This window comes from Pezoporus wallicus, unplaced genomic scaffold (genome assembly GCF_028554395.1).
Source record: "Pezoporus wallicus isolate ANWC-B61680 ecotype Strahan unplaced genomic scaffold, APGP_CSIRO_Pwel_v1 contig_760, whole genome shotgun sequence".
Lineage (NCBI taxonomy): Eukaryota > Metazoa > Chordata > Aves > Psittaciformes > Psittacidae > Pezoporus > Pezoporus wallicus.
In genome coordinates, this window is record NW_026638132.1 from 200,624 (window position 1) to 344,802 (window position 144,179).

General features: G+C 40.0%; 1 protein-coding gene across 7 annotated transcripts; it reads right to left on the reverse strand.

Annotated features, from left to right (window-relative positions):
* Window positions 1-20,324: 20,324 nt before the first annotated feature.
* Window positions 20,325-111,853, reverse strand: ZNF608 (zinc finger protein 608). 7 transcript variants are annotated; one of them, XM_057409665.1, is made up of 10 exons: window positions 111,514-111,853; window positions 107,741-108,788; window positions 65,141-65,396; window positions 31,095-31,182; window positions 27,928-30,373; window positions 25,809-25,872; window positions 25,076-25,230; window positions 24,023-24,176; window positions 22,683-22,764; window positions 20,325-21,702 (listed from the first exon to the last, which is right to left on the reverse strand). In XM_057409665.1, exons 2-10 carry the CDS (start codon window positions 108,626-108,628, stop codon window positions 21,696-21,698), a joined length of 4,140 nt encoding a protein of 1,379 aa, XP_057265648.1. In that variant the 5' UTR covers window positions 108,629-108,788; window positions 111,514-111,853; the 3' UTR covers window positions 20,325-21,695. The 7 variants fall into 7 exon arrangements, with proteins under 7 accessions (XP_057265648.1, XP_057265647.1, XP_057265646.1 ...); XM_057409664.1 differs by having other exon boundaries at window positions 25,076-25,248; window positions 111,514-111,851; XM_057409663.1 differs by having other exon boundaries at window positions 25,809-26,226; window positions 111,514-111,850.
* Window positions 111,854-144,179: the final 32,326 nt, after the last annotated feature.

The window sequence follows — 144,179 nt, forward strand, 5'->3', positions numbered from 1 at the left end:
CCCTAAGCAGCTCTTTGGAGGTTCATTTGGGTCTTAGAACATCCTATAGTATAGCTCATGAAACAACTGGAAGGGAAAAAGATAAGAAGAAACTTATCTAGATTTTGAAGAATGTCATCATTACATGTGTCAGAGCAAGTACCAAACCTCTTCCATTTTCCCAGTGACCCCATATGTGTCCAATAATATTGCCTACACACACATGCATACAGAATCTGAGCACAGTGACATCCTGCGTGACTGTATTGCCAATACCTTCACCAGCCTGCCCTTGAAGGTGAACATACATATATTCCTTGGAGGTTTTGTTTGTGAATATGTTCAGCTGTGTGTGAGTGTTTATTTATGTAGCCATGATGTTTTGATTTGCACCTTAAGATCTCTCTGCTGATGAGCTGTATCTCTTGCCTGAACACCCTAAAACGCCAGGAGATAAGGGGAATATTTGTTTGATAAATTCAACCGAATACATACTTTAATACATTTCTTATAGGGCAAAGCAAAAGAGGTCTTACAAAATACCAAAACCTTTGCTAAAAGAAGAAATAGGTTTTGTAGAATAATAAAACAGTGAAGGAATGAAGTTGTCGCTCATATATTTCTACTGTAGTAAATCCCTACCTTTAGATTGAGGCAAGGTAATTTAATCTTTTACACCATATATATAAAACACATAAAGTGAGAGAAAGGCTGCATTCTTTTTCAGAGGAATATATTAGCTGTTCAACAGAGAGACAGATTCAAGACACATGTTGGCACAATCAATATTGTTTTATGAATACTTAGTTTATTAGTATCATAATTAATTAATTCAATCCAGGTAGACTCCTTTAAAAAGCAGTTTACTAAGTTGTCCAACAATACAGCAATAGAATAGCAGGCATACACTTTGCTAAGAGGTATAACTTTAAAAAACTTTAGTTATTAGATTGAAAACAAGATACTTTTCTTCTGAACCTGCAGATCAGTTGTAGCATTGTCTTCATAAAAATTCACAACTAGCAGAAGAACAAACAAAAGATGTTATTTTAAATAATGAAGATTTTTAAAGTGTAACATACTAGAAGAGATATTTCCTATCTAAAGGAGGTGGCAAATGAATGTATTAATTACTTCAGAATGATGTAAATGTTGCTCAACAATTAATGTGCTGCTGCACTAACATAGGATTACACAGAAGAACTAATTCAAAGGCAATTAATAGTACTAGATGCAAGTTTTGCTTTGGGGACTTTATTATTTAAAAGCTAATTTTTATCATTAATTTAAACTCAACAACTTAAGCTTAGGTGGCTGTGACTGCCTGCTACATACAGACTTGTGGACACGCATATTCTCAAGTCAGTCAGTCCTTGCAGATCACAGACAGCAAACCCAGAACAGCTCTGTACATTCAAGCTGTCCCATGAGTGTGCAAACATTTTTAACCCTGACACCTCTTCACTATTGTAGCTAAGATATAAGGGAAGAATGCAGAGTCCCGGCTTTGTCTTGCACTTCGGTCCCACAGAGAGTCAAAGGTTAGGAACAAAAAAAATTACACAGACAGCCCTGTGTGGCCCAGAGAAAAACATGCTATTCTGTGGGGTTCAACACCCCTTACATAAATGGGAGAAAGCTCTATGAATGGGATCATTTTGACTTCCTTTTCTCATATGTTAGTGTGGGTTTTCTTTCCTTTAGTTAAAGCAGGTTAGCCATGCAGCAAGGTTCAGCGGCACATTGTGAACTGCTTCCAAACCCCTGGTGTCTGCACTGCAGCTCAGGTCCAAAGGATGTGATTTGTGCAGACTTTTCCTGTGCTGCAGCCAGTGTGCAAGGGTCCATCACTCCACAGACGGCTCCCAGAGGGATCCCTTCAGCGAAGCCCTCCGCAGAAGAGCCAGGGACACTGGCTGGGGTTTAGACCACCTTTCAGGAGCTTATTAAAATCAGATTTGTGTATGCCCAGCTCTCATCAATAGCACATTAAATTTTCATATGGAAGCTCCCCAGCATTTACAATTGAGTGCTGATGATCACATGCTAGGGACAGTGATAAGCTAACAAACAGATGCTCTTTCTGCTGCTGTTTGTTCAGTGGCTCTTTCTTAATCCTTGGATTACTTTGCCCTCCTTTTTTTTTTCTATAATTTGCTCACAGAATTGTGTACACTCCAGAGAACTGAATCCAGTTTCTTCTGTTCCCACAGTAATCATCAATTCAAGCTGAAGTGAAAGGGTCAAATTTAGAAGCAAGTAAATGGTGGTGTAAATTTCTCATTAGCAAATCAGTACAAATCTGTGAAATTCAGTGTCACTGAACCACAGTCAGCCCTGCATTAAGTGAAAACAAATTCCATTAATTTCTGTGGAAATAGTACATTTTTTACTCTGTGTTTGATCCACTGGGCCAAATTACCTCTATGCCCTTGACATCACTGTGAATTTGAATTAATTAGGGAGGTCAGCATCTCTGACACAGAGAATGTAAATCTGTATAATTCACCTGCTGAGAAGGGAATGGAACTGAAGTAGCAAAAAAAAAAAAAAAAAACAAAACAAAAACCAGAAGAAGGACATACCAACAAAATAAACTTGGCTACCATAACATTTTTATCATTTCACTGAACCTTGCTGGTGGTGGGAGCTCCTACTTTCTCAAAATGTACGCTTCATTAACAGATTCATACACTCAATGGATGTGATGAGAGGCTGGGATGTGGGAGATAAAGTGCCCAAAGCTGCTGAGCATACAAAAGAAAATCCCACCCCTGCCACCCTGAAGCCTGCCCTTAGCTGGCGTTGCCTCAGGCCAAATAACACTGCTTGGGGAAGAAAAGTGGCAGAACCTCTCTGGAGTATTGGCTAAATATGTGCTGAAAGCCAGCAGGTTATCCTACACACATTAAAATATTTTAAAACAAATTAGAAATAGCTAGGAATGAGAAGAACCAAACACACTCCCCAAAATCTGTAAATGTCCTTCAACCAACTAAAGAGCCACCCCAGAGCTCTCCACCTGATGCTCTCCTTCTCCTTGTATGCCAGGGAAGATGGTTTGTCTCACTGCTCTGATGACAGTGGTGCAATTTATTGCTTCTGGTGCAAGAAGGAAAACCTGACACAGGCATCAGCTGGTCCTGGGGTGCACTCTTGAACAGCGGTCAACAGCAGCTTGCCACTTCTACATCCACAGTATCTGCATATGTTGATGAGACTCCTGAATCCTCAATGGCTTAGTTAAAAAATAGCCTTTACTTAGTTTTCTGCACTTACAGAATGGTAAACTGATTATTTTACTTATGCCTTTGAGAAATAAAATGTGTATTTAATTGTCTGAAAATCTGTAATGTAGTTTTACACATATATGCGCATGTATACACATACTTACATATACATCACAGCATCTTTAGTGTTGGAAGGGACCTCTGGATACCCCAATCACCCTGATAAAGCAGGGTCACCCAGAGCAGGTTACACAGAAACGTGTCCAGGTGGGTTTTTGAATTTCTCCAGGGAGGGAGACTCCACAGCCCCCCTGTGCAGCCTGTTCTAGTGCTCTGCCATCCTCAACATAAAGTTCTTCCCCATGTTGAGGTGAAACTTCTTGTTTTAGTTTATGGCCATTCCTCCTTGTCCTGTTACTGGGTGCCACTGAAAGAGTCTGGCACCATCCTCTTGGCACCCACTTTTGAGATATTGATCTGCATTAATGAGATCCTTTCTCAGTCTCTCTTCTCTAGACTAATTGTAGATTGCAGGCCCAGCTCCTGCAATCTTTCCTCATACAAGAGATGATCCAGACTCGGGATCATCCTTGTGGCCTCCATTGTTCCCTCTCAAGTAAAATTAGGTCTAACTATAAGCTTTTTAATGAGCCTTTATTCCATTAAATTTTGCATCAGGTCCAATTTTCTCCTTTTCAAAAGACACCTTACAGACATTCTATCACATTACAAACCCACTGTAAGAGACTTAGATTCTCATTAAATGGATGCATTACTCAGTTTAGGTCATGTTCAGCAGTAATGTTGTCAAAAAAAACCCTCAGCTGCTCTTTTTTTAATTATTTATTTTTCACATTTTCCAGATTTGCTTGATATTGTTTTGCATTTTTAGCACTGTTGTCTCTGAAAGCCAAGATGAAGTATTATATGAGAGTCCTAATATTGTCTCTGAAAACCATATGAACAAAGGCATATGTGAAATGTAAGCATTTTGAAAAAAATACTATATTCAACATTGGAATTATACGGTGGATCAGATTGCAGTTGGTCTCTTTGTGCAGAACTATTTCTTACACACACACGTGCAAGCAATACTAATATACTTTTAAAGGAGATTTCTGGATACTTACCTGGACAAGAGCCTTACAGAACTCCTATAGCAGCTAAAATGAATTTGTGAACAAGCCAAAACAGGAAGATAGCACCTACACCTACAGGTGTAAAGGCCACTGAACTGTCTGCCAAACAACATGAGTTGCCAACTGTCTGCCAAACAACTCACTCGCTTTTCCTGCAGATGACATCAGTATATGTTCAGGCAGTGTTGTCTGGAGTTAGCTGTGTGTTCTGAATTGCTGTCATTTAACTGTCTGAAAGAAAAGATGGAACTGCAGCACTCACTAAACTCACTTTTTGGAAATGGTAGAGAAGTGCAATAAATTTCAGTACTGTAGATGTGAGGACACACAATCTGGATTCAAATTCTTGGCTCTGAATGTTTTAGATTTCAGATCTGGATTGCAATCTAAACAGAGTTCTACTTGCTGTGGCCAAAGTCTCATGTGAGCTGCCAATTTTATTTCCTGTTAAAATACCAGTAATTTTATGAAAGCAGCTGTTCTCAAGAGGGCCTGGGTTTTTTGGGGTTGATTTGTTTGTTTGTATTGTTGGCTGGGTTTTCTTTTTTGGTGGGTTTTTTTTTGTTTGTTTGGTTTTTTTTTACTGTTCTCCACTATTATTTCAGCTGATTTGCCTTTATCTACCTTGCACCATACTCAGACTCTGGGTAATGTACACTTCAGTGTGCTCTGTGTAGTGATTAAGAGATGAATCTGTGTATCACCAGCAGACTGAAAAGACTCATCTCACCTTCCCACTTTACTCACTGGTAGGTCTATATATCTGAAAGAGCGAAATGGCAGAGAACTGTGTGGTATAGTGCCTACACTGGCAGACAGAGGAGCAAATACCCAGTGCCTTGGAGAAGGTTCTCTCTGCCTCCCTCATGAGAAACCACATCCCTTCTGCTGGGAACCACAGGAATATCAAGAGCAACACACATCTGCTGGAGTCTGTAAGACCTCAAGTGTGCAAACCAGCCATTAAAACCTAGCAAGTCTTTGCAGATCCACTCTGATGGATGTTGGTATTGAAATCACTTCAGTCTAAGTCAGAGCATCCTGAATTGCTTTAATTTCTACTAGCTTTTGATGCCCCCTCTGGGGTCATTATTCTATTAGTACTGAACTTTGTTGTGCACATGGTCTCTACCCTGGTGTATATTGTATATGTTACATCATTCAGCAATGCTTCAGGAATTAATTAGTCACTGACTTCTAGTGAAGTTCTTTAAATATAACCACCTATTTTTGATTAACTTAATTAAAAACTTGTTAAGGATTTCTTCCAATACTATGGAAAACAGTCACATCTTGTCCCTGTCCCATTAATTACTAAAAACAAGAACCGAAACATGCTGCTGCTGCTGTGAAACCAATGCATCACTTCTTTTTTGGTTAAAAAGAGCTGGGTTTCCAGAGGTGTGAGAAAGGAAGGCTGATGGGAAATTTGACTGCTATGGCTACCTAATGAAAGGAGGTAGAGAAAGTGGAACCAGACCCTTTCAAAGCTAGACAGGGGTAAGAGAAAAGACAAAAGTATACAAGCTGAAACATGGGAAATTTCAACTAGGTATAATAAAGACAATTTTCACCGTGAAGGTGGTGAAATACTGGAACAGAGGCCTAGGGAGGTGTGGGATTTCCATCCTTGAAGACAAATACCTTCAGCCCTAATCAACCTTATTTAATCAAACCTTCTTAGAGCTGGATGTTGGAGTTCAGACCTCAGCAGGTCAATTCCAGCAGAAGATAATACACAAGACAATACACAGAACTAGATTAATATGTCAAAGTGCCCGTAATTCTAAATGACTTTACTTCCTCTTCATGCTGGATACAAACACAAAACGCATTTCCAGGCTTGGCTTCTGTGTGCCTTTCCTGGCAAGGGAAGTCCTGTTACAAACCTCTTGACAATCAGGAGATCAGTGAGAAAAGGGTGATTGAACCAGATTGCTCCTGTGGTATTGTCTGCTTGGCTTTCCAAAAGGCTTTTGACAGGGAACTTCACCATGCCTTTTAAAGAATCTCACCAGCATAAAAACAAATATAGAAAAATCACTGGCTAAAATCCAGGAAGTTTAAGGAAGGAATAAAAGAGCTGTTGTACAATGGAAAGCTAGCTATGAGTCTCAACAACACTCTAGAAATAGAAAAGGTTCAGAGAAAAATGACAAGGATAATTAATAGGTTCCATACAGGAAAAAGAAAAAAAAATAGGCTGGGAGTCTTTCTTTAGTATGGAAAAAAGATTACTTACAGTGGAATATGTTAAAGCCTATAAAATCGTGAGAGTTATAGGGGAAAGATGACTAGGGAAGAAATTGGTTGTTGTTGCACCCAGTACAAGAAGCCAGAGTCATCAAATAAAGAGGGACTGAATCCAGGACACGCAGAGGGTCTTAATGGAATGAACAATGCATGTGGAAGATTCCCTAGTACGGGAGGACATTGTGGATACAAAATGTTTATAATGAATTCAAGAGGAGATTGAACAAGCACTTTGGGAAAAAAAAAGTGTGTAAATGATTGCATACTAAAAACATGACAGAAAATTCCTTAGATGAACATTGTCAGAAGATGGGGGAGGATTAGCATAAGTATGTTCCCGCTCTTGCTGTTCTCTAGGCAGTTGCTTGTGGCTACTGCTGATGGGTGAGCTAGCTGGAAAGTGGTTGGGTTTATGTTCTTTGACCTTTATGCAGGACACAGAGAAGAGTGTTGAATGAGTAGATCTCCACACTATGCCTGAGTGCAGCTTGCTCACCCATGGCCACTGGCTTTCCTGGCTCCTGATCAATTCCCTGGCACTTTGAACTCCCAGGATTGACAATGTACATGTCCTCCTGGGCAACATAAGCACATCTGAAGGCTGCTGCATGAATCCTGGCCATGAAGCTAAATCTCAACAGACTTGAGATAGCATGGGTGGGAATGTGAAACTACCTGGGGCCTCTGCTATGTGGCCTGAACTCTCCTATGGCAGGAGCAGCTGGATTTCCAAGAGTGCTTGGGAAAACTTTGCAGGAAGCTTAAAATGTGTTTCACAAGATAGCTTTCAGATGCTTAACTCCCCTTGGCTGCAGTGTGATAGCACTTCTGAAAATACATAAGAAACATATCTACATCCCTGGGAAAGTGATGGAACACCTTATCCTTGGTGCCATCTTAAGGCATATCAAGGATAAGAGGGTTATGAGGGGCAGTCAACATAGCTTCACCAAGGGGAAATCATGCTTGACCAATCTCATAGCCTTTTATGAGGAAATAACACGGTGGATGGATGATGGCAGAGCAGTGGATGTGGTCTACCTTGACTTCAGCAAAGCATTTGACATAGTCTCCCACAGCATCCTCACAGCTAAATTGAGGAAATGTGGTCTGGGTGATCAGGTAGTGAGGTGGACTGTGAACTGGCTGAAGGAGAGAAGCCAGAGAGTTGTAGTCTATGGGGCGGAGTCTAGTTGGAGGCCTGTAACTAGTGGAGCGCCTCAAGGGTCAGTACTGGGACCAGTATTATTTAATATATTCATCAACGATTTAGATGAGGGAATTGAGTGTACTATCAGCAAGTTTGCTGATGACACTAAGCTGGGAGGAGTGGCTGACACGCCAGAAGGCTGTGCTGCCATCCAGCGAGACCTGGACAGGCTGGAGAGTTGGGCAGGGAATAACTTGATGAAATCTAACAAGGGAAAGTGTAGAGTCCTGCATCTGGGCAGGAACAACCCCAGGTTCCAGTATAGGTTGGGGAAAGACCTGTTAGAGAGCAGTGTAGGGGAGAGGGACCTGGGGGTACTAGTGGACGATAGGATGACTATGAGCCAACACTGTGCCCTTGTGGCCAAGAAGGCCAATGGCATCCTGGGGTGTATTAGAAGGGGGGTGGTTAGTAGGTCGAGAGAGGTCCTCCTTCCCCTCTACTCTGCCCTGATGAGACCGCATCTGGAATATTGTGTCCAGTTCTGGCCCCCTCAGTTCAAGAAGGACAGGGACCTGCTGGAGAGACTCCAGCGCAGGGCAACGAAGATGATTAAGGGAGTGGAGCATCTCCCTTATGAGGAAAGACTGAGGGAGCTGGGTCTCTATAGTTTAGAGAAGAGGAGACTGAGGGGTGACCTTATAAATGTCTATAAATATATAAAGGGGGAGTGTCACGAGGATGGAGCCAGGCTCTACTCAGTGGCAAACAATGATAGGACAAGGGGTAATGGGTACAAACTGGAACACAAGAGGTTCCACTTAAACTTGAGAAGAAACTTCTTCTCAGTGAGGGTGACGGAACACTGGAACAGGCTGCCCAGGGAGGTTGTGGAGTCTCCTTCCCTGGAGACATTCAAAACTCGCCTGGACACATTCCTGTGTAACATTATCTAGGTGCTCCTGCTCCGGCAGGGGGATTGGACTAGATGATCTTTTGAGGTCCCTTCCAATCTCTAGCATACTGTGATACTGTGATACATCTTTAGGTGCTTAAATCTCCCTAGTGTGCTGACCCCATGTCCTCCAGAGCTTAAAAATAATTTTGCCTAATTGGTCTCTTACTTGACCCTGTGTGGTTTGAGTCCTGCTCCATCTGCATAAGCTGACAGGGCAAATGAATATATACTAATCAGAAGTGTAAAGCACTTATTGCAGATGGAGCAGGGTCCTTTGAGGTACATTTCTGATCCCAAAGTTATGGAAAGACACAGCAATTTTCATACTAATACTACGTTTTAAATAACAGAGAAACTGTGAGATTACCAATTTATGGCCTAACAAAATATGAATCACACTGTTATATGCCAGATTAAAGGACTCCAATCTATAATTTTTCATGTTTCTTTATTACAACTATACTCTAGTGCTAAGTACTATTAAACAGGAAATTGCTGGGGGGGGGGGGGGAGGTGTGTTCCTCAGCACAATAAAAGAGAAAGAAAGGAAGAAGGCAAAGTATAGGGAGACACATCTCTCTGTTTTTGTGCAGCATCAAGCTGAGCAGGCTAGAATTTTTGATGAGCAGAGTAAAATAATTTAAACTCCAAACAAAAGAGCTCAGAAAGACAAAAGACAGAGCAGGAGGCATGTTAGACAACAGTATTGCCCTCAGTGTGTGTGCATGTGCTGAAGGTATATCTGATCACCAGAAGATCTCACATGCATACATATATATTTAAGCGTTCCACTATTGTTTTCCTCTCAGATAGAAATATTGTTATCAGACACAGGCATTTCCACATTTGGCACATTCAAGATTCCTTCCCATGTCCTTGCTATCTTTTTCCTCTGTTTTTTCCATTGCAGTGTGAGGTACTGTAAGCCCAATTGTTTTGCCTTCTGATGAAGGAGAGATACTCTTGTCCAATTCAAGGATGCATTCGCTTGCATTTTCAAAGCAGGTGATCAGCTGTCCCAGGCTTTGCAAAGACAGTGGGAGGTGCATAGCTAACTCCTTGTGCAGGTCCTTGAAATAATTGTCTTGATAAAACTAACTGCAGCAGCTGACCTTCTTTCCCAGTGTCTCATCCATCCAGTCTCCAGGCATCAACACAATGCGCCACCTGCCATGTCAGTTATCCAGTGGCCATTACTTGCGAAACTGCCCATTTTTTTCCCCTCCCTGTACTTAGAACACAACTTTAAACTCAAAAGCAGATAAATGAGTTATGCTGTGACCTTAGGTCTGATCCTGCACATCTGCCTCAGTGGTAGCCAGATGCCCTCCTTACCTTTTTGCCCTTGTGAGAAGCAGCCAGGCAGGCAGTACGGCTGTGCCCTCATTTCCTTTGCTGGGGCTGGTGTCAATGCAGCCCAGGGCAACTCTGTGCCATGCCGCAGAGCCTGTCCTCAGCACAATGAGTGTATTCAGCCATGGAGCAAGCTGGGCACACGCGGCAACAGCATCCTAAAGCCCTGGAATTAAGTTTGCCAAAGCTCTTCCCTCTGCCTCCTGAGGTTACAGCTCAGGAGGAGCAGAAGGTGTGGAGGAAACTCTCCTGTTGCTCTCCCAGCCAGATGCAGTCTGCAGCACTCTTTCAAGGCTACTTTGGGATACAGTAGTTATTAGCTGAGTGTTTACTTGATCACTTCAAATGGAAACAAAATTTTTTCAGAGACACTACAAAGGGCACTTGACTAGCGGTGCAGATCAGCCTGTACCAAATACTCAGATTCAGAATGTTTGTGTTCAGTCTTTGTGGCTTGACTTGACCCAGCTCAAGTCAGGTTGTACTCTTCCCCCAGCTATTTATATAGCTGAAACACATAAAGCTTGTTAGTGCAGAGCTGGCTGGATATTTCCTTTTTCTCTTTTCCAAGAGAAGCATTGTTCTAAAAGAAGAAACAGCTTGTGTCTGAAAGTAGGCTAGCAAAATAGCTGGTGTCAATGGGCAACAGTAGCACTCGCGCCATAGTTCATTCATTTGGGTGCATAAGTAAGAAAATAGGAGTCTGACTTTAGGGGCCCAAGCTTGAAAGTTCTTCAACTGAGTCCTCTCATGCCCTAATCCAATTCATACTGACCTTTCTACACAGCAGACTGCTGAATTCTTAAACTGGATGTTTGTTGTAACAAACAAAATCACCACCGCAACTTCAGCGGTGGTTTTCTGAGCTCAGTACTGTGGTGCTTGATATTTCCTAACACTAAATGTATATGTGCATGAAAAGGAAAAAAGATCCTCAGCAACCACACCAACCTCATTTGAACATTATTCACTTTCCCAACCAATCAATAATTGTTATAATTAAAATTGATAGCTGCAAATAACATGACAGAGGGCTGCTGCCAAAATACTGATTGTATATTTGGCTTGGAAAGACAGGCAGTAGCATGGAACACTTATTTTCCAATTTGTTTTAGCTGTGTGCAAATTGCTTTAGCTGTATCCAGCTGATTTAGACCTTGCCTGGAGGAACAGTAGATTAATTGGGAGCCACACATTCATTGCTTACAGAATGGACTCTGTAACTGGTGAAATTTGTTAGCGCCAGTTATAAAATAACTATATAGTTCTGCTTTCCAGCTGTCCTTTCATTACTCTTTCAGGAAAGAGGAAAAACAATTAGACCCTTTCAGACAATCAAGATTGCTTTTAAGTCTTTGTGTAAAACCGCCAGTGTGACTACAGTCAATATTTTATGTAAGCAAACGTTAGTGTGAATATGGTATTGATTTTTTATGAAACTGAAAAGCTCTTCAGCATACACAAGTGGGATTATTTTTTTTTGTCCTTGTTGTGGCTGAACTTTAGATAATGAAGCCATTATGTTGTTACTACCCAAATCTTTCAAAAATGACTCTTTGTTCTTTTTTGTATCTTAACTAGCTTATTTATAAAAGGTAGAAAGAAATCATTGTTGTTTGTTGGCACCCAAAAGCATTTAAAAAAAAACTATGGCCATAGCTTTTCTTATATCCAGGCTCCTTTTTCGCCTATGTGTATGTAATAGGGACACGTAAATCCTACAGCTAAATACATAAATATAATGGACTGCTTCAAAGTTTTACATTCTTGTGATTATTGATGGATTGAGGAATGAAAAGCCATGAGCTAAGCTTATTTGAGTTTTCCTTGTTCATAGGTTTACCCTAAACCCAAACAAATTATGACCAGTTACTTGCTATTCTTTATAACAGCTACAATGCCAGAAATGTTCTGGGTCTTACTTATAGTGCAGAGCATGGTACAAGAGACTAGACTAATTTCAGAAAGAGGGCCCATGCCTCTCACTCCATCTTTGTGAGAGGAAAAGATACTGTTCGGCTCACTGCCATCTTTAAGGTTTTTGACTGCTCTGGGTACACAAGCAATAGGGCCATGCAGAGGAGATTCTTGCAGATCACACACCATACATATAATCTTTGTCTTGCACATAACATCTGAGTCCATTGACTAGTTGCAATTAAACCAGATACTCCAAAAACACTGTAATTTCACAAGTATTGGTAAGCAGGCAAAGGAGAGACAGCCTGTTAGTGGCCTCATGTAGGAAAAAAATAAGAACTTCAAACTTTATGGAACATCTGAGAGTCTAAACAGGCAAGAAAGCCATTGAAAATTGGTCTTTATTGGCTACGCTGGTCACAGAAGTATTTGCTGTTCTTCAAGTCTCTCTTCCTTGGTGATTAGCTACCAATTTGGTTTTGACAGTGTCAGAAGATAGGGGTAATTCAGCTGTTGATTTAAGTAGAGCATCCAACCTTGATGCTATCACTGAGGACTAACGGATAGTAACATAACACAGTAAAGTAAGAAGCAAGCCAGGTGCAAAGTATAATCTGAAAAGGGGTGTGTGTGTGTGAAAGGACAGTGGTGAAGTGGTCTCTGTCCCTCACTGCCCTGACAAAACCTTCTCCTGAAACCAGTGTCATGTGTTTGCTTTACAGATTTCATATAGAGATTTTTTATTCTCTTCCTACTGATCACTGTAAACTAGTCAAATGAGCTTTAGTGTGAGTTAGAGGGGTAATCATATTGTTGATAAATATTGTCTCCATTAAATCAATGACTTGTTGTGAAATTTGTTTTCTTTTGGATCTGCTACCAGATGCTGCCAAGAATCTGAATGATCTCTGAATGAATTTTGTTGTTTTAAAGAAATAGGAAAAAAAAAAACCCACAACAAACAAACAAACCAAAAAACAAAAACAAAACAAAACAAAAAGCAAACAACAACAATAAAAAAAAACCAAAGCTGTCAAAGTTGAATTCCTGGAAGCTTATTTTTCCCTTTAAAATGAGCAGTATTTGGGGGAAAAAAAAAAAAAAAAAAATATTAAACACCAACCCCCACTCCCAGAATGTTACTAAATATATATAGCACTTAATACGTGTCGTGGTTTAAGCCCAGCCGTAAATCAGAACCACACAGCCACTTGCGCACTCCCCCCCTTCCTTCCCCCAGCTCCCAGGGGGATGGGGAGGAGAATCGAAAGAATTTAACTCCCACAGGTTGAGATAAGAACAGTTCAGTAACTAAGGTATAACACAAAACCACTGCTGCTACCACCAATAATAATAATGATAAGGGAAATAGCAAGGGGAGAGAATACAATCACCACCTGCTGACCAATAACCAACCTGACCAGAGCAGTGATCTAGTCCTTCTGGGTAACTGCCCCCAGTTTATATACTGGGCATGATGTGCTGTGGTATGGAATACCTCTTTGGTTACTTTGGGTCAGGTGTCCTGCCTCTGCTTCCTCCTGGCTTCCCCTCCTCCCTGGCAGAGCATGAGACTCAGAAAGTCCTTGGTCAGAGTAAACATTACTGAGCAGTAACTAAAATCATCGGTGTTATCAGCGCTGTTCCCAGGCTGAAAGTCAAAACCACAGCACTGCACCAGCTACCAAGGAGAAAAATGACTGCTACTGCTGAAACCAGGACAGTATGAAAGTCTAGTAACAACTTTTAAACTTAGGAACATATGAAATACTGCCTCCTGAAGATTCAGATGAGAGCTCATCTAAGCTGCCTGCTGAAGTATAATGTCTGAAAATATGGCTGTTGAAGGAAAAGCATCTAGAAAGGACAGAACTAACATGTCCCATGATAGAAATATCCTCCTCACAGAGGAAAATATTCAAGATGGTTTCTTAAACATGTATTGAACAATTAATTAGGAGTTATGGCTGGTGGCTAGTAATCTAATACCACCATGAAATGGGCCTGGAAAGAATGTAGGAATTGATCTAATTAATGACAGCAAACAATGATAGAGAACAGGACCAAAGGTTTCAACTTGCTGACATGAGAGGAAGTGCAAATGGAGTCACACACTTCTGGTTTGCTGCATACAGTCTCCTGGCTGATAATTTTCTACACCGCAATAAAGTTCCCTTTCTCTGTATATAGGGACTCCTCTTTACTCCTGTCTTCACATGCATACAGAAAAGACTGGCTCTTAGTGTACAGCAGTTGGAAGCTAGTGAAATCATTTCCCCTTGGGGCAGCAGAGCTGAATGTGAGTAGTAGGGCAGTTATAATGGCTTCTACAGAAAAAAGTTGTCACGGCCATGCTTGGACTTTATTGCTTGGACTTACATGCTTTCTCCTGTCTCATCTTCTGTAAATTGCTCAGATGTAATACCTCTCACTACCCTTTGGATCATGAACACCCATCTCTTGATGATGCAGACCTGTGCCACTGAAGAAAGCAGAGCATGCCGAGATGGCAGCTCATAAGCTGGCAGCATGTGAGCCTGTAGCGAGCACTCAAGTGCTTTAGGACAGCCAGACTTGCTCCCAGGACATATATTCCATGTTAGATGTGTAAAGAAAATCTGCCTGTCCAGTGCTGGAGCTTTATTTACCAGGAGCCATTGCAGCCCCCAGTGTCAGTGCTTGGGGACTCACCTGCACTTGCACAGTGACTTATGAGATGCCACTGCTCCTTGTTCTGCTTGTGTGACCTTGCCGGACCTATGAATCTCCAAATGCTCAGTACTGAGCTCATCCCTGGGGTTTTTAGAGCAGACTCGGATGTTTTGAGCTAGGTCACTTTTATGTCAAAGCCTCCTGTCCTCCCTAGCCATCAGGGCCAGCTTTTATCATTCCCTCACCTTTCTGTATAAATCTTGAATGATTTGCCAGGCCCATATACATACTGCTCTTTTAGCATATCCACAACTTAGGAGAAATAACCCTTTTACAAGTGGGATGGGTTTTAAAAGCTTGTGACCAAAGTGTCAGGTGCAGAGATAAAATTGAAAATCTAAGCTGTCATTAGTACCCAAATAGCTATTTTATCGCCAGTGGGTTACAAAACAACCCCCTAACCAAATTAGTATGAAATCATTCATACAGCATTTATGCGTGAACCTCTAACAAAGGAGAGAGTGGGTACATGAACATCAGAGAGAGACTTCTCTGTGCATGTACTCACAGAAGAAATAAGGAGCTATGCTGAACAGCAATTACTGCTCAGCCTCAAGGGACTTCTTACCTGAGTTGCAGAAACACCCAAGCCTAATGAGAAGTGTTCCAGCACCAAAAAAAAAAAAAAAAAAAAAAAAAAGAAGTGGATTCTGTTTTGCTACTTTTAGTGATTTCTTTCTATAGCAGTTTCTTCTGCACCTTAGTTCTTCAGGGAAGTAAGTCCTGAAATGGGGACAGAATTTTGGCAGATAAAAAGGAAAGTGGTCAGCTGGTGTTAGCAAAGCCACAGACCTTTTACAGAGGCTGAGGATTTGGCAGATTCTCTGTTAAAGGAAGCCAGCTTCTTTCCAAGCAGAAAGATCATGAATTAGCACATAAGATACTTGTGGCAAAGCTTAGTATTAAATTGCTATGTTTAGTGCATAGCATGGGGAGACATACTGTGTCATTGACATTTTAATGACCTTTTCTGTCCGGAGCTCTGTTTAAAAACTCAGTGGCTTGATGAGACTCATACCAACAAACACTTAAACTGACTTAGTGACAGAGCTGGGAAAAGGTGTGGACAAAATGAGATTGTAAAAGTCTTGCTCTGGCATGTGTAAGCAATGGGAAAGTAGAAACTTCAAATGTCCCTGCTGTTCACCCACCCCTTGATCTGATTCTTCCCACTCTTTTCTGGGGAACAGAGCCCGAAAGGAAGGAGGCTGAGGCATGTTTCTGAAGCAGGCATCTGAGAAGACCACTGTTGAATAAGGACCTTACCAAGGACAAACATGTTCTGTGTAAGGAAGGTGCTTACTTTGAGCATATGTATTAACGGCCAACTCCTTTTAAAGCTAATTGCAAATCTCCTCCCTTTCAGTCACCCATACAGGATGTAAAGAACTAAAAATTCCTCCCTCCCCTCAAGTTATTTCTAGTGTCACTGCCATTTGTAGTCTCAAACAGCAGTTTATACTACTGAGAATAAAGGGGGGGAAAATATGGAAAAAAAGGACAGGTTTTTTTTTTGGTTTTTGTTTTTATGGCAGCTTGTTAACTCTGCAAGAGGTTTTTCAATCAGTCAAGTCCAGGGCTTTTTATGCATCTCATTTCCACTATTCTGGTAGCATTTGCTTTGAAACATAAAGACAAAATTCCTCTTTTGCCTTTCATATGTCTAATTAAGAAGATATCAGTAAGGGTCTTACTAAAGCCCGTTCCCCACATACTATTCTATTAGAAACAAACCAAGAGTAGAAACTGCACATCCTTCTTCACAACCATAAGGGCACCACCAGGGCTGGGGACTGCTAGGGGCTGGCAAATCCCATCCTACCAACTGCAGCCAGGGAGCAAGGCAGCTGGAGTACAGCCCCAGCCCAAGGCATCAGGTGGCCCTGAGGGTAGATGGGCAGCCATGGGCTGAGCTGAAACAGGGTCCTAGACCCTTGAGCTGGGGTTGAGGAGGCTCCACGGGAGTCTGGGCAGGGCCGAAAAGGCTTAGTAGTGCCCTCAGGGCCCTGAGAACAATTAAGAGAACTGCAGTCATTTACTCTTCCTGTCAAGAAGCATAATTTAAAATTAGTCTCCTGGATTAAGGGTTTAAACAGGCTTTCAGAGAACCTTTGCTTCCTGATTTAGTGCTTTTATTTTTTTTTTTTTTTTAAGCAGGTATTGCTATACCATTCAGCTTCATTAAGAAATCCTGGAGCATTATGCTCAAAGCAATAAGCACTATTCCACCATCAGCAAACTCAAATGATGGAAATCATGTAATTACCATGCACCACCATTATACCATCCAAAATGGCTGCAGAACGCTGCTGAAATGACCATGAAGGTACTGGAACTGAACTCTACAGGTACTAGCTTGGTCTGTAGGAGTTCATTTGTCTGCAACAAAATCTGCTTTCAAAGCCCCCAGAGCACCTCTCTACAATATTATAGTGGAGAATAACAAGCTCTCTGCATGGTAAATATTGTCAAGCTGCAAGTAAGAATTACCTTTGTTAAATCCTTAAGTTTGCTAATTTATCAGTCCAGTCAAGAAGTTTCAGAGTTACTCCTGAGGTTGAAAAGCACATTTTTGCACATTTTATTTAGCACATGCTGCACAAAAATTACTAGCAGCCAGTAATTCAGTGAGGATTTTAATGGTGTCTGCCTTCCCACCACCACAACATGCATAACATCAGCTGATGTCCCCTCTCATGAATGAAAACCTCTAGCATGTCTTGGTAATAATAACATTCCCTAAAAGAAAACTTACAGAAAAGACTGAAGCTATGAAGGGGAAAGAAAACCCCAAACCATCCCCCCAAAAAAACCCACCCAAATAAAACCCCTACATCAAGGAGACCTGTAATTCACCTTGAGTTACGTTAGAGCGTTTAGTACACAAAACTAGGTGAAGAGCTAAAATGGAAACGAAGAAAACAGAGCTCTCTTTCTGAAGGAGAACAAAGCTGGTCTGTTAATTAAAGACTGCACGTCTCCAGGTTCTTCTGATACAAGGACATACAGCTTCAGACTTCCTGTGTGGGCTTGGTATCATTCCTATTTTTTGATGTATTAGGTGGTTTCAAAACACCTTTTAAAACTGTAACAGTTTTTTATCATTTACCTTAAGCTCCTGTTAATAATGGTTTGCTTTAGCTACTCATAGCATCTTGTGCTACCATCAATGTGACGCTATAGCTATTATTCAGAGGGAACTATAAATATGAACTAATCTATATGAATTTAAAGTGAGACGTTCTCTGTCCCAAACACTTCAGGCTGAAGAGAGATAGGACACATACATCGTAAGATACAGAAAAAAAACATAGGTCAAAGGAGAAGCATGATAAAATGAAAGAGAAAGAAAAGTAAACCAGGGATGTTAATCTGAGATCACAAATATATGCAGGCATATATATGCTGCATAGAGTGAGTTTTGATGATATTGAACATGAGAGGGCTTATTAAGTGGGCAAGTGGGGTACAGAGAGGAGAAAAGAAAGGAGGACTGAGAGAGTGTGGCAAGCAAACACTAAAGTGAAATTGTGAGGCAGAAAGATGAGGACAGTTACATCTGCCAGTTGTGATAGAGACAGTGACAAGACTATGACAACAGAAGGAAATACGAACCAGATTTCCTGCTTGACTAATTTGTTGGTTCCCTGAGAAGAGCCAGGGTGGAGAGCTGCAGGAGGGCATTGTACTTTTCTTTGCTTATGTCAGTGCTTGTGCTATCAGCAGTCTCTGATGTGTTTCAGGATAGATTCAGGGGCTCTCTTAATTTCATGTCCTTTGGGGACACTTGCCCTGCCAGCACTTGTGAGAGTGACAAGTGGGACTAGCTCAATCAGTGCACCTTTCAGAAGTGATGGGGCAATTACATGGCACAGAATTAGCTCTGTGAGTTCTCAGGTGTTCCGTAAAACCACCAGGGAATCTAAAATTAGAAAACTGGAAAAAATATTACTCCTAGCCCCCATTTTCCAAGCTCTAGTCCAGCTCTGGTAGCTAGCCAGCTCAGTCAGTTAGAACCCTGTCCTGCTTCAGGACAAAAACCTCCAACCCCTTCTCTGTTCACATCCAATTTTTCCCAGTGCAAGCACCACAGGCAGTAGCTCCCTGGCTGTTTCTTTGGGTTTGTGTGGTAGACTGCTGCTGAACGACCTTTCATTTCTGTAACTGCATTCCACAGACAAGCTAGAAACTCAAGTAAGTGCAATGTATAAGCCTTGTTTCACTTTTGCAAGATATCCAGTAACATCTGGATGAAATACAGGAGCAGGGTCAGATTACTGCTGCTAGAAGAGCAGCGTTAGAAGTGTCAGCTGGAGGTGTCAACAAGAAGCATAAGCCCTTCCTGTGGAAAAGAATGCAAATATATTTGTAGCATGCTGCTTCAGCTGCCCCTTTGCAGGGACCAGCCTCTGCAGCTCTTAGTTACCAGGTTTGTAAATTGCCATCTTATTACTGCTTCAGTTTCATCACCCCTTGGATGATTAGTGCTGAAAAGGACCATGGCAGCTGCCCGTCAGTGCTTGGAGATATGTGTGGATCTCTTTTGGCTTTGGAGTGTTGAACCAGGGAGTCATGCTCACTGTTGCACAGTCTCTAAGGAGGTTGCATGGCAAGTGTTAAACCAAAAGGAAAGCTGTAACAATAAAAGGAAGACAGTAACCTTAGGAAGGCAATAAATGGCAATGGATGTTAGCTGCTCTTACAGACTTCAAGGATGTAATAAAGCTATACTGTTAATTGCAATTTTAACTGTTGCTTACGCTGTATCAGAGTAATTCATTCCAGGTACTTACAACACTCAAACAACACTAAAGCAAAGTCACCAACAGTGTGAATTTGTAAGATCTGTTTGCTGTAGAAGCATTAGCGGTTGAGGCTGGAACAAAGAAAGTAAATGGCACATTTCAATACAAAAGTCATCTGAGCCTTTACTATAGAAGTAATAAGGCATTTATTATTTCAAGAGCCCTGCATTCACAATATCCCCTTTCGAAAGAAAACACCCCTTCGTTCCCATTTTTTATGAGGCTAATTTGTAGTATGCCACCACTGTGAGACTTCCGAATGTGTTCAGAACAAGACAATAAGTGTAAGCCACAGATGAATGATGTGTAGTAAAAATCAATAAACCTTATAACTCGTCACTAAGGGAACTGATTTTATGCCTATAAAAATAAAACAATTATAGCAATATTAATGACAGATTCATCATAGTAATATAAAAAGTCCAACTGTGCTTGTCTGTTGGGAATCTTTAATTCATCCTTCTGTATTATGTATTCACAAGGTGGAAGAAATGGAACCAACTTCAAGAACAAGCTTTAACTTGAAGTAATTCACCCTGTCAAAAAAACAAACACAAAACCAAACACAACAGTAAAACTTTAAAAAACCATTTTGACAATCAGTATAACAGGGATAAGAAGGAAAGGACAGAAGTTAAAGCCTTGGAAACCTGACCAGCAAATCTGATTTTTTTCCATATCATGATTAGTGATTTCATGTTAACGGTGTTAACTGCACTATAACAAAACAGGTGGCGTAGCCACATAAAATACGTACTCTGTGCTAATGCAGGATAAGCACAGCAAAGGACTTTTTTTTTTTTAATTGTCAGGTCCTCTGTTTTTAGATAATACAGATATAATAGGAAAAAAATTGTCTGTAATTTACAGCACACAGAGCTGCTCTAAACCAGTCATTAGATATTTAAGAAAGTTTCTAATAGCATCCAAGGTGTTACTATGGGCCTTACTGAAACCTGTCAGGGTCAACTGAAACAGGCTCATTCATTGTCATCTGGATTAGGCCCCACTGTGCCCACTGGTAGAGGCCAGCCCAGGTGGGGAGGCAGGGATGGCTGTAGGTCCACACCAGTAAGTGAGCCCCAGGGAGGGCCTCAGGGCATACACACACTAGTACCTGTGTGGCAGCTGCAGCCTCTGCTGTCTTTGCCTGTGACACATCTTTCAAAGTGGGCCATAGGCACCACGGAAGTATAAAACCAACCTTTTATTTATTATGATTGCCAAATTGTTTAAGGCAGGTATAAAAATGAAAGCATTCAATATACGTTTTACATAAAATAAACTAGATCACAGCATAAAACAAGTAACCAGACAATGGCATTAAAGTCTCTCTTCTAAAACTGGGTAATTGTAAACATTAAAAAAAAGACTGCAGGACTATTCAAGTAATAGAACAATCACAGGTGTCTTCTGGTACGCAGGCTATTAGGTTATCCACCATTCAAGATTATCAAAAATGACATTTCATTATTCACAGATGCTCATTATCTCCATTTAAAATCTATACATTATATACAACACAGTTTTTGTGGTACTAGAATCCCCATGCCTTCCAAAGTTATATTTTTCACAATACACAATTACAATGAAACAGTGAATACAGTAACATTTTACACTGATGCATCTTAATAGGAGCCACCAAATAGACGTCTACGTTGTACCAAAGTGTCATCACAGTTAGCCTCTCTGAGAGCTTATGGGAAATACCAGAAGGGTATCCAAGGTTCAGGCACACTGATACATAACATTATTTATTTACAATTGGAAAGAAAAGGGAAAAAAAAAAAAGAGAAAAAAAAAAGAAGGAAGAAGAAAAGAAACGAACAGCCTTTTGTGGTTTCTAAATGCTTTCTAAACATGACAAATACGTATCTCCTTTTACTGTGTGGTTCGCAACTTAGCAGCAGACCCTGTGTGCGAGCCTTGGTACTGATACAAAAAAAGTAAAGAATATATATATTTTTATATATATATGTATATATATATGCATATATATATATATATATAGAAAAACAGAAGTCTAATTACAGCAACATTTGTTACTCTGTGATAAAATCTGCAATTTACAAAAATGAAATGACTGGTTTTTGCCTGCCATTAAGGCATTTCAAATTAACACCATGGAACTGATGTCTGTAATAAAGCGCTTCCTCATGTGATCCAGTCACATGACAATGTACATTTCCAAACTCATCATTCTCTGAAAAGAGAAAAAAGAATGTTTTAGTATGCAGCATCCTTTCCTCCTAGGTTTTTTTCTGCACCTTGGATACACCACAAAATGAAATCTGCACAGTACTCTCAATCCCAAGAAGGACAGACAGCAAGCCATGTCTTCATCCCTCCCCTGCCAGGAATACCACACTAACAAGTAATTTGTCCCAGAATTTATCTTCTGGGTTCTGACACCATCAGCTCCCCCAGGGCTTCAAACTTTTCTCACGCAAATAATTCTAGCTACAAGCCTCACACACTTGCTTATTTTCAGAGTCAGCTTTAGAAAGACAGACATAACCATGGAATGTATTAAACTCAGACTTAACATGGCAGTGATGAAAGAAGCCCTCTGTTATCTTGGCTTTTTCATTCAATGTGGGATCACTGTAATACAGAAGAGGCTTTCCTCTTGAAGACAGCTGGTTGGAATAGTAAATTCTACTGAAAAGCTAATAAATAATTTAAGGGTAAATGTGTGGAATAGGCACGTAAATTAAATATGATGTCACCTCTAGTGGACTCGCAAGCAAACTGCTCTGAAAGCAAAATCAGCAAACCAGGCAGACTTGCAGGATAGATAAAATCCTAAGTTTTCCTGGTACTACATGGATCTAACTGAACATGAACTTTAAACCCCTCTAATAAAAAATATGTATGTTAAATTATATTTCATAATAATTTGTTTTCTCTTAATACCAATCATTAAAACATAGTCTATGGAAAATCTCAGAAGATGGACTACTTGTCCCTTGCTAATGATCTATGTTACAGTTAAAGGCTACAACTAGGGACAAAGTGCCACCTTAAGGAAAAAAAAACTACAATTAATCCAAAGTCCCGGGTTTTTCTTCACCCTTAAAAACTGTGTCATACTGCAGACCATCAGGCTATAAAATCTATGATTTGCTTCTTCATCTCTCTATCTGGCAAAGATATATAGTGTAAGATTTACCGGCTATTTACCTTCTTTGTGCAGGAAACATACCAGATGCAGATGCCTGCGCAGCCACCTGCTGAGTGGCAACAAGGGCAGCAGAGGTCAGTCCTGAGGGAAAGAAGAAATGAAGGAATGTTGACGTACTTCTGGTTTTAATGGATTTTTGTGCTTGGAAGTATTAAGAAACATCTCTTAAGGCAAATGGACAAAAAATCCCACCATCAGAAAATGGTGGGGTTTTAACACTACATAAATGGCAAGTATTTCAGGCAACAGCGTTAAAAAACAGTTTGCCCAGTATGATCAATATGCATTCATACAGTAAACTGAATTTTCCTTGATATATATTTTATAAGAAAATACAGCATTGCTACTTATTGTATTTCTTTCCAAGTACTGCACTGCATGATGCTGAGTGGTTTGTGTGAGTTCCTGAATAGGAAGCTCAGCAGAAATAATATGTACCAGGAAACAAGAAGAATCAAGTCACAGTGAATTATAGAAATTACATGCCAGCTGCTCAGAATACAATACTTTCATAATAATTTACCATTTTTACAGTTTTCCTACTGAACAAGCATTATGCATGCCAAAAGGCATACGGAATTACTGAATCAAACTAAGAAATGTCAAGGCTTTTACACAGGAAAAATAACTGCTGGGGCACCAAGTGAACGTAATGAATTAATGTCATTTAGCCACCAATTGTGATAGCATGTACTTTGCTGCATGGGAGGAAATCTCTTTTTAATTCAACTAGAGTCCAGAGTTAGAGAAAAACAGTCAAAGACTGGTATAAAACCTAGGGAGAATGAATCGTATCTTACTGTGCTACTTCTCTGACTGCAGCTTTGTGCACTGCATTTGCCAAAATACAAAGAGTCCTCTTTCAGGTGGTCAAATTTGTAACAAGCTGAAAGCCTTGTGACTGCGATGCCTTGTACATAAAATATGTTCAGTATAAAAAGCCTTTGTCTTTGCTACACTTCTTCCATTGCTTACACAACCCTAATTATACAGAAAGGGGGTTGTTTGGTTTGCTTTTTTTACTGCCTTTCAGCCAGTTAATGTCAGTTTGAAGTAGGAATCAAAACATTCACATGAATGACAGCCTAACTGGTGCATCTGTAATAATGCTCTAACACGCAGTTTTGGAAATAAAGCTTGGTATTTCTCAGGCATAAGGCTATTCATTCAGTCATGTTAGTCAATGCTGTGAATTTTCAAGCCTTCTTCCTAAATGTAAAGCACTTCTGATTAACAAGGGGATCTCTATCCAAAATGCTTCACATTGTCATGATTTCCAGTGTCAAGGTAGTAAGTTGATGAGGCAAGCTAATCCCACCACTGGAAATCATCTGCTCACCTTGAAATGGGTCATACTGTCCAGGTATAAGGGGGTAACCCATTCCAACGTGTGTGTGATGGTGCGTATGGAGATGCCGCTGACTAAAAGGAGAATGACGGTCTCGTTCCCTTTCTGCTTCCCGTTCTCGCTCAGCTGCTGATTTTTCCACAGGCTTGTAAAAGAAAGTGTAAGAAAACTGATGTGAGGATTTAGAAGGGATGAAACAACAATCAAACCAAACTTGCTATTGCCTGGCATCAACCTTATGAATTCATATGATGAAGCAGATCTTTCCTGAATAAGTATTGTCTCTGCTATATTATTTGCATTTGATCCTAATCTAAAGCTGGTGTATCTGGCTAATGAAAGATATTCCAAGGCACAGTGATTTTGAGGCAAACAGACTGCAGCCTGAAGCCACCATGATGACTTCTAGTTTTGGGCTCCCTTAAGCTTCTCTGACTTGCCAATGTAGGAACAACCAAGCTGAGCTGCTGAAAACTGATGTAAATGAATCTTCAGCCCTCCAATGCACTCTGGGGATCAAGCCAGCCTGCATAGCAAGAAAGCCCTTTTAAAAACAGAATCAGAGTCAGTGACTTGCTCACAATTAAAACTAGCACCAGCTTATCTGAAAGTAAAATAACAGCATATACTCCAGTAAGAAAATCTTCTGAAATAGGGGCTGGTAGTCTGCTATGTGGAAGATACAGCTTCTTGGGAAATATATGGAGGGGATATTACCAAATCCCACCGCCCAACCTGTCATTTCATTATCTGTTTCCAAACAGGAGCTTCCTGTTTAACCGCAATAAACTGCACCAGGAGGTATCTCTGAATCTATGCGTCCATTCAAGATAGAAAGATTCTGAGCACAGAACTGTGTTCGATGTGTCACTTCCAGTTTATGCCACAGAAGCACCCTGACTATAAATTGCTTTTATTTTAAGCCATACTATAAAGAAGAATCATGCACTCAGAGCTTGATGCCAGATTGAGTGCTTCTTAAAATTATGTTCTCTATCCCTTCCCATATGTACCACTCTTCAGTAACAACAGATGAAGTCTTACAACAGGGGACTTGCTGCGATATTGGTTGGCATGCTGCTGGAGCAAATCCAGTGCTTTGGACTCAGTGGCTGATTTTGCATTGATGCTTGGACTGGTATTGACTTTCTCCGTCTCTTCTCTCCCTGACATCTTCCCATAAACTGGATAATGAAATCCTGGGGAGAGATAGGCCCCTGCAAGTAAACAATCAATACCACACTGAGTTATTGGTTTTATATACTGGTTATATCAAGGTGGCAGGAGGGGACGCCAGGATAGAGGATAACATCAAAAATGGATCACATGACTATCAAATGGCATCTTTGCTCTTCTATTTCTTCACCCTAATTTACCCTGATGAATGGAGGCTATAAAGAGGGTTGAGCTGATAGCCACTTCAGACATTTATGAGTCCTCTTTAAGTGAAAGGAATAGTAACTGTAATGGTTCTGACAGTAAATGCTTAGAATATTTTTATAGGCAATAAACTATCTGTCAGTCTAACAGCAATAGCAGACTGTCAAGGGCTGAGAAAACTGTAGCTGGGAACTGTGACAGTTCATAAAAGGAACATCTTGTATTAAACAGTTTCATCTACAGAACTTTCTCTAGTGGAAGCACAAGCAAAACAAGTGTCACCCACGAAGCTTCTAATTTACCCTAGCTACTAACAGAAACATTAAAATGCAGTCTTTAGTGCATTTTGAGGGTGTAAATCTTAACTAGCATGCATGGGAAATTTTAGAATACATACCAGGATAGCTGTGCATTAGGACAGGAGAGACTGCACGGTAGGCTGGATGGCTGGGATCGTACATCTGTGGATAAGGATAAGCATGCAAGTACTGGATATACGACTGATGCTGACTCATTGGTGAGGAAACTGCTACTCTAGCACCCCGAGAGTCCTTCCAATTTACAGGAGTCTTACGATCATCGTTTTTTATCTTGCTCTCATCCACTGATTGAGAATCAGAACGCTTGACCTCTTTAGGCTCCTCTTTAATGCTTGCTAATGAGACAGGAAGGTTAGGTAGGGAACTTTCTTTGTTAGGTGTTTTTCTAGGGCTTTCTTCTTTTAACTTTTTCTCACGATCAAGTTCTTCAGATTTTTGCTGATCAAGGTATTTGGGCTGATAGACATAATGATGCCATGTTCGTGAATCTGGATCCTAATATGGAGGAGAAAAAGCAATTTTGTTCTGAATTTAGATGTTGCAATAAGATCATTATCGATATTTCCCCTACTTCAGCTAATATTTTTTAATAAGCTGTTTTAATAACATATCCCTGTTACGTACAGGAAAGTTTTCCTTGCTAGAGAGTGCCTTGAGCTCAAAGCCAAAAAAACGTTCCAGTGAAGGAGCAAGAGAAGATTAACAAAATTTAATTAAATTGCTTCATTTTATATCCCTTTTCATGTCTTTAACTACATATAAATACATACACAATGTACCAAAGTTCCGAGATCACACTATTCATAGAACATTGTAATTAAATCCTACAGAGAGATTTTCCCACTAGAGAGAAAAAAATACCTGTGAACAACAAAAATAAAGCTGGCTAATGATATGCCAAAGCACTTAGATTACCTGAAACAATGACCCTAAAAAACTGATATAGCTGGAAAGATGCTAACGCGGCCTCTGATATTAAAAACATTCAGGAATCAGTGGAAGTCATATATTAAGGCAGACTTCTTCAGCTGACAGTCTTATTCCAAGTTTGTAAAATTACACATGGGTAAGTTTTTACAGGATCAGGACCAAATGGTTTAAAGAACATGTACAGGGTATCATATTTTTGCATAATATATTACATAGACTAGTTTATAAACACGTTCTAGAATTAAGTAGGTGAGTTCTGTTACAAGACTACATCAAATCAGTACTGAGCTATAACTGGAAGACTTTTTTTTTTCTAATACATAATATGCAAGAGCTAATTGTAAACACTGTCTCTGATTTATGGCATATGCAACAGAAACGTAAGCACAAAACTGGACACTTGGGCAGTCTGGTTCAAATACCCATTTGAATCAGCAGAAATCTTCTCCTACTTGAGGCTGTACCATCCCATCTCCTTTACATGTCCCTAAGGTGAAGTCTGGGATGTACTGTACACTGGAACATGCAAGTATCAAGCACTGAGGCTCAGGTTCAGAGCATGAAGGTGGTTGCATTGCCTCAAATGAAGGCAATGTGACATCTAGGAAAGCCAGCATGAAGCCACTGGATGAAATTCTGGTGCCACTGAAGTCAATGGCAAAACTATCACTTGCTTCAGTGGACAGAGGATTTCATCCATTATGTAGGTCTGTAGGGGCTTGAGGTTGGTTTAGGAGAGATGGGGAACTTAACTGCTTCAAAAAGGTCACCTTGGGTTAAGATAAAGAGCTGAGCTTCAAGCCAACTCTTCATAGAACGTGTTCACCCATCTTTGGTAAATGCCAACTGTTTTTTTTAACAAAAAAAAAAAAAACCACTTCAAAACATCTTTCAAATCTACTTTAACTCCCCTCACAATGAAAGCCGCTTATTTTGCTTGAAATTTCACATTTCTGAACTAAGCAAACTGCTTTACAATTTACATCTAAAAGAGATATCTAATTCCATTTTATTCATGCACGTAATTTAATATAGTCTATTCAGGTCTTCAGCCTGGGTTCTTTTACCACCTTGCTAGATTTTTTTTTTTCTTTTCAAACAGCTCAACTGAAAGGTCTGTTGGTCTATTCAGAGACTGCAGTACTATGAAAAAAGGATGGTGGAGCTTTTTTGGCGGCAAAGGTAGAAGAACATAGCAGATTCAGGGACAAAACCTCCACTTAAGGATGAATCAAGACACTCTTGTTGACTTTCCTGTAATCTCACCTGTTTAAATCTTGTAGTTGGATCTACTCCCGTTTGCTTCATGGAGTCCATAACAGATTTCATCTCCACAGCCTCCTTTATAAGCTGGTGGTTTTCCATTTGTTTGGCTTTGAAGCTGTCAGCCTGAAGCTGCTGCTGGTGATTGGAAAGGATCTGTGATTTGCCTGTCTCCTCACCTTTACTAGGAACTGATGAACCTATTTTAGTGTTATTTTTGCTGGACTCCAGATTTGAAGGGGGCTTTGAAATAGTGGCAGATGGAATATTCTTCTGCTTGTTGTCATCCTTCCCAATCTCCTTCAAGGGGGGGTCATTCTTTCTTTCACAGTCCCTCCCAGTTTGTGCCATTTTCTGTTCTGCGAGTCTCTGGTCCTCATAGTATTTTTCATACTGCTGCCTGTAAGCAGGGTTAGAGGCCATTAAGGACTTTTGGTCCATATAGAGCCCATAGGCATACTGTCCATAGTAAAGTGACTGAGCAAGTGCAGGGTGTCTTTGAGTTATCACTGACTGATGTTGTGGCTGCAAATTAGAGGAAGTGCTTTCACTTTTCTTGGCATCTGACACTTCTGCCTTCTCTTTCTTTTCAGCCTCTTCCTCAGCCTCTTTTTTGATCTTCAGTCCCTGTGGGGTACTGCTGCTCCCAGCTGCTGGGGCACTGACCTGTCCAGAGTGCAGGTAACTTGGGGAATAATAAGGATCATAGCCATGGTAATAGGGAGAATGGGACTCTTTTGCTTGAGCCGATTGTGCTGTGGTTGAAGAATGTCCTTTTACAACACCATCCTTATTAGAAATAATATCCAACGGAGAGCTGGCCTTTGACCTCATGCCCTCTGACCTGCTGTCAGAGCCACCATCATCAGCTGCATCAGAAATATCTGAGTAAGCGGGGCTGCTCGTTTTAGTGGCTGTGCTTTCTGCACCATTTTGTGTCAACACATGCAGTGACGCCATGGCAGACTGTCCATTCACCAAAGTGCTGCATTCCATCCTGGAGGCACTCCCTATGGAAGGGCTGGGTGCATTGTCTGTGAAGGTGTAAACCTTATCAGCTTCAGCCTTGATACTTGCCATCCTGCTCTCCTGAGACTCTGACAGTCCATTAGCTAGCACTTCATTCTTGTTGAGATGGTCCTTTAAAAAATGTCCAGATAAGTCTTTCCCAGACCCTTTTGAATCTTCCAGCTTTCCCAGCTTAGAATCCATCTTGGGGCTTCCCATCTCTTTGCTTTCTTTGTCCTTCAGCTTTCGCTTCTCCTTTTTCTTTTTGTCTTTGAGTGATGTGAGAGCTGGGTTCACAGTGCTTGGCTCTCCCATAATTGTGGGCTTTGGTTGAATAGGCTTTAGTGGAGGGCTCTTTGGTGTAGCCTGAACAATAGTAGTTGTTAGAGAGGGCAGTCCCGGTATTGTCCCTGTGGTTGTGGTTGTAAAGGCTGTAGTAGGTATAGCTATTAACTGGGGAGGAGTCGGTGCTGGTGCTGGAGCAATGGGCCTGGCTGTTTTCAGTTTGGAAAGGTTTTTATCCACTTTGCAATTGTTTGCTTTCTTGCCTTTATCACCCAAACTCTTCTTGTCAATTAACCCTTCAGCCTCCAGTTTCGGCATTTCGGTTTGCAAGCTGCCATCAACTACTGAGCAATTATCCAGTGTGGTTGCCATATTAGAAATTACCGGAAGGCTGTTCAATTCACTGTTGAGACCTTTCTTTTTGCCAGAATTCTTGCCAGTTTTGGAACTGATAACTGAAGCAGGGCTGTTGCTGGTCAGTTCCCTTTTTCCCCTGGGGGTCCCTGGGGTAGTGATGGAGGAAGGAGATGTTGGTGCTTTCAGTGGATCAAAGCCTGGCAAATTTGTGCTTGGTTCACTGCATTCAAGGGCCACATTAGTCAGTGCTTCCTCGCAGTCTGAAATTTTGTCTTCACTGTCAGGCTCAAACTCCAGTTTGTTTTCTGGGTCTAAATGTGCATGAGCCTGATGGTATCGTAGTCCATTAATGTGCTTGTATTTTTTGTTGCAGTTGGGGTGAGGACAGTCAATCAGCATGGGAGAAGAGCAGCCTTGGTCCAATAAAGTAGTCTCAGGTTTCCCCTGTGGGGTGGTGGGAGTGCTTCTAGAGTTAGTACGAACACGTTTTCCAGATTTATTGTCCTCAGAACTGGAGTTCAAATCTAGCTCCATTGGAGGCTTAGTTTTCCTCTTACTGGTGGCTGAGGGGCTGGCTTTGACTTCATCCATGGCGCAGTTTGGGGGTGTCCTGCGCCCAGTTGAGTTAAGGCTGCCCCTCCTGCCCTTCCCATTGGCACCACCTCGGTTCTTATTCTGAAGTCCTCTGGACTCTGCAAAACTGGCCTCGTTGCCAGGTACAGCTGCAGCAGACCTTGCGCGCTTCCCCCTGCCTCGCCCTCCACGCATCTCTAGGTCACTTGTTGGCGACTCACAGAACCTGAATGAACAAGAGCAGATTTTATCAGCTGTGGAATGAATAAATACCAAAACAACACCACTTCCCACAACAGAATATTTGTACTTGTTAAAGGGAAGATATCCTTCTGCCAAACTAAAATGTTACAGTCTCAACGGGAAAGTAGTTTAAAAAGAACAAAAATGGTAAGAAGAAGACCACCTAATCAGAACAATGGAAAGAAAATTTTTCCAAGCTTACTGAAATGCATTTTTAAATTAACTGCCCTCTGACTCATTCCCATGCATTTCCCCTTCCCTCGCAAAAACACAAACCAAAAAAAACAAAAACCAAACCAAACTTCCACCCCGCATTTCAATGTAGGCAAGGGGCAACTGGTTCAAACTTAAACATGGAAAGTTCAGGATAGATATAAGGAAGGTCTTTACTGTGAGAGTGGTGAGGCACTGGAACAGGCTGCCCAGAGAAGCCATAAATGTTCTGTCCCTGGCAGTTCAAGGCCAGGTTGGACAGAGTCTTGGGTGACATGGTGTGAGGTGACCCTGCCCATTGCAGGAGGGTTGGAACTAGATGATCCTAAGGTCCTTTCCAACCCTATTCTATGATTCTAATTACTCCTTTCACTGGTGCATGTTGCTAATTACAAGCAGTTGTTTTTTATTAATCTCTGTGCAGTGTCTTGACACAAACTGAGGGTTAAAATACAGCCAAGAAAAAAGAGAGACCCAGAACAATCTCCCACCTAGGAGGGGCCCAGTCGTGCTTTGTACAGTCCAGCAGTGTTCCCACGTAAGTCTTGTTCCTCCATGTAACATTTACCACCAGGACACCTGCCAGCAGAAGTAAAACAAAGTATCACAGTCAGACCAGTAATTGGGGTAGGCTTTTTTGTTTGGTCTTTTTTCATTTTTTCTTCCCCACAAAGCGAGAGCTTTTTTCTCATTTGCTTTCAAACACTGTGGTCTATATTCTGCCTTTTTTTCTGGTTTCAGTTACCTCAAGTTAAAAACCACAGGAAAGACAGCAAATGTCAAGTAACAAGGAGAATGTGTGTGCGTGTGTGTGTGTAAGATAGCGTGCTTGTGTGACTGTGTGTGTAATCAAGATACAGCTGACAGAAGGAAATGGGTTTTGCCATGTCCTGCTGTAAAACAGCAACACTCACCTCTTAATTTTGCCATTATTGAACATAACTGCTCTCGTTTGGCAGCCAGCCAGCATAAACTAAGCACCAGCTACAGTGTTTAAATCAGTAGGTGACTGAGAAGAATCTGCTTTGAACAGTATGATAATGACGCTTCTATCTATTTGAAAGTGCATGTAGCCAAATACACAAATATACACATGTACGCACTGCAGGCTGTGTTCAGCAGATTTAGATGGAAATGTGTATTATTTGCTTTGTTTCTTCTTCTGTGGAAAGCAAGGGTACTACTCATGAAACAGCCACCACACAGTAAATCTAACTGGAACTGCAATACAGTTACATAGAAAGAGGGATCCTTTAAACAAATACACTGTAAGTTAATTGTTTTTCCACTTGTGACTGTTATTAAATCTAAATTCATCTGTCCACCTACAGAAGACCTTGAATTTTGGTTTATTAGAGTTATACATATAAAATGTGTGCATGATAAGAATATCATATGTAACAATAAAATACACGTGGGGATGCCATTCAAATGTTTTCAGGTTGCCATCAAACACTTCTTCACATATTTTTCATAGGGTTTATGGACTAGATGGCATAATCACCCCTTTAATGCTTTCACTTCTACAGATAAACATAAGGTAGTATTACTGAACCTGCCATCTCATTAGAACACACACTGAAATCACAGAATCATAGAATGGTTAGGGTTGGAAAGGACCTCAAGATCATCTAGTTCTAACCCCCCCACCATGGGCTAAACACATGAAGAAAACATGTTTCACTTAGCAAAGACAAGCACTGTGCAAAACGTTTCCAGTTCATGAGAGGAGTGAAGACACTACCTCACGGCTACTAGCCTCGTGACTTGATTTTCCCCCATGCTTTCCTTGTTGAAACTGTAGCATTTCTACAGCAGATATAATAATGGCGTGGTGCCAGAATGTTTCCATCCCGTCTTTTCGCTTTAACTTACCAGGGCCATTCCTAATTACCCACTAAAGCGATTCCCCCGTCTGCCACAGAAAGGTAAACATGCAACCAGCCACTGATTTCCTCAGGGGTTTTTAACAGCGGGGGAGTATTTGTATTGTTAGTGGAGGTACCGGGGAAGAAGGGATTTCCTTGAAAACGCTCTGCAGCAAATTTGAAAATGACTCCCCATATGGTTATACTGCCGTTACGATAAGGCGACTGGAATTCCGTGTGCTGGGGCGAACTGGTTTGAAGGGTGAACGGCAATCAGCTCCCACAGCCAGGCATCGAACACCTGGAAGGATCACGGTTAAATAGCTATGCCTTATTTTTATGACCTACTCAGCTTGGCAGCCTAGAAAACAAAACAAACACGTTTTACTCTCACCCCTTCGACAGAGACCTCCACCGGAAAGACCGGGGGCAGGCGCTGGAGACGGCCCGCTAAAGGAGCCCAACTCCGCTCCCACCACCGCTGAGAAGCCCTCTCGCCCCTAACCCCGCCGGGCTCTTCGGCCCCCGCCGCCATAGGCCCGCGCAGCTCCGGCTGCTGATTGGCAGGCCATGCGCTGCGATGTCGTTGCCGCCAGCCCATTGGTGGCCGAGAGGCGAACTGGGGATGGGACGGGCCCTGCCGCGGAGCCGAGCCGAGCCGAGCCGAGCCGAGCCAAGCCAAGCCAGACTGGCGCAGGGCACGGCAGCGCTGGAGGCGCTCTCTGCCGCCTCCCGGGCCCGGACGGTGCCTGCGGGGTGTTGGGCGTCCGGCCGCCGGCACTGCAGGTTCGGCAAAACCGTTCCTGGTCTGGGAGGGGAGAGGTCAGGCCCGGTACAGCAGATGCCGTGCCGCATCCTCCGAGTGACGGCACGTCTGGAAACCGCTACACCCACTCTGAAGTGCGGGACTGACCCCGTGGAAGAGCGCACGGCGGGGAGTTGGGTTTCTCGCAACAAGCAGCTCCAGGCTTTGTTCCCACCTGCCGCTCCACACCAGAGGAGAAGGGAAAAGGTTACCAATTTCTCTGGTAACCTTGATGCGTTTCTTCCACCTAACAGCTTGTCAGCTGACTCCATAACTCTCCGAGTGAAAACCACGGGTATTTCCCATCACTAAATTCTGTGACACAATGTACCCACCACCTCCCGGCACCAGCACCATTGCTCCCTCCTGTCCATTTACACACTGTTGGTCCAATCTCCTCCTCAATGTACAAACGAAGGAGGGCTCTCTGGCTTCCCTATGAGTATTAACTCTGCCATTCATTTTTCCTCAGCCAGTTCACCTTTTATCTTCCCTGTTAAAAGTGTAATTAGGGTTCTTTTAGGTTTGAAGTTCTTTCTTTTAGCTCAGGGTGGATTCCTAAATAAAATTCCATCTTCCTCAGTATTTGTAGGCTTGTCTATCTATCTACTTTAGTTATTTATTCATTTAGATAACAAGCCTAGGGATAGTCTGTTACCTATTAATAGAGGGCAGAAGGTAGAAGGTGTAGAGTACATAAAATAATAATAACCCCTGAAATCAATACGTATTTCAGCAATTCTTAGAAGACATTCAAATGACCTTCCAGCCTAAGAAAGTCAATACTTCAAAAGCAAACACAAGTAAGTTCCTCCCTTAAAGGCAGTAACATTTAGTATCTCATTAAGTTTGTTAGCCTTAGCAAAGGACACACTATGCAATTAGGAGGGAAGATTAATCTCCATGCTGTGTTACAGTAACTGGCAAGGAATAAATTTCATTTCACAGAATCATAGAATAGTTAGGGTTGGAAAGGACCTTATGATCATCAAGTTCCAACCCCCCTGCTATGGGCACGGACACCTCACACTAAACCATATCACCCAAGGCTTCCTCCAAACTGGTCTTGAACTCTGCCAGGGATGGAGCATTCACAGCCTCCCTGGGCAACCTATTCCAGTGTCTCACCACCCTAACAGGAAAGAATTTCCTCCTTATATCCAATCTAAACGTCCCCTGTTTAAGTTTGAACCCGTTACCCCTTGTCCTGTCACTACAGTCTCCAATGAAGAGTCCCTCTCCAGCATCCCTATAGGCCCCCTTCAGATACTGGAAGGCTGCTATGAGGTCTCCACGCAGCCTTCTCTTCTCCAGGCTGAACAGCCCCAACTTTCTCAGCCTGTCTTCATATGGGAGGTGCTCCAGCCCCCTGATCATCCTCGTGGCCCTCCTCTGGACTTGTTCCAACAGTTCTATGTCCTTTTTATGTTGAGGACACCAGAACTGCACACAATACTCCAGGTGAGGTCTCACCTCATTTCCCTAATGAACAGCTTACACTCAGCCACTGGTAAGATGGCACGAACGGCCAGCAAAGGTAGCTCATTTAATCTTATACAATTATCACAGATATGGGTTAAAAAAATGTATGTAGCATGGGAGGTAAAACTGACCCCTAAGGAAACATGCAACTGGAGGCTTATTAGACCACAGCACTGGAAAATTAAAATGCAGATGAGAAATCCACACTATATATCAGGCCCCAGTTTTTTAAAATACTGGCTTTAGAAAACAAACATATTCAAATTCCAAAATAAGTGGACATTACACAATTAATCAGACTGGAAAGCCTGACTCAGTGTTTACAGCATAGGCTGCTTTTGTGTTCAGCTCACAGCAACTGCTACAAAATTCTGCCTTAGTTCAAGTCGATTAATTACCCAGAAAACTCAAAAGACAGTTATCTGAACGGGTGAATGGATATGCCTTCATTTTTGTAAAAGTTGTCGCTGCTGCTGTTCTTAGCAGAGAATCTGCTCAAAAGCATCAGCAAAATTCTGGAAAAAGCAGATCTGCCCATAGTCTTTCTGAACACTTCTGTAACTGAGTTGTTGAAGAATATTTAAATGATTTTCCAAAACCGGGAATCATTTGCTTGCTTTTCAGTCACTAAACATAACTTATGTTTAAAAATCCACATAAGTCACTTGGAGTCCCACTTGCTCTAAATTCCTATTTGTTTAACAGCTCTGCGTACTGCCTTTACTATTCTGAGTATAATTTTAAGACAAATCTTGCTGATGCCAGGGGAAGATCTACCAAAGTATATTGTGTTTTGTAGTAACTTTTATAAAATTACCTCTTAAAAAGTTTAATATGACAAGTTCTTACAGCAATATTCCTGTGGCATAGAAGCTCTTCAAGGATCAGATGCAATTCTCAGTATTGAAAAAGCATCACATCATCACTTGGTGTAATGTCACAGCAAAATCAATTCCTCATATCTTTATAATCATTAGATTCACAATTTGTTTGCAAACCTAATTCCATTTGCCTTTTGTCACAGCCTTGCCAAGTACAAATAATAGAGACATGCCCGCGATAGCAAAACCACAGTAAGTCTGTCATCAGTGAGTACACCACCACTACAGATTAAACACACTTCATTCTGCATCTGGCATACCAGAATTTTTAATCCCACATATATCTGTTTGACATCATTGTTCTTACAGCAACTAAAGTGTATGAAGTGCAAGATGACAATATGTAATTTTAGGATTATCTCAAGCTTTTTCACTGCTATTGGTTTAGTAAGAGCAATGTAACTCATTTGGCTCACAATATCCACATCATCATCAATCCCAGATCCACATAAACACCTGCAGCTCATCCAGCCTGTAAAAAACACTGAACAATGTTTATATTAGACTTGAAATGCAAATAGCTTATTTCTCCCTGATTGCTTCCATCAAGAAAGTAATCTAAAATTAACAGTAAACATTCTACCTATAAAGTTTAGTCTTCTACACTGAATACTTATCTCCTAGACATACAATTTATGTGCTACTTTAATCACCCTCTCTGTCTGGCACAGCACAAGAACTTAACTGTATGTACAGCAGGTGCACATGTAACAAGACATCAAGATCAGCAAGCCTGAGAATATAATGACTGTCAGGTGGCCTGGAAATAAATGCAAGACTATGAGGTGGGTTTTTTTATTTTGCTGGGTTTTTTTCTTTGAGAGCCCTACTGCTGTGCTAAATGTTTGAAAAGTCACTTTAACCACATCCTGTAATAAAATCATCTGGAGCTCAGACCTGCAATTAGTCATGCTGGACACTGCACTTCATCTGAACAAATACTGTATATAGCAATGAAGTTGAGAAGCTTGGATAGCATTAAGGAAAAGCACCATAATGAAACAGTGTTGGTAGAGTCATAAACCCTTGAGAATTTTAGCTGTGGTGTTAATTTGATACTTTATGAAAGCATAGTAAGCTTAAAGGTTAAAGGGCTGATAGGCTAAAACCTGCTGTTTGAGGTAATTTTGCCCTGTTGGTGGCTAAAGCAGGTTGGGATTGCTTTAACCGCATAAACGACAGCAGGCTCTTCGACAGAATAATAAACTTAGTTCATATACATGTGATTTTCCAAAGAGTTCTAAGTAATGCTAAATTTAATGGATACTTTATTCAAATGGCATACCCTTTTTGTTCTTCTTCATTATGAAGTCATCAGTACAGTGTATTTAGAGTACCAGCCACCATCCTTGCTTGAAAAATCTGATATCTTACACCTTCAGTGATACACAAACAAAACATAACATTCCTGGACTTGCACTACATATTCTCATCTGCATTCAGGCAAGAAGCAGCAATTAGTATCGCTTAAAGCCAGGCAGCTGGAGACACCTTTTTTGTCCCACTCAATAATAACTGCAATATATTTTTTTAATCTAGAGATTTATCTCAGAGCATATAGAAGAATAAAGACTGAAATAACTGAAGGCCTGTTCCCCTAGAAGCCCCTTAGAAGTGCTTAATAAAAAACAAAACAAAAAACAAAAAAAACCCACACAGCCACTTCCATCACTGTAGTGTCTCCTGCAGCCTTTGTTCTGAAGCCTGATGAGCTGTATTGATTTGGGAAAATCATTCAGCTTCTTGGAAAACTAGACTCTAGCTTATTCACCACCATCTATTTTGCTCTCATGAAGACAGCTGGTCAATATTCAGTGGAACAGTTAGCTGAAAGAAGCTCTGGTTTCTTTTATTTCTCTTGCCTCCCTAGTAACATTATGCTTTTCCAGCTTTAGTGTAAAACAAAACAGCACATTAGGAAGACTTGTTCCTGAGGGTGAGCTGAAATGGTAGTGCCTCTGGACAAAGCTGTGACTGAAATGATAAAGGCAGGCTGGCTCTGGAAAACAGGGCAGCTTCTAATCAAAGAGCTTATGTCCCTTATCAGTCATAATAATAATGTCACTATAATTTTTTCAGTGTAATTTTTTTCACTGTCTAAAGACAGTCTGCCTAGCAGATAACCAGTAAGCAAGACCTAGATACAAATGGAGAGCTGAAAGAAAAACAAATGGTCCTAATCAAATACAAGGCTAAATATCACATTCATTAATAGAGCAATAAAAGACTCAATGAAAACTGGGTAATACCCCAGAAAGTACATCAGATTGGGTCCCAAACAGCTTGTAGGTTTATCCACAACTTTAGTTCTACTAAAATATGAGCTACTTAGAATGGTGATTTTGAAAACTATGAGGCCACAGTGACCAACATAATTTTCTTCTGTCAGATTTATATCAAAGTGATTAGATTTTGGCAGGAATACGGAAACTTTTGGATAAATTGCTGTTACACCTCTTGAATGTCAGACCACATGTTTGCAGTGTTTACTGGAAAATGTGCAGTCAACGTTATTATAAACTAACCATAGGTTTCTAACCTCCGGAGTACAACTAAAGATTTGTTTTTGTACAAACCTTACCTTTTCTGCTACTGCTAAACCCAGGACATTTGGCCAGAGTAACTGAACCATTTCACTGTTCTATTGAAGCTCAAGAATAAAACAATCTTACTTTATTTCAGCTGACACTAAAAATGCAGGTTGAAAATAACATCTGTGTGTTCTGTTTCAGAAATATTTTGTTTTAAGCAGATTTTTTTCTCTTCTACTTCAGTAATCATAACTGTGATTCATATAGCCTGACACTGAAAAATGTCGCATAGTCTCAATTTTAGAAGAAGGAAATGCTGTTCTGTAATCTCCTTAATTTTCCACTTGCTTCTCAAGGAAGTGTTATTTCAGCTTCTGTATTCCTGTCCTGTGGAACACATAGACAACTATTCTGCCTTCCACTACAGTGGAAGAAAAAGAAGACTCACAATCCACTGCCTCTCCTTGTACTCTAGGACCATATGTCACTTGAGATAAGCAACCGAACCTAGTGCGTTTCAACTTGTCTGTCACACTCACTTCCTGCAGTTCATATTAATTATAGGATCTCTTCAGCTAGTATTTCTCTCCCAAACTCTTTCTCCCTTAAAAGCAAGTAAATGGCAAAGGAAAACAAGACTGGAGTGTAGGGAAAGGTAATATTGCTTAAATACAAGAACTAAGAGAAAAAAAAGGGAAAAGAAAACCATTATTTTTCACCCTGACAAGCATTTAGGAGTTCCTTTAATACTTATCTGCCTCATTTCTATTCATCTCTAAACACCAGACCACAGAAATACTGTTTTCATCAGCAAACTGTTGAGAAACAGCTTCAGAAATAGAGAAGCTGGTATATATTTATGTGTGCATGCATGTGTATCTATTAAAAAAAAATAAAAAAAAAAAAAAGGAAAGAAAAGAAACAACTTAAGGAACGCATGCATTTTTGGTTATTATGACATCTCAGTAGAAGCTTGCGTCCCAGCTCTGAACTCTGCCACTCCAGGAAAAACTCAGAGAGTAAAAGCCAAGCAAATAACAGATGACAAAATGCACCTATAAACCTTCAGGTGTCTTTGGTGATTAGTTCCCCAGTGCTCTGCATCATGATAAAGAGCTGCCAGGTGCAAATCGTGGTGCAATTATTTATCAAGCAGCAGAGCAGCTAATGAAACATAAAGGAATGAAGACAGAAGAGGGATAATTCGTGGAAAAGAAACAGCATGGATAAAGAAACAATTCCAAGCTGAAACCATGAAAATGCTTCCAAATCTGTACACTGCAGATACCAGAATTGCAGTCGAGCCAGGCAGACAATTCTGTTCAACCTCAAAGAGCTGCTGCTGATCCATGTACCTCACTGGTTTGAGAAGCAGAGCCTCTTATAAATTATGATGCTTTATTTAAAGTCAAAGCATTTATTTGCTTTTGTACCAAATTTGGATCCTTTTCATCTCTAGCTACCAGGTCCAAGACAGAACACACTCCTGTAGCTCTGCTGGCAGCCAGCTGTGGCCTCAGTAAATCATAAAGCCTCCTAACAAGCCATTCTTTACACAGGCCAACTGCAGTTACTAGACATGGTAACTACTCTATTATTCCACTCACTGGAATTTAAAATAGCAATTTAAAGCAGTGGCTGAAAACACTGAAATCTACTGAACTGAATTTACATCTCTGCATTAAGCTTCCTTTATTACATAAAGACTTCATTGTTCTCAGCCTCAGAAAAAGGTAAGTAAACACCTGAGACAGAGACATCAAAGACACGGGGGAGGAGAAAAAGCCCTAGCATTTGGGATTCTTTTACAGAACTCCCTCAGGCTTTCTTACTACAGCTAATAGGAGACAAGTGCATCTTCTTACTTTGTTGAGTTTGTGGGACTTGCAAGGACACATCTTCTATGTTTGTGAAGGTAATAAAGATTAATTAATAAAGATCTTAATACAGTAATACCCCACTATAAAACATCACAGTAAAATAAAAAGCTGAAAGTGGTGTACAGTCAAGCATGGGATCTACATTAGAGCACTGTGAATACTGTAACTGCAAATAAGGAACCAATTCAATACAGTATGGTGAGGCCCACCATTCCACTTCTTCCTCCATCTAAGAAAATCAGACCAAGGACCTTACACATACTGAGGCTCTTCTTATAAAACTTCATTTCATATTTGGAGTTACCTTATTGTAAGGTCTTTTGTTGGTATAGTTAGCAGATTAAAAACAAAACTGTGCTTGAAAGTCCAACTTCTAGATTTGAAAACCACAAAACAAATCCTATGCATTGCCAAGGTTAAATGCTACATAGTTTTTACAGTTCTCATCAAACAAAATATTTTTTTTTTTCCTTAAAAGAATAGTAGATAGTGCTGTCCTTCCTGTTACAAAATTCTTCTAATTTTGTGAGGGAAAAGATGCCCAGAACATTTTACAAGTATTTCAGTAACACACTTAAGATACCAGTTGTTTTGTAAACAAGCCTAATGAACTGTGACTAATAGTTCTCCTTGAGTAGAAGAAAGGTAAAACAGCTTTTGTTAGCATCTACTGAAGCAAAGCGGTCATTTTCCTGGGACAGAACAAAAGTGAACTATCAACTAACCAACTTCAATAGGTGTCAGTTCTGCAGAGCCCATTCACTGTGATTTTCTATCTTCTGTTTTAAATTCTCTCCCAAGTGGTTAAACTAGTGTCCTGGGTTCAGCAGTAGCAGTCATTTTTAAATCCTTCTTAGTAGCTGGTGCAGTGCTGTGTTTTTGACTTTCAGCCTGGGAACAGCGCTGATAACACCGATGATTTTAGTTGCTGCTCAGTAATGTTTACGCTGACCAAGGACTTTGTGAGTCTCATGCTCTGCCAGGGAGGAGGGGAAGCCAGGAGGAAGCAGAGGCAGGACACCTGACCCAAACTAACCAAAGAGGTATGGAATACCACAGCATGTCATGCCCACTATATAAACTGGGGCAGTTACTTAGAAGGGTTAGATCGCTGCTCAGGTCAGGCTGGGTATTGGTCAGCAGGTGGTGAGCGATGTATTCTTTTCCCTTGTTATTTCCCTTATCATTGTTATTACTGGTGGTAGCAGCAGTGGTTTTGTGTTATACCTTAGTTACTGGACTGTTCTTATCTCAACCTGTGGGAGTTACATTCTTTCGATTCTTCTCCCCATCCCTCGGAATGGGGAAGGAAGGGAGGGAGTGAGAGAGCAGTTATGTGGTTCTGAGTTAATGATTGGGCTTAAACCACAACAACTAGTAAAATATCTAGTTAACCAGCTGGCTTATTGCAGCTGTTCATGAATACTGATGCAATGCCCACTAGCAATCAGTACACTTTCTGGTAGGCTTCACTTCTGCCAGGAACTGGTTGGACTATTTTCTTGTAAGCCTTTTTTTTGCAGGCTGTCTCAATTTCTCCACTAAGAAGAGCCTGGCTCATTGTTTCTGACTGCTGTGATCTGTGCTGCTGCTACAGCTTCTCTTGGCTTTTTCATGCACTAGAGCTGATCAACTTTTGACCCTCATGGGTTTAGAAACAAAACTATTTAGGCTCTTGAGGACAAACCACTGTTGCATAAAATGTAAATAAAATCTCCGGGTTCTAGGAATCCTAATACAATCAATTAAAATTCTCTACATTTCTCTTGGCAGTGAAACATCACTCAAAGGATCATTATAGGTATGCTCTCCCCCATTAAAGTACAACCAGCATGATGACAGAAACACATTTCTGTATTTTAGGGTACTATTTTCCCATGTCACTAAAAGACAAAAAAAAAAAAAAAAACACCACAAACAACAAAACAACAACAAAACCAAAGAGGCTGGACTTTCAGATATGATTTAATTCTTTCCTTGGTCAGACAAACAATACAAAGATAAAGCTTGCTTTACTCCAGAATCTACACACAAATTTCTGCATAAACTGCTGACTGCACTTTGGCCTCACCTAAAACGTTGGCCCCTGAGGCTGATAAGCTCTGACCCCAGGTGGTACATCGAGCCCCCCTCAAAAGAGGCAGGAACATTATTGCTTTGCGCTGAGGACAACAGCCTGAAAGCCAATTAATCAAGCTCCCTGACAGCTTCTACAGCCCCCTCACATTAGGCCTAAGTTAAACTTCACGGCTCCTATTGTTCACATTATTCTCTTTTTCTCTTCTCTGATGAAGTTAGAGCAAGTCCAAAGCTTCAATGAGAAAGAATGGCTGTTAGGAGCAGCTCAGAGTTTATTGACTCTGAGCCGCACAACAATGGCCCCAAAGCCTTTTCCGTGAAAGTAACATATTCCTACTTGCTAATAATAATTGGCAACAAAGATCAGCCCCATGACACATACTTATGTGAAAGAAAGGTGTAACATTGAAACAGCTATACTCATCATCTTTACATTTCCTAAGATAATTTTATGGACACCAGGAATGATAACCTTTCAGTCTCACAGAACTGGCATAGAAATATTGGTATTTGGTATGGAACAAATGTTCCATAACATAACTTGTGTATTAGAAAACTAGTGACCAAAACAGACATGATCAGAAATATCCCTTGTGAAATCACGCTAATGCTAACTGCAGACAAACAGGTACATTCTTTAGTCACTCTATAGTATTTCAAGATCAATACCACGTTGTGGTCAAAATGGAAAAACACTTTCAGAACTAATCATGATGTCATTATTTTTCCCTAGCACTCTCCTTAGGTCTGAAGAGCATTTAACTGGGACTCCTACATGTCTGACATGGAAGAATACTGACTTGTCTTTGAAAACATTCACTGTTAGTTACTACTATTATTTTTAAACAACTGTGAAACATTTCAGTTGCATCTTAGTACCACCAACAGGTCATTTACAGAGTCATAAGGTATTGTCATCAAAGGTGCATAAACCTTTTTTTTTTTTTTTTTGGTGTGTAAGAATTTCAATATTGCCTAAAGTCTTCCATTTCTTTTTTTCCTATTTATCAAAGTTAAAACTGGAAAGAAAAACAAACAAAAACCAACCAGAAAGCATTTTTTAAGGAGGTTTCAGTGATATGAATGGAACTTGTGATCAACTAGCAGAAACCAACTGGAGTAACTCCAGATATCAGTTTCCCTGGATATTGAAGAAACAGAATGAAAAGAGTGGCTCTTTTCCATTTTCTTTTATTTAATTATTTATTTATTTATTTTAATAACTGAGCAGTAGTCTTAGACCATTGTAACTTCAGCTTTTAGGAAAGGATAATCACATTTTAAATTACAGAATAGAAACTGATAGCCATAAGTGAATACTTTTTTACTGTCATAGAGGGTGACACGGTACTTTCAGTTGAACTGCTTCATCCACATATTTTTAGTGCACCAATTTCATGATTGGACTGAACTGGTAAGAGATTCAGAGAGCTTTCTGGGAAGGTGCTGGCAGAAAGCACATCAGCTTCCTTCTGCTAAATCCCCTGATACAGCAGCTTGCCATTTCAGCTGTCTTTCAGTCCTATGTGGCTTTTCATACAAAACCAGAAGAGATCAAGTGCAGACTAAAAACTTGTTTCAAATGAAGGCTACCCCTCCCTCCCTGGCTTTCAGCTGAAAGCATATTTACACCCAGAATGAGAAGAACTTGTAATTTGTAGCCCATCAAATAGCTTATTATCGGATTCTGCTGAAGTTTCAGAGTTATTTAGGTGGACACCTGAATAAACAGAACAGTAAGTACTGGTAGTGCTGAAGTGGCATAATAAAAATTAAAAACACAACAGGGTTTTCAGTTTATTTCTGTAGATCAGTCACGGTATTAGTTACTCAAGTGTTTATCCCTATAAACAGTCTCTTCTTTAATTTCTTAAGAATAAGAACAATGCATCATTAAATTTCTTGTCTGCATGGGGACATAAAACCTGTCTGAAACTGGCAAAGCAGTTTGAAAAGGTACATGCTGCAGCATCCTGGACTGAACATTTGAGGTGTACAAGGATTCCCATTTACAGTCCTGTCAATTAGCTCTCACAGGCACTTCATTAAGCCTGAGCTGCTTTTTTTTTTTTTAAAGGGAAATAAATGTAATGCTATTCTTGTCAGCTTACAAAGCTGAGAAGTAATGCTGCTATATTTAAACAAATGCTGTTTTTCATGGGTGCTCTGTAGGATGAATGACATCTGATTTAGAAAAAAAGACAAGTGATTTTGCTGAGCTTTCCAAAATCAACACCCATTTTAGCTGAACAAAACAAGAGGCTGCAGAAGCACATTTGTCTCTCTAATGATGTATATTCACTAAGTACAGCCCATAACCCAGCTACTCAACAGCAGCTTTAGACAGCTACCCTCACCTACAGATCCTTGCAATTCAATAAACAGTCATAACCAACAAATCTTAAACCAACAGCATGGCAGTAGTTAACTCTTTGAGACTCCAGGCCCAAAAGAGAAATTTGTCATTGCTTAAATAAATTTTACAGATATAATAGATAAGGGCAATAAAGAAAACAGGGCTTTTATAAAACAAAATTGACAGAGCAGAAAGCTGTTCCTCTAGACTGTGAGCATGCGCGCTTGGCTTATGTATACTGAGGCAAAATAGACAATGTATGTTAGGAAGCATGAAATGGCAGCCTTCTTTGCTTTTTAGGGAACGTAAATTTTATTCACAGAACGTAAATCTCAAAGTCATGGTTTTCAATCTGCATATGTGATCACACAAAATTGATTTCAAGGAGATTTGGAAGTATTTAACTCATTGCTCAAAGATGCAAATCCCATCTTGTACAATCATTATTGTAAAAATAGGGAAAGAGGGTGATGTTTCAAGGGCTCTGCCTGTACATTTTCATTTTTCTGATAGTCACAGCTCATTAAGCTTCCATTTTGAATACGCACCTGTCTGTATTGAAGCACCCAAATAAAGCTGCGTATGTTCCATATGTTTTAGAGCAGCTTAAAACTCTTAATGAATAATACAGCTTAAATGAAAGACATTCTTGAATATGTTTGCCACAATGTAAATGCACCCATGCTTATGTTCTTTCCTAAGTGAGCAGGAAAACATCATTCGAATCCTTCAGTATAAACATGGCAGCAGCCCTAATATGAATGTAGTGCTGAAAAGTTTCTGGAAATGTATATAAACATTTCTAGACTTTGGCACATACGCTGCATCTCACAGTGGTTTTCTTGTAATTTCTTGTAATCTTTCTTGATACTTCACTGCTTATCACAAAACCAGATCAGGTAGAAAAACTGTTGTTGTTAAATTAAGAAATTCCAAACCACAGATTCTTAAGCATGCAGTGTCAAGTTAATACATGATAGTATTAAAAATATCCCTGAAGTTCTGGCTTTCAGAAACTGCTTTTTCTAACAGAAAACAGATCTGTTCTTGAACACAGATGAGCTTCCCCCATGTCAGTAAACACAAACTGACTCTGTTTAAAACACAGAGGAAACTGGTTAATTTCTATCTCAATAAAATTTATGAAGCAATAAAAATTTTGTAGTACAAGCTGTGTGGTTTGTTTTACTTGCTTGTCACATGAATTAATGAGGAAAATTCTTCCCTTCATTTTGTTACACCAACTTGTGCTGGGGAGGGCATCATACATTGACCAAAAGCCCCAAGAGCCTAATTTGATTTCTACTCCTCACCCACAGCTCCTTTGAAAGTTTGCCAAGGAACATTTTTACTTTCCATCTTTGTGATGATAGTGATTGTGAACAGGATCCCTGCTACACTGTGAACTGTGCTTTGTAATATGCTGTAACTGAGGAGGGGATAAAAAAAAAAAGCAATGGTATGTCTCAACTTGGGTAACTGTTACCCGATCATACCAGTATAACACTTCATCCTCTATCTATGATACTGAAAATGACAGCTAATTTAAAATTTTGCAACCTTTAATAGGAGCAAAAGGGAGGGAGGATGAAATGTACTGAATGTCTGAAAATATATGCCTGCAACAAGCAAGAAGATAATAGACTGATAGAGATTTTATGCATAATATTTACTCAGATTAAGTATAGCCCTTCACTGCATGTTTTATTGTCATTTACGTTCTCTCTGACCACATGAAGCAAGCTGCTTCTGACAGGCCACAAAAGCAAGGCTTCTGGGAGTGTTTTGTTCTTTCTCTTCAAATCCTCCAAAGCATTAATTTCCTGACCTCTCTCCTCTACTATGATAATCTTTCTCAGAACAACTTCGCTCAGACAGTAGCTAAGCCACTACAGCTAATGGTTTCTATCAGGAAGGAAGCAAGTGAAATGATTCCATCATTATACTAGGCGGAACAATCTACATACCTCACATGGACCTCCCCTTTTTGTGAAGTACCAGCACGATGTATCAAACCCCTCTAAAATCTAGCTCCGTCAGCCCTAAAGTAAATGTTGCACCATTTAGCCAATGCATTTTTTTGCTATACCCCTGCAAATTGTGGAGGTTCACCAGGCTGGATGTTCACATTTGCCGCAGAAAATATACGGACTCAGTCAGAGATCAGTATGATCAGACAAAAGCCATTTATTGCAAAGCCTTAATGCCTTATATACTATTGCTTACATGCACTTACAGTGATTTGGCATATTATGATTGGATACATGTCTTGAAGACCCTTAGCTACTAACATATAATCGGTTAAGCACAGGTGTGAGAACTTGACGTCGAAAGCTTGCCAACAGTCCCCAGTTCTCATAACTCAGTGAATTCCAGCTTCTTCTTATCTTGCTTGCTTAAGCTTCCTCAGGCCTCTCATGGCCTTGCTGTATCTTTCGGGATTATTCAGAGTTCATGTACCAATTATCCATTCTCCCGTGAGAACACTGTCTCCACACACACTCCTGTAGGCTGGGAGACAACTGCAAGGAAAGACTGCTCCCTTGCTCTGGGTCCTCCATGCTATTTGTATAATAGTTGTCATCTTTTAACTCACCTACCTGTTTTACAAAAAGGAGTTGGTGTTTCAGGACACAGTATCATATGAAGATGACCATCTGAAACCATGAAAGTAAGTAGCAAAAATAATACTGTATTTTTCTCTCCCTTAAGCTTTCTGTGCAATATTCAACAGCAGATTAAGGATGCTTAGAGGGAAGGATGGAGTAGAATTCCACAGAATCAGAGCATTTCATCAGGAAAAGAAAGCAGCACTGACAGAAGGGTGCCAATGGTGGAAAGATCAGACCTCCGTATGTATCCACTCATGGGTTCCTTTGATGGACTACATCCCTGAGCAGCAGAAAACCAAATGCAGTAACAACAGATGTCAAAACAAGAAGTTTGTAACACTTCAAGAAGGTGTGAAAGGAATGACAGTTGGCTGCCTTTCTCAACTCTTTGGCAGAAGCCTCTCTTCTTACCCAGAAGGCAGCAGAGGCTGTGGCACTTCTTCCTCACAGTTTCATTGTGTTCAGAGGTTCTACCAATGATCTTTGGGTATTTCAGTCACCTATTTACTTGTATGACAGAGGCTGGATTTCTTTCTCATGGACCCTCTTCTGTGACATAGACAGAAAAGAGTACTCGACATCACAATAAGACCATACCTTTGTTTTAACTGTTAAAAGACAGAAGATCATGGGGGTCCTTCTGCTTCTTATGTGAACTGAACAGAGGCAGGACTTTTGTCTGTTGGCAAGAGGATGTTTCCTCCCAGAAGACCTTTCCTAATCTGGTTTAAAAGCTTCTGCAAATGTCTTTTAGAGAAAGAAATGATGAAATGACCTATGAAAACTCCACAGAAGGGGGTCATCTTGCTTTTGAAACAAAGAACACCAGCAGAGATTTGAGTACTGAAGATTTGATAACAGCAACTGATATTTTCTTAACAAAGATCTGAAAACACCTAAAATGGCTAAAGAGTATTTAAAAAAGAGAGTAAACTAGGTTTTTAATAAATACCATGGAAGGCATTTGTAGAGGCTACATCTACTGTCCTTCTTTTAGAGATTCTAGACATGACTGTAACGTAGTTGCAAGCCAGTTCTTCACTGGCAAACGTTCATGGTTAGATAATCAAATGAGTACAGACTGTTCTCTGACAAAATTGTATGGCTGACCAACTGAGAAATTCATATGAAATCTCTAGACTTCATAAAACTTCCAGAGTGCAAGGGAAGACTGCAAAAGAACCCAACTGCATGATGAATCAAAGAGAACACTGTTCGCAAAGCTCACTATTACTCTTCCTCTGTCACATAAGAGTCAGCTATAGGAAAAACAACACAGAACTAAGAAAATAGTAAATACTATTACTAATAGATGGTAGGAAATAATGAGGAAAGAGCGAGAAAGTGGAAAGACTAAGAGTGAAATTCTGTCTCTTTATGGCTGGCTGCCAACTGTCTTAAAGATGCCATAAATAAAATATACCTGGCTGTACCTTTGAGACCTTGAAGAGATTTTTCTTTTCTCTTCAAGCCAAACTCAGCATAAAACCAATACTCCACAATGAAACAAACAAAAATGCTAATGCATCTTTACTGCTGGAAAAATATTTCATTGAAAATAGTCTGAAAAACTGAAGGAGAAGGGCAGCATATCTTTATTAGTCTCCAAACTGTAACCAACAGCCGTCCTCACAGAAGAAAGATTAGTGTTATTTATGTGCCTCACTGAGACTCAATGGTATTCTTGGACCTTAAAATGCTGTACTATGTTTATAACACTGCCCTCCTTCATTCCTCATAAGATAGCTTTGAAAGATTACATTTCAAAAAAGCAAGGTTACTGGAGAAGCATCCTTCAAAATGACGAGATACTTACTAGCTAGGGATTGGTGTGAAAATCTAAAACTTAAGCCAAGCACAGGGGTAACTTTCCAGCAAATAGTACCTGAATACCCTCTTTTTTTTCTTCAGCTGCATAGATTCAGCAGTTGGTATCTTCATTACTAGGCTGTCCATAAGAGTTGTTCTCTGCTCTGTATTTGGTTCCCATGAGTCCTTGATTAATAGCAGTCTGCTATAATTTATATATAGCCCTGATTTAGGTAGCACAATTTTCTTTTTACTGCAATTTTAGAATATTTCACTAATACTATTCAACTAATTTTAAATCTAAAAAAAATAAAAAATAAAGGTGACACACTGTGTCTTAATTTCCTACAAAATTCCTGTGTGAGAAGTAGAAAAACCAATCAAATTAATTATGAACTATCCTGCTTTTAGAAGCACTGAACTATGGACCTAGGAGGACCTCAAGTAGCTGTCCGGTTCACCCACCTACTTCTGAAGCAGGGCCTATCCTAAAAGATGTTTGCATAGTTTCCTCAAACGGAAGACTTCACAAGCTGCTAGACAACCTACTTCACAGCCTCATTATCCTTGCCGTTAGAAACACTTTTCTAATGTTTCACTTGAGTCTCTCTTGCCACAATTTCAGATCATTATTTCCTGCCCTTTCTGCCATGGTCACAAAGACAGACCAACTTGTGATAAACAAGATCTCGTGACTTGATGCCCTCCCCAAAACAACTCCCCCCCCCCCCCAAAAAAAAAACCACACCAACTTCTCAACTAATTAGTTAATTTCAGTATTGTGATATATTTTCTAACCAATGCTCTGAGTTATTTTCTAATCTAGACTGACCTTCTTCAGTCAAGCACTGGGTTTAAATATTGCTGGGGGCAACACAGAAACTTACTAAATCCTGTGACTAGGAACATAATGCTATTTACTAGTCTATTTCCACCTAATCTGTATTTCCTGCATAAACGCACTGTGGCTGACCCGGACTTTGTCATAAACACCTTATACTACAGCAGTAGTTAAGTATTACATGTTTTTCAAAAAGTATTTCAAGGAATGGGTGTGGAGGGTAGATTTTTAAGGACCAAAGAGGAAAAAAGACTGTTGCACTGCTTTTTGGGTTTTTTTGCACCACTTACAATAAAAACCTCTTGTGAGGTCTTCTAAAACAACAATTCAGCAGAAAGTGAATGATGAAGCCACTGGCCACTGAGTCAGCCCCTATAAGCTTTTTTTTTTTTTTTTCCCTTTCCAGAAAGGCAGCTTTCAGTGAATCCATTTTAAATGTTTTCTCACCCCCCTCTCTATTTATTCTTATATAAAAACTTTCCCTCACAGCCCTTTCTCTGTGGAAATTTCGTAACCATAGTTTCTGTGTCCTGCTGAGACTTGATATGTACAGCTGTATTATACCTGCTATTAAGCTGCTGATAGCAGTGTTTCTGTTGCAATTTATGAGAAATGTCAGTTAAGGCTGAGAGTATTGTACACACTCTATTTTCCCAGCTGGATACCTTCGTGAACAGAAAGAAAGCATGAATACAGATGCACCATATGTTTGGGGGAGGGTAGGAAAGAGACTGCAGGAAAAGAAGACTGCAGGTTAGATGTGATGTTGGGTGGTCTAAAGCTGGTGGAAAATGAACATGTGAATGGGAATATACCTCTAACATTATCAGAAAACACCACAAGTTCTTTATGCAGTCCTTGGTGCTACATCACCAATACAAAGGCCCTGCTGTAGATTCCTCAGTTGCCTCTCTCCCTTATGCATACAAACTGAATTGTTGCATTTTGGAAACTGACAAATTCATCTGTTTGTTTCTCTGACCCCGGTCTGCAGGCTGTTGTTTAATATCTGGCACAAAGGCATTTTACTCCTGAATACAGATTAGCCACTTTAGCAGTAATTATACCAGTGGGTCTTAGGGGTTTCCACCCACTCGGTAGAAATAAGACCAAGTCACCAATCACAGGAAGTGCAGTCATGTCTCATCATGCTCTTCAACAGCAGTTTACTTAACTTCAGTTTTAGTGGTATCATACAGCAGTACATTTGTTCATAAAAGCATTTTAGCCTCTCCTGGGTAACAAGGATAGCAATTTCCATGTTTTTTCTTCACATTTGACAGTTGAATGCAGTAGACTTTACAACAGATGAACTGTTCAGCAAGGAGAGAATAGGATTTAAAGAAAAATATTGGCTCTGTCTCTTAAAAACATCATGGGATCATAATTTTTTCTACACCAGAAAGTGTTGAAGATTACAACAGAAAGTATTCACCAAAGATTACTACTCTTTAAGCACTGCCTCCCTACAGAGCAGAGTTTCATGGCCATGACCTTCTCTGCAGAGTACTGTACTGAACAGAAAGTTTGCAGGTAAATAGTGTAACAAATCCCGTAATTTATGTCTACTTCACAGTCCACACTGTACAGAAATATTCACCTGTCAGCAAGGAACTATGTCAGATATAAAAGTCGCTAGAAGAGACAGATTATTACAGCAGCACAATCATTCATTATGAAACATATGTTGATCAAATAGTGTATGCACCTTCCCCTGAGTTATCAACTCTTGTCACTAGTAACTAGCTTCCAAATTTGCAATTAATCTTTGTCATTCTCCAAATCACCTCCTCCATTAGAAGCATGCAACTGAAAATAATGAAAGTCCCAAACCTACTAAAGATAAAATGCTCACAGTCAATCTGAGGATAGAGTCAATTACCATTTAAATAACAACAGGAAACTCTTTGAAGGAATTGCCTTTTGATCTCGGAGATTCAAATGCTGAACAGTGAGAATCTGAGTTCTTTAAATTTCCAGGAAAAAAGCTGCAAAAAAAGAACTATGACCCAGACTGTCAATTACATGTTTAAATCCCTAGAATTTTTACTGTTAAACATAGCTCTCTTGGCATGTAATTAGTGGTGATGTCATTATCAATACCACAGTTAATAAATGCTTAAGTAACTCTTTTCTTGCAGATCATTCTGGTGTGGAGGTGCAGGGAGTATCAGGACGTGAAGGGGAGAGAGACCAAGGGTGCAACATGAGTTGTATTTTTCTTTTTTCCCTTGTGGAATGTTAAATTTAGGATTTCCTAGTTTTGATCAACTCACACATAGCTGTTAGTACAGATTTTTCAGATTTGAATGCTTTGTTAATTTCAAACACAGAACAGTGTAAGGTCAAATGGCATTAAAAAACTCATTTGGATAGAATCATGAACCCTGTGCCTTCTGAGTGGCAAAGGCAAACAGTGAAACAGTACTGAACTGCAGTTCAAATTCCTGTCATTTTTTAATCCTTTCTCTGGAGAGCTGTGAAGGAATGATGCTTTGAAAAGTGCTTTAGCCTTTGACAGCCTGTGGAGTTTGCTGATGTCACACTTCCTAATTGGCACAACACAGGGTCTGCTACAACATTTGTTTTACAAGCGCACATTTCACAGGAAACCAGCGATTAATTTCCCAAAGATTTACAGGCATACATTTCCAAAAAGGGAAAAATAAAACTGCTACATATCCATACAAATCAAAATTTACAGAATCATGGCAGCCAGCCAGCAAAACTACTCCAGGTCTGCTTTCCCATCTGCTTGGCCCGTTAACTGAAAGAAAATAAAATCAAATTGCTCCTTCTGCAACTAATTCTCTGAAGAACTCCCTCAAAAACAACTTCCATGACACGATTTTAATAATGCAGAATGCCTTACAATAATCAGTAAACCTCCTAGCCCTGTGCAGACACACAAAAATGGGTATTGAGCCAAGAACAGTCCCTCCTCCCCCAGAACTGAAAAGGCACTGTGCCAAGCCATTTATTACTGATCACAAAACAGACTTCTCTTGATCCTTCCAGTAAATTAAGCCTTCCAGCAGACAAACATGGCCAAATCTTGACATAGAAGGTGCTAGTAAGCCCCTTCCTGTCTGCTCCAGCCCTTCACTTGAGGCTACAGCCCTTGGAGCAGGGAGGGCAGAAACAAATGTGTCATTGATCCTTGGTCACCTGCAATCACAGCATTAATGTAAATGAAATTAGTGCTGGCTTATGCAGGTTTGTGAACTTGCTGGCACTGGGGAGTGCACACAGTTCCTGCTGTTGTCTCTGCTAAATTGGAGGTAACTTACACAGATTAACTGTCTGACCAGTTGGGTCAATAATGCCTTCAGCTATTTTCCTGCTGTAGCCCTGACAAGTGATTCTCAGTTTATGGAAGTGTACCACGACAAAATCATTACCCTTTCTTTAACACATAAATTAAAAATTTATAAAATAAAGGTGTGCACAGCTTTTGTCTGTCTACCATTGCACTGGTATCCAGTAATTAATACAGGTTTCTACTTCACAGATGAAAAAATAATTTGACTAGAGTCACTTTCAATAGCTGCCCATAAATCAGCCCACTCTCAAGAGTTCAACTCAAGAGTTATTGTGTCTATTGTGCATCTTAAGGTTCAAAGAAAGATTATTCATGCATTCATTCATAGCCAAGAATGTATCCCAGCAATGAAATTTACCCTTCAAAGCTGACCCAAGCTTAACCACTGGACTGACTAAATAATTTAACTGCTGAATGATATCCTGTACCCTTTCTCTGAAGATTGTACTTTTGCTGAATTTAGGTAGGTTTAAAAGAGTGGTATGTTAATGGCACATCTTCCAAAAGTGTAATGAGCTGCTGCCCACAGACGCTGCCAAACTGAATAATAGGAATGCAAACAAATCTCCCCATGCACAGTTAGGTTTTTTTAAAGTATTTAAAAATTGTAGGGTTACAAAATTACTTTTGTGGAAGAAAGAGGCAAAAAATAGATGAAAGCAAAGCTGTTATTTACAGAGAGCTCCTAATAACAGAGTAATGTTGCCAGTGTAAGAACATTAATTCTGTCACCTCCTTTTCATACCCAACAATTAATTTTCCTTTCTGCGCAAAAGGGTTTCTGAGACTAGATGTAATCATGAAAGGAACAGCGAGTGTTCTCCTCACATACTAGAAAGTCAGAAGAGTCCCAGCACTAACTTCTCGCCTGTTAGGAGAAGCTATCCAGTGCAGCTAATTCAGTGAACATTCCAGCCTTTCCTAGATACACTAAGCCAATACAACTAGACTGAAGATTAAGGAGAAGGGAAACAATTACATTGTGTGTTACTGCCAAGGATGCAAAGACTGAATCTCCCTGAAGCTGAAAACAAATCAGCAGCTTTGCCTGCATCAAACTGTCTGTCCAAATAGAGGTTTCTTTTCACAACACCACTACTAACTGTGCTCCCTGAAGATAAGCTTTGGGGATATAAAAATATTTTCTCTAAGTTATTTCCTGCCACTTGCTTGTCTAGGCCAACAGAACCATCTATAACCCACTCACACACACTGCTCTGAAGAAACCCAAGCAGCGATTTACTCCCACCCCTCAAGAGTTCCTCTCCCCCTGTATTTTTAATAATTTCATGTGACACTTGCATGGGCAGAGTCAAGGTAAGAAGAAATGGCATTAGTCTGAACCAGAGTTCATGTTTTATAAAAATGCACCATCACTTGCTAAATCTGAGCCTCCGTGCCACCTTTAATCTTTATCTGAGGGAGTCACTGCCTGTTGGTTCTTGTGGAAAAACCTTCAGATGGGGTACCATGAAATAAATTACTGAAATGCTACACAACTTCACTCCCACTGCCAGTAGGAATGCATTTGCAGGGGCGGTGTAGTCACTCAAAATCTGTTTCAAGTCCACTGGCATCTGCAGTTTCTCTGTTCGGCAAGAAGCCATACCTCAGTATAACACCACAATGGTTGAGGATGTCATAATTTTGAGCACTGGAGAAAGGAAAATTCAAAGAACCTGGTCTGTGCCGCTTTTGTGCCACACACGCACATACACACACAACACTGAGGAGACAGCTCTGAAATAAGATGTGAAGGTTCGCTGTGAGAAGTTTCTGAAAGACTTAGGCTGGAAGGAAATGCCTGCGGTCCAGTGAATGCCTCTGCACTCACATGCTCAGTCCTCGGAAGCTGGCAGCTCTCTGTGGGCCTCTCAGCCTTCCACCACCATTTGCAGGCACAACTTTGCTGACACATTTTCTCTCCCCATCGGGATGATGTCTGAACACTTTCCCAGCTAAATCTATTTTAACAAACCCTGACCAGCCAGTCTAATGAGAAACAAACTGCTATGCCACCGTGTTTCTAAACCAAGATCTTTCATCTTAGGTAGCCTTCTTCCACTCTGGAAGAAATGGGGCCTACCTGGGGCTGGCAAAAATTGGTGAAGTTGAAAAAGCTCAGCCATCAGCTACTGTCAAAGAACTAAACTATACTTGCCACTTCAGAACCACACAATTCTGACATACTTAAAAATACTGAATCCTTAATTTTTATAAGACTACCAAGGAAAACTTTTCTTTCCTTTATACAACAATGGAAAAATGAAAGGCTTTTTCAAATGTGTGCAGACCATGCTGAAATGTAATCCCCTCTTTCAGGATTCAACAAAAATTATCTGATTTGCATTAAGTAACAAACAGTAGCTTCTACTGGCTTTTAGTTCAGGTTGTATCACCTCTAAATACAGGTCCCTAGCTGGGAATATCTGCAACCCAGGAACAATTGTTTGGCTTTTTTTGTTGTTGTTTTGTTTGATTGGGGTTTTTTTGTGTGTGTGTTTTGGTTTTTCTGGTTATTTTTTTTTATTTCTCAGGCTTATAACCCGTGACACTTTACTTACTCTGAAGCCAAATGAAGTCTACCAATGTCCAGTGGTTCTTCTGGATGAAACTGTCTTTGATGCTCACACACTTGTACTGCTCCAGTGCTACAGGTCATGGTTTGGACAAAATTCCTTAAGGAGTAAGTATTAATTTATTGCAAAACTTTCTCATAAGCCATAGAACCTGAAGTTGTTACTTTCAGGACTTTAATAAAATTGTAGAGAATAACCTAGAAATTGGGTGGTTTTTTGTTTTTTAAATCCATAATACACATTAGAAGTAAAACTCTGCTAAGGATTGACACCAGCTTATATCTTCCCTAAGGAAAATTGCTCATTTAATGACACCTGAAACTTTCTTTCTGTTTCTAAAACCTCCTAACTAGAGGAGGTCACACAGCCTCAGGCTTTAAAAGATCCACAAAAGCCAGCTGTATATGAATGCAAGGTTAAGAAGCACAGGTCCAGTCACTGTAGGGGAAAGTAAACAGGCAGTAAAATGTAATTACTTGTTTCTACCTACTTAAATGCTAAAGTATAAATGACTGGATGAAAAAACAAAACAAAAAACCTCTAGATTAGCTGAGGCCTGATCTGGAACTGCCCCTGCTTGAAACTGATTCTCCACAACCCTTGCCCTCAGTATTAGGGACCAGCTACAGAATCACCAAGTACTTGCAACTAACTTCAGTTCCATTTTATTAATGGAGATTTTTATACTATTAGCCAAGTCACTAGAAAAAAAAAAAAAAAATTGTCTCATTAGCCTGATAACGCCCATACAGAAACAACAAAACTCAAACAAAACAAACTCACTTAAATACCCGAAAACAACACCCCAAACGAAGTCCTAGTAAACCTCCCAACTAAGCATAACAAATAACTGATATCTATTAAAACAAAACCAAACCAAAGTAAGTGAAAAGAAGGCTTTTCTTAAAAATTCTTTTTTTGTTCTGATAAAATCTTTAACAAGGGTGGTAAATTCTGTCATTAAAAATTAATACCATAGCCTTTTATTTCAATAGCTATGTCCCCTTAAAAATTCTTTGTGATTTAAATTTACAAACAATAAATTTGTAACAACAAATCAGTATTACTTCTGATGGACATACAAGTGTTTCTGTTTTAGTTGATACTCCTAAAAAAAAAACAAAATAAAAAAAAACAAACAAAAAACAAATCCACAGAACTAAAGCAAAGTGCTCTAATACTGACCTTTTATGTTTATTCCATTTGGTTTTGGTGTTTTTTTCCCCTAAATCTTATGGCATTTGGTGATATAAAATTGATGAACCTCAACTGCAGTTTCCACTGTAACACTAGCTTTAGTAAATCTAGACCTAGTTTTTCAGTCTAAATCAAGAAAGCAATTTCCCTTGAGCTTTCCTTTTTTTTATATATTCTTTGCTATCACACTCAACCTCTCCCTTTCCTGTCTCTTTTTTTTAGAACAAAAATATAAGCTGTAATCTTATAACCCCGAGGGCCAAAGAATTCTTCACTGTTTAAACTTTTTAAATGGAAATTTTTCCTTCTGCTTTTTGGATTGTCTCTTGTCACCAAGAGTTCCAGACCAGTAGCTAGTTATGACCACATCAGAAATAACTGGAAAGAATTATGAATATGCCCTCAGGGTGACAAAATGTAAGTTTCCAATGACTATAAAAAATGAAAAGCTGGCTGTGAGGCCAGCCACTGATCTTACACAACCAAGTTAGTACCAATGCCAAAACCAGCTTTTCACTGTACAGTCTGAAACAACCAGAAAATTTAATTCAAAAAATAATTTGTTAAACTGGTATTAATCTGTATTAGTGAAAAAACACAGTTCTGCAACTGAGAGAACTTCCGATTGCTCACCACTGTAGAAGACCAGCAATACTTAAGAGTATAACAAAACTGGAAGACCAGAGCTTGTCCTAAGCAGTTAAACTAGTACTAAGTTAGAGTGACTGTGAGAATATCTTTAAATAAGTTAATAATAAGTTTATAAATGGTTAATAAATATGTTTAATCCCTGAACCACACCAGTTAAATATACCATTTTAGTTGTGCTTTCATGCCATACTCCAGTGGTATTTATTTTGTGAGAAAACACTTGCACGTATACACACTTTGTTCATTAGCAATCATCTCTCCCCCCTTCTATCTACAAATCCAAACACCATGTTGCAAATATTTTTTACTGGAATAGTCTGACTTCTAAGCAATCTGCTGCTATTGAGACTTAGCTCTTGAGCAGTAAATGCTCAAAACTGTTGCTTTCCTTAAAGCAACTCCTTCAGTGTTCATAACCTCACTGCTTGAGCAGGCTCAGTTTCACATTCAAATAGCTCCAAGCAAATGTTTCCAATTTCAGTTAGCCTCCTTCCTTTCTCAACGCACCCTTCCTACTCCCATATGCTTGTTTGTAAAAGGGATGATTTTCTGTGTATGTACAAGCAGTGCAGGGGAGTATTCCTTTGTAGCAGCCTGGCAACATAAAACTTTTTATGTAAGCACTGTCTGGAATTTGTTAATTTTTTTTTCATTCTCTGCTTTATGTTATACCAAGAGTTGAACCTAGTTTTCTCACTGAGCTGTAAAATGTGCCATTTGCCAAGTTCCTTTAGAAAAGCTGCCATTCCTATCCTGGCTAAATAATATCCTTTGGATATTTTTGGTCAGTTATTGCAACTGTATTGTGGCTATGCTCTGCTCAGCATTACATCTGCATCTCTAACAGTGAAGCAACAAGGCAAGCACTAGGCAGTAAACAAATCACACATCCCTCCATGCAACAGCATGTACAGCCTCTCCAAACAAAGCTGTAGGACTAGCACTAGTTAGACCCTGCAGTGTGGGTATGTTCAAGGAGGAACACTGACATTTAAATACCAAATTTAATTTATACACAAATTTCCTAAGTGCTTTTCTTCCAGTTGTGGTCTGCAGTTTTCAAAAATCTTCTGAAGCAATTGTGCTGGGCAGGAATGGAAGAGTTAATGAACTAGCTTGACTCTGTTAAGAAAGCCTGGAAATTAGCTGTGTTTGTACCTCATTTTTTCCTTTCCCTCTCTCCCCCACATTCACTAATCTGTGATGTTTTCCATCACCTACACAAATGCTTTAAACTTAAATTACTATTTAAATGAATGAGTAATTGAATATTTCTGGGAAAATTAATGCTTTGAAAAAGAATCAGAATTAAACCGAAAGAGGTCAAAATACCTCCCATCTGACACACAGCTCTGGCAACAGGGAACATCCGTAGCCTATTTTGCATTTCTGCTTCACTAAGAAGGTGTATACTGACATGATTTATCTGCTGTTTGCTGTGAACAAAGAGCCTGCAAAGGTTTGGTTACCAATAGCCCAGCTGATTCATGGCACCTCATTAAAGCCACATCAATTCAGCCATGTACACCTGGTTCATAAGAGCCAGTCCCAACAGTTTAAAACCATTTGAAGGAGCTTTTGTAACTACATGAGGTTGGGCTCTATTTGCTTCATTTATTTTATATGAAATTAGTATCAGATAGACTGCAAATGGTTTTCTAATTGGAAAACTGAAAGTGTCCAACAGGGTAATGGTTAGACTCCATGATCTTGAAGGTTTTTTCTAACTTAAATGATTCTATGATTTGGTCAAAACCAGTCCCCTTTCTTGTTCTCTCAGCACAAACATTTTGTGTTAGAGCAATAAAATATCTCAAAATTAGATTACTGCCATACTGGCTTTGAACAAGCAGTCCATCTAGTTCTATCCTTGCCTTTAACACTGGCCAGTATTACATATTTTAAATGCACAAGAAATACTGCAAAAGCCAGTTACATGATAATGTCAGAATGTATGTCCCTAAACAAATGCATACACTGATACGGTCAGGGAAAATACTGGAAGGATCAAAAAGACCCCTCAGTGTACCTACTGTTAAATTCGCACCACAGTTAGAATCCCGGAACATTAAACTCTTAGAATTTTTCTCAGATAGCCTGTGTACATCTCCCAGATTCCTTTTATAAAGTAGGTAGAGCTTCCATAAAATACAAACATTCTTATGCAAGTCTCTGGCTTACCTTTGTGAGTTATACAGCCCGTTCCTCTTTTGCTACAAGGTTCTATGTAACACTAGGTGTCCAAGTGCCTTGAACAATACAAAGAGACACTTGAGGCCTATGAAAATTCACCTATCTCAGGCTTCTTTAAATCCACTGATGTACTGAGTCCGATATCACAGGCAGTAGAAACAGGAAAAATTAAACATAATATCTCAAAATATAAACACATATATAGACTTTTTCAAAATAGATGATATTTTTATACTGGCTGACACTCATTCTGGTCACTAGATAACTCACATGACAGTACAAAAAGCTGGATTTTAGGTGTTCTGTTAAAACAGCTGACAAACCCAACCCTATCTTCTCCACAAACCACTTATCTGTAATACAGACATGACAAAGCCTGATTATTGAGCAACGGGAATCTTTATGCTTCTCTCTTATAAAAATACCCACTGTCTTTCAACTCTGAAGTGAATATGGTGGTTAACAATGCCAAACCAAAGCCTCCTGTCAATGGTCTGTATTACACAGCAAGGAGAGAATATAAATTCATACAGTCTGAAAGCTTACTTGTTTTTGACAACTGGTTTAATAAAATCACTTGGTTTAATAAAGGCTATTATCTATCTCTATAAACCTTGCCTGATCCCAAACCAACAGTGTGATTTAATCTTATTTATCTTAATTTAATAGAATCATAGCATGGTTCAGGTTGGAAACGACCGTAAGGTCATCTAGTTCCAAGCCCCCTGTGATGGGCAGGGACATCTTCCACCAGACTAGGTTGCGCCAAGCCCTGTCCAACCTGACCTTGAACACTGCCAGAAATGGGGCATTTCCATTAATTACTGTAATGTTCTTTGATAAAACAGATTTTTTTTTTAAAATCTCAAAGTTCTGCATTTGCTTGATCACATATTTGACATGGCATTACAATTTTCATTGTTTCATCATGCCTTTGTATTTGTGAAACTAGGAAAATGTGGTTGTTAAACCACAAGAATTGCTAAGAGGAATCAGAGGCAGTCAGACTACTTCTCATTCTTCTATTTCTATAGACACATACACACCCTTACTTACCACACACAAACACATACATAACCAAAGACATTTAAAACAGGCTCTTCTTTTAAATTAGTTTTTGCAAATCAAACACCACATATTAAGGCAGGAAAAGAACCCACCTCAGCTCTTTGCAACAGGTATGTTTTCAAGAAACACCTATGCATATTAGTTGCAAAAGAGGCTGGGTGGGAAACCCATACGCAACAAGTACTAGGCATGCCTCTTTGTCATGTAAGTGTTCTCCTTTCTTCTTGTTTCTCTTTTCTTTGCTGAAATTTTCTGCAAAATAGTGTCAGAACTGATGCTGGGATAAATGTGGAATACCCTGGAGATGATCTGATCAGATTTCTGAGTTCCAGCAGAGTCCTATTTCTCACGTTTGACAACTAGTCTCAAGTCATAAAAATCAACAAGCTAAACCTAGTAAGAGGACACTTTAAAAAATACAACTCATTTTCCCATTATTTGTTACTGAACAACAAAAGCATGGTCTACTGCAACTGCACAAAGAGGAAAAATATCAGTGCAGCAATGTAAGAACTCTTAAGACTGCATGTAGACAGCTTGTTCTGCACACAAAGGCACCAAGGTGATGGATGGCTGTCTCCTACACAGTTTTGAGCCAAACAGGACATCATCATCAGAACTAGTACTTCCTACATCTAAAGGCAGACTCTACTGCTAGATGCAGAACCAAATCCAGGACATGATGGAGGGCAACTGTGTGTGAGAAGCCAAACAAAAAAGCAATCAATAAGCAATTCAGAAAGTTGGTTGGTGGTTTCCCTTTTTTCTGAGTCATTTTTATTTCCTCCAGGCAGTAAGAAACAATTACTGCTTTCTTCAAAACTGTTTTCCCAGAAGATAATTGCACAATTTGGTAAGTACCTGATTCTAGATAAAGCTTATTTCTTACTATAGAAGTACAGACTTTTAGTAGCTGTTTCACAGAATAGTGTGAGAAACAACCAACCAAAAAATACACTCCACTAACACTACCAAGCTGTTTTTTGTGAAGGAGTATTACTGTAACTGGATGGTAGTTTCTGGTGCCAAACATCTGCATCAGCTACCAACTTTTAGGCTGACATGCCCATAACCATTTCTCATTCCACTACTTCAGGACAGCCTCAACTAATTCCTTCAATATTATTATCTAGGGCCATTAACACCACTGTGGACACATTATCAAGTCATATCAAACATGACTGTATGCAGATAAAAATGTCTACAGCATACATATGTAGAAATTAAACACTGCACAACTTAACTAGTGCAACTGAGAAATGCCCATGTGATAACTAGCAGTCTCAATTATATGAGTAACCGACTATGGTTAGTTACAAAGCCTTGTAATAAAATGTGACAGACTTCAGATGCCAGCTTCCCTCTACACGTCTTAAGATTGAAACATGCTGGGAAAAATAGTGTGGTTTATTAAATCTGTCGATCAAGTGAACTGAATAGATTGGCATGGAACAAATGAAAAGAGCTGTAGTAACAACGCTCTTTTGATCTGCCAGTTTTGTCTGAAATCCAGTGCTGCTTTTTTCCGGCCCTTTGGAGTCATTATCTTAAAAATATGACTAATAAAACCAAATATCATTCTTTTCCTGACCTTGAAAAACTAATGCAACAGAACATGACAACTTGTTTAACATTGCTAAAAGAAAACTGGTTATTTCAGATACCAAAAACATTCAAAACATGAATTGTCAAGTATATGCCCTGTCCTTTTTAAAGCATATATTAAATTCAATAATGAGTTCTATATATACTATATGATTTCACCTTTCTCTACTCACTCTACCATTCCTATTACAATAACCGTGATCATCACATCCTTTTGTATGTGCATTCCCACAGCTAGTTGCTGCAGCATATGAGGGCTGCTCAGCAGCACATTTGGCTCATAGTTCCCATGTACCATAGAGTATGCAAACATGCTACAAGCCTATTCTAATCACCTCGCAACTCATCTTACTAAAATCAGATACAAAGTAATTCAGATATCTCAAAACACATCAGTCAGAAATGTTCATACCTTAACTTCTTAAAATTGTTTTATGTTAAAAACTTATCAGATATATAGACAGCTAGATAGGTATCACTTTGCATGTATGTTTTTAATAGGTTTGGAAAGCAGTGAAAAGAGTGAATATGAAACAAAAATATGGGCGTCACAAAAGACATTTTTTGTTTCAGTTGTTCAGTTTGTTTCTGAACATCAAGACAGTTTTAGATGTCACCAATTACAAATGGATTTACATCAATTTAGGAAAGGTCATGTTCTTGCCTAATTGAAGTCAAAATCATAACTAGAAAATTGAGTATTTGATTATCTTTCTTCTGTTACAAGATAAATAGAAGACCCATCTGCACCCTGTTTTCTAAAATTTGGCAGAAATGGCTTCATACAAGCTGCTACGTAGCTGCTTTCATGGACACGTCAGAAAATTTGAAAACAGATAAATATTATACCTATATGTGTGCCTTAAACTTCAAAACTTAATTAGAATATAAAAGTGATCATTAGGAACTCATTTTTTTGTAATACAGCGTTGACTGTGAACACTGGAAAAAAAAAGAGTAAAATTTACGTTATTTTCTTGTCAGCAGGGCTCTGAATCAATAAACAACAAAAGGCACAGTACTACCATACAATATAAATTGTATCAATTATCTTCATTCTCTACATTCTAACTATGTTTCTAGAGTATTTTAGAATCCCATTTTATCTATTATTGTGGTCACCCATAGCTGTAGTGTTGCCAAACAGCATTTGTAAAGCTGTGAAAACAGGCACATTCTAAACCATTTAAACATACCATAATTGAACTCTTGAGTTGTTTCAGAAAACTGTTTTAGGCAAACTGAGGAAAGGTTAAGGAAGTTAATTTCTATTAACTAACAAGAGTTTTTAAACTAGCAGAGTGCTGAGACACTGGTAAATGGAATGTCATCTTGACCAGAATGTTTTTTTTTAATACTTCATTTATGGTGCCAAACCTTTAACAAGGCAGGCTTCTTAAATTCAGTAGGGTAAGAACTTCAGTTTATTCAGCAAGAATAACACTATTAACAGCTACTGCTCTTTCATTTCAACAGTTAGCACCCACATGTTCCAGCTCTGGTTAAAACAGGCCAGTCAAGGAAGACTGAAGCTGCTAAGGGCAGTCATCTCTGCAGTGATATTTTTAAACAGAATTTATACTGTGCTTTAAAAACAATCTGAAAGAATCAATCTACCTTATGAATCTGCTGCAGAAATACACAAAGAGAAAGATGGATGAATGAAAGTACATAAAAGCAAGTAAATCTGACTCTATTGATTTTTGAGAGGACAGTGTAGAGCACTTTGGTGAGGTCTTATATATCACTGCAAAGGATCAAACACCATTGTGTGTATGACTGAAGGATGTCAGGATTTATCATGATGCAATGCACTGTTGTATTCTTTCATTATACCCCTTTGCAAATAATCTTGTTTTCTCTGTAGAGGGAGGTAGGCCACTAAAAATTAAATAATCCTCAAAACAAACATAAGAACAATCAAAGGAAGACTCTCAAGCAGCTGTTACTAGAGAAATTCAATATTACTGAAGCAAAATTGCAAAAGTTTAGTGTACACATGCAGTATTTTTAGCATCAACTGGAGAAAGCTGGTATTTTAATAACAAGCTTTTGAAAACCAAAATGGAAAAATCTGCATGTCACAGCATAATCTCCTTCCTACTTACTTTGTTCTAAATCATAGCAAATCAATGTTTAATATTTCCCAAAGCTCTCCAGCACTCCTACTTGGCCAAATGCCTTAAAAGGATATTAATGAAAACACTCTGGTTTAGACAGCACCTCTTCACCAGATGGAACACTTCTCTTCAAGCAAAAATGCTTTCCTCTTAAAGAGTGTTTCAAATAGCCAAAATGCAAACAATACACATATCAAAATGAATTTCTGCAGGGTCTCAGGGACTTCTATTTTATATAAAAGTGACTTATCATAGTGTCTGAATTCCAAAATATACAGCTTTCAAAGTTTCATCTACTCATATAGCCATTCCCATCACATGTACCCCCCTCATGATTACATTTAAATATCACATTTATGTGATCCTATTAGCTATTTCTCCATATGCTTTTCTCCATACAGCAACAGCAAACAATTATATTTTAACTGGGGTTGCCTGGTACGTCATTTGGAAAATACAGTTACTTAAATAATGAAAAAAATGTAATGTTTTAAAAAATTAAAATTCACTAACTAAGCTACAGAGCTGTGACTGCCACTGTACATAACTGCGTGCCAACAGACTATCAAGCCCTTATTTAGAACCATGGCAGATAGAGCAAAGTCTCCTCCTCATTAACGTATCTCATAGACAAACCTAATGGAAAAAAACAATTTACCTTCTTCAGTTTCATGCCACACAATTCCTTCCAGGTTCACACTGGTCCCAGGCTCACAGGGTCCAAGGCATTCAGGTTCTGTTACTACTCCAACCTCACAAGTATTTACACCCACTGAACGAGTCCGTACCAAAAGCTGCTCGACTGGTGCTGCAATATTGGATGAAGATGGGGAAAAGTAGGAAGGCAGAATCTGAGGTGTGATACTGCTGGAAATCGGAGGTGGAGGTGCAGGTACTGTAAACAGGGGATCAACCTGAAAACAACAGATAAATTTACTATAATGGTGCTGTGAGATTTAAAACAACACAAAACAAAAAACAAAAAAATAAAAAACCTAAGAAGTTTTAAAAACCAAAAAAGCCCAGTTTGCTAAGATCACATTTGCATATGCAGGGAGGATTTGGTGTATCATGGGTTATTTCAGGCTTATGAGTTTAATTTTTTTTGACATCAGCCCAAATGCTGCACATGAAAAATAAGCTACAAAAATATCTATCATGCTAAACAAGGCCAATTGCTAAGTTTCCGCAAGACTATTCCCTCTTGTCATAGACCGCTAGTATGAAATAATAATACATTTCAAAACCAAGGATTAAGGCCACTTTTTTCTTGGCACTGACAGAGACTGATTTATGGATGGAAATTAATTTTGCAAACTGGGAACTTCATTTGCTATTTAAAGAAAAACACTTATAAAGACAGTACAAAGACATACAAATGCCATTTTCTCATGTGCATCACAGAGAAATTAGCACCTGAAATAATTCTAGTATACATATGGCATTAAATATGATCTCTTGTTATCCAACCATTTAAAATACATTAGGATCACCCACCTAATAGCTTAAAGATAACATTTACATCTTTCTACTTGAAATAATAGAAGAGGACTTTTAAAAGAAGGCAAACAGCAAATTTCTCAGAGATTTCAAAATGCATTTCTGGAAGAATGTAAATCAACAGACAACCAGTCTGTAGGACAATCTATATAGGAACTGAAGAGGTTATCTTTCCCATACGACTTCCAATATACTCAGCAGACCTGCTGTATACAGATTTGGCCTGAGGGTTCTTAGCATTTTACGGTGGCCATAAGGTTCTTTCTCATATAAAAGATAGCTAAATAAGGGTCTGAGTATGCCCAGTCAGATAGCTCAACCACCTAAACTTCGTATTTATTTGGCCCACTGGATTACAGATATCTGTCCTCGGTTCAGCAACAGCAGTCATTTTTCTCCTTCTTAGTAGCTGGTGCAGTGCTGTGTTTTGACTTTCAGCCTGGGAACAGCACTGATAACACTGATGATTTTAGTTGCTGCTCAGTAATGTTTACTCTGACCAAGGACTTTCTGAGTCTCATGCTCTGCCAGGGAGGAGGGGAAGCCAGGAGGAAGCAGACAGGACACCTGACCCAAACTAACCAAAGAGTTAATCCATACCACAGCACATCATGCCCACTATATAAACTGGGGGCAATTACCCAGAAGGGCTAGATTGCTGCTCAGGTCAGGCTGGGTATCGGTCAGCAGGTGGTGAGCGACTGTATTCTCTTCCCTTGTTACTTCCCTTATCATTATTATTACTGGTTGTAGCAGCAGTGGTTTTGTGTTATACCTTAGTTACTGGACTGTTCTTATCTCAACCTGTGGGAGTTACATTCTTTCGATTCTCCTCCCCATCCCTCTGGGAGCTGGGGGGAGGAAGGAGAGGGAATGAGCTTGCAGCTGCGTGGCTGACTGGGCTTAAACCATGACAGTTCTTTTTGGTGCCCAACGTGGGGCTCAAAGCGTTGAGATAATGACAGATGTGACCAGAGTGTGTCTAATCGTATCTGTGATAAGCATTCATTATTTTGGATTAACAGTCACTCATTACAGTACTGATTTATTGCCTCTCAAAATTGTTGCTCTTGATCTCACAGTTTCAGGATGTCGTACCTTACTTACAGCCAGTAGTCGCTGTGTTACTATTTATCAAGTGGAGGGCTTGGGCTAACGTTCTTGTTTCACTGTACATTATGGTAATGACTTGTAATACAATAGACTCATTGATCATGAAACTGATCTGGCCTGCGTTCCCACTGTGGTCACCACCTCTATACTTTGGGACGGATATAATTTGTTTAGCAATTATGCATCTTTCCCCCACTGGCCTCGGATGGTCAACCTGTGAAGGAGAAATTCCCTTACCTTCCCAGCCCCCCCAACAGACCATTTACAGTATCACTTGAGAGTTCTGAAGGTTTTGAATGGCCTTTAGGTACCTGCGTGCTGATCGTGATGGGGATCAGCATGTTAGCAGACATACAGAATGTGTTTTACCCATGACCATTTCGTCTGACCTCAAAAGTTAAGCAGAGTTGGGGATGGGCCTTGTCTAGGGTTAGACGATGATATAAGAGGACCAAAAGATTTTCCCCAAGGCTGGACAGCCATGAGTAGAAGGGTGTGTGGGATAGTATGGACAAGTATCTAGGCCAGTGGGCCCCTCCACTGCTTTGGAACTTTACCACTGAACAAGTGCAAAATCCAGAAAAATTAGTAAAACACTTAAATGAGGTGCGTTGTCATCCTGGTCATACCAGAGAGGGACAAATCATGGCAACGTGCTGGGGCTTGGCCTATGCTTACAGAGCCCTGTTCAATGCTATCCAGCACCTTCAAAGGAAAAAAAATGTCTCTGGATCTGTTGGCAAAGCAACAGACAAAAGCAGCTACTCAGACTCCAAATACAGCAGCTACACCAACCCCAGTGACAAGTACAAGACCTACTCAAACTCTGACTACAGCAGATAACGCAGCTACTCCAAGTACAGCAACTACATCAACCCTAGTGATAACTGTAGCAGCTACTCAAACTCCGATCGCAACAGGCAGCGCAGCTACTCCAGCTCCAAGCACAGCAGCTACACCAGCCCCAGTGACAACTACAGCAGCTACTCAAACTCTGACTACAACACACAGTGCAGCTACTCCAGCTCCAAGCACAGCAGCTACGCCAACCCCAGCGACAAGTACAGCAGCTACCCAAACCCCGACAACAGATACTGCAGCCACCCCAACCACAGTGATAATCACTGCAGCTAAACCAGAGGACCAATTTGTGCCAATATTGGCTGCCTCTGTATGCAAGAGAACAAGCAAAAAAGAGGCAAGAAAGATGAAGAAGAAAGATGAAGAAGCAATGGCAATGCACTTACTACCCGGGGCAGCATCTGATTAGGAGTCATCATCACATGAATCAGAGGAAGAAGAGGTGACTTCTCGACCTCGGACCTCAACCAGGCTACAGAATATGCAAACAGATTTTACCCATCAACCAGGGGAGCACATAATCACCTGGTTCCTCTGATGCTGGGACAATGGGGCCAACAGTCACAAACTAGAAGGTACAGAAGCCAAGCAGCTGGGATCATTTGCTAGGGAAGGGGGAACTGACAAAGCAATTGCAAGAGAGAAAAAGACCCTCAGCCTTTGGAAGCAGCTCTTGGCAGCTGTGAAAGAAAGGTTTCCATACAAGGACGATGTTATGAGTCGTTCGGCCAAGTGGACTACTCTAGAGAAAGGCATCCAGTCTCTGAGGGAATCAGCCATTGTAGAGACGAGCTATTGCAGGCTGGATGCCAGGAATGGACCCATAGATCCAGATGAAGTCAAATGTACACGACCCATGTGGCAGAAATTTACACAGAATGCACCGTCATCATCTGCCCATTCATTGGCAGCAATAATCTGGAATGACATAGTACCACTAACAGTGGATGAAATGATTCATAAACTCTGAGAGTTCGAAGACAATCTCACCCCTTCCAACATTTCAGCTGTAGAAAAACTGTCCCAGGACCTCAAACAATTGAGAGACGATCTATCTGATCTATCCAGCTCCTCACATGTACCAACACATCTCAGCTATTACCAAAAGCATCCTGCTGCTCGAAAGAGAAGATATAGAAGGTATACACCACGGGCTACCCTATGGTTTTACCTGCAGGATCACGGAGAAGACATAAGCAAGTGGAATGGAAAACCTGCTTCAGCTCTGGAGGAATGGGTGCATGAACTGAAGAGGAGAACAAAGGTCACGGATGATCACATGAAAGCTGCAGCTTCAGTCTCTGGTGAGCAGGTTCCCAGATGGAGTGGAGGAGCTGATTTTACTCCAGCTCCTGTGATAACGAAGAATAATCCCTGTCAATAAGACATAAGTGACCAATATTGTGATCACTATTAGAGGGGCCCTGTCTCCAGCCAGGTGGAGGTAGGGGACAATTGGATTTACTGGACTGTGTGGATCAGATGGCCTGGCACATCAGTCCCACAGAAGTATAAGGCTCTAGTAGATACCGGTGCACAGTGTACCCTGATGCCATCAAGCTGTCAAGGGCTGGAACCCATTTATATTTCGTGAGTAACAGGAGGATCCCAAGAGTTGACTGTACTGGAGGCTGACATCAGCCTGACTGGGAGGAAGTGGCAAAAGCACCCCATTGTTACTGGTCCAGAGGCTCCATGCATCCTCGGCATAGACTACCTCAGGAGAGGGTAGCTCAAAGTCCCAAAAGGGTACCGGTGGGCTTTTGGTGTTGCTGCTTTGGAGACTGAGGAAATTGAGCAGCTGTCCACCTTGCCTGGTCTCTCAGAAGATCCTTCTGTTGTGGGGTTGCTGAAGGTCGAAGAACAACAAGTGCCAATCATGACCACAACAGTGCACTGGTGGCAATATCATACCAACCGAGACTCCCTGATTCCCATCCATCAGCTGATCCGTAGACTGGAGAGTCAGGGGGTGATCAGCAGGACCCGCTCGCCCTTTAATAGCCCCATATGGCCAGTGCGAAAGTCGAATGGAGAATGGAGACTAACAGTAGGCTATCGTGGCCTGAATGAAGTCACACCACCATTGAGTGCTGCCGTACCGGACATGCTAGAACTTCAGTATGAACTAGAGTCAAAGGCAGCCAAGTGGTATGCCACGATTGATATTGCCAATGCATTTTTCTCAACTTCTTTGGCACCAGAGTGCAGGCCACAGTTCCAGCACTCTTGGAACCTACTGCCCCAGGGGTGGAAACACAGCCCTAACATTTGCCATGGACTGATCCAGACTGCACCAGAACAGGGGCAAGCTCCAGAACACCTGCAATACATTGATGACATTATTGTGTGGGGCGATACAGCGGAAGAAGTCTTTGAGAAAGGGAGGAAAATAATCCAAATCCTGCTGAAAGCCGGTTTTGCCATAAAACGGAGTAAGGTCAAGGGACCTGCACAGGAGATTCAATTTTTGGGAATAAAATGGCAAGATGGACGTTTCCAGATCCCCACAGATGTGATCAACAAGATAACAGCAATGTCTCCACCAACTAATAAGAAAGAAACACAAGCTTTCTTGGGTGCAGTGGGGTTCTGGAGAATGCATATCCCAAATGTCGATTGTAAGCCCTCTCTATCATGTGACCCACAAGAAGAATGATTTTAAATGGAGCGCTGAGCAACAACAAGCCTTTCAGCAAATCAGAGAGATAACTCACGCAGTAGCCCCTGGACCAGTCCAGACTGGGCCAGATGTAAAAAATGTACTGTACACCACCGGGGAGAATGGTCCTACCTGAAGCCTCTGGCAGAAAGCTCCAGGAGAGACTTGAGGTTGACCCCTTGGCTTTTGGAGCTGGGCATACAAAGGATCTGAGGCCAGCTATACACCAACTGAGAAAGAGATACTGGCAGTCTATGAATGGGTTCAAGCTGCTTCAGAAGTGACTGGCACTGAAGCACAGCTCCATGCTGGGCTAGATGTTCAAAGGCAGGGTCTCCTCTACACATCATGCAACCAATGCTACATGGAGTAAGTGAGCTGCACTGATTACACAACGAGCTCGAATAGGAAATCCCAGTTGTCCAGGAATTCTCGAAGTTATAATGGACTGGCCAGAGGGTACAGATTTTCTAATGTCACCAGAGGAGGAGGTGGTGCGTGCTGAAGAGGCCCCACCATATAATAAACTGTCAGAAAGTGAAAAGCAGTATGCCTTGTTTACTGATGGGTCCTGCCATATAGTGGGAAAGCATCAGAGATGGAAGGCAGCCGTATGGAGTCCCTGATGACAACTTGCAGAAACTGCTGAAGGAGAGGGTGAATCGAGTCAGTTTGCCGAGGTGAAAGCCATCCAGCTGGCCTTGGACATTGCTGAACGAGAAAAGGGGACGGTACTTTATACTGACTCATGGATGGTGGAAAATGCCCTGTGGGGGTGGTTGCCACAGGGGAAGGAGAGCAACTGGCAACACAGAGGTAAACCCCTCTGGGCTGTTGCACTGTGGAAAGATATCGCTGCCTGGGTGCAGAAGCTGGTGGTGAAGGTACACCACATAGATGCTCAAGTCCCCAAGAGTCCGGCCACTGAGGAACACCAGAACAACTGCCAGGTGGATAAAGCTGCTAAGACTGAAGTGGCTCAGATAGACTTAGACTGGCAACATAAGGGTGAATTATTCTTGGTCCGGTGGGCCCCTGACACTTCAGGCCATCAGGGCAGAGATGCAACACAGAGATGTGCTCATGATCAAGGGGTGGACTTAATGGGACTTATTTCTGAAACAGCCTTATAGACATTTGGGCCAAATAGCATGACACTGAGTGGGTATATCACATCCCCTACCATGCACCAGCCTCTGGGAAAATCGAACGGTACAATGGGCTGTTAAAAACTACACTGAGAGCAATGCGTGGTGGGACTGTCAAACATTGGGATACACATTTACCAAAAGCTACCTGGTTGGTCAACCCCAGAGGATCTGTCAACAGGGCTGGCACAGCCCAGTCAGAACTTTCACATACTGTAGAGTGGGATAAAGTTCCTGTGGTGCACATAAAGAATTTGCTGGGGAAGACAGTCTGGGTTATTCCTGCTTCAGGTAAAGGCAAACCCACCTGCGGGATTGCTTTTTCTCAGGGACCCGGACGTACTTGGTGGTTAATGTGGGAAGATGGGGAAGTCCAATGTGTATCTCAAGGGGATTTGATTTTAAGAGAAAACAGCCAATGAAATCAACCGTATGCTGTTGCCTGCTACTTTGCACATTTATAGCCCACCAACTAGATGTCTTCAGGTCACCAGTGGCTGGCCCCGACTTCCCTCCGACCATCATCCCAGCAAAGAATGATCTTTGATGAAACTAGATGAGTTCTGCAGTAAAGTAACAATCAGCATCAGCAAGCAGTCATCCAACACTGCACACAGCCTCTCCTGCTCTGAAAGACTTACAACAGACGGAGCCCGACATCATGGACAGAAAGGACTCAGCAGCTTTATAAGGATTGGTCCATGCACTAAGGAATGGTCTCTCTCTTTCTCTCTCTCTGTGTGGATGTATATGTATATGTATATGTATATATACAAGACTGATGGTATATTGAAAATGTGGGATCTGAACATGACGTGAATGGTGTGGAATAAGGGGTGGATACTATCCTGGGTTCAGCTGTAGCACTCATTTTTCTCCTTAGTATCTGGTGCAGTGCTGTGGTTTTGACTTTCAGCCTGGGAGCAGCACTGATAACACCGATGATTTTAGTTGCTGCTCAGTAATGTTCACTCTGACCAAGGACTTTCTGAGTCTCATGCTCTGCCAGGGAGGAGGGGAAGCTGGGAGAAAACAGAGACAGGACACCTGACCCAAACTAACCAAAGAGGTATTCCATACCACAGCACATCCTGCCCACTATATAAACTGGGGCAGTTACCCAGAAGGGCTAGATCGCTGCTCAGGTCGGGCTGGGTATCACTTGGCGGGTAGTGAGTGATAGTATTCTCTTCTGTCGTTATTTCCCATATCATTATTATCACTGGTGGTAGCAGTAGTGGTTTGTGTTATACCATAGTTACTGAACTGCTCTTACCTCAACCCGTGGGAGTTACACTCTTCTATTCTCCACCCCATCCCTCCAGGAGCCGGGGGGAGGTAGGGGAGGGAGTGAGCGAGCGGCTGGCTGCGTGGCTGACTGGGCTTAAACCATGACAATATCACACCAAGAAATCATTCTTCAACCTCATGAGGTTGGCACCAGCCCACCTCACAAGTGTGTGAAGGTCCGTCTGGATGGCATTCCTTCCCTCCAGCGTATCAACCGAACCACAGAGCTTGGTGTCATCAGCAAACTTGCTGAGGGCGCACTCAATCCCACTGTCCATGTCAGCGACAAAGATGTTAAACAAGACCGGTCCCAGCAACGATCCCTGAAGGATGCCACTTGTTACCGGTCTCCAGCCGAACACTGAGCCATTGACGACAACGCTTTGCTTGCGGCCATCCATCCAGTTCTTTATCCACCGAGTGGTCCATCCATCAAATTGATGTTGCTCCAATTTAGAGACAAGGATGTCATGTGGGACAGTGTCGAATGCTTTGAACAAGTCCAGGTAGATGACATCAACTACTCTACCCCTGTCCATCAGTTCTGTAGCCCCATCAGAGAAGGCCATCAAATTGGTCAGGCAGGATTTCCCCTTAGTGAAGCCATGCTGGCTGTCACCAAGCACCTTGTTGTTTTTCATGTGCCTTAGCATGCCTTCCAGGAGAATCTCCTCCAGGATTTTGCCAGGCACAGAGGTGAGACTGACTGGTCTGTAATTCCCTGGGTCATCCATTTTCCCCTTCTTGAAAATGGGGGTTATATTTCCCCTTTTCCAGTCATCGGGAACTTCACCTGACTGCCATGATTTCTCAAATATGATGGCCAGCAGCTTCGCAACTTCATTTGCCAGCTCCTTCAGGACCCGCGGACAGATCTCATCAGGTCCCATGGACTTGTGCACGTTCAGATTTTTAAGATGGTCTCGAACCAGATCCTCTCCTACAGTGGGCGCAAGGTCATCATTCTCACAGTCCCTGCATCTGCCTACCAAGACTTGGGTGGTTTGGTCAGAGCCTTGCCAGTAAAGATCAAGTCATTCAGAATCTCAGCCTTCTCCAAATCCTGTGTAGCCAGCTCTCCCAAGAGCTTTCTGAGAGGGCCTACATTCTCCCTAGTCTGTTTTTTATTTGCTGTGTACCTGTAGAATCCCTTCCTGTTATCTTTAATACCTCTAGCTAAGTTTAATTCTAACTGGGCCTTAGCTTTCCTAACCTGGTCTCTAGCTTCTCGGACAACATCCCTGTACTCTTCCCATGCCACCTGTCCTTGCTTCCACTTATTATAATCCTCTTTTTTCATTTGAATTTTCCTCAGGAGCTCCTTATCCATCCAAGGAGGTCTCCTGGCCCACCTGCTGCACTTCCTTCTGGTTGGGATGCAACACTCCTGAGCTTGCAGCAGGTGATACTTGAATATCAACCAACAGTCTTGGGCCGCTCTGCCCTCTAGGGCTGTATCCCATGGAACCTTCCGAAGCAGGTTCCTGAAGAGGCCAAAGTCTGCTCTTTTGAAGTCCAGGGCAGTAAGCTTGCTGCACGCTCTTCTCACTGTCCTGAGGATCTCAAATTCGAGCACCTCATGATCGCTGCAGGGGAAGTTTAGGTTGGATATAAGAAGGAAATTCTTTCCTGTTAGGGTGGTGAGGCACTGGAATAGGTTGCCCAGGAAGGTTGTGAATGCTCCATCCCTGGCAGTGTTCAAGGCCAGGTTGGACGAGGCCTTGGGTGATATGATTTAGTGTAAGGTGTCCCTGCCCACGGCAGGGGGGTTGGAACTAGATGATCTTAAGGTCCTTTCCAACCCTAACAATTCTATGATTCTATGAATACAATGACTTTTTTTAATGGCTGCTTTCTAGGTGCTTTCAAAGAGATGATCAAATGTCTTTACGTTGTTTATAATTTTGGACCCCTTAAGAAGGCTCATCAGAAAAGACATAATGACTGACTGTATGATGTCATACAGGTTTTGTTCAAACGTGTCTTAATGCAGACAGAAGTTAATTCTGCTTTGTTTTAAAGCCAAGCTGGCAAATGGGAATACAAATAGAAGAGTATTACTCTTGTATTATATATCCTTTGTATCACAGATCAGCTTACTTCACCATGACCACTTTCCTAAGGAGAAAATAAAATGGAAATTAAAATTAAAGGTCAGTTTTTAAGAATTGTCACAATTCTTCTGCTTTGAGCATCATTCATGCATACAAACTGACAGCCAGCATTTTCTGCACACAACCTCTAAGTGTGCTAAATGCATTAAAAAAATGTTTTGTGTGGTCTTTGTATGACCAGCCTGGATTCTGATCTCAATTACACTAGGACTAAGGAAGAAAGAGGAAGGACCTACAACCACATTCTTCTCTAAACTCCTCTTCATTTGGTGGAAGTTCCTTTTATTTAGAACTAACATAATCTTCAGGTTAGAGACAGAACAAGGCAGGGAAAAATTGAAAGTAAAACATGAATACTAAAAGCATCCATTAGGAGTATAAGACTGCCAATACCAGCAAAACTGTACTGCGTAGAGCAGATCTCCTGTGTCATAAAAATAATGCAGTCAAGCGATGATAGCTTGATTATTCTCTTTATGCCGTCACAATCGCAGGGATAAAGCACAGGCAATAACATTTTGCAGAGCAGGCTTGAGTGCACACAGGGGAGTCAAATATCAACTGATCCCAACAGCAGCTGTTACTTGCAATTTTTAATAGTAAGCATAACATAAAATCATAATCATGTATGCCTAGAATGGAGGGATATGGATTCTACGTGATACAGTTTCTGTCTGTCTGATGACAAGTGGAGGCAAACAGTTGGATGGCACAGAGCCCTGCTCCTTGGCATGGGCTGCATAATGGATCTCTGTCAGCGAAACAGGGTCAATGTGTACCCCAGGCTTAATTCTGAGGAATTCTTAATGTATCTTATTTCAAGCTAGAACAGAACCAGAAACTGGCAGGTAAACGGAGCCTAGTGCTTCAGGAAAGCTAAACCACATCCCCTTACAGAACCATAAACTGCTGATGTTTGCTAGTTTATGTGGTGTTTTGTAAAGCTGTGCAAAACGTACTACACATGCAACATCATTCTTCCATAAAATATACTCATCACAAAGCCACAGAAAAGCCAAATGTTTGCTATTATCATAGTAAACAAGCCAATGTTTTAAGTGAATGTGGACTGAATTGGCAGATGTGTCTTTCGTTTTCCAAGTATTATAAACAGTGAGGGGGAGCTAAAGAAAGCACAGATCTGACAGCATACACTACTAAGTTCTTTGTTACAAATATTTGTACTCAGTTCTGGTTTATTTAGGCCTGCTAATAAATTTTCATGTTGTCCATGAAACACACAGGAGATGGCCAAGCAGCGGCTGCTGCTGTAAAAGGTGCTGTTGCTCTGTGAATTAAAACAGTACCACTGGCAGAGAATTAAGTGGACATTTACTGTGCCTGAGGCTCATGTTCAGTGCACAAATATGACTTTACTAATTAGAAAAAATACGCTAAGCTTAAATATTGCTCCAGTTTTCCATGTTTTAAAATTATCCTGTCTTGTTTGATAATCATAATGTCAGCACAGCGAAGTGGTGGTTCTCAGTGATCACTGTGGTGACACCGTTGTTTTCATGAATTCTACAAAGGGCACTGATGTAAACTATTAGAGGCAAAGAGATGCAGGAAGGCCCTCATCTCCAGTAGAAAAAAGGCACATAAACCTAACATCTGGTGGTGGCAGTCTGTCAAACTGAGGAAAGTTAATGTCAAGAGCAGATGCTCTGCAGTTTCTCACTGTTATTTTTGCATGATTACTCCCAGATGTTAGCGCATGCTGAGCAGTAGTCTTGCTGTTTATCACATGAGAGATTCCAGTATGAGACTGAAAATCTGAATCCGAGGAAAGCTATTTACATACATACTCTCTTTATAAACATAATCAAAGGGCTCCCAAAAAGACAGAAATATTCAAGCAATATTTTCTTCATTCACCTAATTCCAAGAGCTTTTGGGAGCTGATTACTGGCAAAGACTGCAAAGCTGGAGTGTTTTTCATGGCACCTTTTAACTGCCAAGTGCTTGATTATATCAGAGAGCTACAGTACTCAGCAGTAGAAAACTCCCAGAAAATGAAGAATGCCTGCCAAGCAACATAGTGAGTGCTCCGTAGAACTCTCCTGTATCTGAACATGAAAAATAGATAAATAAATAAATAAATCTGGTGGCTGCGTAACATTAGTCACTATGGAGAAAAGCATGTGGAAGAGAGGACGCATTATCAAGACATTCTAATAAACAGAATTCTCCCTCAGCTATTCAGGTACTTTACAAGCTGGAATTAAGTTCTGCTTATCTTCCTGATGCAGTGTAAGCTTCCAAAATTATGTCTGAAAATTAACTTTTCGTGTCCTTTGTACACAATTTCCTGACAACCAGAAGAGAATTCAGTGTGTAATGCTGAGCTCACAGAAGAATGTACACAGAACTGGGGGGACTTTCCAAGCCAGAAAGTGCCCAACTTCATACAACTGCAACCAGCCATATCATATTCCCATTCCTGCAGGAATGGGAGAATTTTAAGTCTTTATGGGACAGAACCTCTCACACAGTCCTGTAGAAAACTCATCTGAATGAAAGAAGAGCAAGATACCACAACATCTATGGCCCTGTTTGACATGTACTAACCTGACAGAAAAAGATTTACAGTGGTATTCAAAATAATATCACTTTTCAGAGAGATTTAAACATTTAACTTTTGGTCATATGACTAAGTGGAAGTATTCTGTATCTATGCATTTCATTCATTCCAACTTTCAGAGGGTGCCTATCTTCAGTGCAAAATGTTTCTGTCATAAATAACAAAATGTAAGCTACAAAACAGCTGCCATGCAGCCAGGCCATGTGCTGTGACCCAACAAAGCATGCTATCATGTGCATAACTATGAACGTATGCGTAGTTCCACCTCATTAATGGAGGTGTACCTTTGAAGGCATATCTCAATGATGACATAGTCTACCAAATGGGGTCGCACACTACTGCAGTATCACCCACCAGGTGATTTTGAAATGTACATGCCAGAAGCCATTTAATCCACCTACCAATATACAGCCTGGAGAAAGGTAGAGGAGCAGGTTTAAGGCTTGGGATAAGCGCTTCCAAAAAAGCACTGCTTTCTAAATTGAGAATAAAACTACTGTAAGCATTCCCAGCGGGAAAGTCTGCACTAGTAGAAAGAATGTGGAAAGAAGATCTGAATCCCATTATAGGATATATCTAAAAAAACAAAGCCTGACCCCTTGCAAAAATAAATCCTTCCTTAAAAAAGACACCAACACAAAGACTGAATGGAATAAGAAACCTCCAACCTTGAAAATGACACTGACAAGTTCTTAAGAGTTATGAATTAACACTTCACAGACTCACTATGTCTGAAATGAAAAATAGGAAATAAAGGAATTCAGCCCTATATGGAAGTTTTGCTTTCTTTAAATTTCTCTAGAGAAGGTGAAAGGCAAATTGTTTTGGTTTTACAGAAAAGTATGCTTGTCTCTGCATTAATTTTCTAAAGCAATAGTGACCTCAGAAGACCTCACTCTAATATCATGCACAGCATCGTAAATCAGAAGTAATTCTAATGAAATCCATGAAGTGACTTTGGAAGAAAACAAATGGGGGAGAATGCAACATGGAAAAAAGTCTGTATGCTCAGGAGTGTGTCCGCACTTCTAGACATCTCACTGACGTTTAAAACTTTCCTTGCTACAAACCTTGCCCTATGAAGAATTTGCATATCTAAAACCTAAAGCTATTTCGTCATATTCTGCGATGTAAAGGAAACTACCCCTATGAAGAATCTCAGTGTAATCTGAAAAAACTCAGTTTAATCTCAATTCAGTATTTCTTGTATCTAAATTCACACATGAGGCCTTTTGACACCATACTCAACTGATGTTTCGTTTTCTTAAATAACCTAGTATTAACTTTGAGATGAGAAAGATTTAACTATACCTTTGAAATACTGGTCATTATCAAAAAGTATTTAATTTATTAAAACCCATGCTTATTACCTAATACAGGCATTTTTGGCAAACAAACACTCTCCATCAATTTGTTGGAAGAAAATGTCAGTGCTATGAAGGACACACTTAGAAAACAGGAAAGAAATACTAAAAGACATGGATGTACATAAGAATTTTGGACACAGGACAAACTATCAATGAGAAGCCTTATATTCAGAACACAGAATAGTCAGAGCTACTAAGGAAGTTACTTATTTTGATCCATTTAGTTGAGGAACACAAGAGCTTGAATACAAAAGATGAAGGAGATTCACACTGCCTAAATGTCATTCAAAATTTTAGATTTGAAAACCTATGTTGAAGAATAAAACAAAACAAAAACCCAAACCAAAACACACAAACACAAAAAAAAAAACACACTTCTGCTTCATAATTATTACAGTATGGATGAGAAACCTGACATTTAATTGTATTGAACCCAAGTTAACACAGTAGTATCTGCTTGGAGATACCAAGTACTTCCTACTCTTAACTTCTTCTAGACTTCAAATGAGTAGCTGGAGAGAAAAGGGGAAAAAAATGTCAAGCAAAAACAAATACTAAGCAAATCTCTCATCTGGAGTAATTTCAATACGCTGAGTATTTGCTATTAAGCAAAAAAAATTATTTAAAACTCTTTCTATGATACTAATCTTGTATTACAGTGAACAAGGAAAAAAATTCTCCCTTGTACTCAGGATCTTCTATGCCACTCCCAATAACTGCTGAACCAGCACGCACAGTTCTACAAATTCCAAGTCTTTTGACAGCTACACGTTGTTGCTACACGTAGACCTGCAGACCTCCTCCAACATTGTGTGCCTGAACCTAGAGCACCACTATGGACACCACAATGTTTGTATTTTTTAGGACAGCATTAATATACTACTACCATTATGAAAACTCAAAGCTTTGAGTACGTTCTATTGCAGAAACAATAGTGCTAAACAACAGGCAAGGAAAATTTCTTGTCCTCTCTTATACCTTCTACTCTAACTCAGATGCCTGGGATTTCACAAAGCCATTCAGTCATTTTTTTGTGGGAAAGATCAGCATTTGACAGCTGTCAGTGATATCCTTCTGACAAAGGCTGCATCCGTGAAACACTGTATGTCACCTAGTTTGGCAGAGTTCTGGAAGGATGCCCAGATCACCACCTGCAAATTTCTAGTAAAGACAGTTCTCCTCTTTCAGCTCAAGAAAATAATTTTCACTGAGATAATTTTGTCCATATGTCTCTAGAACACCTTTCTCTATTGAAATGTCATTTCTCCTGGTCACTTTCTCAGTCTGCACTTCCAAAATTTTCTTCAGTCAGCTGGGGTGCTTTGCTAACATTTAATACAGAACAAGCACTGAAATTTTCTCAAGATACCTATCCTGTCTAGAGACATATGTATTCCACAGTCAAGAAACAAATTTTTCTGAACAGTCAAGAAAGACATTTCTCTGCTGGAATATCTGCCTTTTCAGGCATTCTGGAGTGCAAAGGCATAAAGAATCAATACAAATTTGTGAGTCTTTCCAGGAATCCAGAATGTATAATCAATCCAGTGGCAAATAAGACTCAGAGGAGAAATAGTTTCTTCACACCTCTTCACACCTCTTCAACTTTCTCCATGTCAAAAGCATTGCTGCTTTTCATCCCTTTGCTGACTGCTGTACTTTGAGAGTGTAAAGTTGCATACTTTAGGATTCAGGCTGTTGCTTCCTCAACTCAGTACATTTTTTTTTTAAGGAATCAACTGAACTATTAATTTATCTTCCAAAAGCTTGTCGAAGAATATATATAATCCTCAGAAATAGAACTGAGCTTCCCTAAAGGTCTATGTATACCAAAAACTTTTAGTTGCCTAACTAGATTCTTATGGATGACATTTTTTAGCATGTACTGAAAATTTATGATTTGATTTCATGGCCCTATATTTATCAGTGTCTCTACAGACCACCAGATTTTTAATTTACGTAGCCCTTAAGCTTCTTGGGCAATACAGGTGGATCTTTGGTTAATAAATTCCTGTATTATTACCCTGGTCTCCCACTTGGGCTTTTGAATAGAGTGTAGGATCCCATATCAAGTTAATTTTTTCTATATTCCTTAGATCAACTTTATAGTGTCAGCTACAAAGACTACCAAATGTATGTTACCATGTCCAAATTTATTTAAAGAACAAGACTGTATTATTACTTTAAATAATGGAATATACATATTCATGATTATTTAGCAAGTCACTAAAGAAAGAACTTCTAAAATGACCTTTCAGCTTTCCTGAACTGAAAAAAAAGAGCTGAAGCATTATTATTTGGCTATTCCTGCAACTATCCACTGTTGAATTATCTATAGTTGATAACAAAAATAAAACCTTTACTCTCAAATTTACCTCAAAAAAAATGAGGTATTTACTTTTTTACTAGGGGAAGAAAATTTATGGTAAGTCACTTTTTCCTCTCTTACTCTGGTGTAAATCCAGGTAGTTCCACTGAGACATAACTACGGACAGAATTTGGAGTGTTGTGATTGATTGTTCTACCCTACCAGTGAGAAAAGTAATTAGTAATTCAAATCATTTTTCAAGAGCTCTAAAAAAAAATTCTGAAAGTAAATACATGTGCAGTGAAGATTTTTAAGAGGAAAACAATCCTTGTGAGCACAAACTGCCAATACCTATTCCCCCCAAATAGTTTTTGTGTTTGTTTTTTTTTTTTCTCTGTGTCTAAGCCAAACACAGCACTAACGCAGAGTCCAATAACCCCTAACAGGGAGACTGAAGGATTAAGCTTATGGTATGAAAGCAAATGAACTGAAGTCAGCAGGGAAGATCTTTCTAAATTTACTTACCTACTTGGCCTCAGTTCTGAGGCCATTCAGTTTTGGCAGAGAGAAGAACCCTGGTTTAGTGTTTTCTTAATTCCCTTTCATGACAGCACCTACACTATCAGCACCAAATCATGTGATTACAGGCTGTGTTACTGAACAACCAGCCAATCTTGTCCTTTTCGTGGTTTAGAAACAGGTCACTTTGAGATCTCTGTTCTCATCTCCCCCCCCGACATTTTTCCCTATTACTTTTGCCTTAGTACTTCGGGATCCTCATTAGCATGCTCTCTGAGCACACACAGACAAAAGTTTACATTTAGAGAGTTTCAGCAAAGGCTTATCATTCCTGTCTTCCTGAAAAAGAATGGAAGCATGCAAAGACCCTATTTCACCCCGAAAATCCCAGACACCATTGTTAAACACCTTGCGTTTCAATATACCAACCTAACCTTTAACATCCTCCATTCTCACATTTGTCTTACAGACAATTTTTATAGCCTAACATTGTGAGCAACACCTGCTGCAAAACCTCCCATTCTGTTCAAATAAAGCAAAGCAGATCAGTACTCCAAATACGCCACTTTTTTTTTTGTGGTATATTCTGCAGTTACTGACACCTTCTATTCTCTGCCCTTCCCTACTTGTACATATTCTTTCTATTCTAGAAATGCATGATGATCTTAAACAAAAAGAAACATTTCTGTACACGTGATAGAAATTAAAATATTTTGCTCAACTGAAACAAAAAAATAAACCTAATCTGAGCTCTTGTGAAATCATGAAATTACTCCGGCAGCTCTATCAAACTATCTAGACATGTACAGATCCTTTGAAGAAATATGAAACTGCAGTTTATCAAGTGTGATTTATAAGCAACACTGATTTAGCTGGCAGATAACACTGCTGTCTAATCATCAGTAGTCAGACAACAGCCATGTGAACACATCAATTATGGGCCACTGCCAAAAACCCTTGAGATCTCAGAGATTAACAGCCAATCCTCTGATTTACAAGCTCATATCAAAAAGAATATTAATAAAAGGAGGGGCAATGTGAAAACTTGTCAGAGTAATTCACGCGCTAAACCAAGTCATTTTTCTCTTCACTCTGCCTTGAACTGGTCCATGAAGCTGGCATCAGCCACAAAGCATGAAGCTGCCAGTTTCTCAGAAAATGTTTTTCATTAACATATGGGAAGTTGTGAAAGGCTGCAAAAGCTCTATTTGGTGGATAACAGCAACAACTTCTATGCATTCCTTTCCTGAATCTATCAATCATACAACCAATCATTATTCAGATATTTGGAAATGAACATTCATGCACAGAAGTGTTTGATGGCTTTTCTCTCGCTCAAAACCATAGCTGTTTACTGTAATAACCAAATTAGCCAGCCTCCAAGGCATCTGTTCACCCTGTTTCACTAATGACTTAATAGAACTAAAGTAGAAATACTACCAACTCATCTTCAGGTTCATTTACTACTGTCTTCAAATGGTTAGGGAAAAAAAAAACTTACTGACTTCTATGAAGGGTGTCTGACTCGGAATTTACTATTCTTACACATAAATGAATGGAAACAAAAAAGAATGTACCTCCAAAGGGAGCAGCTATTCCTCTGTACAAATGTAAACATGCCTGTAGAGGTGGGTCTCAAACAACCTGTTGCTGTCATTTTAAATGCAACAATATTAACTGGATAGCCTTTAAGCCTGGCCCAATCACCGTCCAGTCATCAATTACCCTGTCTGGACCCTACTCAAGGGTCTAAAAATAGACAGCATGGCTGCAAACAACCTGTGTTTAATTCTAGCAATACCAAATTTAAGGGTATGCCATTTGGAAGAGGTAATTTAGTCTGTGGGGACTTTGCAGGGATGCCTTTATATAAGCTATCTCATGTACTGCCACTGATTAACCTCTGAGCAAAGAGGGGACAAAAAGCAGGAACATCTTTGCCGCCCAAAGCCAGTAATGTGAAAATTGCACCTTTAGGCAGATACATATTCTTTGTCAGATGAGCCAGTTTCTGAAGTTTCCCACTTTGCTGTGGTCTTCCAGATACTCATTCCCTTCTCTTGTTTTTACCCAGAATATTACACATACATATCCTACTGGAGGATAGCATTGTTAGTCAAACTGACATAGCTAAGAGGGTCATAATCACACATGGAAGGACACACAGACTGAAGTATTTCAAGCAGCAGATTCATATTGTAGAACTGCCCCTTTAGTTAACAGCTGGAATAGCAGTTTTAACTAAGGTTACAGTCTTGTATCAGTCCTTGGGTTCCCATAGCTGAACATGTGGACAACTCGCATCTGGCAAAAAAAAAAAAAAAAATCTCGCAACTTGTCTCACACTTTTGGTGGGATTCAGCTTGATGCCACTTAGTTCTCCAGGGCCCATGGAAAAGTGTGATAGTGACAGCTCAGTTTGAAACTGTCTCCTGCAGAGGTGGAACCACAGGCTAAGCGTAGGCTTTGCACCAAAGGGGACAGACGGCACTCACACAATCATTCTGCCAGCACAGCCATGGAGATGGCAACTCCTGACAAAGACATGCAAGATTTTAAACTCACACAGAATTTTAACAGAAAGTCCTTTGCTCACTTAGGTTTGCTCTTTATTTTGCCATAGTAAAAGCAATGCCTGGAGCACACCAGGTCCTTAAAGATCTATCAGTTGCAGCTTACCAGCTGACACAATGTTAGAAATACTTTCTATCTTATCCTAGACATGTTTTGTGAGTAAATCCACTGTTTTAAATGAAGAGATTTTCCCTGGTATATATTCGAAAGGGGTATGCTTCTCTTACATGTCCAAAGAGACAGCATGCTATGAGAGTGAGCCTAAAATATCTGAAGTTTTTCATTTCCAAGCATTTTCTCTGTCATTCTATGAGGACTAGCGATTTAGCAATTCAATTGTTTAAAAGCTAACCTGGAAAAAAAACTTTTATCAGGCAGGTATCTTCCAAAGCAATAACACCATGAATACATTATAAAACAAATGATTCAACTATTGCTCAGCTGATAATGGAAAAAAAAAAAAAAAAGAAAAAAAGAATAAAATTATTGAAGTTAGATTTATTAAGAAACCATGGTTTTGTTCATTTGGCTGGGACAGGAAATTTGTCTTCCAAAAGCTCTCTAACATTGTTTTCAAATTCGAAAGAACTAATACATTTTAATACCAAATGTTGAACTTTATGTGCCAAGTGAGATGAATAAAGTTTGACAGCAGTCACTTCCCACTATCTAGCAAATTAAGAAGCAAGGCTGTTTTGGACTGTTTAGATTTATTTTTAGACGGTATTCAGAACAGGGTCAAGGTTTTCTTAATTTCCAGCTTTTGCTTCCCAGAAAGCACTGAACAAAAATCTGTGACCATTGAGATGTCTCACACCAGTAAGAGATCTCTCATATCATAATTGAAAATTTTGATTTAAGAGCATAAATAAGTGACACAGCACCTGGATAAGTGGGATGCTATTGGAGAAGTGGAAACTTTAACTGAGTCTTATGACTCTTAGACTGGCTCTCACTGGGTCTCCTAACTCACTGCCAATAAAAGCAGGACAAAACACATGAAAAAGAATGTTTTCATCAAGCCGAGAGCAGGGCTTAAATCTATTAACTTTTTTTCAGTGGTGATCTTGTACAAATGCTCAGGTTCTACATGGCATAGCTCTCAAGGAATTGTCTAAATGATGCTGTGAAACAGGGAATGTATTAGAATATAATAATTGGATGATATCCCTAATAAAGAGCTCCTGATGATGCAACAGCAGCAGAATCTTTTTTCCAAGCATCACCTGTTACTTTTTAAATTCACCATTAGAAAAATTTTCAGCACTGTGTCAGGCTCTAAACACTTATTTGCCTTAAGACAGTGTTAATGAATTAGCTAATCACGCAATTTTATAGTTCTATAATGTACTGTGCTGTGCAAATCACACCAGTGTTTATTACACCTCTGCTACCTTTCCTTTCCTTCTTATTGGACTAAAACAAATACTGTACTACAATAAAACATGAAAAGCTCATTGGTTTACAACAGTTTTCAGTAAGTAACAATATTTTAGTTTGAAGCCTATTTGCAAACAAAGTAGTTCAAAACACTACTCTCAGACACGGAAGTTAATGGCACACTCATTTTTTGAATCTGAGTAAGCTACTCCACCTAAAAATGTAGAGAATGGTATCAATAATAAACTACACTAAGGGGATGATGACACTAAAAATGAAGCTACTTTGCTTGTGTTATTATTTTTACCACTTTAGGTTACTGAAAAAGGAAGAAAAATTTTCTTGTAATTTTTTGCTTCTGGAATTTTACTCCTTTTCGGCACTAAAACCTATGTAGTCAGTTTTGCTTTTTGTATCTGAATGGCAAAATGCATAATACAAATCAGCTCATATTTTCACAAAATTATGTGGTCTTGCAAGGTCTCTTTGATGTCAGTAATGTTCAGGTGACAGGCTCTGATACTGTACTCTTAAAACTGCATTGAAAACAAAGCTTCCTTTATCACTGGAGAATCAATATGAGTAATGGCCAAGTAGAAAATACTGGATCAAAGATACCTGAAGATGCATTGCTTGTGTGCTGAGGAAAGAGAAAGAAGAAAAGGCACACACAAACATGTTGGAAAAAGCATACACAAACATCCAAGATACAGAAAGAGAACTGCCTTTCAGTTAAGGCAAAGAGCTTCATGCATTTCTTACATTGCAACCCAGCTTTTCTACAGAGAAAAAATGGCAAAGGAATCAGATAAACACAAGCTCCTTTGATCTTGATAGGTATGATACAGAAAAGTCTCCACTCTTTTATTAAAATTAGTATCACAGCACTTTAGTATTTGTTTACTGCTTCATGAAAAGAACACAGTATCTGCTGTTCTGCCCCCAAAAACAAGTGAATATTACTTCACACTCACAAATCATGTTAAAAAGTCTGATGATAATGTAGAAAGAGCTGCAGTTAGTGCTTATGGCATAGTATGGGTAACTCCCATGTCCTAATGCAATTTGCTGTGTGGTTCTAAAACCCAGGAGTGTTGATATCACAGGCACATTTCTTGTGGTCTGAACTTAGGCTCTAAAAGCCACTTTTATGGCGCTATTCAGTGTGGTAATATATTGGCAATTTTCAGTAAGTCTATGATCTCACCATCTCAATTTCACTGACTATAAAATGGGGATAGCTTCTTCACTCGTGCCCCTCCAACCTCCCTTCCTTCCCTCTGGGTATTGTGAAGCTTATGGCCAGACAGTGTACTATGTTTAATTAGAACTTAAAAGGCAAAACTGATGCCAAATTTTCAAAATAGCTCACAAATCAAAACAAGAAGCCAGATGTTCAAATGAACAAAGCACAGTGAGTGTATGGGTTTCCTTCAAATTCTCATAATGGCAAAAGTAGGTGCTAGACAGCTCAAAAATCTTACCATAGTTGTAGATGTTAGCCACATTAAAAATCTGCCCTTCAGAAATGAACTTGTAATGTCTCCAAGTCCTTTGAGATCCTTGGAAGACAAATGAAATAACCATGCATTGAAATACTTAACCTAATTCCTATTTTCATTCATGTAAAAGAATTCGGTCTTCATTCTGTTTAGGAGCAAGGAAGAGATTGTTTCTTGGCTTGCTTTTTTCTTAGCATCACACAGAAAGCCTTCTGCTTTTATCTTCGCATTTGTTCTAAGCAAAATTAAGAAAGAGAACTAAAACTGGGGTAAGATAGAATGCCAGTGGATAACTGACAAATTAAGCTATGTTTCCTTCCCTCACACAAGCCTTCACTTAGTCCAATACATCACAAAAGCAGAAGAGGATGTATTGGCTTTTTCTGCTACACTCACATTTGCATGAAAAGGAGCAGTCAAACGAAAATTAAGCATTTCAACAGCTTAAAAAAGCACTGATTCAGAATACTGTACTTCAATAAAACTTTCATTGTTATTCAATGCTTGGCAAATGACATTGCCATCACATACTAGTAGAAGAACCGTGAAGAATAAATGCTATCTGAAAAAGAGGCTTGTACTTATGCAGCCCTAATGACCATCTAAAAGAGCGATTCTGCATGGTTACATCCTCTTTGAGATTCACAGCTGCAGCTCCACAACAGCAGTCATACATCATAATCTGCAGCCATTTTAGGCTACCCGTGGGTGCTGGACAGGAATACAGGCAATAAGGAACTGCTAATCTGTGAAGTTGCAGTCCAAAACCAAGTTTATTCAGCAGTGATGACTGAGGAGGAGGTGTTCAAATTTTAATATTGGCAAGACCTTTGCTTGTAACAGCAGCGACACACTGGGAAGAGATCTCCACACTTCATTTCATCAGACAGAAAATGTAGTCATTAATAGATTTTGATTCCTATCCATTATAACAGTGGCACACAGTAGCACAAAAGCCATTCCTTTAAAAGGTCAGATAAATGTATTTTAAGATTATAACGTTCACGTTTTAATTAACATGAGAAATTCACTTATTGAACAACATGCAGACCCTATAAACATCATTAATTGACACACAGTGACTTTTCAGAAGGACAACAGCTTGGGAGCAAACATTATTTCACCATACTTTGAAACTGTTTGATAATCAAAGGCAACGTAAATATCCACTAAATTAGACACAGATTTTGTGGGCAAACTAAAGAGAACCTCCACTTTCTAAATACCCAAGATTTACAGCACACCCAACACAGCAACATGTTTTCTCCAATTATGCACACTTTTTCAAGCTCATTTATACGGAAGCAACTATAGGTCTCTACACAGTATGTATTCATGGCTTACTAACACAGCTTTTTGAATCTTTAGTGAGGTTAGTCAAAGCAAAACAGTTTTGGAACACTTTTGTCACTACTGTACTCATTTGCCTCATATATTAAGTACCTGCCTCATTCTACAGCTACCTAAAGCACATTTCTCAGGCCAGGTCATTTAAGCTAGGCTTCCACTGCCTTATAAATGGCATCAGTTATCATCATGGCAACTCCCATGGTATCTCTATGTACAGACTTGGAGGAGGAAGCCCCAAAAGAGAGACATGGGGCTGGTGCTGCTGTACACATACAGTAAAGACATTAGGACTTATATAGGTACATAGTAAAAAAACCTCAAACTTGTGTCACTATGGAAAAGCCTGAACTGATACAAGGGCCTCCTAAAAGGTCAGGATGACCTAGCAACAACACTGACTAAAGAAGAGACTATAAACACTGACAGCTGGGGAGGCGGCTTTGCCCTTGCGTAGGAAGATTAAGAAACACGACTAACAAATCTCTAATCAGGCAAAGCAACCCTTAAAGACTTATACATCCTGAAACACAGAGACATTGTCAAGATACAACTTTGGCATGTCAGCACAACATGATTAGGGTGCCCTTTAGATGAATTATCCTCACTATGCCCTTATTGTATTATTAAAAATCACGCCCACAGGTCAAAAAGTCTCCTGCCCAGATTAAAAGACCCTTGTAGTAAGCACATGTAGTAAGAAATGGGTGATGTAGCCACATGTAAATTTGCTGACCAATTGCTAAATGGTGGGAGGGCTATAGGCAGTTACTAACCTGAACCATATAAATTCATTAATTTTGTATGGGGTGGTGTGCTAGCTTTGTGGGACACCACCACCTTTTCTGTGCAAACTTGGAATAAACAAATGTCTTGTCTCTGCGGATCCTGTTTTCAGGACAACAGTGCCAGTTTAAGCTGCCAGAAATTTAACCAGAGTTTAACTGTAACCATGAAAGATGGTGTTCTACTTTCAACCTCTGGTACTGCAACACACATCTCTTGTGCTTCTTAGGCATCTCTTGCTGAGATTAAAGCATCTTGAAATCCGGGGTACTTCAAGCATAAGCATCTATATGAAAATGCTGGTGTTGTGAAGAAAACCCCGTCAGTAATTAGTTCTTGCCATAAGCTTCTCTGCACTGTGAAAGCACATCTCAGAGGAACGAGTTCATACAAAATGTTTGTCAATTTATATTTGTTACTGAGAAGCTACACTTCAGCATTAAACACAGCGCCTTGCAATATCCGGATAAGGCTATGGAAGGACAAGGCAGCCAAGATTCTTGAGTCACTCTGTGTCACAACCTCAAGTGGGCAATACAGAGACTCAGTGTTGCTAAGTGGGTGTCCTAACCTTGCTGAGGGCTTCCACTCTCTTGCTTCCTCTTCCTTTCCAAAGAGACGCTTTATTTCCTCACCATGGGACAGCTTACAGAAGGCTGGCTAATGTGCATTAAATGATGGAAACAGCATGCCATTTCTACACTCATATCACTACCTGGCTCCTTCAACAGTACAGATTTGCACATAAGCACAGAATCTATCAACTTACATCACCTGCAAAAGGAATTGCATGTTACCTATCTCCATAGGTTACCATTTTTTACCACATATACAGGGCAATCCATAGACCCATGAGAGATCCACAAAAGACTGTAGCACTCAAGAGTGCCATAAAGATAAGGCTGTTCCTGTCTTATGCCAGCTCCACAAAAATATGTTTCCTAGGGTATGGTGTTAAGTGTGGAAACAGAGGGAAAGAAAACAAATTAAAAAGTTCCTTTTCATGACCAGAAGACAGATGTTGCCCAACCTCCCCCCAGACAGCTTCCTCTGAAGAACTGAAGGGTGAATTTTCATCTTACTTAAGTGAGCTTCATTCATATGAAGCAACACAGTTCTGGCTCCCACAGTTATGCCTGTAAACCATGTCCTTCTTGTGATTTTTCTTCCTAGCTACGTCCGGAGCACCTCGTGCCAGACAGACAGATGAGAAGTTTCAAATGTTGCTAAAGAAGTCTAGACGAAGACTTTCAACACAGGACAGCAAAGGAGACAAAGATTTCAGCAATCAGGTTTCCACAGGCACCATTCTGTTCCTTCAGATTCATGAAAGCTTTTTAAAAAGGAAATCCCCATCAAGTGTTTCAGATACACAGCTTACCCTGGAGACTTCTACGTATTTCCGTGGTTTCACAACACATTTTCCTGTTAATTTGGAAATACTTCTCTCTCGCTGGTAACTGGTTGATAAGTCCACACAAACAACAAGGAAAACTGACAGAGCATGCCAGGGAACCAGAGTTCTCTGACTACATACACAAGCTGTCAAAAGAACAGGAGGGTCTTGAGACAAAGCGTCTCCCTGTACTACACCTCTTCTACCAACATTAAATACAGCACAAAATTGGAAAAAGTTAAAGGAGTACTACAATGTGATATTAAAATTTAAGGAACAAAGACAAATAAAAGTAAGAATAATCACACAGCTTGAAGAAATGAGGAGACAGAATCACACATGCAGTAGTAATGGCCTTCATGAAGAAAGCAGACAATGTGATGCAATAAAGTAGAAAGACTTTTAGTGCTCATTTATCTTGATTTTTTTTAATAAATAAATGAACAGATTCCTCTGGTTAACCAGGAGATTGCAAATGTCAGTTTAAAGGCCCAAGTAAAATCAATATATTTAGGCTGGAATCACACATCTTGTTGCAGCTGCAACTGAGCTGAATTGAAAGGAGGGTATCAAACCCAGCTACTCATCACCAGCCCACCTCACCTATTCTGGAGACCACTGCCTTTCCCTTCACATTGGCCATGTAACCCCACCTTTCACCCCAGCCACACTGGACGTGGGTAGAAGGACAACATCACTGTGATCATCTGGACTTTCTATTTTATTTGACAGAAGGCAGCTGGGGAATCACCCACCTTGTAGAAAGTAAGAAAGCACTCATCAGCGATGAGTACTGGTAGTATTCTGGGAAGACATCATTATAACCTCACATGGGACTGCAGCTCAAGTTACACTTTCAGAAGCCTAACAGAAGTGTTCCATCAATACCTGCAGGCTGAAGCATGCTCTGGCAGTCAGCTACAGAGTTTTCTCCTTGCACTCTTCCATTCACACCAGTTTCACAGCTACAACTTCACTGCACATCCAGATGCAAAAGCTACATGCAGTACAGCCAAGACAGTTGCAGTCTTTTGCTGCTGTGCAAAACCTGTTGTGAGAGAACTGAAAAAAATGTGACCATTTGTGTCAGAAATCAAGAAAACAAGATATACTATAGCCCACTTCCACACCAGAAAACCCATAAAGATATTGAAAAATTTCTATAGTGATATACAAGGAGTTAAGTCTTACAGGTAGAGGACTAAGTGCAGCCTGACTTAAACCAAAGAAATTACATTTCCTTACTCAAAGGACCTGCAATGATGCTTTGCTCTCATACCCCAAATCAATGAATGCAGTAATTCAACTCTAAAGTGGGCTACTAGTTTTTTTACATGAAGCTTTCAAGGAGAGTCAATCTCAAAATGACTAATATGTCTTTCCTGCTCATAGTCTGGTCTCTCAGTGAATACCTTCCAAATTTAGTAATGACTAAAACAAATCAGCCTAATTACCTGGAAAACCTGGTATACTGACTTTCAGTTTCCAGATCATATAACCTTCTCCAAGTCAAAACTCTGAAAATACTGAAAGTATAAGAATTAACACCAAAGGCGACACATTCTTCATCCATGGGGCTGGGTTTTATTCACATAAGTAAGTAAATACAGTGACTCCTTTGTGTAACGGGCAAGATCAGATCAAAAATACCCATGGGCCACACAATGCAGGCCAAACAGGACAGAGAAAAATGTACTCAGACCTCTGTATTAAAGGTTTATCTTCTGCAAAATACTGAAAACTTGTTTGTACAGGTTAAGCACACCGCTCACTCAGTTCTGAACGTAATACTGTATTCGTATGGATTACAGGAAAGAGGAGCTTTTATACTACCATAAAAATTATCCAGAACTATTATTATCTTGAGTTAAAATCATTTCAGCAACTTCCTTTTTCTCAGAATTTCACCAATCCTTTAGTTTCTGGTACTAAAACAACAACAAAAATCAAACTAAGGCTGTATTAAACTTAAAAAGTGTCTTGAGATTATTTATCTTCTTGGTCTTCAGTTGTTGGTTTAGAATGCATATCTCCTTTTGAATTTACTGAGACTTACATTCAGGACCACATTGCTTAATTACCGTTTTTTACTCTTCCAAGGAGACAGATAAATTAATTAAATCTATGAAGAATTTGGGTACAGTACTACTGAGAAAGAAAACCCTTAATTTTCTATCACATACTTCACTACATTGATCAAAAATGGAAGACAGCCTGGAGTGAATTTGCCTGTAGGTAAGTAAACCTTTCATACCCACAAGAAAAGAATAATGTTGTCTTGAGAATTTATGAAACTTCACGCATTATTTCAATGCTATCATTTTTAACCTGCAGTGCAAAGACCATCCGTGTATCTGCTAGAAGCAGTAATAACGATAAAATGATATACTTGTAAGTAGATGCAAAAAAAATTACCACGCAGAGGCTATGCCTTAAAATTTCCTCTTGCAAATGTCCTATTACAGACTGATTTTGTAGTTATGCCAGTCACATTATACAAGTTCTTAAATTCAATGCGAACAAAATCACAATACCAGAACATGATGTAAAGTTCTAAGCATCACTTAGAACACTGCTTTCAATCACTTAAAATTCAATGTCAATGCTCATTTTGCCAAAGAGATATCAGATAACAGACTGATTTAATGTTCCAATGGAAACAGCAGGGAGAAAACAAAAGGACATAACCGCACACAAATATGTATATAATTAGGCTGCATGTAAAAAACTCAATTCTTAGATAACTTTCAAGACGGGATTCTCCTTGCAGAGGTGTTAGTGCTAATGTTGCTACTCATTTCAAAGCAATCAGGTTCTGCCTCTAAGTGTAATGGCCTGTTCGTTGTGAATACAGGAACACACACTTTTCCATGTACTATCTATCACCTATTTTCTGAATCAGGAAATACACCAGGAACATAGTATGAATAGTATGAATCTTCCATTAAGAAGAATACTATTGTTAGGGTTATTACTTAGGAGACTGCAGTTTGAAAGAGAAGTATTTTTAACAGCACAAGTTACTGGCAAAGCTTTTCATGTTTGTTTCCATATAAGCAGAGAGTAATGTTTCATATATGGTCAGTAAATTTTAATCAAGCAGTATGAAAAAAAAACAACACATGGTATTGCTAAGAACTTAAAAGGCCACACCTGAAGCTCATTAACTTTTTTCCTGTCCCCTTACGGAAACTACACAATATAATGTATACTAAAAACTTTCCTATTTCTGTACTAGATTTGAACTATAAACAACTGACAAGTTCTTGGTTTTTTTTTTTTCCTGCATATTTTGATTTTTCTTTACATAATCTTGCTACTAGTCAAAGAGATAAAAACCAAAATATCCGTTTTATTATAATTTAAAGGGGATCAAACTAAAAGTGTCTTTTATACTGACTTCAGATGACCTGATACAACTTGCCCAACTACCTCTTTCATGCAAAGTTACTACAGCCGCTGAAGGTGGAAAACAGGCTATCTATAGCCAGTTTTACATTGGCCAAACACAATTCTTCAGAAGGTTCATAATCTGATCAAATCAAATCAAACTGACACACAATCATAATATATTCTAAGAAGGGTTTACTGAGCTACTGGCAGCACGGATGTTCTGTATGAATGTTTTCTTTCCAATGACATTTTCTTCTCCTAGTATACATTTTCCCTATTCAGATTTCATAAATTCATTTTTATGCTGGGGAAACTACAGCAACAAAGTCACAGAAAATTAGACTCAAAAGGTAAAAAGAGGAGGTTCAAATGAAGAAGCTTAAACAACCTTTACTGTAGCAGTTACTCCACTTCTTCTATAATGCTTTCTTGACTTTGATCTTTAAACCAACTCATGAAAATATCTTCAAATTTACAGGCCACCAGTAAGTGGGTCTTAAAAAAAATATTATACCACTATAAAGCAGGAATCACAAGCACTTCTTAACCATTTGAACTGTCAACTGATTAATTATAATACTGAAACAAAGGCCAGTTTAAAAAACTTGCCCTTATAAAGGAGAGAGAGGAAAAAGAAAGGGGGAAGGGAAGGTCTCGTGAGCAAGCAAAACTGAGTGTCAGGGAGAAAGGTTCAAGAAAATTTATTATGTTTGCTCACATTAACAGAGGCATTTCTCCCCAACCCCATTCAGACAGAAAACAAAACAAGGCAGCTCTTCTCACCACCAACTGGTTGGTGCCCCTTGGCTGGAAGCAACTCCAGTTTTCACATTCCTGTCGGCATGTAAAGCGCACCACCACTTCCCTTCTCCCACCCTTTTGTTCCTACTTAATATGTGCATTTTGCTCAGCAGTCTTGCTTTGCTGTTAAACAACTCATTTTTTCCTTGCCTTCTCTGCTTCAGGAGGAGGCAAAAATAGCAGGACTTTGTCACAAAATATAAAGCTCACTTCCTGTACCTTAGCACTCACTTTCGTCTCCTTGTCTCCTATCTGGCTACCAAATAGGTCTTAATCTGTAAACAAATGATTTGCTGTACAATTAAACCATTCAGCCTTTTTTTTTTTTTTTTTCCCTTCTTTCTTTGGCTTCTTGGCTGCTGTTCAATGTGGAGGCTCATAGGTTCTTCTATTATTCAGTGCTGGTTAAAAGGCAATAAGCTCATTCAGAGGTTATAGAACTATAAGCTATAAACAAAAGCATTTAATGCTTCTCTGATGCACTGTGGCTTTTGCCAGATAAATTAATAATGTGTGGTCGTGTGTGTGTATGCACATACGTGTTAATGTGTGGGACTGTTTTTTATGTACTGGCCTGGTTAAAAACTCTGGATGTCTGTAAGCCAGTTATTGTAAACTACAAATGCATACTTTTTTATTTTCCACTTCTATTTTGTCCTTGTACTTTTTTCTCAATAACTGACAATCACAGAACTGCAATTTATCATGGCTACAGAGATGAACCTCAAAGACTTTGATGTTGTATGAGGAAAAAAGAAAAAGACATGCTGCTGAAGCATTTCACAATGTTTGCATATATTGTTCCCTTGTAGAACAATGTTATGAATCACAGAAGCCTACCAGGCTAAGCAAAACCTTCAGAGAAAGAAATAACACATTAGGCTTCTCATCTCTGCAGTTAAGAGTACCTCACAACCCAAGAGAAAACAAAGTAACACAAAGGTAATTTTCCCTTACCTCAGTTTTTCCAATTTTGTTCTTGGTGAAAAATAAATTCTCAGGGATTATGAACCAAAACACAGCCTATGTGTGTTTGCCTTCATTCAGATGTTTATACATACAACACAGGGCTAGCAGGCCACCACTTCAATGTGGGATGGTAAACATAACGAAATATTTTTTAAATGCGACTATAAATAAGTGAATTATTGTAAATGAAAAGCTAAATTTACAGTTGTAAATCTCATTTAGAAATGACAGGTACTTAGCAATATCAACTTCAGCAATATACTTTCAATGAAATTTTGCAAGCCTGTTTAAAGTCTATTACGGTTGCTGACATCAATCTGCCAAGCTACAGAGTGCTAAGCTCCACTAAGGATTTGCACCTATAAATTTAGTTACTGGTATACTTGGATTAAACACACTGTTTCTTCATACAGGCAACTACAGACATAAGGCATTGAGGTGGACAGCCAATAGAGCAGAATTGTCACGGTCCCTCTGACACCAGTTTTGCCTGAACAAGGTCTGAAGTTCAGACTCCCACTCGCATTTAGATTCAAGTCCTTTCCAGGGTGTTTCAGTCTAGATTTCTACACTCTCCACTCAAAACTTCACTTCTTCCCCAATCAATACAAGAATAAAGGCCATATTCCTATTGCAACTGATTGTAGGAATATGAACACTGCAGGAAAAATCTGAAAATTCAAATTTATATAAAATATTTTAAAGGTATACCCAGGTACTCATGTATATGCATGTACGTACTAGTATAGACACATACAAAGGAACACATACAAACAGGTTTTAATTAACTGTACCTATTAAGACTCACCAAAGACCAAGCAAGTCTCTGTCTCCCTCCCTCCAACCAAATGACAACTTCTGGAGGTGCAGATTACAGGTGGCAGGCAGGCTGCTGGCAGGTAAGAATGTTCGTTCTCCAAAACTACTTAAAGGTAAGCAGGATTGAGCAAGCAAGCGAGAAAAGCAAGCAAGGGAGCGCAAACGGGAGAGAGGGATCATGGAGAAGAGAGAGAGAGAGAAAGAGAAAGAAAGGGGGAGAGAGAGGGAAAAGGGAGATAAGAAGAAAGAAAAGGGAGAGAAGGAGAAAGAAAAGCGAGTGAAGGAGAAAGAAATGGGAGAGAGGGAGAAACAAAAGGGAGAGAGGGAGAAAGAACAGGGAGGGGAAAGGGAAGGGGGAGGCAGAGGGGTGGGGGAAGGGGAGATGAGGGAAAGGGTTTTGTGCCTCAAATAGTGAATTGGCACAGCATTCACAACCACAATTTAACCTCACCTGTAAGTACTGTCGTTTTTTATTTCTTTTAATTTAGCGACATGCAATGTATACTCAATAATAACCAACCGTGATGGTTTTGTAAAATTACACAGTAAGAGGCATTTTAAACCTGTAATAAATATTTCAGTGTGAGGAAAAACGTAAATCTTGGAAGTAGTCTGAAAATAGTTAGCAACTTTTCCTCCCAGCGTAAATCTGAAGACTCAAAAATAAATATTCAAGAGCATTAATTTGTTTCTAGTTGTGTGCCTGCAAGTAAAACAGCAGCCATAATGTGGAAATTTGAATCACATTTTGCAGCTAATTGGAAACAGATTAGAATTCTGCCTCAGGGGGACATTGTCAAACTAGAAACTGGAGCAATGAAGAAAGAGGTGAAAGCATCGTGAAGAGCTGACAGATTAACAGTGCTCAAGGCAATAAACAGGTACTAGATGAAAATGAATGTGCTTCACTGTACTGAATGCAGTTTTCAGTCACATCTCAGCAATAACAGCATACCGCCATGAAACTATTATTTTGAGAGAGATGGTGAAGGAAAGGGTAAGAACAAACGAAACACTATTCAGGCAGCGTGCAGAAAAAATACAAATCATATAGTGGCTCAAGTTGTTACAAGAACAATCAAATTGGTCATACTGGACCCTGTTTTCTAACCTGGACTCATCTCAAGTAGGGTTTACGCAGATGTAATGCAATGAACTATTGACTTGAGAAAGGGCTGTAAAACCCTTGCTCCCTGTGAGCAAGAGTCAAAGCATTAAGTTTTTAAGGGAGAAAAAAAACCCACGGAGATTTTACATTTTTTTAAGCTAAGAGTAACACAGAACCCTGCAGACAGATAAATCACAGAGAGGAGTGAAATATCCTTTTTAAAGCGTTACTAGGAAGGATTGGAAGGGAATATAAAAACAAAAATAAAGTGTAGAAGCTAATATACCAATGCTGTAATGGAAACAGCTGCTGGCTTTCTCCTTCAATGTCTGGCATCTGGTTTAGCATCACAGGAAAGACTGTTAAAAGATCTGAACGTGAAATGTGAATATAGACTATTACCCAGACTCAGTTGCTGTATTTATAAAACAGTAGCAGCTCTTTTTTCATGTGTATATGTACACATCTATACACATATGCACCTCTCCCATATATATGAGAATATATATTGATATACATACACACATACACATATACAAACCTATGTTTAAAAAGCAACTAGTAACACTAGTACATGACACTGCATCTTACTACTGGCTGAAGTGGGTAAGAACATTAATTTAGATTTTTAGTAACACTGGGTGTGGAAAACTACCTTCATTGTTCTCTAACTGTATCAGCATTTTTCCGGCAAATTCCAGAACTCCACTGCAATTGAACACACACTGCCTAACACTAAACCCAGAGCAAAAAAATTAACCAGTAAAATTTCATGTGAAGTATGTTCAATATATCCAGAAATACTCTGGAATATCAAATCCTTATCGTCACCATGGGCTAACTAAACAACTCCCTGAACATTTACTAAGTCAGTTAAAGCTACTAACAGCAAACAAAGTTCAACTGAGTAATGAGGTCCATTTCTAATTGTATTTGCTTCTAACTATTATCTTTAGTCACAGAGATATGGATCTAGTTTCATTCTCTCCTTCAAAAAGGAATAATTGGCAAAAATATGAAACCCCAAAACGACTACTGCCATTACTTCACTGCTGTAAGCCTATAATAAAGCACAGATTTGATAGCACTATCCATGTAGTGTGGTGAACCACACACAAATAAAGTTCTCTATGAAGAATGAAAACCCAAAAAACCCTTCCAATTCAAACATTATTGTTGCTTTTAATATAAGCCCTCCACAGAAATCAGCCAAGGAAGTGACAGGAAATCCAAAAATAATTTGGTCTGGCCCTGAGCACTATAAGAAAGGCGATTACAAGGCGGTTTTCGCTCTTGTCAGTGGCTGAGGTAAGCATTAAAGACTGTAAAAGCTGTGCTTATCTAGTGGACACTGATGGTACTGCTCCCGCAACAGTTGTATTTTTTCAGCCATTCGGCACAGCAGCACTGAAATTCATCAGTAAAGGTGGCATCTGAGTCCTGTGAATTTATGTTTGTTGAGTTTTGTTGTGTTTTTTTTTGAGGGGGTGGACTTAACAAAACCCTTGAATTAAATCAGTGGCTAATGCAAATTACTAAATGTGTGCAAAATCAAACTGCCTAGTGCACCTAGTTAAAGATGCCAGATGTGCCACAAGCTTTCCTGGGAAATTGAGCCTAAACATGGTGCTTTCTTTTATCAGAATGAAGAAAGCAAAGCTCTAGGAGTTTACAAAACTGTGACCAATTGAAGCTTTACTCTTCTGTTGCTAATTGAGGCATGAGCAAAAAAGCCAGTTTCTGAGAGCAAACTACAAACATATACTTTTTATATTCCATCGCCACATGGTAAAAAACAGAATCAAGCTGACTGGTAGAAATTCGACTGCCAACCAAAGACCATGCTATTATTTCAAACTGTTACAGGAAAGCAATAAAATTGCTACCAGGTCTCCTCATGTCAATAAAGAGCCATCAGGGAAATGTAAGGAAAAGAAAATACATCAAAACCTCGAAAGTTCCTTTAAGTAAATATACACTTCTGTGGCATAATGCCATCTGCTTCTTGGTTAACTTGACAATTCAACAACTAGAATAGCAGTGTTTTGAAAGCACCCAGTAACCACAATCAATAGATTTTAGTTTGCTCTTTTGACTGTAATAACTGCAACCACAAGCTAATAGTGGCATATACTTCAAACACCCACATAAGGACTTATTATTTGGTGGAGATTCTCAGGATACAGAAACCTCAGCCAAGCTGTGTTTGTGCTCAAGAATATGATCAAGACCAGGAAGACTCAAACACTGAGGGAAGGTGGGAGAAGATAAGGGAAACAAATGTTCGGTATCTTCTTTTTCTGAAGACTGGCAAGTCAGAATGGTTCAGGAAGATTCATCATAAAGGACATAAAATTCAACACAGAATGTCTTCACATCAGAATTACTGAAACAACGAGCTTTGCATCTAATTCCCAAGGGCTCTGATCTGAACAGCCTCAGTCAACTACAGGTAGATGCTAGAAATGTTGATTCCTCTGAGATTTAGCAGTATTTGCCAATTTACAGGAAAAGCAGACATACTAAAAACTTCTGTCACTAAAATATAACTTCTTTACTTGCAGTGCTGGCTTAAGACTTAAGAAAATTTAATCAACACCATAGCTAGCCTGCAGCTGGAAAACCAATATATACAGTCATCAATCCTACTTAATTTCATGAAACTTACCCTACACTCCCAGTTATGTTGTTTAATCAAACAGTTTTCTATGTAAGCATACATATTACATATGTGTACATGCAAACAGAGGCATGAGAGGAAACCACCTATTCCCATTCCCCTGAATTTTCTCTCAGCTCTTTCAAAGAAAGGGAGAAAAAATACCTACAAGAACTTGCTTGTCAGTCAGGTCACTCTGAATAATTTTACAACCTTCCATTCAAATGTAAAGGTTTTGTTCCAGTTGCCAAGACCATTTAGTCAGAATTGAAAGAGAAAATTCGATAAGAGTCTTACTGAAACTCTGGCTACAGCATAATCAAAAGTCAGTCTGATCTTCGTATTTGCCCAAATGGCTACTCACTGAAGTAAAGGCTACTACAGCTGTACAGTAGTACAGCTACTACAGCTACTACTAAAAACTGTGGTTTTAATTTAAGAGTGTAATAATTTTATTTTTTTAAATCTTGTGATTTAAAATCTCATTTTAAGAAAACTCATCAGGTCCTGCTATGAAAAATTGTTACCTTTATTAAAATTAGCTTGTTTTAAAGAGATTTTTAAGCAAATTAAAGAAACATAGCTTGTATTATTATTCTTTTTGGTGAAACGCTGCACCATGAAAGAGCTCCACTGGGCAGAAACACTCTGGTGCAAAAAAGGAAAAAGAAAAAAAAAACCAACATCAGACTGAAATGGAAAAACAAATATAACAAACTTCTCTAAATTTTAAAAGCTATTTACTTTTTGCGCTTACATCATCATTTTGAAATTTTCATGGAACACTATTTTGCTGTTCTTCACCCAACAAGGAATGCTGTGTACAGACCAAATTTTTTTTAAAATGTCAATACATTTTCTGTGATTATTACTAAGAAATAAAAATAACCCCTTGACACATAAACACACTAAAACAAACACTGGTTTTCAGCAAAAATATGTCCAGCCCTTCAACTGAGGTCACTTCACAGATCCACAGGTGTGACCCCGGCTAGGGACTCATGTATTTCAGTTGTAAGAAATAAAGCACAGCTGCGGTCAGGCAAGTCTCTCCAGCCTTTCAGGAAAAGCAGTGACATCATCATCACGTATATTAGAGCATTATATAAGTGTAAGATAAAGCTGGTACAGTGCTAAGCATATTACATAGAGAATAACCTGATTGTTGGATCATCTGTATGAAGTATCTTAGCTCAGAGCAAGGCAAGACTATAAAACTTGACTATATTCACCAATCCCAACTTGATAACCATGGAAGAGATCTGAAACATGCAGCTGTCGTATTCAAGACGTGAATACTACTGTATCTGGGAAATACAGAACACGTGGCAGCGACACGAAGCTGGCAAAGTAGCTGCGAACATGTCTAAACTTTTTTCAAGGGTGCGTGATAAGAATCCAAAATGTATGTGTTTTATCCAAAAGAGATGTAAAGGTGGACTTCGTGATAGCAAAAATGTTAGTATTTCTGAGACTGCATTCCTGTTGATAGTTGTAAAAATGTGCTCAATACCTCATGTACCATGTAAGATGGGAGAAAATGGATTTTTTTTCTACTCTTTCGGCCTACTTTTACAGACGCAAATTGCCTGCATAACACGGAGCAAATAAAGAGGAACCTGTATACAACATGGAAAGGATGTGTCCAATTAACAGAAAGCAGGACACAGAATCTCCCGCAAAAAGTCAGTACTACAGAGACCACTTACATCTTAAGGGAAAAAAAAAAAAAAAGAAAATAAAAAGATAAATATTTTAGCATACAAGAAAAGTGCACATTTCAGATTCGTGATTTATGTTGCTGTCAATAAAATAACTTCCAATTATTAAGGCCCTGGTAGGAGAAGCTGGAATGCATTATGTGTTAATGATCACAACCAGGGGTCCATGCTTTACTCTTTTGTCAGAGCTACAGCAGATCCTCCCCGCGGCTTCACCATTAACATGTCTGTTTCCTGTCAGACCACTCAGAGATAATGTCATTTATCTCAGGGAGGCACAAGACCAGTCATTAGCTTCAGTAAAAGACCTCAAACAAAGGACGGATGGTTTTTTATCCAGGGCTGCAGCCAAGAATCTCATTGCCTAACAGTTCAGAACTTAAGTTATCTTTAAAAGAGTCATTTTCCTCCTATCAACAATTCTAGAACACTTCTCTGAAGAGCAGAAAAGTCTCTGCATGGAAAATTTTAGTCAATGGTTTTATCATAAGCAATTAGGTGACTGATAAGAGCTTGCTGAAGTTATCCTTTGAAAGGCCGCTTCCCCCTCACCCGACCCCCCCAACCCGCGCCTCCTTTTACCTCATAGGGAAAACCTGACAAAGTAATTCACGTTCTACCTAAATAGTACGACCTTTGAAGAACTGACCCTTATTGTGTTGGCCTGCAGGAGGTGATTCACTGTTATAAATTTTTCAATGACTGAGCTTCTGGAAATCTCTTTAAATGAAAGTGAAACTGGTTAGATGTATGTACAAACATGTGTTTTCACAGTCTCTCCTGTATTACTGCATTTCAGAAAGCGTCTATAAAGTGCCAAGTGAACTTTTAAAATAATGATAATAATAATAAAAAAAATAGAAGGAAAAAATATGAGCAAATCTCAGCTATTCAATTCCTGGTTTTATGCTGAAAACTAGGAACAGATGGGACTTTCCATGTTACTTGAATCTGGTTATTGAACACCTCTATGGTTATGGGAGATTTTGCTTAGCACTTTTAACATACATTTCATTTATTGGACTATAAAATGCTGCTTTGGAAAAACAAGTCTTTATATAGCTGTAATTAAAACAGTCTTGCAGGAAAGCCCTTTAACATGGAGAACATGGTTAACCTCATGACACCTGGACAATCAATCCTTCCCTTTTTACTGGCTATTTATGAAGTTATTAAAATCGTAAAATTACCAATGCCCAAAGTGAAATATCTTTCCAGTAGTTTTGAGTAAGGTTATCAGCTTCCCTACTCTATTTTATAAACGTTCTAGACCAGCCTCCATTCTGCTACGCTAACTTTGCTTTGCACAGGAATTCAATAGCGGCCCTGATCATACATATTAGCAGAGGTCAGCACGTTCACACGAAAAAGCTTTCCTTGGCCAAAGGGCAACACCTCTTTACCCAGCTCAAAAAGCACCTTCACACTACTAGACAGCACTACAGAACTTTAAGAACCTTTAGCTGTGCTTATTGTTATCAATGTTTTTAACAGCTAAATCCCTTATGTAGTTTTCAAAACAGTTTGCTGTCAAACAACAATAGACTTTGTTCTTTAATTACAGCAAGTGACCTCCTTGCCCTTTTATTTCACAGTGAATAAACTACACACAAGGCCAGCAAGAAAAGTACATGAAAAGCATTTAACATAATTAATCAAATGATTTACATCAATAGGTAAAATGCAGTTTCCTGATGAAGTGCAAAACATCCTTAATCCACAGTATTACAAAGTAAAGCTAAAGTAAACAATACCAGCCAACATGTTAATTTGCTGAAGACGACTTTCAGATGCGAAATGCAATCTTAATGAGAGAAGCAATAAGCTAATACAAGAGACAAAGTCAATCCTTAAGTATCACTAGACTGATTCGTTTAAAAACTGCAACTAGACACCTCTAATTATAGCTTTGTATCTTCTGCATTATTTTCACATATACTGATTATCACACGTCAAATACAATTCTCCTGTATCTGTGTAAACTCTGACTGAATCCCAAAGTCTCCCTGCAACACACACAAATTCTTGCAGATACTCTGAATGCTTTTCAATGTAACAGCTATGAAAGACAAAAAAAAAAAAACAACCAACCAAACAAAAAAAATTAGCAGATGAAGAGTTCATGCTGACAGTCAGTAACTGTGCTAAAAACAGTATGGAGGAGAAATGGAAAAATGGAGACAGGTTTTAACACCAAAATTCTTAGGAGTGGTTAGCCTACCTGTCAAAGCTACTTACTCAGACATGGCACTGGTGGCTTAACCACAAAATGGGCTGCACAAATATAGCTCAGACATTTTAGAATTACAGCATACTTTGACTTTATCCACATATTAGGGGAGTGGCGACTTTTACAACATGCTTGCGGTTTCTGCATGAAAGAGCCAACAGAGCACAGTCATTGATTTAATTCGGCTTCGTAAGATCCAATTTATCATGTTTTACATGCCTTTCTGCAGCAAGGAAACAGAATAAATAGTCCAAAAATAGACACTGAACCATACTGTGAAAGCTGAACAGCGACTAAAACTCCTGGGAATCTGCTTCAAGCTTTTCACAAATTGTAAACAAATGAAGTATTGTATTCCACACCACATAAAAGACCTGCAGATTTTGAATCACCAGGCATGAACTCATTTGTATTTAAGAGGAAACATCCAAATTCGTGAGACATGTCTTTCACGTTAAGATAACCAGAAATTGATTTTTAAACGTGGGCTTGTTATCTACAGACACAAGCTGCTTTGTGCCAAGTACAGCAGATATATTCTAATGTATAGGCAAAGCAAGAACACTTAATGAATCTGAAATCTTTCTAAAAATAAAAAATCTTTCTGATGATTATTAAACATCTGGGGTCAGAAAGCCAGAACAAAACATAATACACTTAAGTTTTATTAAGAGTGCCACAGGCTGTGCTTAAGGTTGCAACCATTGCCAGCAACGAGCTTTATTATTGTGAGACCCTACGGGATGTTACTTCAGACAGTAAGCAAGCACGCTATTGTGCCAGACAATGGCCAACACTGCACGACTCTAATGTGTGAAGTCTGTGTTAGAGTCGGTGTGTGCCAACAGCAGTGGCTGTTGCTGGAAATGCAAGCTGCAGACCTCCTCCTGCAGCAAGAGCCACCAGACAGCGCGTACCTCTGCCTCTGAGTATTCCGTACATGTTCATTCTCAATCCGCATGCCGTCCCATTTACATCGTACATAGGGTTTCTGGTGTGTATAGGGATTCTTCATGCAGTTTCCTGTGTGAGCATAGTTAAAAGAACACAAAACCGGGAGAAACCACGCAACCCTCTAATCTCTGTTGCCATGACAGCAGCCTTTGAGATCCTGAAATGTTCAGATTGCCAGCTAAACAAAATTGTTCAATGTGAACATTTGGCTGAGAGATTAAAAGGCTAAGGGGGTTACAAAAGGGCAGTACCTCCCACATTCCAGGCAGCCACTGAATCCAATCAAACGGCTCTGACTCTTTAACCACAGCCATTGTGAAGAGCGGATTAGGGCAATTTATCTAGATAGTTAAAACAGATTAGAGAACTGCAATTTGAAGACTACTGGCAACAGAAGTAAATGCCTACTGTACTAAATTAATAAAGAGACCAAGAGACCATGAGATTTTAGGACACCTTTTCGCCGCGCACAGAACTTCTCATAAATCAAAAAGCACAAACATAAACACATGAATTACAGCAACCTGGACTCTCATCTGCATTTAGAAAAGGTCACAAGGCTCATTCAAATTCATCCCTAGATATGCTATCTTAAAAGCAGCAATATGCATACAATATGAAATTTTATTTGTTCCTTGCCTTGAACAAAAGCCCTTGAAATTATTTTCCAGTTTTAGCAAGTATCAGATGTCATAAACACCCAGATCTAATCCTCCAGCAAATTTAAATAGTACAAAGCCTTCAACATGACCAAAATACAAAAAAAAAAAGCCAGTAACAGGTCATAGAAAGACATAAATTTTCCCTGCGACCTCCAGCCCTCCCAGACACTTACAGTTAACACGGACCCAAAAGTTTTTCCATCACTGAATGTTCATTCTGGGAAGTTGTAAAAGCAATTAATTTAAGAGCAACAGCTGACAATAAAGTCACAATCTAATACTCTGAGAACGTTCAGTGGGCAAGGAGACAGACAATTTATTTTTCAGGCAGACCAGGTTATCTTTGTTTTACAACCTGTAGAATTCATAGGACTCGTAATCTCAGGGCAAACACTTGCCCCAAGGTCTCCCAGAAGACACCTTCTGCCCTACAGACAGCAGAATTCCCACTGACACCAGAACCTCCTTGAGCCAGCAGTTAACAAAAGCCAAACTCTCATTCCACCCTTCCCAAAGAAGAGTCATGGCCATCTATTCTTACAGAAAACATCCTTCATAACGTAATAGGAAGAAAAACACACACTTATGGGGTTTCTTTCATACATTTCAACCACTCAATAAATGAGCAGCTCACACCTGAGAGCTGTCTCAGACAGGAAAGCTCCCCCAGACAGGAGACTAACTGCTCCCCTCTGTTCTGAAAGCTGCTTTGCACACACACATCTCAGCACAAGGTGAATTGCCCTCCTTCCAGCCCTCTCCTTCCAGGAGGAAGAGAGGCACTGCCTGTCTGCTGGCTCCTTCCTCCCTGTTCTCCACACCAGCTTCTGGGGCCTCTGGGCTGCTGTTGTACCACAGGAACCCCCCTGTACAATAAGCACCCTGTGTCTCCAACAGAAAGCAACAATGGAGCCCGGGTCTCTGGCAATGCCTTCTGTTTTGCCCCCTAAGCACAATCTCAGCTTCAGACAAGAGGAGGGAGAAGGGTCCCTTTAGACTCTGTGAGAGGAACAGTCATGAATGCCCACTGGTGTTGTGGAAAAGGGTCAGCACAATAACGGACTTGCTGCTCCTGGAGCCTAAACTATGCACACCCCTTGCCAAAGACACAGATCTCCACCCTGCAAACATGTGCCATCCCATTGGTACCAACACTGCAGCCTCTGCTAAAACCAGGGACAGCTCAGTCAGGGCCATTTCCAGGTCTCTTCTTCTGGGTGAGTGCTATCAAAAGGAACAGCCAGAACATAAACATTCTCCAGTGTCCAAGGACAGGGAGAGAAGGTAAGGAAGAGCAGTACACTCAGAACATGGTGTCTTCTGTCTAGGGAAGAGGTCTCGGTGTTTCTTTTTTTAAGGGAAACTGGAAGAACATATGTGTATCATGAATACACCAAAGAGGACAAAGGAGCCAAACACAGAGTTGTTGGACTGTTATTAGAGACACAGGGACACACAGAAGAGCAGATGTGGAGAGGAGCTTTGTCCTACCTTTTCTGTTTTCAATTTCTTGATTCGCCTGTGGCTCTCCTCCTCCTCCTCTTCCTTCTTTACCAAAATAGAATTTCCCAGTAGTCCTGAATCCGGGGTACTTTTGCTCACTTCCCCCATGGCAGAGGAGGTGCACTGGAAGGGGCTGCTTCTTCCACCACTGCCTCCCTTGGCCCCGAAGCCATAGAGATGCCCAGGGGGAGCCTGGCTGCTGCCACCCCCACTGCCATTGGGATGGCCCTGCTGCAGGTCATGCTGCTTGTCCTTCCTGGATTTTCCCCCATCCTTATCCCTCTTGGAGCCTCTGCTACCTGGGGCAGCTTTACCTGGCTTCTCCTCTTTGTTTTTCACACAGGAGGCAATGGTGGTGCTATTGCTGGTGGTGTTATTGCTGTTTGGGTTACTGCTCGTGCTTTGACCCAGTGATGAATTCATGCCAGTTGCCTCTCCAGGACGCCCTTGGACTTCCTGCCTCTTGCCAGCACTGCTGATCTCAGGAATCCCATACAAGGCAGCAGAAGGCAGAGATTTATTAGCATCCTTAGAAGTTTTACTCCTTTTCAGTTTTGATTTGCTAGTCTCTTTGTGAGAGGAATTCCCCTGGGGAGCTGATGGCTGAACAGAAGCAAATTTTAGGCCATCAGCTAAGGCTGAGGTAGTATTAGCACCACTGGAAGCCAGACCCCCGCAATCCTTGGAGCTGGTGTTGCTGCTGCTGGTGGTACTAGTAGAATTATTCATCTCAAGTTTCTGTCTGTCCTTCTCCAAATCGGCGTCCAAATCGATAATTAAATTCCCAACACCGATTTCCCAATCATCTCCACTGTCATAAGTATCAACTGCATTTGGATCCACACCTTTTCCTGCAGTAGAAGTGTTCAATGACATCCTGAAGATGAGATCTCTAGAGTCAAAATCCAATGAACTTTCTGTCGGAGAGGTGAGGACATTCGTTTATCTCCACTGGGCTCTCTTAGGTTCAACTCTTTTTGTCTTCCTCCCCCAGGTTTGTCTACATTCACAACCTGCAGTCCACGTCCACCTTGCCCTGTGAGGAGGAGAAAAGTCGAGTATTTATTGTCTGAGTGTAAGGAGAATATAATAGGCCTAATAAAAAGGGGGCGAGGTAGGGGCGGTCAAAATTATTCATCATTGACACATTTCTCCCTCAGGTTTGTTAAATGGGAGGCAATGGCTGTGATGCTTTTATAGTGAGCATCTTTAATCTACTTTCCATGCCAACACCCACAGCCTGCCTTAAAAAGTCATGTGCACAAAAAGGAAAAAAAAAAAACAAACAAAAGCCCCCCCCCAAAAAAAAACTCTAGTATTTAAATCCACAAAGCTCAGGAAATAGAGTCTTAGAAGTGGTGCCTAGCTGTTGGAGCACATGTTGTAATCTAACCCGTTGGACCACCACCTAGGCACAAAAGGGAGGGGAAAAAAAAAAAAAAATAATAGAGATTCACTCTCTGCTGCATTCCATGGATTTTGTGGCTTTAAACCAGACCCTTGAAGTTTCGTGACTCTCCTGTATTATCTTTTACCCCCCTTACACTTAATCTCTTGGGGTGGGGGGAGAGGGAGCGCTAAAGGAAGTGGGAAACCTCATTTTCTTTGCCACAATAGAGCTGCTGTTAAACACCAACAACGTACAAACACAAACGTTTACTGAAAATATTAAACTCCATAGGTTAAAAATGTTTATTTTCTTAAAAAAAAAAAACTGTATTCTCGAGGTACCAGTTCTAAAAGCAGTTCTAATGTACTCCTAGGTCACACAACTGCTAGGTCTGTTAAATATAGTATTACTGACTGTACAGGAAACTGATTAAGACATACACTTTAAGTGATCTGCACCAAGGTGGCCTCAGTGACCGCAAATGAGTGTGTGTTTGACAAAGCTTAGTTAAAACGATTTTTAAAGGGATCTCTCCCTTCTAGAGTCGACTGTCGAAATATTTATACATATATATGCATGCTTACCTTTAATCCTTTATCATTTTTTAATTAAACCAGCAAATCAAAATGCTGTTCCCACTCGTCTCAGCAACAGCTCTGTGTCTCATTTTACTTAAAGAGCAAGTGATCAAGAAGTAGAGCGCAAGTATCATCTCAGCCAGTATAAATCGGTCAGTAACGTATCTCCCCCTACTTTGGCACACGGATCAGAAGTCCTTTTTTTTGTTTGTTTGTTTAGGGTTGGGTTTTTTTCCCCTCCTTGTTTAAAGACCAAGAAAAAAAAAAAAAAAAATGATGAGCCTCAGAACTTTACCAGGTGGTAGGCAACATTCAGAACTGAAGCATCAAGGACCAGGTTTTTGTTTGTTTGCTTTTCCTGAATAAGCACCGAGAGGTAATAATCACCACAGTAATTTAAAAGAAAAAAAAAAAAAAAATTGTTTCCCCAACTTCACACTCCGTCTTCAGCCCCGGACCTGGGAGCCATCCTCATCAGTAAGTAATGATCCCATGAAACAAACCCACAGGCGCCCGGGTGTTACAAGACAGAATGTGCTAACATCGGGATAAATTAGTGAAAGGGGGAAAGGAAAAAAAAGAAGAAAAGACTGAAAATCTGGGCTGGATTCTGCCTGTTAGTTGGGAAGTGGCATTTTTTTCGCCCGTCCTGACAGATCTGATTTCTTGAAATAACTTGAGGGGAAACGAGGGGAGGGAGAGACGAAGGGGGAGCGAGGAGGAGGAGCGGGAGGGGGGAATCACTGATCTGATAAACCGGTTATCAAAACATTTTGTAGGAGTGGGGGAAGGTCAGCGTGCTCTCTAACGAAGTATATTTTCCCATAAATACGATTTCAGAGGAGGGGTGGGGAGGGGGGTGTTTGCTGTCCCCGTGTTCCCCCAACTCGCCTCAATCAGCGCTTTGAAAAATAGTAACAATAAAAAGAAGGGGGAAAAAAGCATAGACAGTTTCAGATTGCTATCTCGGAAAATAAACAACAATAGTAATAATAATGAAAAACCCCGGGAGCTAGGGCTAATCAGTCACGCGGTAAGTAATTCGGTAATTAGAGTCCGAGGAGATAAAGCAGACGACATTTTTTCCAGTATAGATCGCTCCCACCTTGTCTTGGCAAACCTTGCAGCCTGCTCCAGGCCCCCCGCCCTCCCCAAGTAAGACTGTCTCGGAGCTTTAGCTTAGTATTTTTAATTAGCCGGCGATGGGAAGCTAAAAGCCGTAATGAATTGCCGGCGGTGGACGGCGGGAGGAGGGGTGAAGGCAAAGGGTGTGTGGGGGAGGGGCGCTCGCGGCAGCAGCGGCCAACCCCCGAGGCGCGGCGGTTCCGTTACAAAGTCACGTGAGGCTGGCAGGATCCATTGGCTGTCGTGAGAACGGGAACGGGGCTCTCGCTCCGGGATGCTCAACACCACCACCCCTCAGCGGCCCCCTGCCCGCGCCCACCGCTTTCCGGACGAGTGGGGCGCATTCTTGTCAGGAGCTGTGTCGCTGGAACCGCTCCCGCCTGGATACCTAATACCGGAGAAAGGCACAATGCTTTTACGCCCCCCCAAGTGCACCGTCAAGTACGATTTGTGTGGCTACAGCGCTCTCGCCCTCTTATTTCCCTCAACTCATTCTGCTTGTGGGATTGTTCTTTCCTTCGTCTTCTTTTTAGAAGCCAAAAATACATCCTTAGTTGTCTCAACTCCCAGAACTCTTTAGCACTCCCCTTTGCAGAGAAAAAAAAAAAAAAAAACCCACACAAAAATCCCCTCTAAGTGCTAGAGACACACCACGCAACCGTACTTACGGTCTGTATTGGATCGAGTTGACCTTTTCCTTCTAACATTGAGTGTGTTTTTGTTGCAGCCGCTTTTTATTTTAGGGAAGAAAAATAAAAAACCACCCTACTATCTTCCAACAGATTTATTGTGCTTGGAAGAAGAGAGCACCAGATAACCGTGAACCTTCCTTTCTCTCTATAAGCGAAATTAAAGCAAACCCGGCGGCGGGGGCTGGTGAGAAGGGAAGGCAGGACCCGCACCGGCCCCTCGAGGGCTGGCCGGCGGGCGCAGGGGCCGCGGGGCGGCCGGGGCAGGGGAGCGCGGTACCTGAGAGGGACTTTTCTTTGTTCACAATGCCCTTACCCTGCCGGCCAATCAGGAGCCAGCTTTTATGAAACTGGGCTCTCTGATTGGTCCGCCGCTCCTCCTGCCTGCCGGCGAGGGTGAAACACACGCACACTGTACACACAGGCGTTACGCGCCCCCCCCCCCCCAATCCCTCTTCTCCTCACCCCCACCAAGAAAACCCTCTCCCATCGCTCTCCAGCTCTCAGCCTGCGCCGAGCTGCAGCGGGCAGCCTCTCGCTGCAGCCAGATACAAATCATGTTTCCTTTTCAATTACCTCATATAACATTTAGGGCTTAGGAAAAAGGAAAAAAGATAGAGGAAGGTGGGGCAAAAAATCAGAAAACCAGTGTGGAGAGTATCTCTGCCAAGACTCACACGTTGGGAGGAAGACTCCCTCATTTCGTTTTAATTTCAGGGCAGTTTTCTGTGCCGGTTTCAGAGGCAATTTAGAACCTCACTCATAATTTTTAAATGCCCCTCATTCAATATTATAACAGCTTGTAGCCAGCGAGAGAGGGCTGCTGGTACACATGCAATTATTTTCGTGCTTAGTGGAGGAAAAAAGCAAGCACTGTCTGGAGGAAGGGGCCGAAGCCCTGCTCGTGGGGAAGCACCCAAACCAGCCCTTAACCCTTGCATGCCCCCCCCCCCCCCCCCCCATTTTGTATCATGTTCATTCTTACAATATGACAAGTTGTGCAGGTCAGGTTTAGTCTTTCTTTCCCCCCTCTCCCCTTTGGGGGGGGGGGGGGGCAGAACATAGCCTTTTTGTCTCTGGGCTCCTGATTTACGGCTGCGGGTGCTGTGGTGTGAATGCCGGCGACCCTGTAACCACCGCGCGACCATACTTTCACAGGAATTAGTAACACAAATCTTCCCTATCGGGCTTTGTGTGGCTCGAAAATATCCCCCTTAATCATTCCTTTTGTTTAGGTTGGGAGCCATTATGCTACACCACTGCGTTAAATTGCGTTTAACCCTTCGCAGGCGGGAGGGTAGGGTGGTGGAAGGGGAAAGGAGGACTGCCCGCCGCCGGGCCGGGGGTCGGGCTCCGATAGCTCTCATGGCCCTGAGCGCTTTTTTCTTTCTTACATTTTCCCTGGTTTTCCCCTTTTTCCCTTGATTTCCCTGTGAAATTTTTTTTCCCTGCCAGACACGCGCTGCCCAGGTCAGGGTGTCTGTAGGGAAGTCACAGGGTAGCGTTTACCGCGTTCCGCACACCCGCGCCAGGGCAGGGAAACGCATTTTCGTACCTCCTCCAGCCGAGCGGGACGCGAGGTGCCCTCGTCGCCTAACGGTGCGGTACCGGAGGGGCAAAGCGTGCTCGCTGCCGGCCACTGGGGACCGACACACAAGATCGGGGGCGAGGCCAGTGGGGGTAAAAGCCACCATGAGCAGCGTCCCTGGGGGAATGCTGCCCTCAGGTCACCATCACCCCGAGGGCACCAAGACGCACTCCCTCGTGGGGCCCTGAGCTAGCCCGGGGACAACCAGCTCCGTTCCTCCCGGAGTAAAAACCCTTCCCCCTCAGCGGCTCCGGGGAAGTTCACTGCCAGGGAAGTCCTGGATCACATTAATTTCTTAAGCCATTACAAAGGGAAAAAAACCCAAACTTTAATGAAAAATAGAAGCACCGAGTATGAGTAGCGCAGACGAGAAACGCCACGGTGCAAACGCGTCCCTAACTTCCTGCCGTGGCCTTCCGACAACGCTGGGATTATGGGATGGAAGGAGCTCAGCAAGGGGCTGCAGACACGGCTGGAGCATTGGTGAGGCCCACTCGTGACTAGGCACTAGCAGTTTAGGCTGGGGAACACACACGACCGTGCTGATGTTACAGGTACTGAAAATCACGGATTCCCCGGGATAACTTTTGGGTGATTTTACTCAACTGGTTAAGCAAAAATGTTCAGGTCAGCAACGCCAGGCCTACTTTTTTTTTTTTAGTTTACTTAGTTGTATTAGTTTAGTTAGTTAGTTTAGTTTAGTTAGTTGTGTTTAGTTTACTTAGTTCCTGTTTCTTTACAATGTGTTTTTCATATTTAGGTAATGACCCTGATTTTTCAGTATCGACCTCTGTTTAGACATGTTTCACTTTGGACTGCAAAATTACAGTCATTTTCACATTATTATACAGTGAGTAGGAGATAGTTTGTATTTAGCAGTGGGTGGGGGAAAGGGGTATTATGGGAAGCGATCTGCTACGGTCAGCACATAATTTCAGCCCAAAGAAAACTGCTTCTGAATAGATGGTCTGTTTACTAGCCAAAGAACAGCCGCTGGGAGAGACTGCAAAAATGCCTCTGCTTTATCTGCGCTACATCATCACTTTAATTTCTAAAAAGCGGCTGTCAGTGGGAGAGACGTTTCTCTAGCCAGAGCTGCCAGATGATGGGCTTGTGACAAAATTCAGAGCTGAGACTCTTTTACCTCCTGGCTTTTGTGTACGGCTACACGGGGAAGGAGCCACTCCAAGGCACTACGTGAGTTGCAGAAGCTTTATATACCCGTTTTATTCACCCGTTTCTGTGGCAGAACAGCCTGAGGGCCGGTGGTGCCTCTTCAGAACCCAATTCCCAGGAATGGCTGCAAAAAGACCACTGACCTCATACCATCCTGCCCAGGAGGAACTGCCCCAGGTGCAGAAGGAGGCCGGTGACCACCGTGTGACTTATTTTCGCCTTCATTTATGACCGCTTGCCAAATTAAACTACAACTTTGCATTCATGCACGTTTTACAAGGCAGAGGGCCAACAAATTAGTGATGTTTGTCTAAAATAGGAAATCTGTCTTTAATTAATGCAGCTTCAGACCACTAATACTCCCAACGCGTTCCCATTCACACCCCCCGTCCGCCCCTCCCCTTCTTCATTTTCCTGCTCTCGCCAGACACTCATACACGCTAATGAAGACCCAGGCTTCCTCCGGCCGAAGCTCTGCACAGCGGCCACCCCGTGCCCGGCCCCCTCTCCTGGTCCAGCTCCCCCGCCGAGCCCTGCGTCCCCGCCCACCAGCACTCTGGGCGCGGATCGGGCAGTGACCAATCAGCTCTTCAGAAATCGCTTTGCCGCGCTCTCATTGGCTGAGGCTGGTCGGGGGTGTGCGGCTGGCGGCGGGGCTGACTGCGGGGTTAGCGGGTCAGTCTCACCACTGGTCCCCCGAAATACCTGTGCCCGTAGGGGGGAAGTAAGGGCTGCAACGAGTACTTACTCACCTACAAGTACGGGAAGGGCTGTTTTCCACCCTTGCCTGTGCCCCCGTCCGCTAGTAGGGCCAACTGCAAGGTGTAGTAATGTCTAAATGAGGACGCTACATCTGACGTCATCTGCAGCTGAGTCTCAGCTACCTCCCCTCAGACGACCTCTTCCAACCGTACCCTTTGTTCCTGCGTTTCCTGTCGCAGAGGTACGCGTGTGTGCAGACGTTTTCCGTATCGCATACAGCACGTCCACGACGGTGACAGCGTCCTACGGTTCTTAACCGGGCACTGAGCACAGGACAAAAACCTATTTCAAGTTCCTACTTGCCAGATCGATTAGGTAAACAATAGGTGACGTTTCTCTTGTATGCAACGTTTTGCACATAAAGAGTTTCCTTACAGCAGACTCGACAGCAGTCCCTGGGAAATTTAACATACTGATCTGAAAATTTTGGGTTAGCACATCGTTAAAGTCCTCAGAATTTATCGCATAGTCTTGTGGATAAACTTTTAATTGATGTGCACAAACTGCTATCTCTGTGGATTAGTTGTGGATAATTTATTATGGTGTTGCAGACTGCCAGTGATCCACAGACCAGTGTGGGAACTGGTGATTAAAACATACAGTCAGGTTATTACACACTTGGCAGATACTTAGATACTACATTCTTTTTCTACAGAGGCAATGCTAATAACATTTTCTTCTTTTTTAGAACAGTCCAAAGACTCTTTTACATTTATCTGAACATTCACAAGGAGTCTCAGTTTGATATCTGATCTAAAGGTCAGTGTCTCTGATGTTTCAGCACACAAATAGAGGTTATATATGGAAACAAAGTACTGCTGTGTTGTTTATAGAAGAGCAACAAAAATGGCCTGGCAACTGGAGGAAATGATTTATGAAAGACTTGTGTGTGTGTATGTGTGTTTATTTGGAGCCAGGGAGAGAGTGTAAAAGGTGCTCTCATCCTTCTGAGAGCACAGGGGGGAAGATAAGCAAAGAAGAAACAAAACCCACCAAATGAAGTGTTGAAGACTGTTTTTAAAAATCGTAGCAGTGTAATATGCTAATCAGTGAAATAAATAATGTCCCAAAGGAAGTTCTTAAGTCACATTGCACAGGGTTGAAAATTAGGCTGGAAAAAGCACTAAAAATAAATACTATGGGGAATGACTCCATTTTGGCATTAGAACTGGACTGAATAACCTAGTAAGTGTTTTCCATTTTGTAACTTAACTCTTCTGTGAAGTTCTGCTGTAGAATTTGAACTATAAACCTTTTACCCTAATATGAATATAGCCTTTGGTTCACTGTATAGATGCTCAATTTCTCCTCAAGTAATTTAAACAACAGCTTATTTATTTATGTAGTGCATTGAGTAGACATTCAGATAATATTACAAATGTGTTTCTTGCTTAATAGGCTGTGTGTGATGAGAAGCAGGCAATACATGTTAAAATCTGTTATGGCCTTTTGTTATAGCTTTAGTACTCAGTTACACCATGTGTTTTTTACAGCTACTTTCATTCAAAATAATGTTTTACAGTCAATTATAATTTTTCATAGAAATGATGGATGCAGATTCAATATTTTAGATGAGCACCAAGCATCCTTGTTAGAGCAGTGCTAAGGTGGAAAAAGTTAAAAGGCCAGTGGCTGGGTGCCCTACTTAGATTTTCCAAGAGAACAGATGAGCATGGGGAAGTGAAACTGAGGTTTAGGGAATAGGATTGGATTGTTTTATTACAGAGAAGGCTAGGAATCATAGGACAGCGAGGGGGAAGATGAGTCTTGAAGTGGAATTTGCAGAGATGTAGCTGGTGTCTGCAGCAGAAGTGGCAGTGGGAAAGTTTTGTCCAGTAAGAAAGTAGAGCAAGAAGTATGATGTGGGATGAACATGAGAAATAGGCCAGAGATTAGATCAGATGGTACATACTAGGAGAAAGAAAGATGATTAAAAGGCAGAGTGTGTACTGGTTGTTGAAGGGAGTAACGAATCTGTAAAAGTTTTCAAAGCCAAGGTTAGGTGTGTCATCCTTTTGGGAGGAATGAGGAAGCATGTTGCTACATTTTTGATAGCAGCTTGAAGGGGAATGACCCTGAAAACTCACCAAAGAAGTTGCCAAAGAAGTATGTGTTTTGGAGTTGGTAAACGTAAAACTACATCTGGTAGACGTAAAAACTGCAGAGATGTGGAAGGAGAAAATAAATTCTCTGAGGCACGATGAATGTGTGTGAGAGATCTTGTCTTAACCAGGCCAAGAGGCATTTTACCAAATGAAGCTTGTGGGCCACTGGAGCTGCAAGTGAGGACAGTATCCCTAAGACTTCCCTGTATCTACCAGAGGAGGAAACCATGGCCTTTTGATTTCCTGACTGGCCTTGTTGCTGTTGTCTTGTTTCCTTTACTGTACTTGAGGCAGGAGGATAGAAACACACAGAGCGTTTTGTACCTTCAGATGCAGAAGAAGAAGGGACCTGCTGGAAAAGGTGCATGGAAAAGGCAGTAGGAAAGAAGGAGATGGGAATTTGACACCAGGAGCGTGAGACAAAAAAGAGAACAGTGTAAACACAAAAGGAGAAGGATGATCTTATTAGTGCAGAGGAATTGGGGCAGTCTGTTCTCAGCTGTCTCACTTCCCTTGGGAAGTTCATGGTACTTCTGTCTGTGACTTGGCCATCTTGCCTTGAAACGGTAACAAAAACAATTCATGAATGTAAAAGATTCCTTAATTCCTCAACCAAAAATAACACAGCTGTTTTTTAGTGGGGGGACAGCCTGGATCAGTGAAGTATTACTCACTTTCAAGGTTGACATTCTCTATGGAGCTACCTGGAATGTTGCAGAACTGCATTCTTGATGTTCAGGAAGACCCATCCAGCCTTTAAATATATTCTGCACAGGTAGGATTGCAGAAGTTTAATTTAAAATGAGAAGAAGCCCGATAGATTAAGAAAATGACAAGAAAAGAAGCTCTGAGAATTAGAAGTTCAGTGGTAAGGAATATCAAATCACAAAAAATTTTAATGTTGTGAGAATTTCCCGCAAAAGGCAATAAATCACCTGAGAATCCGGAAAATTTTATACAGCATTTGAAACGTTTTCAGTGATGTCTTACCCTATGAATGTATGGTATGTGTACAGTACTGCAGAGGACTTGTTCCAAGTACTCCTTGGTTCAACATCTAGGAGTTGAACCACAGCAGGGGCTATGAAAATTAGCTGGTGTTCCACACCACAGCTGTGATGTAAGATAATAGCAAATACCATCATCGCTGGCTGATCATTCTTCTTTGGGAAGAAAGTTACATGTGTAGCTAAACTGAGTGCATTGCTTGTATCATTCTTCTAAAGCACTGGAATGGACTTGAGCTGGCACTGTTCATGTCAGACACAAGGCAGAGGTGGTCTGTTCTTGCTGGTGAGCCTCTGCACAATCTGGGCTTTGAAACCCATGGGTCTTTTCAGCACGGTGCTTTTATTTTCTCACTTGCAGTTTCCTGTAACAAGGATTACTTATCTCTCAGCGTGCCCTAAGGACTATGTTTGTTAAGCATATTGAGATGGAGTGTAATGTGATTAACAACATCTGCATTAGATTTAGACATGTGTATTGCAAATGAGTACTATTCAAGCAGACCTTCACCTACTGCAACTGCTCTCTTCTTTGGGACTACAGAAAAGGCAGTCACACACAGGTCCCAGCTTTATCTGCCTTATATAAAGATGCTCTGTGCTTCCAAACCTTTCAAGAGGAGATGGCAGCAGACTTCTTTGTCTTACTCCCTGAAAAGTCAATGGGATGTGAAAAAATACATGATGTACATTTCATAATTCTGGCTACAGAAGTCTTGGGAACTTAGGAGACGCTCAAGGGATCCTTCTGAAGCCTGTTTTCTGTGGTGTCCTGAAGGCACAAGTGCTATTTTTTGAACTGTCTTCCCACAGAAATACTAGGAAAGAACTTGGAAGAAATGCCGAGAGGATCACTGCTTCTACAGAGAGTATTCCAGCTCATAGTCACGCCCAACAGAAGATTTCCAAATTGTACTTAAAAGACAATGATACTTATGAATTACTCCCTACCCTGGACCATGAAATAGTATTTGCAGAGTACATAATCCTCCTTATCTTCCTTTCCATATTTAAACTTTAGGAATTAATGACATAATTTTTATTTTAAAATTTTGCTTCTCAATTTTCTGCTTCTATAAATGCACAAATGTAATATCCTCAGAATCAAAACACTTGTGTTAAAATTTTACCCAAATAAAGGTTTTATAGCTTTTAAACAGTGTTGCTGTTTTTTCATTTTAATAATGGTATTAAAAAGTATCTGTAAATACACTGAGATTGATAACAAGTATTAAAATGCAGTGGTTTTTATTTGGAGAAATGAATTTGCGTGAACTATTTCTAGCTGTAAATGTTTTTATCTAACACTCTCTATTTTGCTGGTTAGAAGCATTCTTCTGAGGTCAAATAAAAATTTGTAATCAAATGCAGCCCAACTTTCTCTTTTACTGCTGTTCAAAATGGTGAACCAGTTCTGAAATATAATGTTAGTATATTAGAACAGTTAGCACTGAGGTCAAGGCTTTTTGACAAAAAAAAAACCCGCACAAAAACAAAAAAAAAAGTGCACTTTTTCAGGAGACTGCTCACTACTTTTGTTATCTTTTTTTTTTAAAAAAAAAAAATACAGGGTTATAATTTTTTTTTTTAGGGAAAATATTGTTGGCAGGAATGCATTGCAAGTGCACAAAGTGGACAATGCCTTCTAGGTGATTATTTTACAAGTGTGAGAACTATGTGAGAACTGTGCCAGTGTTCCTTTCTTCCACATGCTTCGCAGTGAGGAAGAATGCTAGTGTGACCCTAAGCAGAAAATATGAAGCCCTAAGTATTATCTCCCAACATTTTATCATGTTCGCATAGTTCAGAATGATCAGAAACTTCCAGGGGCACAGTGCTGTATTCACACACAGTGTCAGAACAACTCGGATTGCAGATAATTGTTCCTAAATTCAGTTCTCCAGAAGGTATTTATAGAAAGAGCTTTGAGTAAAATGTGATTGTGTTCCTTTATTTCTCTTCATTTTAGCTTTATTAAAAGGAGAAACTATGCATCTGAAAAGAAAAACATGAAGAGGACACCCCATTGCCATTACTTTGGAGAACTGAGAGGTGGAGAATGAAAAAGCTATTGGTCTCAGTTTTACTATCACAATGGCCTTTTATGAGAGGGATTAGCTATGCCTAGAGCTGGTGCAGCATTCAGTGCTGCCCTGGACAACAATCTGGAAAGAAAGACGGTAAAAATCAGTTTGTCATAAGGTTAAATCACCACAGACTAACTAGATTGGCTTTTCAGATTGTTTTTTATTTGGAGAAATGAGGAAAAACAGAAAGAGAGAAATACGGCTTAAAAGCTGATTAGTTGGGATTTGGTTTTTTCCTTCTCTTTTTTTTTTTTTTCTCCAAGATGTAGCATTCAGAAAACATGTTGGGCGACTTGAGGCATTAAAAAGATCAGTCTTTGGTTGTTGAATGAAAGACTGTTGTGCATGTGACTCACATACTAAACAGAAATCTGCCTTCAAAGCCTGTTTTACTGCCTAATTATATATACACAAAATGTAGCTGTCTGTTTCAATCAAATCCTAGGAAAAAGACAAAACCTCCATTTATGATGCAATTTTCATGGGTTTTCATAACCTTAAAACACATGCTACTAATGCAAAAGGGTGAAGTACAGCTGCAAGGTCCAGATAAGGCACCAATGATTGGTTTTTTTGCCTTGTAATTATTACTTTATAAAGACATTATACCTCCTACTAAGAATGAGGAAAATTAGTGTTATCTTCTGTTTAGACTTTTTTTGTTTGTTTTTTTTTTTTTTTCCTAAGGTGTTCACACACACCGCCCTCCCCCCCCCCCCCCGTCTTCTTGTTATACATTTCAGGAGCAGCCAGCAGCTCTGGAAAGAACTTTTAAGTAGCCTCTGTTAATAACAAGTTTCCAGAAGCGATCTAGGAATTCCAACCCTCTGCAAGCCTTTGTATTACACTGAGCACTCCGTATGAACAAAACCAAATATAGGGTGAAAGAATGAACCATAAAATATAATTGCTGGCAATCAGCTCTCTTGGAAACTTTCAAGCTGGATGACATGTGTGAGCCATTTCTTTTATGAGACAAAAAAACTCAATTTGATTTCAGCTTTTTGTGCAGTAATGTGAGTATGTGCATCTATGAGTGTATGTACATACATACGTATATGATTTTTCTTAATCATTCAGAATTCTTTTTTTAATAACTTCAACTGTAAAGTTTGATAAGCCATTACTAATTTAAATCCTCTTCCAGATACAAATCATTAAAATGAAGTGATGTTTTAATGGTTTATCCAATATGTATGTAATTGGCCCCTAAAAGTTTCTTGCTCTGAAGACACTACTGGATGTCTCCCTGGGAGACTGAAGTGATAGAGGCAGACATTTACTCTGCAGATCAGTGTGCCAGTGGAAGAGGTACTGCCCATCATCTCCTTGGGGACAGGACATCATAATCTTCCTGACTTGAGCACTCCCTAGACTATTCCAGCCAAAATTAGACAAATTAGGAAGACTCTATTTTCTCCACTGTAAGTAGTTCAGCACAGGCAGAAGTGAGTTACAGGGGCGTTTACTGGGAGAGGTGAAGTTTAGTAATTTCTTGGAAGAGGCAGGGAAATACAGTGATAAACAAGTCACAGTAGACTTAGAAAATATTTCATCTACAGTGGCTGTTTACAGCCTGATAGTCATATCCTGGAGCTGCCTCTATTGTTGTTAAGCCATTGATTCTAGTAGAAAATTCTTGCTAATTACTAGAGGGAATAAGGTCAAAACTGATCACTGAAAGTTTAATTCAAACCCACATGTTCTGTCCCAGTCACTCGCCGTGCTTGTGCTCACAAAAAAAAAAGCTGGTCTTTCTAAAACTAGGCAATGTCTGTTAATGACAGAATTAATTAGGTAAGGGGCCCGACATGTTCTGATGTGCAATGTATGTGCATTCAGGCAAAAGAAGTTTGCTGGCAAACCTTTCTCCCACCTAATCAGTGTCTAGTAATTTGAAGTCTTGACATAATGCAGCGACTGGGGTGAATGGGTAAGGCTTAGGAGTCCCGGTTGATGTGGCAGGCTTGCAGTACTTCTGAATGTCCCGGCAAATAGGTATCCAACCCACATGGATTGTGTCTTCTCTCTCCCAGACGGCTTACAATGGAGGCTTGTTGGACATAATGACTGTACTTTAGCTGGACAATAGGCATGCTAAGGAGATTAGCTGAAGCTACTTCCCTTACCTGCCTGGAGGGAGGGAATTTGGAGAACAAACACAGAACAAAAGACTTCTATGGATCTAGTGAAGTTACTGCGAAGTATGCAGGGGTGTGACTTTACAGCACACTAACTGCTGCACACTTTCTCACGCGGGTATCCTTTGTGCAGGGTGAGGGTGCAGCTCAGCCAGACACTTGAGCTGCTCTAACAGCTTGCTGCTGCCAAAAGGGGCAGTCCTATTCTTCAGTCCCTGTTTTCCCACTTTTTCTCCATCCTTTTTCAAGCTGTGTGGTCTCATCCTCTCCATTGCACAGCTCTGGCGCTCATTTGACCCCTAAGTGAATCAGTGGAGTTTGTTAAGCCAACAAAAACCTGTTGACTGTTTTGTGGGGTTAGTTTGAATCAGCTCACTCTGCAATCAGAAGAGCGGTTTGTCACCTCTAAGGGGGTCTCTGGCAGGATGCAGGTTAGGTGGGAGCAAGGGAGAGGAAGTTGAGGGCTGAACAGGCCAGGACCACCCCTTTTAGTTGCAGTGAACCATTAAACTGGGTTATGTCATTTCATCTAACTATACCATAAGGACAGAGACCTGCTTCTTCTCAGACTGCTGTCCCAGCTGCCATCAGCAAATCTGTGGGCTTTGATTGCTAAAAAATCCCCATTCTAAACATAAGCCAATCATTTTGCTGGGAGCAGACTAAGATACACTCATGAAAGCACCTCATTCAGAGGACCAGGTAAAAACTTCTGGTACCTATGGCTAGAAACCATTTTGTCTGGCATGGCTGCAGTGAAAAGAAATGACCTGCCTCTGTCCTCAGAGCATCTGCAGTGTGCAGGATTTAGTGCAGAAGAATGACTGTCCTATAAATTCACAATTTTACGGTAACTTCCTCACTGAAGGAAAAAAAGAAAAAAAAAAGGAGCAAAGAAATCAAGGCGTTGGAACATGGACTTACAGAGATGCATGGGAAATCCTAGGCAAAGGAAGAGAAGAAATAACTTGTTTTTATAAAAGAGCAGAAAGGTTTGGCTGTTAGATCAATATACGTAATAGATGATGAGCTGAGCTGAAGGCAGTAAATGGTTGGGAAGACAAATGGTTTGGAAGAGTCACACAGAATATTCTGGACCAGGCCATTGGCTACAGAAGAATGTTCCAAAATGGTAAGAAATCAGGAGTAAGGAAATAATTACACAAATTGCTGTTTCTTGTCTTGGTCTATGTATTTTTATGGTGAGTTAAATTCATCAACTGATTTTAGAAACCCTAAGTAAATCTCCATATAGCTTCTTTCAGATAGGAGGAGCCTGATACAAAGTTATCTGATCTCTTGCCAAGTTGCCCACTGACTCCTTCCTTGTCTCCGGGCAGGCTTCTTGTTTGTTGAAGCATCGCATGTCTGTGTGAGACTTGCCTATGGGGACTACTTTGTGCTGTATCACCATTCATCTTCAGTGCATCGGTGTGGGATGCATTCACTAGCATACATGGAGCCACAGATTCGTATTCTTTCGCAGAGGATTCAACAGTCTTATTCTTTGTGAATTTAACAAACCCAGAACTTTTTAGTGAATTTTCTTGACACATTCACTTTGTCTCTTCAGCTCTGAAGTTGAGCATGAAGAAATATCTCTGAGAGGCACTCCTGGGACTGGCATAAACTCACTATTAAATCTAGATCTGTAGTGTCATAATCAGTCATCCAATTAATCAATAAAATTTTTTTTAAAAAGGTTGTTATGGTGGTAGAACTTTAACTAACTGTAGTAATACTACCAACCCAGCATAATACTGTGGTATCACCTAAAGCAAATAGGACAGGTACCCCCCTTGCAGGTATGGCGATTTAGTCTCAGATAAAGCCAGAGGTAAGCCCTGATTTTCCAGGGGCACTGTTATAAATGCAGTTTAATATACTCCAAGCCTGCAAGGCCCTGGTAGTTGACTAAACTTGCATTAATAAAGTTTTTTGTGAGCAAGTATTCTCAAATACAGAAAAAAGTCCTTCTTCCTTCTTTTTTTTTTTTTTTCTTGTTTTTCTGTCTTACACCACAAGCCCACAAATAGTTGAAAAAATCCCAAGGAAGTGTGGTTTATTTCTCAAACAGATGTTCATAAATACCCCTTCAGAATACGTGGCAGAAGCCCAAATATTGTCTAGTGAACGAATTGCTAAGTAAACAGGTAGTATTGGACAAGTGCAAGTGTTGCACATGAAGTCTGTGGCAGAACTAGGAGCACAGTTGAAATCATTAAACTCCTAACCATTTTGTAAGACGACATACCAGGGCAGGGGTTTGGGAAGAAGGCCAAATCCCTGCCACCACAGAAAATCATGCAATAAGTGTTTTAGGAGGTGCACAGAATATGTATTCTACATACTACTGAAACATCATAGGCCATAGAATTCATTCCCAAGTCCTAGAGCAAGGATGAGACCTATATCCAAACAACAAAAGCCACACCCATAGTATGTCCCAGGAAGCCAGCAGACTTTTTGTGGTATGTTGTTGTTGTTATAAGTCTCTGCAGCAAAGGGGAACTTTTTAGAGAAACCTCCAGTATAGCCACTGGAAAAAGATTAATTCTATAGAGGAACATCGAGAGTAAATGCCGGTCAGATCTAAACAGAGAATGTTTCCAGACGTCAGTTTGGCATAAAGTTGTGGCAAACACACATGAAACAGATGTCTCCTAAATTTCATTGCTACTAGAAGAATCTACTGCCATCACCTGTGATGATGTGCTTCTGATGATACCCAAGAGGAACATTCTTTTCTAAGCGCAGGGAAGCATTAAACCTCCTCACTGCTTTCTGCTCAGGTCTGCTATAAAAAGCCCACTCTTGCTGAGGGAAAGCTTATAAGGAAGGAGATTAAAAAACTTAATAGTGTCTGAAGCATTTCAGAAATGTCACAATTCTGCAAAAGCTTGTAGGGTTTGGTGCCATGTGTTCTTTTCAGGATGAGGGTCTTCACCAAGATGAGATACTACTTCCCTTTTCTATAGAAAACAGCCTTTCTTGTCAAGGACCCTGAGGTAGTGGTACCCCTCCTGCACATCACAGAAGTCAGGTAGAAAGTACAGGAGTTTCCAAGGAGAGAAAGTTTGTCCTCAATGCTCAGTCCATCCACCTCAGGTAGGAGCCTTTTTTGTGCTCCAAGACTGTGTGAGAGCATGTTTTACTTACTTCTGTGACTATGTACAGCTGTATAAGTCTGCACCTTATACAGATAAAATTAGGGCAAGCACAGCTTTTAAATGTTTGCTGTATAAAAAACCTTTCTGTTATCACTGAAAGCCAGAGCCTTTGATATTGCTGACCATTGCTAGGCCATTGCAGAATGGAAAAATAATGTTCATCTGCCTTCTTTAATTTTATAGTTCAGCAGTTTGCTTTCCATTCCTGTTGCTGAATTGCTTGGTTTCCTATTTTATTTTTTAAATGGATCTAGTGTTTTTGACATTTCAATGTATTCTCAAGGCAGAATTAATTGACAGTAATCCTTGTGTCACCATAGGTTTTTCTCCTTGGGGTTTTCAGCAGGAATTATTTGTTCTCTAATTATCCTGTTATGACTCTGTCACATAAGAAAACCAGACATTTAATAGAAGTGTACAAGAATGGACAAACAAATTTCTTAGAGTCTGCTGTGTAGAACATAAAGTCATAGTGTAAAATGCATCTTTTATACTTGCAGCAACATCATAGACTCACAGAATAGTTAGGGCTGGAAAGGACCTTAAGATCATACAGTTCCAATCTCCCTGCCACGGGAGATTGGAGGGCAGGGATGCCTCAGCCTGAAATATGAAGCATTAAAGTATGTGCACATACAGAAAGAAGAGAGACTATAAAAGGAAAACTGATTTTAAATACTTTTTAATTAATAACTTTTCTGTCTTAAAAGGATTTTATTACCTGGATTTGTAAAAATCCCAGAAGCCTAATCTGAGTTATGTAAGAATAACACATTTTTAAAATACATGGATATGTTAAAAAAAGGGGGAAAAATCTAGCAAGCATTTTAGTGGTTATATTTAAAGCTTCTAAAGAATGGTTTAAATGAAGGAGACAAGAACAAAGCCTTAAATATAGGTAAGATGACAACAACATAGTAGGGAATATGTCATTTTATTCTGAAAGCTTGCTGCAGCACTGCTAACATATTTTGTTACAGTGGTCTCTTAGTCCTTCACCAAATGTCTAATTTCAGACCCGCTTCACGTGCTTTCCTTGCAGGGTTTAACGTATGTGATTAATTTTGACTTGGCTTAATACTGCTAGGAATGTGGCAGTGACCTCAACTGAACGCTGGCAAAGTGATTAATGTTACATGAACCGGGATATTTTTTACTTGGGATCCTGAATAAACAGAGGCGTGCTGTGTTCTGTTACAGACCTTTGCTCAATTGAAAATATACCGTGGTTTTGAAGAGTAATGTTTCAGATGCAATAAACAATGTTAGAGGAAACATGGCTCTTGTTAACAAAAATGCTGTTTCAGGCTAAAGTCCCAGTGATCATAAAAGATATATGATGCAATAAACAAAATGAACCACAGGCAAGACAGGTCCATTCTATGACTAACCACTGATTGAATTTTCCAACACTCCTAGGCATTTTGTGAGATAAACTATTCGCAAAAGGTCCCTATTAAATATAAGGTTGTCATTTCTTTATTATTTTTATAGTGGGGTCCAAGAACCGTGTGAATGTCCCTTATTGGTTGTTTGTGGTTTTGAATTTTTTATGGTATGGAAAGACAGGCAAACAGTTCCTATGATTGTCAAATGTCTTAAATCAAGTTGAGAAAATGCAATAAACCACAGTTTCCATGGTAACACATTGTAACCTAGTACCTCTGGATTATGAACCAGCTCACATCTATGATCATTATTTGTTGACAAGCATAAATTGAACATAAAAGCATTAATTTCAGAGATAAAATTGGAATGTTGAGCTAAGTAATAATAATGTTTAAATATTTCCAAGGTAGTGGCAGCAAATCAAGGCTAGTTATGTTGCTATTTACATAATGCTAATAATTTAAATTAAAATGCTTTTATTTTCAAGCCTGTCAGGAAAGATGTAACAAATATATACATCTCGAAACCTACAAATAGTTATTGACAGTATTCCATGCTGCTAAAGGAATACAATAGGATTAATTATGCAGAATGGTATATAAGACACTGTCATCAAATAAGGTAATTTTGATTTGCAGTTGTTTGACAAAAACCTGCAGAAAAAAAAAGAACAATATTTGAATGCCTGTTTACTAACACCATCTCCCTCTTCTGCACCATTTTCTCTGTTACCCATCAAACCAGTAGGTCACCAACAAACAGTAAAGCAGAAAAAGGGAAGCAACTTTGTTGTCAGAATTTATGTATGTCTGTCATCACCACATACATTTCAAAAGCACGAAGGTGATTCCTTTGTCTGTTTTTTACAACCCAGTAGGAACTGACCAAAACAAGCAACAAGGATAATGAATCTGAGTGCTTCTTGCAGTTACTGCTAGAGTTCACAAGATTGTCTCAGAGCAGGAACACCTGGAGCTGCAGGTCACCATTCACAGAGGCTCCAACAGCCACTGCAGGATGCTCAACACCAGACATGTTGGACCCAGTGCACACTCTCCAAAAAGCTGCTCTGCGACCCCATGGGTGTGGCTTTTCGACACACAAGTTAATGTCTCTGAACATTTTTTAGAAATCCTCTGGTGGCTTACCGACAGGCAGGAACGGATATTCATCTCTGTTGCTGAATCAAAACATACAAATTTTAGTCTCTGTGTCTTGAATATTGTTACACATTGTTGCTGGAGTTTAGAGAAGATCTTGGAAAGGTAGATCCTAAATACAGATTTGTAATCCCGTGGACCTGGGACCATAGCCTAGGGGCCTACTTAAAGAAAATTTAATGTTCTACTTCTATTTAAAAAATATTACTTAATATTTTACATATATAAAATACATTTATATAAAATATATATAACATTTATATGTATATAAAAAATACAACTTAATGTTACTTAAAAAAGTAAGGTTTGACCAGTACTAAACAGTGGAAAGAGCCAATTCAATAAACCTACACAGCAGCTTTGGGAACAATGGAAGCATGCAGCATGGCACAGCCACTGACAGCTTAGAGTCTAGATATGTGAATGAATAAGTCCTTCAAGTCCTTCTTAAAATGCAGATTTTTTGGTTTGAGGTTTGTTTTGGTTTTTTTTCCTGGCTAGATGGCAACAACTATATAGGCATTCCTCTAACATTTTGTAAAAAGCTTTTGCCAATAGCAGAAATGAGTGCATACAGAGGTTTGCCTAGCAAAACACACCTCCTGGTTCATAATCATTATTATGTAAATATCCACTTGAAGACCTTTAAAAATACAAGCTTCTTAGGCTTTATCTAGCAGAAGTGCTGTGACATATTTTATTGTCTTTAGATAATGCAGTAAGGGCTCTAATTCTGACCATCATCATGCCTTACACATTTTGATATTTTCTGTAGCTTAGGGAAAAATACGGAATTGTCTTTCATACAAATACAGTGGAGCTGGAATTTTATATTTGAAAGATCACAGACATTCCCAGACATTGTCTGGGTACCTGAAGGGCAGCACTAATCCTTTAAGGGACTGGGGGAAAGTTGAAGTAAGAAAGCTAGTTACACCTATTTCTGGAAAATTTTGTGGGGGCCCAAGATTCTTGTAAGTTCAGTGATTCACTGGATGATGTGTTGTGCTTTAAAAGAATTTTCAGGACAGGGAGAACAAAATGATATTTAAACATCAGAGGCATGTAGTTATTTTCATTTTACCGTTGCCTACTGTAAATAAACTTAATGAGGTTATAAAGAACCAGCAATTAATCATTGCCATCCACATTCAGACCATGCCTTTTTCTTTTTTTTTTTTTTCCTGGAAGCTGAAATGGCATCAGTAAAAAACAGTGGAAAAGTAGAATCTATGTGCAGCAAGCAGGTTAGCTTGAATCTCTCTCATTTAGACAGAATAAGCATCCTTCTTGGATTGTTCTTCCTGCATGAGTACCTACCTCAGGTGCTAGATATCCTTGGCTTGGCACCTCTGCTTTGAACAATGCCTGAGATGTGTTTCAGTTTCCACAGAAGGAGCCTTCTTGCTTTGTGGTCTCTGGCTGTCTTGGATCTCAATACCTTCATCTGTCTTGCATATTGCACCTTCTCTGTAGTTTGCTAATTATAAGGTGACTTTGGAGGTAGTCAAAGCTAGACTTTTTTGATAGAATCTGAATTCTAAGAGTGATAACTGAAACATAGTCCTATCTAAACGAGGAATCCAATTATCCTGTATGTAGAGAGATAGCACTACAGTTCTCAAAACAGTAGTACTAAGTGTTCAAGCATTATAACAATGGACAAAGTATAAAACCCAATTCAGATTAGATGGGTATATATTTTTTTCTCAATTATGCTACTAAGAAAAGATAGTTTAGAAGACAACAATAAAGTCTGAACTTGGTAGCATCAAGCATAGGCTTTCTTCAGAATGACTAGGCTGTTGAAATCTTTAGGGTTATTCTTGATCTATATTGCTTGAAGGAGATGCTTGTGATTTCAATGACAGGATCAAGTGTTCTTCAATGCTCTTCAGCAGTGTTAGTAGTCACAAAGTTTAGTTTCAGGGACAGTGGCTGAGATATCTCTCAAAGATCTGGTGCTGCCTTTGGAAAGGCTCTTTCAGCAGAGAATATAGTTACTTGCCTTGTTTTACAGCTTGATCTGCTTGCTCTATGGTGGTACAAATTCTACTGGGTTTCAGCATTGAAATGAAGTTAGTCTGGGCCTGCTACTCTGCTACTTTTTTTTTTCTTTTTTCTTTTTGTCAAAAGTGTGCCTTCCTCAAAGTCAATAGAGTTACTTGGAAATAAAAGCAGAAGAAAGTAATTGTGCATTTGAAAAGCACAGGAACATCTCTTTTGCCCATTAAATTCCCAAGTAAACACATCATTGGTCAATTATTTGCAGAGGCCAATGCAAGGTCATGTAGTTTATGCCACTTCGTCAGAATAGTTTATAGTTGGCATATCTGCTGAGCAGATGATAACGCAAACAGAAAATGTATATGGACATTGTTAAGGGACCAAAGCAAAATGCATAGGAAAGCTTTAGGCTCCAGGAACTGTTTGCCACATAATGCGTATTTGACAACTGAAAAAGTTGACAGACCATAACAGATCTATTGAACTATTGCGTTAACTTTTCCCTTGCTTCTCCACTCCCCTCCCCTCCCCACCCTTCTCTTCTCCTTTTCTGTTCTTTCCCTTTCTTTTCCCTTCTTTTCATTTCATTTCTTTCAAACTGCATATATACCTTTATGGATATTTATAGCTCTGTATTCACTTTCAATATATTATGCCACATATGCTTATAGCTTTATCTTAAAATGACTATGAAATTTGTTAAGGAGAATTAATAAACATGAAGTATCTGCTTTCTCTATTAGCTATCATATTTAAAGCTCACTGAGTTCAGTGAGAATTTGTCAGACAAAACCAAAATAGAAGCTGAGTGAAGTGAAATTAAATCACATCATACACGAGTTTAAAACTGGGCCTCCTGCACCTTGACCAGTAACACCTGTCTCTCTGATTCAAAAGTAGCTTCATCTAAGTTAAAAAGTATTTCAGCTAAAAAGGATAATCTGTGTGAGTTTCAGAAGCTTAGAAGTAATAATACAAACATAAAACTCCAAGGTGTTTGTAGTGCTGCTTTGTCCAAGAGACAGTAGAAAGGATGAATTTACTAGCGGTAAATTCATGTTTGTTCATGTGATGTTTTAAAATGCCACAGCTTCATGTGGCAGCCTTCTTGTCATCGTGCCCCTCACTGGGGGTTGAAGAAGGGCCCACAAGTGCATTGCTAAGCAGCCTGAACTATCGTCCCTGGTTGCAACACAAACCCCTATAGTGCACAGCCTCAAGGCCTCACCTCTTGAACATCAACAACTGGCATAGCAGCCACACATTGATACTCACAACCTCCTTCCTGAGTTCACAGGCCCAATACCAGCTGACAAAGCTGTTTGGAAGTCCTCCTTTCTTCACTGTGCATGCCTGCCTCATGAACTATACATTACAACCCTAATGGTTTATGACACTTGCATTTTCTCTAACGTGATTATGGCTATTGACTTGAACACATAAAGGATATGTTGTACAAAAGACTTCTGTTTTGTTTTTTTCCTTTGTGCTTCACAGAGAATATTTTTTACTCTGCTTTAATTAATTGGCTCTTGGGCTGGATTTAGAAGGTAAGTGATGTGTTTGCCTAGCTGCAAGCAAAAGAGCTTTTTTATTTTAACTCCAGCTTCACAGAATGTAGTAGCTGTCATAGACAATCCAGAGCATTTAATTTTCTGAACTTAGTTTTGAGAGAAAAACAAATAAAAAAAACACCCTACTTGAGATAGTTGAAATTATGGTCTATTCAGATTAGGTGAGCGAAGGAAAGGCTGCTCTACTGGCATGCACTTGTTCTACCTCTTCTTATCATTGGTAATTCTATTCCATTCTTACCTAATTATGCAGGGACACATTAACACTGGCAAATGAATACAGTATGGAAAAAACTCCCTCAAATGCAAATCAAAGAAGAATTGCTGATATTGAACACAAGGAAGCTTCTTGTATTCCTACCCATCTGCTGAAAAGGAGCTGCCAGCCACCCTGATAAAATCTACCCTTCCTACAAAAATAAAAGCCATATTCTAGCAATTACTGCAGAAATTATGTCTTTCCCATCTCATTGGATGAAATATGATATTCAGTAAACCCTTAACATTCAGACTTATTACTTACCTGATATATTTTTGAAATGCCACATTTCAACCTTTAAAATAAAGCAAAGAGCAAAAGCAGATTGCATGTATGGGTCAAGCACAATTGTTGAACCCTTAGACACACTTGAACCCAATTTCCAGGTGTGCATGATTTTTCCAGAGGCTTATCATCTCTCCGAAGTCAATTCAATGACAACAGTAAAAGTCCAACACCTTGTAGGGTTGGACAGATAGCAAAGAAGCCATCATTTTTTAGGGTTTCTATTCTGGTCGTCTTTCTAACAGCCCTTCCCCCCAGTAGGAAGTGTCATCTGTGTGAGAACACCACCAATCAAAGGAAACAAAAGGATCCTTAAATGAGGATGAAAAATACTCCAAATAGACCATACACTAAAAAGTGCATGCATACACACACACACACACACTGAATAACTGTTAGTATGTTTTAAATTTTGCTATTATTCACTTTTCATTTTTTGGACCAGGATAAAGTCATAGAATAATAGAATAGTTAGGGTTGGAAAGGACTTTAATCATCTAGTTCCAACCACCCTGACATGGAGGTGGCACACTAGACAATGGAGGTTGGCTCTGTCCAACTGGGCCTTGAAAGTCATCATAAAGTTGTTTTTAGAGGGTATAGTGGGTAATTCCTAAACATTTTTCTTTATCTACTAGTGATTTCAAGGTGAACATCGCACCATACTTCAGAAAAATGACAATTATTACTTTTTAATAGAGTGAAGGTATAGATGAACAGGAGAACGTATTATGTAGTAAGCATTTCTGTCCTCCTTGAATACCTACCAGGACAATTCACAGGCAAGACAGAGATCTGTGCCTCAAGCCAATGCATGCAAAGTGCATTCAACATTCAGGAATATTTGCTTTTGAAAGTGCATGCAGTTGTTTATGTTCATAAGCCATTTGTGTTAAATAAGTACTTGTATTACAGAGAACTGCAACCATCAAGACTGCCAAAAAAACCTGAGCAGGTTGTCAGGTTCAAAATCAAAACTTCTGTTTTGTATCTACAATACAAGTCATTTGGTATCAAGCATGGAAGATGGCAAGCCTGTAGAGATGCAAAAACCACAGGATACAAATGGCAGCTTCTGTTCTTTGAAGTGCTTTCAGGAAAAATATGTTTATTTGATGAGATTCTATGTGAGCAGACTGAGAGAAAACTTGTATTTTATGTCATGTCATGTTTTTCATACCTTTTGTTTTGTTTTTATCTAGCACAGTTTTATTTTACTTCACCCTTTAGATTAAGGCAATGAAAACTAAGAACTGGCACAGTATGAACTTACAGTTTATTTAATACTTTGACTTTCCAGAGCTCAAATACCTCTGATCCATTTGTTTCATGGTGTTAGTTGGCCTAACCTTTTTGGATTTCTCCAAACAAAATAACTTGAGCTGTAGCAAGTTGCTTGCCAGGAATTTCAACTCTAGAAAGAATGGGGAAAAAAGCCACTTAGCTCCTGTAGTGTGTTGGAGGAAATATATTTACTCTTATTTGTGTTAGACTCCTGCTCACCTGACTTCATTCTTATTACTATGCCTATTCTGCCTGTACAATACCCTTTCTTTTCCAATGCTAATCCTGGTAACTTCTTTTTTAAATGTACAAGGAATGAGTAAAAATAATATTAAAAATAGTATTTAATATGAATGGTCTTGCACTGTAAGGTGCAGTGTAAATATAACAATTCCTGTCAATAATGTATGATTTGTTCCATGGAACAGCTCTTGAAGGTATGGTAACTTCATGAAAGGATCCCCTGTGGTAGCAGGCTTAGGTTCTTTACACAGGTTAATTTAAAACATGGCTTCTTTCACTTTGACACGACACTGTGACTTTTCATTTTCTAACAAAAGGAAAGAGATCACAGCAGCTAAGGCCCACCAGTACAGACAGAGATGTATGACTGCTTGAAGTTAACTTAAAGGATCTGGGAATGCAGAAATCTGCTTGGTATATGGGGCCTTCAGAAGCAGCACTTCACTGCCGATGTACAGCAATGTGTCTGTCCTCAGTTTAAAAATGTCCTGGTTGTTTATGTAGCTTCTTGGTTTTATTTGTGAGAAATCTCCTGTGGGCATCTGAATTTAGCTTGTATGGGAGCATAGCTAGTGAAAAACAATTAAGCTTCCCATTCTGTTGGAGAATGAGGATGCCTCTGCAGTTAGGTTCATGGGAGAAGGAATTTAAACTTTTCTAGTTTAATCAGCTGTTGGAGAAGCAAACCAGGAGAACAGTAATCCATGTTTATGTGGTGTAAACACGTTTGGAGGGGAAGGAAATGTTATGTTGGGCACTTCTAAGACAGGGTGCTGTGACATGCTTCTAGTCATGTTTTGCCTAGAAAAGTTGGACCAGATGATCCTTGAGGTCCCTTTCAACTTGGTATTCTATGAATCTATGAGAAAGGAACCGGCCATACCACATAGCAGTTCAGCTTAGAACAGATAATAGAAGCCATTACTTACAGGGTAGAAGACTTCAGCAGCTCTGAAAATGAGCTGAGGCTTATGGGGAATAGTCAGCTGAGTAACAAAGCTGGGTGACTCTCAAATAAGACTCAAAAGATGAAATCTCACCTCCATGTTTTATTTGCTCTGGTTTTGGTTTGGGGTTTGTTTCTTTTTGGCTTTTTTTTTTTGGTTTTTTTTTTGTTTGTTTTTGGTTTTGTTTTTCTTATGTAGGATGGTTAATACAGGAGAACTGTGTTCAAACAGGATGTTGATATTCAGGAGAAAACATAAAAAATAATCAGAAGAGAACTTTAAGGACTGGAAAACAAGCCTCCCTATGAAAGATTTGGGGTGTGCAGTCAATTTTGTTTATCAACTAAATGGGAGCATTGGTAATAGTTGAAAATTCCTACAAGGAATCAGAAATTTGGTGATGTGGAGCTCCATCAGAAACATAACTGTGTAGAACATGTTGGTGATACACTTAGGCAAAACCAGATCATCTCAGTGCAATCTTGATGGGAAGCATTCCTTTTAACAGTAAAGGTCATTAACAATTTTTACTGTGTGCAAAGGTTTTTCACTGCTGGTCCAAACACCCTACCTAGGCAGTGAGGGAAATACATGCCCAATTCTGGACATGACCAGTTTCTTCAGCTTTCTTGCTCTGGGCTTTTTGGACAGCAGTACTACATCAGTGTGGGACAGGGCTTCACTTCCTGATCAGCAGTGACCTTTTGAGGTAGAAAGTGCCTGTGAAGACATAGAACATGCCTTTCCTGCTAGACCTGGAGAAGGAGAATGGCAAAAGGCAGCCACTTGCTTGCATATTCTGGCCCTGCTGCCATGAGGAGCAGCCATCATCCCATCCACAGGACATGCTGGGCATGGCAGAACATGCAGGGATCTTGCAGAGCTGGGGAATGTGTGACATGACCATTGGACGCATGATATGTAGTATGTTTGCCATCCTAACCCTGCATATCTCCCACTGTGTTACGCAGCATCAGCTTCCATGAGTATGACAGTAATCTAGCAATCATCCAGTCATTGCTGGACTTTACAGGTTGAGGAGACAACATGAATATTTCTTGTCCTTGTTGTAGTTTTTTGTGATACGGATGCATGACCCATTAAGAAAACAAAACCAAATACAGAACACTGATTGATTTTGTGTCAGTCACTAGGAAGCCTTCAAATCACGATGACATTGAAACAGTAGTGACCCTGCTGGGATAGGCTGTTTCTAAATGAAATGTCCATGTTACCTGAATCTCTTTTTGGATAGCTTCATTTAAAATGGACAGACTTCACACTATCAGCCCTTCAACAGCTTTGACTGAGTCTCCACATTGTCCTCAGGTCAAATCAGAAACCTCATTCAGCGAGGCATCGTGGCTGGCTAAGAGCAAAGAAAGTTACAGTCAGAGTAAGAGGAAATCATTTCAAATAACGTCTTATGACTGTGAATTCTGAGGTTTTGGATCTCTGAAATATATGTATAAAAACCACACACATGGAAAGAGAGAGAATGTTTGCCAGGTGGTATGTCTTCCAGCCTCTTACAGCTCCAAAAATATTCTAAGAAAGATTTTATGGTGAATGTTTCCCAATTTAGCATAATTATAGCAACTGAATATTTGACCCATTTTCCTTGGAGGAGCATTTTCAATGTATCTTTATACAGCAACAGTCTCTCTATTCTTGTGAAAACTGTGGACTTGAGGTGGTATTTTTTTTTTTTGTTATTTTTTTTTAATTTAAAGACTGCCACATTCCACTGCAAAAAAAAAAAATTATTCTCTGCTACTTTTCAGGTGGATGATGTAAAGTCCTATTAATGAAGAAGCAATCCATGATCAGCATCTGAGAGTTCTTTATGCCCTGTGCTAGCAATGTTTTGATACTGTTCGCCCCTCTCCCTCCCCCAGCTGGCTTCCTTCACTGCCTGGTGGTGTCTGCTGTGTTGCTGCTGAAGCCCTTGCTGGCAGGCTGCCCAGCAAACAGCTTTCCTGTGGATTTCATCCTCTCTCCAGGAGTTGCCTGCCTTCAGCATAATAGTTGACATTGAAAGCAGCAAGGCGTTCGGTCGGCAAGGTCAGAGTGCCTTTCGTTCCTGCAATAATCAGCCAGTGTAGCTCTTCTTGAGACCTGGGGAGAGAGAAGATAGGAGGTCAAAAAAGCAATTACATTTCATGTTGACTCCAGGAAAGGCTTGGAACACAAAACTGAAAGGAAAATAGCATAGAGCCTCTTTATTCCACATTCCTTTTCTGGTCATTATTATTAGACCAGTGCAACAATCATGTCCATTATAAGCACTATAACATGAAGAACCATTTTCCTCTGGTGGATGAGATCTTTCTTTTGAGACATTTAGAGCTGTCAGTGTATTGCAAAGGCATGTAAACGAGAAACACCATGTATAACCAGATACAGTGAGTAAAGGCTATTAATTATGTTTAAAATGTTAACCCTATCCAACAGCAGAGTAAGTAATTGCACTAATTTCATCTGTAATCAATCTTTGAATTATCATAACTTTATTTATTTAATATTAAGATGATAATTTAGGAAATATAATTTAGAGGGAAATGTCAGTAATTTTCTTCTGCCATATTGTCATTACAAAGCTGTTTTTACTTGACCTTACAGCTGCTGGGCCTAATTACTCTAATGGCATTAATTCTAGTGACCAGTGTGGTACTGTAGCTTTTAATTGCTATTACTGCATAGCTGAGATCATTGTGAAATGCATGAAACGGATTATGCTTGTTTTGCAGCTATCTTCTGTTGTTTCCTTATATTTTTAAAGCATACTCTGAGAAAGATTTAGCCAAAAAAAAAAAAAAATACCCATGAAGCATGAATCTGAGACAGCTCTTTAGGCAGAGCAACCTGCAAACTAATGTTAATGTAGTGTGATAGTAGAAGAATGTAACTGATCCATTTTCTCATTGCCCTACCGTGTCTTTATTGAAGCTGAATTAGTTTGGTATTGACAAAAGATTAAGAAACCTGGTAGTGACATTCCTCACAGTAAATAAAACCTCCCTCACTCCACATTTCACACTGAAGGTAACCACTTCAAGAATATTCACTTCTTTGTTTCCAGCTATAGAATGCAAACATGGCTTTATTCCACTGTTTCCTAAGAAATGAAATGCGAGTACAATGTCTCTATCCCATGGAACACCTAGTATTATTCACTCCTCTGTTGAAAGCACTCTGTCACTAATGGATTGAAAAATGTTTATTTTACCAACCATGATGAGCAACAGGATTTTTTTTTAGTTCTTTGCAACATTACGGGTGCATGAAGAGAAGAAAAGAGGTGCAAAATTTCACTCAGGGTCCTTTGAGAGAGCTCAGGTCTCTGCAAGTATAATACAATTGGTAGCTTAAAAATCACATGTAGCAGAGTACTGCTCTAGGCCAGGTCCTAAAACTTAAGACTCACGATGGCAAAACAAACTGAGGATTCAGGGACAGCTGAACCAACACCAAATAGGGATTTCGTTAGATGGTGAAAGCTGTTCACAGCCCAGTGGACTGTAGTACAGTAGCCCTACCAGCTCTGACATCTCTCTGGTCATGCCAACATTTGACCCTTTGGGAGCAGTACTTAAGATTCTGTTGTGAGAGTTGGCACCATTTTCTCTTCCATTTTAGTGATGTCTGCTGGAGGCAAATGCTATTCAAATGGTTGACATAAGCTTTTATAACTGTGCATTACACACACACACCCCCCTCCCCCCCCCATCGCTAGTGCTTGCTAGGGGAATGAGTCTGAAGTGTGAGTTCTATGGTGTGTATCATCAATAAAGATACAGCCTTCAAAGGATGGTTTAGGATGCAATTGTAATGGAAAATTCTGCTCATTTCCCTTTTCCTTAAGTATGAGTGAACTTTACTGATCTATGGACAGGTGACAGGAAAGAAAGTATTCATAAAAAAGTTCCACAGGAAATAATCCTGCAATAATAATCAGCTAGATTGTCTGTGTGGAGGAAGAGGAATTAAAGGAGTACAAATGTTAACTTTCTCACTGCTATTTTAAAAATCACACACAATTCTTTCAGAATATGACATGATGCACCAGTTTTCCCTTTTTAAAGATGTTTCCCTACCATGACAACATTTTTGAATGATTAGAGTTATACATGACACATTTCGAAAATTTACTCTTTCAAACAGATCTGCTGATTGCTCCCCTCTGCATTACCTTTTAAGGGATAACCTTATCAAAGTAGTGATCTTTATTCTGTATTGTTTCCCTCATTAAAACAGGTGATAAGGCAAGGCTACCCTGTAGAAGTGAGAGGGACTTAACTTTATGTTAACTCCCTCTTTATTAAAGAGGGACTTAACTGAATGAGCTGATGTTGTGCACAGAGATGGATATTGTGCAGAATGGAGAAAAATGCGACACTGGTAAATTATTGTTAAGTCTGCCTTACCTGTGTGTTTCCATTCCTAGTTTATTTATAAGTTCTGTATAATAGTATACAGAATTTTTCAGTCATGTCTAATTTATAAGAAGAAAGAATTCATGGAGGTCTTGTGTCATGAAGCCTCATCATTTATTGAAAATTCTAGGCTGCAAGCTTAGGCACCTGTAAACTGGCAGCATTGCCAAAATCACAGTGCTGCCAAAATCACAGCCATACCCATACACAGCTAATGCTACCCATTTCCTCCACTGTGCTGAGCTGCACCATGCCAGAAGCAGCATTTCTGAAGCAGAGACCAAATGCAGCTGAGAGAACTGACCCATCCACAGTGCACGGGGACAGTTTGTACTAACCTGTCTTTTATCTGTATAGGTTTCCTGATCCCAGCTCATGACAAACACACAGGTAATTCTGCAGGCTCCATCTGCAAGGTGACATCGGGCCAGCATATATGAGGGCAGAGACCTCTCCAGCAGCAGAGATGGCACAGCTACACCTCAAAGTATGGCTTTAATACCCTGGCATACTTCTGTGATCTCTTCCCTCAAATCTTTTCTATATAATGGAAACTAACAGTATTGCAAACAAAATCCAACTATTAAAAATTAAGTATGTCTGACAATGACATTATAACCGCTCAGAGATGTACTTAACTGTGGCTTTTTTTTTTAAAAAAAAAAGTAGTGGCTGTGATCCAGGTTGCTTAACAACATACATTAAAAGCTGTAATTTTCAGAAAATTACATCCTCCTTAATATGTCTCATGATAAAAATGGAAGTTATTCAAAATGGTGGCCTCAGTGTATGCAGAGAGGGTGAGCAAGGCCTGGATGTGCACGAGGTGCAGAGAGCTTATATGCCCTGGCTGACATCACTCATTGACTGTAGCAGAGCTCATTTACTGGGATAAGCATTTGGGGTGGCTGACTGATGAATGTGCTTCTCCAGAAAAGAAAATCTATTAGTTTACGCCCAGTCTCTAAAGTTGCTGTAAGGAATAGTTTAGGAAATTACAACCTCCCCAACAGCACATGATGCAGTTCAGTCTGTTAAAAAATAGAATAAAACCTTCCCTATAAAAGTAAGAGAAAAAACACTTATCAACATTGTTCAGAACAGGAGAAAGACCAACAGTCTATGAAATGTGTGTATGTGCTCTGCTTGTGGAAATCTATGCAATATGAAACATATGGTAATGCCACATGGAAAGAAATATTTAAAAAAAATTGCTAAAGGAATAAGCCTGTCAAAGGAAGAGTTAGTGATGGACCTCTTTGAACAATGTTAAAAATGTCAATCTAGACTTGCCCTCATTTTGTAACTTCAGGTCTTATTGATGGAAATAATTAATTTAATTTCATTTTACTTTATTTTCTGGTACCTATCCAGACTTCTTGGAATCCTCAAAAATACCCGATCAGAAAATATTGCATTTTGTAGTAAAATAATCTTTATTCATTAAATTGCTTGTTATGCATTTTCCTGTTAGCAGATTCTCACAGAACCCTAAAGGAGGCCTGACTGTAGCACACCATGAAAAATCAGCTAAGTCACCCATAGCCTTCAGTTCCTTCTCTTACAAACTTGCAGACTCCCTAAATACCTACGAAGATAAGAAGGACTTTGCGTCATGCCCTGAAGAGCAATGAATATACAGCTTGGGACAAGGTAGAAACTCTGACTAAACTACTCCAAAATCATATTTTCTGTCATCAGAAACTGCTGTTGAAACCAAATTGAATTCCTTTGAGATTGATTGTTATCTGACTGTGACAACCTGTAGAACACCTATAATGCAAAATCACCCGAGAATATTTTCTCAATTGCATTGGACATTCACCTTATCTGTAAGCCAATGAATAAATAACAGAAAAGAAAATTTACATAAATAGTATTTTTTTTATTTCAGTGTTTATTTGTAGTTTATATTCTGCTATTACTATGCTCAAAGTTCATTATGTAATTATTTTAAATATTGTTTTACTTATGAATAAATTAATTATAAATAATCAGTTAGTTAATAAAATATTCGGGGTGGTTTTGCTGCTGGAGACATCCTCTGGAGAAAGTCTCAGTGTTTTTTCGAAGCATTTCTCAAGATGAAAAATAATGCAGTGGAATATTTTTTTGTGCTGGTTTCTTTTTTTTATTTTTGCAATAAGATGTCCTGAATTGGTATATTGTTCCATGTTACTGTTTACAAGACTGTTACTGAAATATCTTGACCATCAAGCAATTGAAACAGCAACTAATGACTGAGTGTATCTGCTATCTTCAAATTTCCTATGCTTTGCTCATGTGGAAAAGTAGAATTGAAAGTACATCCAACAATGTGCAATGAAGCTCAGCCTGCTCATTTAGAAATTCAGTCTGATGGCATGATTTCCTCTCCTGCTGGCTTCAACAATACTTTTGTGTGCTAATTCTATGATGGATACTATTCAATCTAAGCACCTGCAGTTGTAATTTTCTTTGCCTTTCAATATATAAGGGACACAAAGACATATAAAGAAACTTCAGGATAATTTCTTCAGTTGAGTTTTAACAATCATTGAATGCAAAGATATTTGTTCCATTTCCTTCAGCAATTTTCTTGTAACTTTTAATAAAACTGAATCATTATCCACAGAGTAGGTGCCATAATTTTGGTTATGATTCACATTTGCTCTTTTGTTTAATAAATGATGTAAGCCTCATTTTATCAGATGAAGTCAATCCTGCTTTCACAGTGGGATCACTAATGGCCTTGCCACTTTTCATAAATCCTTTTATTACTCTTCTATTTCCTTTAGCTCCTTTCTTATTTTTTTCAGCTCCCTGGTACTCTCGTCAGTTTGCAATTAATTTTGCCTGCTTATGTTTCTCCTTTTAAAAGTTAGTATTTCATGTACTCACCTAGTCCCACACTTTTCTGGCTCTGCCTTTGTGGACTAATATAACAAGAATTATCAGATTAATTAAGTGTGTCATGTCTATCTTTGCCCCTTTCCATGCCCATATGAACAGCACCTGAAGCAGGAATCAGCAGAAAAATTAGACAACTTACTTCCTGTCTGTGCTAATCCTGTATTATTTTCTTGAAATCAAATAGCTTCAACAAAAAGACTCATAAGTGCCTCAGACCCTGACTGCCCTATCATTTGCTGATTTTGGTGGGGAAAATGAAAACGGGGGTGATGTTTTTATTTCCCTTTGGCTGGAGACATCTGGTGAGACAACTTTCTATGCCACTTTTATACTTTCTAGAGGTATTTAAAAGAGAGAGAAATGATCCCCAGATGAAATATTTCAGGTAGCCTTCTGCAGGAGGAAATTTCAACCTGGAGGTTCAGAACAAGGCTGCAGTGCCCATTGTTGACCTGCTAGTAGCTTCAGTGATTCACGTGCTGGCTGTTCTCTACCCTGTTGGGATGTGTCTTAACTCCCACTGAGACCTTCATGAGTATACCATGCAGCCCACTCAGGTGCCCCTTTCAAGGACCCCAGGTAGTTTGAGGTTGTCTGCTGTGGCTAGAGTTTTTTAAAAATCTGTCCCTAAGTAATGTGAGAGCAGAGTTGTTGTGATAAAACTTGGAAAGCCACCTTATTAAAGTATGTATCTTTAGAAGGCTATTATTATTACATTCCTGATCAAATTAGCGGAGAAAAATAGGTTCTGCCTGAGCAAGCAGGTACTTAAGCCGGCTGATTCGCTCACTTCAGTCTAACATCTTGTTTAGGCAGTTCTGGTAGAAATTCAGCACAACATACAGGGAGTGCTGCCTTTAGGCTCTGCCAGTTTTGTCTGTTACATTCCACTGATTTTCCGCTGTTCCATTGCTGAAAAAATATTTGACCTGTTCATCTTAGTGTAGTAGTCATAGATCTGAAGAAGTTTATTTCGTTTAGGAAATATGTTACTTTCAACTCATACTGCATAACAACTGATACTGATAACAATCTGGCACTGCAGTAGTGCAGCAAATGGAGACAAGTTCTCAGGTATTAGAAGAGCTATGTTCTGTTGTACAACTTTAAAAGGAGTTGCATACAAGCATATACAGAAAGAGGTGAACAGTGTTGACGCTGGTGGAAGGAAGGAATCCCTAACGTTAATAATTTCCCAAGAAAAACTGTTATTGGGTAAATCACTGCATTGGGAATATGGAGAGCTTTATATAATATATCCAATCAGGCTATCCCAAATACTATTTATGCATTTGCTGTAAACTGTTTAATCTGATAATCAACCATGAAATCTTGTGTTATATCTGTAAATTGAGGTTTCAGTCATGTTATTGGCTAGGTAGTTGAATGATTCACCATTTGTCTTTGCAAGGATTTAGGAAATGTGGAAGGTGTGTTTTCACATAAAACTCTGTCTACCTAGATGAGGACATGTCCTTGGGGCTAATGATATTTTCTATTTTTGGTGCTCTTTGGGTGAAATCTTCATGAAGAAAACTGTGAAAAAAGATTCAGATTTTACCATGAACTTGGTGAAAGAACTGTATTTTTCCTTGCAGCCTTTTGGAAGCACCATGAAAGACCTTAAATAGCTTGTGACAACAGACATAAATATCCAAATTCAGGAGTCTACCTCTAAGAATTCTATCTCCTTGAAGTTCAAGCTCATTATTAATGCAACCATTTGGATACCAGGCAAAGTCTATCATTGTCCAGATGTCCTGGTGTGAAAGGATCAATGGAAAAAACAAGAAGGGACAATTTTCCTCCACAGATAGCTGAAGAAAGCAATGAAAGAAGATGGACAGGTGGAGGGAGCGACAAAGAAGAAAGCCAAAACAAAAACCAACCAAATAAGCACTCTCCATGAGACAGATTACAGTTCAGGCTTCAAGAATGCTTCTAAAGACTTATAAAAGAAAAAGCTCTGTAAACCATTTTTGTTTTGGCTATCCTGTGAGCCAACAACTCTGTGGAGTCACAGCCTCTTTCTTGGCTGCTTGCAACAGATACACTGTGTCTTGAGTCATGCAAAAGGAAAAATGTGCAAGACAAGCAAAATTAACATGTGTGATCTAGCAAGCCACTGTTCCT

Excerpts from the sequence above, each read along its gene's own strand:
- ZNF608 (XM_057409659.1), bottom strand. The coding sequence starts at position 108,628 with ATGTCATTGAACACTTCTACTGCAGGAAAAGGTGTGGATCCAAATGCA. Across the intron at positions 30,374-31,094 it reads CACGACTGGGCCCCTCCTAG|GTTCTGTGAGTCGCCAACAA; the intron begins GTGGGAGATTGT and ends TTGTTCATTCAG. Across the intron at positions 22,765-24,022 it reads ACAGTATGACCCATTTCAAG|GACTGACCTCTGCTGCCCTT; the intron begins GTGAGCAGATGA and ends TCTTTCCCTCAG.